Source organism: Delphinapterus leucas, chromosome 4, assembly GCF_059928025.1.
Source record: "Delphinapterus leucas isolate spDelLeu-1000000601 "Yukka" chromosome 4, BTC_Dleu_Yukka2, whole genome shotgun sequence".
In the NCBI taxonomy this organism is placed as follows: Eukaryota; Metazoa; Chordata; class Mammalia; order Artiodactyla; family Monodontidae; genus Delphinapterus; species Delphinapterus leucas.
In genome coordinates, this window is record NC_143132.1 from 142,175,270 (window position 1) to 142,319,448 (window position 144,179).

The window sequence follows — 144,179 nt, forward strand, 5'->3', positions numbered from 1 at the left end:
ACCTCTGATACCACGCCCCTGGGGAGGCTGGGGCAATTGTTACAGTCTCTTGAGAGTGGAAATCTAGACTCTCCATTCAGCTTTGCTGGCCTGGGTAGGGGTAGGGCACAGTGTTTTCTGTGTTGTATGTCTGGAGTAAGTCAGTTATTGCCTAAAAGTTTTCTGTCTTGCTAGACTGCCCCTTTTCTTTTTCTTTGTCTGGAGAAGGCAGGCTTTTAGGGATTTCTTTGGTTTGTGTCCATTGGCATTTCTGGGTTGCTGGCTTCTTCAACTCCAAGTTTGGGATGTATGAGGCAAAAAAGAAACTTGGGGAACTTGTCACTATGTTGTTCCTTGGATTGTGAGGTCTCTAGCTGGTCTGCCTTCCTGCCATCTTTTGGAGTCTTTCAGTGTTTGTTTTATATATAATGTCCAGGGGTTTTAGTTGTACACAGCAGGAGGAATAAGAAAAATTGTGTCTACTCTATTTTCATGGAAGTGGAAGTCTCAATAATTTTACAAGTATAGAGAAATCCTGAGACCAAAAGATTTGAGAACTTCTGATTAAATTAAAAGGTTCTTAGGTTTTGGATTTCATGGATATGTAAAACAAAAGAAAATGAAGGATTTTAGAATGTAGTCTCAATAAGATTGCTTTCTATTCATTGCATGACACCAAGATGGTAAAAATCAAAGACAGTAAAAAAAAAGATGGGTCCTCTCATAATTTATCACCATTTTTTTCACCAAAGAGATGTTTTACCACCAAGAAACAAAACATCTCAGAAGTTGCAGTTCTTTAAGATGTATAATATAGTATTATAAAAAATTTTACCTCCATTTTCTTTTTTTTTTTCATTTTTCTCAACTCCCTCTGGTCCAATGGAAACTCAATTTTACATAAGTACCCATGGAGAGACAAGCATGTGGAAACTCCTGCTCTAGTTTTCCTCTCTGGCAATGGTGATTTTAAACTCACACTATCTGACCCATAGTAAGGAGAGTATAAAATTTTGTTAAATGAAATTCTATTCAGATTTTTTCTGTTGGTTTGCAGACAAAGGTGTCTTTTCACACTTGATCTGTGAAATCAAGTGGTTTGTTTCATTGTAGGACATTGAACTGCATATATGTAAGTTCTGGGATAAATGTCTAATATAGTGTTGCAATAAGGTTCATGAGGAACACTGTAATGGCAGGAGCTTGTTGCTGTTTTTGGATAAATGTTTAAGTTTTTCTTTCTTAAGTTTCACCCCATTTTTTTTAACCCATAGGCTGTTGTGACAGGGTTTTTTTTTTTTTTTTAGCAATAAATAAATAAATAAAGTATTGGGTCCAGTCCAGACAGATTTGGACCTGAGGTTTCTTTCCTGTAGACACACTGACAGCATTACTCAGTTTCTGCAGGTTTCATGAGCCCAAGAGTTAAGAGGGATGAGGTCAGGGGCCTTTGTTCCTCCTGTGTTCTCCAGTGATGAGTAGAACATTTCTCCAAGACCTGGTACCCAACCACCAGATCTATAGAAATATGGGAGCTTTTCTGAAATAGGGGAGGTTCTCTATGTAAGCAGAAATCATTTAAACCCCTGTCGTATTGGTTTCCTTCAGCAGAACTCTCTCTAGACAGAATGATTTCCCTAAGGGCCATCAAGCCAAGGGCAGTGCCAACTGAATCTCAGATTCCCAAAGGAAAAGTTTACGGTTGTCAGTGGTGTGCTTTTCTCAGGGTGGAAATAAGACAGGTCTAGCTTTCTGCGGGGCCAGGAAGCACGGACTGCAGGAGAGAGCAAATGTTCTCACAGTCTAATACATCTCACAGAGCAGATGGATACGGCAATTAGCACAAAAACAATTTTGCCAAGAATATTAACACTTCTTGAGTTTATCAAGAAGGGGTGAAATTTCTAGTCAATAATTTTCTAAATTTATAGAACAGTTACTGGTGAGTAACAGGGTGTAGCATCTCTGGTCTTGTGCTCTTGTGTAGCCCAATGAGATAATTAGTAGAAGGAAAGAATTAGGTTCTTCATACACATCAAGTGAAATGTGGAATTGAGAAAAAAAGAGTTTTCTAGTTAATATAGCCTCCAAGTCTTCTGAAAAACACTAAAACGATTATTTTGTTTTGACACAAGTTGTCCAGAAAGTTGCTTTAATTCCTGACCTTTGTAAACCTAGGCACAGCTTAATGTCCTAGGGCAGAGGGTGAGAAACATTGTCTACAAAGGGCCAGAGAGTAAATATTTTAGGCTTGGGAGCCATGTGGTCTCTTTCCCAACCACTCTAATTCTACTGTTGAGCACAAAAGCAGCCAGAGATAATACATAAAAGAATGGGCCTTGTTATGTTCCAATAAAACTTTATTTACAATACAGGCAGCAGGACAAACTTGACCCACGTATCATAGTTTGCCAATCACTGATCTAGGGCATTGATTCTGTTGTTTGATCCCCTCTGATATTATATATAAAAATATTTTCTTTATCCAAAACTAGAGCACTTATTAGAAGCCCCAAACTTAAAAATAGGCAGTGTTTCTAGAATGACTAAAAGAGGTCAGTTTGCCATGTGGTTCCTGATTTTCTTTCTACTCATTACATGGAAATATGCAGAAGATATACTTTCCCTTTGAGTAATCTCACTTACCAGCCAAAGTCTTCCTATTTCCTCCTCAACATCTTTACCCTCCTCTTTCTGTGTCCCTCTTCCTTCTCCTAGATCTCCTTTTCTTCCCTTTGGGTTATTTTTTGGCATAGTCCTTCTCCTACTCTTGTTCCACATCTCAACTTTACTTTGGTCAAATAGAATTTTGTGGGGCTTCCCTGGTGGCGCAGTGGTTGAGAGTCCGCCTGCCGATGCAGGGGACACAGGTTCGTGCCCCGGTCCGGGAAGATCCCACATGCCGCGGAGCGGCTGGGCCCGTGAGCCATGGCGGCTGAGCCTGCGCGTCTGGAGCCTGTGCTCCGCAACGGGAGAGGCCACAACAGTGAGAGACCCGCGTACCGCAAAAAAAAAAAAAAAGGTATTTTGTGGCATAGCCTGACAACCTACTCAGGAGTTGAGTGTTGAAGCTGTCACCCTTGTGGTAAGTAAGGATAAAACAGTGAATGCCAAGGCAAAAACTACAGCTACTACTGTCTTTATTTGTAGACAATAGTATGGTCTATGTAGAAAATCTGACAGAATCTATTAAAAAGCTATTGAGTTTAGGCTACGTTGCAGGATAAAAGATCAATATACAAAAAATCAATTGTGTTTCTCTATACCAGGAATAAATAATTGGAAGTCAAAATTTTAAAGAACATCATACGCAATGAAATAAAAAATTATTTGGGATAAATCTGACAAATGTGCTAGAACTATACAATGAAAACTATAAACATTGCTGAGAGAAATAAAAGAAGACCTGCATAAATGAAGAGCTGTATCCTGTTTGTGGGTCTAAAGAGTCAATGTTGTTAAAATGCCAATTCTTCCCCAAATGATCTATAGAGCTAAAGCAATTCCAATCAAAATCCAGCATATGATTTTTTGTAGAAATTGACAAACTGAACCTAAAATTCACAGGAAAATGAAAAGACCCGGAATCATCAAATTGACTTTGAAGAAGAATAAAGTTAGAAGATGTAGATTACCTGTAGACTATTGTAGAGCTATAGTAATAGAGACAGTGTGGTCTTGGTGGAAAGTTTGATAGAGCAACAAAACAAAATAGAAAGTCCAGAAGTGACACACACATATATGGCCAACTGACTTTTGACAAAGATGTAAAGGCAATTCAATGGAGAAAGAATAGTCTTTTCAACAAATGGTACTGTTGCAATTGGAAATACATCTTTAAAAAAAAAAAAAGAAAAAATAGTTTTGCTGCGTAACTTAATACTTTGTATCATATACAAAAATTAACTCAAAATAGATCATGGATTTAAATGTAAATCCTAAAACTACAAAACTTCTAAAAGAAAAGATAGGAGAAAAGTTTTGTGACCTTGTATTAGGCAAATATTACTTACATACAACACTGAAAGGAAGACCTACAAAAGAAAAAATTTGTTAAATTGGACTTCACCAAATTCAAGAACTTCTTTATGTTGTTTAAAGGACACTGTTAAGAGAATGAAAATATAAGCCATAGACTGACAGGAAATACTTGCAAATCATATAGCTGACAAATGACTTGCAACCATAATATATAAAGGACCCTCAAAACTCAATAATAAGAAAACAAACAACCCGATAAGAATGGGTAAAAGAACAGACACTTCTTAAAGGAAGATATATGAATACCAAATCATATGAAAAGATATTCAATTAGAGGAATGCAATTCATTACAGAAATGCAATTTACAATCATGATGAGATATCACGACACACCTATGAGAATGTTTAAAATTAAAAACACTGACCATATCATGTGATGACAAGAATGTGAAGCAACAGGAACTCTCATGCACTGCTGTTGGGAATGTAAAACAGTAAAGTCCTTTGGAAAATAGTTTCTCAGTTTCTTATAAAGTTAAACTAATACCTATGATATGAGAAGTTACTTTACTCCTAGGAATTTCCCCAAGAGAAATGAAATATGTCTATACAAAGGTATGCATATAAATGCTCATAGCATCTTTATCCATAACAGTCAAAAACTGGCAACAACCCAAATATCCATCAAATGCTTAACGGATGAACAAACTGCTACAGCTGAAAAAGGTTATATTTCACAATAATAAATGGAATGAACATGGATGAATCTTAAAATAATCATGCTTAGTGAAAGAAGCCAGAAAAAAGTGAGTCCATTCCGAATTATCTGATTTGTATAAAATTCTAGAACAGGCAAGCTGATCTATAGTGACAGAAAACAAATCAGTGGTTTCATGGGGACAGTGACAGATGAGGATGGGAGGGGTGAGGGGGAGGGAATATTACAAAAGCACACAAGGAAACTACTGGAATGTTGGGTGTGTTATGTTCTCAGTTGTGTGTGTGTGTCTGTGTCATATTTGTATTTGACATACATGTCAAAACTTATCATATTTGTATTTGACATACATGTCAAAACTATACATATGTATAGTTTATTGTATATCAATTATACCTCAATAAAGCTGTTACAATTTTAGTAGCCCACTCTAATAAATTGTATAGGCTCTCAGGATATGTAGTTCAGTGTGTCAAACATACCTTTCATTTTGTGTTATTTTCTATCCAAATTTTGGATTGATTTTGTTCTCTTTTTTCTTTTTTATCCTATGTCAGTGTAGTATATATGAGAGTCTTAGCAAATTCTTTTTGTAATAAGATGGGGTATAAAAACACACACAAACAAATACAACAATGCCATATTTCAGCAGGACCATGAGATGTTAAAGGCTAACAAATCCTCTGTACAAACATCAATTTAAATAAAATGCACCACCAAGAAACAGACTCACGGACACAGGTGGCTGCAGAGCGGGAGTGGGCTGGGGAAGGGATGGAGTGGGAGGTTGGGTTTAGCAGATATAAGCTTTTATATATAGAAAGGATAAACAACAAGGTCCTACTGTATAGCACAGGGAGCTATATTCAATATCCTATGATAAACCATAAGGGAAAAGAATATATATATATATAAAATAATGTGTATATATATGTATATATGTATAACTGAATCACTTTGCTGTAAAGCAGAAATTAACACATTGTAAATCAACTATACTTCAATTAAAAAATATATTAATTAATTAAAAAAACCCACCACCAAGAGGATTGTCCATGGGATACGGGTCTCATTCCATACCAGACCCCAACACTTCTTCTAAATGGTCTGATCTCATTCATTCATTTATTTGCTCACAAGTGCATATTTCTTTGAGTAATATAAACAAAAAATGTTGAATTTACTTGTTCATATATGGCTGACTGTAACTGTAGTTAAAGCATTGCACGAAAAACTGCCGATATTAGGTAGAAAGTTCTCCTGGTGCTAGATGCAGAGTTTCACCTCTATGTTATTTTTTTTCTTAGATGTTCAGCAGAATAATTTATTTTCAGAATCATCTTGACACATTCTGACATTTGAGTGGTTTGATTTTATTTGATGTATTACCCTTTTTTAAAAATAGAATACATGCCAAACGCCTCTATGAACTTCAGTGTTTCTAGCAGAGAATTATTAATTAGATTCAGTTCTTCATTTGAAAAATAAGCTTACTGGACTGTATCAATTGGAGTGTGTGTTAATTTAATGTAGTTTGAAATATAGGAATTACCAAATGCAGTTAACTTTGTATGTTATTTCTATTTCTTGGAGCACATGCCCCTATTAAGAGATTTTTTTTTTCTCCCCAGGCTAAGAAGATTTTTCTGTCCTTTTTAATTTTGCCTTCATGGGCACATTGCAAATACTCTACCTCACTCTGTTTTTCAGGTCCATTGTAGTAAAGCCAATTCTTTGTTTCTCTGCTTCTCACCTGTTTCTAGCTATTTATTTGTGTATAAGATGTCAAAGGAAAATGAAAAGTAACATCTCAAAATACCACCTTGAAAAAGAAAATGCCAACAAATTCTTTTCTGCACCTGAAGCTTTTAATTCTTTAATCCACCATGGAATGTTGCTTAATTACATATTTTATTATGCATAACTGAAAATTATATACTTTAGTTTCAACAGTGATATGAAAGCATGTATTGTTTATAAATAAAGAGCGGCTGGTTTGCCTCTCTGTTTTTGTTACAAATATTTGTGGAATTCTCAAAAGTTCTCTAAAACTGGCTTTTTGAAAATTCTCAGAGAGCTCCGAGGAAAACTTCATTTTAATATTTTCTTTAGAAACCAGAAAATTCATTACTTTGCAAAAGCAAGATGATGTCACGTCATTATGGGCAAAACCCATCAAATAGTTTCGATATTTTCATACGTTTCATCAAAATTTTAACAAGCTTCACAAAGTATTTATTAATGGAAAAATGTTACAATGGTTGAACTGGGTGATGAATCCTTGAGGGTGCATTATAAATACTATTCTCTCTACTTTTTTGGGTGTTTTCTGAAATTCCTATAATAAAATGTATGTTTAAAAATATCGGTGTATATGGATTTTACAGCAGAGTTTTGGGGTTAATATTTCATACACTTGATTTCAATTACTTAGTGATGGACTTTTTCTTATTAGTAAAATACATTACACTCTATTTCTGACAATATCGAATTGCATTTAATTTTTTCTATATTTTCTGCATTTGAGAAAGCTCTTATTAAGCAGTAAACAGAGATAGAAATTTGTAGATAGAAGACTTGGGTTTGAAACAAATATAGCCACTTAACAGCTGAACAAATCAGTTTCCCTATTTGACTTTCCCCTCCCTTGTGACTGCCTTAAGTACTCATAGTGGAACAGAGATGGTGTGGCAGTGCCTTGTAAAACGAAGCATTCTACCAGTGTTGTTGCTATTATCATTTTAAGCATATTTGAGGGAAATGCTAGGGAGGGGCCTCAGAAGGTAGAAAGCCTTGGTATGAGATCTGGTAGAACAAATATTTGGAAATTAAAATTGGAAACAAAGGTGGAGTAGGTGAAAGAGGCTGTTGGACAGGTTTGTGTGCTGAACAAATGCTTATTTTGTATCACATTGCCACAGGCTCAGTGAATTAATGCACACAATTAAATAGTTGAACTTTCTCAGCGTTCTCATTTAACAGGTACTGATGGTTCTTCTGTGAGTGGAAAGTCAAAGCAGCCCATGGGACATCCTTTCTTTGGGGGGGGGGCATAAGGGCATGAAAAGAGACTGTCACTGTCATGAAAACTTATTTGAATACCATAAAATGCAAATATTCAATAACAGTAAAAAAATGCAACTAAGAGTAAAAAAATAATGGGCAACATTTAACTCGGTGCAAAATGTCACTTTAGAGTTTCTCTGTATTTTCTTTGCAAGGCAACAAAAATAATGTACTGCTCTGTTTTTCCTCACCCACCACCTCATCAACTAGTATCAGAGAGAACAGGGCCCTAGTCATGTGCTTTTGATCACAAGAGGGATATTAGCAGTTGAAATAGTTGACAGAAGAAGGTGACTTAATATACAACCTTGATACAGGGCAAGAAACCAAAATGGGATTTTTGTAGAATTATTTTGATAAAATTAAACTTGGAAATACGTATGATCCACATAAGGGGGGTAATGTAAGGAAGGCTTAAAATGTTGTTCATCATTTAAACATGAATTCCAAACTATTTTTACTTAACATGTGGTATTGTTAAACAGGTAATAGTATACTGGACATATACTTTCTATCACATTTCTTAAATGAGGATACTTCATATTTCATCAAAAATGTGCACGTTAACAGATGTAGTTTAGCCTTTGTCGAAAGACATGCAAGTATTTAGTATTTACATTAAATGGATTGTCTCAGAAATGCTGAATCCATGATATGCTCCCTTAAAAAGTAAAAAATATTTATTTGTAAGGTTAACTACAGTATCAGTATCTTCTGATATTTTAGATAGGATTAGTATTTTTGGACTTCTATTGGTTTTCACACTATCATGCAAATTCTGGCTTGCTTTAGCACAATACTCCAATTTCCATTGGCTACATAATAGCGTAGGTATACACATTTTAATTGCTCTTTTTGAAAATATCACCAGGCAGTGCAGAATACCTTTTATTGATAATATCGTGACAGTCAAGGACCTTAATATCAGCCAATGATAACAATACGGAATAGGGCAGAATTGAATAATGGAATGTATGAGATTGTCGTTTTCATTCAATCTTGAACAACTGGAAAATGTTTTCTACTCAAGCTATATATTTTAGATAAGCACAGTTAGATATAGATATCACTAATGCAGAAAAAAAACCACTTCTTTTAAGCTCAGAATTCCTTAGGACTAATTGTTAATCAATACACATTTTATATATAATATGTACAGGCTTTGTAACCTAGTGCCACGCAACTAGGGCACACATATCAGTTACCTTGGTTTTCAAATGTTATGTGTCAACTCTGCATATTATGTGCCAAGGAGATACTATCAACATTATTTTTTGCATAATGTGCAAGTATTATATGGCCACAGAGTGTAATACAAATTAGTGGCAAAGTGCTGAGGGAAGGAATCCATGACAGATTCAGATGCACAAGGTTGAATATCACCCGTAAACTACCTGACTCTGCTAAGGTCTTAACAGCACAAAGCGTTATGTCATGCCCATCTTTTAAAAGTCTCTGAAATACATGGACACAGTGAAGTTTGTTCAAGGAATTTTACCAGTCTCTGGCAACACTGGGGCTGGTATGAGCAATATATGACGTTGGGGGAGCCATGTGGAAGGTTACCCCGACAAACCTCTTGCAAAATGTGCCATCTTCCCTGAAAACAATTTTGCTCACTCCATCATGACCGTCATTGTTTATACACATGTGCTTTTCCTTTTTTTGGTTTAAAAAGTCATATTAGCAAGATCATGTTGCTTGAGTTAAGGGGCCTAAGTGAGAATTTTATTAGTATTGTCATGTTGATTTCTTATACACACTCAGCAACTCATTGAAAATGTTATTTCCAAAGAAGTTAGGAGGTTACTGGGAATGAGAAAATCTTATTTGCAACCCAAATTCTCCTTCTAAATGTTATTAAATCTGTGACACCTTATATTAGGTGTTGTGCTGGTGTAGAAAAAAAAATAACAAAACTACCCTCTGCTCTAGGTTTTCCCTTTAAACTCAGAGAAAAGAAAGAAGATAGGTTGTCTTTCTTTAAGCTTCCTGGCATATTACTCTATTTAATTATCATTTTTAATACACACTATCTACTCTCTATTTTAACTCAAATTTCTTTTGCTTAAATGATTTTCTGAACCCCAGTAATAAGCAAGAATATTTAAAAGTTGTTCTCTCATTTAATGAAAAGAATTGAAAACTTTTCCAACATAATTTTAAGTTTATAGCAAACCAGGTGCCTTTGAAGTAGTGAAGTAGTTCAGCTGTGCTTCAAAAGTAAATAGTAACTTTGAAAGCTGAATTGGGAGTTTTCAGCCATCCCATTTTATTTTCTTAAATTCAGCATTAAAGCAGTCCAGTTGCCCACCGATGGGCTCATCAGGGCTCAGGGAAAAGATGGGCAGGAGGAGAGTGGGCGATTTTAGAAGCAAAGGAAAACAGACACCTGCTAACAAGTAGGAAATCTTAAAAAGAAGCAAAAGATAATGTGAATGTGAAAAAAAAAATAACCAAAAACTGCAACACTGGCCCCAATCCTTTTCATGACCATTAGCACACCTCACTTTATATCTTGGAGTTTACTGAGTTTCATGTTGCAAGAATTTTGAAGTGCGTGTTTCAATTCCAGGCATGTTATTCTTATTTTCTTCACGGAGGTCTTATAGTTATGACATACACAACCAAATAAGCTCAGCGTTATTAAGTTATATTCCATTTACAACTTAAAAAAAATACATTGCTTACTAAGGAGTTTTTAAACAGAAGGTCCATTTTTTCCCCTACTTATGTTACTATTAATGGCCTTTAAAAATATTCATACATCAGCTTAAAAAAAGTGTCGCCATGATGGAAGTATTGTGAAGTAAACGCAGATGAATCCATTCTAAGCACCTATCTGCTAGAGACTGAATTGATGTCTTTGTTGGCGAGTCTTTTGACCATCCTCCTATCTCTGTTTAATATATTAACCAAAAACAGGTCTTCATTGTTAAACTTAAAAAGTGAGCATGTATTTGTGATTTAAATATACAGTGTTTCAAGTGACTTTTCAATTGCTCTTTTTCAGATCTGCAAAATATCAAGAAAGTATTAACATGCATCTAACTTAGAGGGCCGTCTTGGACTCTGTAAGTTACTTCACATAAGCAGACAAACCCTACCATGTCATACCATACAAACAATTTTAATTGTGTAGTTACAGTCAATAACCACTCCTAATCAGAACATTTCTGCATAAAGAAAACTGTGATACACTTATAAAAACAGCCAGCTGTAACAAAAGAGCTGGTGTTTTCATAGCCATAAACTCATAAAAAAGAAATAACACCTTTATACAGAAATTTTATACAGATGTAGCTTTAAAATTGATTGTAAACCAAAGGAAGACACATTGCAAACATCAATTATTTTCACATTAATTGCATAATTTTCTAAGGTGATCTATTAGTTTTATTTACCTAAGCTTATTTGCATGATAGTAAAAATTGCATACAACAATAAGAGTGAAGCTTATAGTATGAATTGCTTGGATAACATAGAGCACTTTTTATAGGCAACTGTGTAAAGCACATTTTATCTATTTAAAACTTTTAAGACACTTTGTTTTACTGCCCATCAAAATACATTTATAAATAGAAAAGAATCAGTATGGTAACAAGAGAAGCAATTTTACATTTAACGGAAACTTCCAAAAAATTAATTACAACATGATGCTGCAGGATCTACAAATAAATAATGAGGACTAAACTGTGTTTCACATTTTCTTTTCATTTTTTAAAAAATCATGTAACAATGAGAATGAAAAAAAAATTACAGTGAACTTTTATTTCCAAAATAAAAACAAATTTGAATTACGGCAGTGCCATATAATACAAGGCATTTGTTGGCATATGTCATCTTTAAACTGCATTCCACAGTCTATAGTTCTTTTGTAACATACAATAGAGTAACAAACTCTTTTTTTCTTTTTTTTTTTAAATGAGGGGCGAGTTTCCAAAGATCAGTGTGAAGTGTTACAGAAATAATTAAAGGAAGGAAATAATAATCACAGAAGTTATAATGCTTGTTTGAGGCTCCAGAATAATAATTAAAAAAAAAAAATCACTGGTATCATGCTTACGGGGTACACACCTGGGTGTGTTCCGTGAACACAAATTTTCATTTTTAATACCAAACAATCCGATGCTTCACCTGGGGCTGCCAAGCAGTTTGTAAAAGAGAGCAAAACGCTTAGTGCAGTCTGTATCATCCTTTCTCGACTTTCCTGTTTGTGCAAGTTTCTGAAGATTCATTGGCCAAACAATGGACAACAAGGTTTGCTGAGCGAGTACAAGGTGGACCTTCCGTGTCGTTAGTCAATTTCACTGGTGCTGATGGAGGAAAAGACTTTCATCTCAGTCTTTGACGTCGGCGTTAATGTCTGTGTTCCCTTCCACCGCCAGCTCGTCTTCTAGTTTCACCGAGAAAAGGGTGTTAGCATTTTTGTCTTGGACACTGTCCTCCAAATCCTTAAGCAACTCCTCTTCCTTGTACTCGGCCACGTCCACCTCCAGGCCCGAGTTGTCCTTCAGCTTGCCGTGATGTTTGAGATAGTACCGCTGGTTCTGAAAGAATTTGATGATGGTGTACTTGGGCAGGTCCAGCTGAGCGGACAGAGTCTGGATGGCCTCCTCGTCCGGGTATAGGCCCACGTCCTGAATGAAACTCTGCAGGATGCCCAGCGCCTCCACCGAGATCTTGGTCCGCGGCCGCACCTTCTGCCGGCTCTCGTCCTCCGCCTCGGCGGGCGCGGCCACGGTGGGCTGCCGCGGGGGTAGCCGGGGCCCGGCCGGAGGCTGCTGCACCTGCGCCTGCGCGGGGGGCGGCGCCGGCTGCGGCTGCGCCTGCGGTTGCTGCAGAAAAGAAACAAGCACAGGGTCAGCGGCGTTCTTGGCCACCGCGCACGCAGGATCGGCCACTGCGCTGCGGCCTCTCCCACTGCGCATGCGGCCTCCCAACGAGCGAGCACATGGTCAGGGATCCCACATGCACCTGCCTGGACCGGGACGGGGACAGGGATCCTGGGCGGAAAGGCAAGCCAGCTAAATGGCCCACAGTACTAGGAAGAAAATCAAAATGATCACCAGAAAGGGTGGAATTAAGAGGGCTTGGTGGGGGCTCCTGGGCTCCCTCATCAGAGGTTAGGCTAGCTCACGGTGGCTGGAACTCAGCGCTCTGAAAATGTGAGCCATAAACTTCACCAGAAGGATACGCATCAGAGGCGAAGACAGCAAAGCAAATTATGATATCAATAATTGACAAAGATTTTAAATGAAGATTGGGAAGTAGGGATTTCAAAGGCATTTTCGAAAGGTGAGCTGTGGAGACGTGGGGAAGGAAATGAGTGTTTTGTCCCATTTCATTGGATGGGTAAAACGTTGAGCAAGCATACGCATACAAAGTCTTATTTTCGTTGCAAATACAATGGGTAAGCCTCTGCTCTTCTGCAGCACAGCCCTTGTGAATCCAAAGGGTTTTTGAGATTCTCACGTGTGAATGTCCTACTAGACAGTTTCAATCTAACAGACACACAGATTTCTTACAAAATTGCACTGGGCTGACACTGCAAGTTTTTTTCTTACCAACAAATAAAGGTTCCATCCATCCCACAACGGCTAGCAAATTGTTTTGTCTATACTAAACTCAGATGTGATTAGGATTTAAATTTAGTGTATACACTTTTTCATAATTAGTATCTGTATATGTGCTGTAATTTCCATACACAATCATACATAACAAACGTGTGACATGCACATAATATATACACTCCATATCCAAGATTCTTATCAGCAAAGCAAATCAACCCGAGGAAGCCCAAAATACTAGAACGTTTGTACTGTGCCCTAGGCATCTCCTTAATCCTCCTAAGAAGCAATTTTATTAAAAACAATTTACATTTTCAAACAAGTACTATTTTTTTTAACTTAACACATATCTTTTTTGTTTTTGTTTTTGCTAAACAGTAAGTTTTTCAGGCTTTCACGGTTATTTTAGTGCTTAATATCTTAAGGGATTATCTTTTTCAATTTAACTTTTATAGTCAAAGGTTTTTTTCCCTTAGTGGATGCATAATGCTATTATTGTGTACATATGTGTGTGTGTGTGTGTGTGTGTGTATTCCTCCCCTTCCCGCGGCCCCTCCCCCCAATAGCAATACCAAGAAATAATATGCAGGTGATTCAACAAAGAGAGCATAGAATTTTAGGACTCTGGAAGGCAATGGCATTTTCCCTGAAAGGGGAAAGCTAAAAGTGTCCCCTTAGATTTAACACAAATAATTTGTACATAAGCAATGGAGGCCAACAACGACCTGGACCCAGAGCTTCCCAATCTGAATTCACTGGGGATGAATTTAGTGGATCCACTCAGTGGATGAGTGGAGACAGGTCGCGGGATGTGACAAGCTGAGCCCGAGGCTGACTCTGCCGGCACAGTGATCTTCGGCCAATGCCACGGTTAGCATGGCCTTTGCAAGGTTGAGCATCCTGACCAAGAGAGCAGGTATTGGCACCACCCTCTCTGTGTGTCCCTCTCTTGCTCGCATAGGTTAACTTGTGCCTGGCTCACCTGTGGAGCAGCACCGCGCCACGGTGCAGGGGTTGGCAGGCCTGGCAAGAAAACGCCTCTAGACTCTCCTTTCCCAGGGGTCTTGGGAGAGGGGCTCTAAAGGAAAGACAAACGTGACTCACCCCTAACCTGTGCTCCCTAAGGCTGTGAGGATAGAGCTACAAAGTGAAGGCAGGGCCAGGGAGTCAGAAGCCAGAAGCCAATTTAGTTTCCCTCCCCTCCTCTCTTTTGGACAGAATCCAAGGTATACAGTTGTGATCCAATTAACTTCCTGTACAGAAACAGCAGTTATGCCTTTCCTCGGGGACAGTATTGGTACTCATTAAAAAAGAGGTGGCGGGCTTCCCTGGTGGCGCAGTGGTTGAGAGTCCGCCTGCCGATGCAGGGGACGCGGGTTCGTGCCCCGGTTCGGGAAGATGCCACATGCCGCGGAGTGGCTGGGCCCGTGAGCCACGGCCGCTGAGCCTGCACGTCCGGAGCCTGTGCTCCGCAACGGGAGAGGCCACAACAGTGAGAGGCTCGCGTATCGCAAAAAAAAAAAGAGGTGGCGTTCTAAAAATTCTGATTTTTCAAAAGCGACAACAAAATTCTTAAGCTCTCACACAACAAAACAACCCAATTCTAACAAAGACAGACTTGCCAAATAAGTGTAGAAGGGGGTTCCACCGCTTTGGGGGAGGGGAGATGAGAGGAGAGGAGCACAATACACATGTTGGAAAACGTGTGTTCATTTCCCTCTTCTCCCCCTGAGTGAGATGGCAGTGTATTGTTATCTCTTGCTCAGAAGCCTATGTTTAGACTGGCGGAAAGAAGAGAAATGCTCGTTTCCCTGCTAAGTTTAAACCTCTATTTACCGAGTGTTATATTGAATTGGCCAAGGTAAACGAACCTGAATCTGCTCTGCCGGCACGTGGATGATGTGGGGCGGCCGGTCGCCATGGTGATGCACCGCGTTGCTCTCCTGTTCATAAATGGCATCACGTTCAGGCTGAGGGAGACTGAGGAACCTTCGGATCATGGAGAGGTTCTCCCACAGGGTCCTGTTTTCTGGAGAAGGATCTTCTTTCCAGCGTAATAGCTCACACAGCCACCCCTTAGAGACAAGGGCATGACAGGTCAGTTCAGGCTGATGGCAGGGGGAGGTGAAAGGGGGTCGGCTGACATTTTCCTTTCCATCAGGAGCTAAAAAGGAAGGACCCTATGAAGTTAACTTTTTTCACAAACTAAAAACACTCCAGGACCTTCCCTGGTGGCGCAGCGGTTAAGAATCCGCCTGCCAATGCAGGGGACATGGGTTAGAGCCCTGGAAGATTTCACATGCCACAGAGCAACTAAGCCCGCGCGCCTAGAGCCCGTGCTCCACAACAAGAGAAGCCACCTCAACGAGAAGCCTGAGCACCGCAACGAAGAGTAGACCCTGCTCACCGCAACTAGAGAAAGCCCACGTGCAGCAACGAAGACCCAACGCAGCTAAAAATAAATAATAAAAACAAAATAAAATAAAAACACCCCAATCTGCTAAAATTTTTTTTTTTTAACCTGTTAAGAGAGAATAGCTGTGGCTATCGCAGAAGCGGGCTCTGTTTCTAATACACGTTCAGATTTGCATCTTAAAGGAGGGTCCTATTTTTCAGACTCCAAGGGCAAGACCCATTTACCATGGAGTCTCCAGAATGTGTCAGAGGAGAAAAGCAAGGCTGAGTGTGCTTCTTGTCTGCTGAGTGGCCATCTGAGGTTCTGAAGGTATTTAAGAAGGGCTAGGACAGGCTTTTAGAATAATTTTGTTTTCTAAAAGGATTCCCTAAGTTTATAACTTTTGTATTAGAAAGGCAACTCTGTGTGAACATGTGTGTGTGTGAGTGTGCAGGAAAGGGAGAGAAAGGACGTGTGCAGTTACGTGAGCAAGAATGTCGTCCAAGGTAAGGCACTGTATTTAGAATGAGCATTAGAAGAATTCTCCAAGACGGAACTTTCCAGAAGGACACCTCGGAGTCCTGCCTGCTGCTATGTACACACATGGTTCATCAAGTGAGCATTTTAATAGAATTCCTGGGCTAAGAGACTAGGAAATGTCCAACGAATGCCAAAACCTGAACCTCTCTGATGCCTCCTAAGGCCCAGTTTCTGATCCTCAGATTCTCAAGAACCGAGTGGTCCAAGAGAGTACGCTGTCTCACATTCTCATGTCTCACATTCTCTAATCATCATCTCAAACCTTCTTTATCTTGGCCGCCATGATGGACACTAAGCAATGGGGTGGACTGCAATGGGGTGGACAGGAAGAGGGAAGAGGTCCCACCCACACCCCCTTCACCAGCCAAGGCAACCAGCCCCAGCTGCCGTGCTGCCTGTTGTCGGCCTACAACCATACTCTTTTCTGGACAAATGTCTTGGAGCCATCGCACCTGGAGATGCCCGGATGCTTACTCCACCCCTCACTAGCCCCTTCACCCTGGCGTGGCCCGCGACTGGCTGACCCACCCTCTTGCCCCACAGTGACGACTCACTCTACCCTTTAGAGATGGCCAGAGATGGCCCTCCCCAACCTTCTTATTGCCTTTCCCCATCAATACGGACTTTACCTGAGACCACATTCTTTCCTGACCCCTTCCACTTTCTTGTCCTCCTGAATGCCTGCCGGGTCCCTCACCACCAAATCATGAGCCCCTGATTCCTTATCTTAGCCTCTGTTTTAGGGAACTCGACCTAAGACAAAGGGGTTTCTTGGAAATTCTAAGTAAATTAGTTGGATGGGAATGGAAACAGTACAGTTTAGTATCTGATTTTTAGAACTGGCCAAAGGGAGTTGCTTTTTTGTTGTTGTTACTTCTGGGTGACATCAGAAAATGGTGTGACTTTCCTTTCCTTCTCAAACTGAACCACTGGAGAAATTCTCTTCTAACTGTAATATACAGTGGGAAGAAGCAAGGCCTATTCTCCCTGAAATGGCCTATTTGAAACATTTTAAAAGGAAAGATGGAGACGGATAACACTAGCTTCCCAAGGCACACCTACCACCCAGTCAAGGGTGACAGCTGCTAAACCTCATGACATCTACTAGCCTTAACCCTAACTAAGAGGCCTTTGATTCTCCATTCAACACGTTGTTTAATTAAACAAATAATTAACCTACAGACGGTCATGTAATCATGCACTCGTTTGATGCTACTGAATGCATAATTCCAGGCTAAGAGAACAGACAGTAAACTGAAGATTTACCTGAAAAACTAGTAGCTCAATAAAAAATAAAAGTAATTGTGATGACAGTGTCACTGAACGTGCTTCTCTTCTAACCATGGCAGTTCTATGCTTCTTTCTGGAATCATATGGTGACATGTCACATTTTAGCTCTATTTATGTGAATAGAACATTAACTACAAAACTGTATTTGAGTATTTGAAATATTTGAGACCCACTTGCCTATGGTGCCCCAGAGATGTTTATTTAGCTCTTACTGACAAATATTTGCTCTCTCGATTAAGCCATGAAAATATTTTATATTTTCCTACATCTAAGCTATTTCTTTACACTTTACCTCTATGTTTTGATGCAGGGCAGGTTTTAGATCTGTCTTCCTGAAGGCTTGAATATTAACTATGGTTAAGATTACCCCCCCCAACCCCTGTCTCCATTCTTCAGCTATGGCAATTGACAGGCCCCCATGCCTAAACACAGCAAATTGCTACAATTTTATTTACCATTCAAGAGATGTTAGAAGGTTCATCAAGAACAGAACATTTTTTTTTCCTTTACTTAGCTAGAATTATACTATTGCAATAAGTGCTTAACATTGAGCATGTCTTTTTTTTTTTTTAGCAATAAATGCTTGTAACTAAAAATTGCTAAAAGTTAAATTAAGAACGATTCATGTAAGAAAATCTTCTCAGAGAAAGCTGAAGAACTCCAATAATTTCTCGAATCCTTTTAGAAACTTTTAAAAGTAACACAGAGATCAGTTAGCACTTGCATATATGTGAAAAAAAAAAACAAACATGTGGATCACAGATGTTCTTTGGAAAAGAAAATCATTAGTTCTTTTAAAACGGCTAATAATGATAGTTAATTCCTAAACAATCACACTCATGCTGGTTTCACAAATATTTCAGAAAAAGAGCCCTGACTCATTCAACAAATATTTTGCTCATATTGTCACTTCTTTGTCTCTATACTTATGAGACGGATTCTTATTTTTATTAATTGCGCATGACTAACATAACATTTCCAGTAGTTTGCTATTAACCTCTGCCCTTAAATAATACTTCTAATTCCTTATCTAAAAATAATGTGATGAATTATAAATCTGAAGCATGTCTCCGCTAGCCTTTCAAGAGACGTGATGATTTTAAGAGACTGAAATCAGATGCTTCTTAGAAAAATATTTAACGGTGCACGCAGCTGGGAACTGTTAGTTCTACAAGGGTATTCCAAAAAACAAAAATGGGGGGAGGAGCGGTGTGCTGTGCGTCGCCCTCGACGAGTAACGGAAAACAGATATTCTGACAGGCTAGTTCTTTGTCAGCAGAGAAATCAACTGGCCCATTCCCAATTCACACTGGCAAAAAGAAGATCAATTTATTATAATACCATTTAAACACGTCGGAATATTCTGACGCCCTCAAATCCTATCGATCGAGACTCTATTAATGATGACGGTAATCTGATCTATGTTTTGCAGGAAGTGACGAACAAAACCAAATGCTTTCCAATTCCCCAATACCTTTTCCTAGGTCGCTTCTCCATAAGCCATGTTATTAGGGCAAATAAAGACAATGATATGTCAGAATACGGGAAATATGTAACAAATAAAAATAACGATTTCCCTATGTACTAGATTGGTTTTTTAAATGATACATGCATAGATTTACTGGGTGGAGGAGGTGAATAAGGTGCTGCACTTTGTTGCAAAATGTGAACATAATTACCTTTTAAGCCAGATCTCTGGGACTTAAAATATCATAAGACCCTAGGCGGGGGTAGGGAACTGCTCTGACAATTAAAATTAGATCACAACTGTTCTGAACAGTAGAAAAGACAGGAGACTAACAGCCTTAAAATAATGAGAATGATCTATTCTCAGAAAACTAAAATGGCCCAAGGAACAACCTAAACTTTAAATGTAGTAAATTTGCCAAGCAACATTACGCTGAATATAAAGAGGGCAAAATATAAACAGTAGCCACATGTAAATAAATAAGTAAAACTTTCAGGATGTTCCTACTTTTCAAACTGACAAAGTTTAGTTTGACACCTTCTGTTCTAAACCCTTTGTTTCTATTCAAAATCACGCCTTGAGCTGTTGCTATCAATCACAGCACTTCCCCTATTACTTAAAAAAACTGGCATGGACCCTGAACAAGCTGAAAATGCCATGCAGATGAATTCTGAGATAATATGTTCAAACCTGTTATATACAACACAAATCCTGTAAAGTTATGTATTGTAAACCTACATTTATTGAGAACTAAAAGTCTTGAATCCATCTGCCACAAAGGAAATACTGTTATGTACTTTATAGGAACCAAGAACCATCTGTAAATGTCTTGCCACTGTAAGCAAGAAAATGGTAAAGATGTTAAACCTCAGACTGTATGAAATCAATAACATTCTTTGGACTGGTTTTGGTTAGGGAATCTATGAAAGACATGGAAGATCAGAGGGGGAGAAAAAGGAAAAGAGAAAATGCAGAACGACTGCCAAACCAGTACTGAAAAAAAGCAAAACAAACTCAATGACAACACAATGGCAATTTATCATGGTCCATGAAACACATGACTGTATGCTCATTTTAAAGGAAAAATTAGCAGTTCTAAACTCAATATTCTAATGATGTGCTTTACCGACAGAATCTTGTTGTACCACATTGAAATAAAAATCCTGGCACCTTCATCTCTCAGCTGCTTAATTTCCACCCAAACTCAATCTCTGATTTCCACTCCACTCTTTTTAGAACAGTTAATTCAAGTCAATTTGCTGCTTCTATCATTTTAACAGATAAGGGGTGCACAGTGATTTTTAACTGAGTCAGGAAAGCAACCTCGTTTCACGAATGAATTTATTGTACCTAGGAAGCCTCGCACACATAAAAGGAGAACCCTTACAAGGCCTGGTCTGTGACAGAGCTGGGAGCACGTAACACAACTAGTTTGCCAGGGGAAAAGAGACTTCAGTGTTCTCTGAGAGAAAAAACAAAGTCACTGAATACAATATACAGATATGTATATATGATTGTTATGTACATATACATTTTAAACCCAAGAGCTATAAAAAGAGAAAGAAAAATGACAAATAATTCTCCCTGCAACTAAGAAGGAAAAAACATTAAAAAAAAAAACAAACCAGAATGGGTAATTTGAGCTCTAAAAAGCAAAACATTTCACAGTCTGTATTTACTCTCCCACCCCTTACCCTCATCTTTCATGTGTTATTTGCAGGAGTATTTTGTTCCAATCTCTGGGGCATATAGTATAATAATATATGATATTAAAAGAAATCAATCTAAATAGGGAGGTATTTGATACAAACATTCTAGTGGAAAGCATGAATTACAGTTTAGCAAGTAGTAGGAACAGGATTAAGTACATAATCCATTAAATAGTACTTCTCACACAAAAAAATTTCAGTATTGTAGACTAAACTACACCAGGCATTTTGAATGAGTACCTTTTCAACAACAACTAACTAGAGAGCTAACAATTTATCATTCAGCAAATAATTTTCTACTTTTAAAAGAATCTGTTACTTATGCTAATGAAGACAGTTTTTAATTTGCCCACAAACATGCTAAGAGAGGGCAATTTTTTTTTTTTTAATTTACAAAGCTATCTGTGCTCGTGGGTAATTTCATATCAATGTTCTATAAGCTGGGGTGGGGGGGGGAAATGGGTTCTAATTGTCAGAACTACTGAATCTTTTACCCCAACATAAAGGTTGAAAGATATCACAAAAGATGCAAAGTGACTAATGATGTTTTAAACCACCCCTTGAATGTTCCAGAAAGGTTCCATTTCCACCCTTTTTGTGCTTTATATACATCCTGCCTCAAATATAGTATTAAAACATATTACTTCTTCCATGCCCCTAATGCAGAGATACACAAGGCCTGATGGGGGTACAATCCCACTTCTGGGTGTTGAGGCCTGCCTCCTTCCTTCACACACCAACTTTAAACCTTTTTTTTCAAGAACAATCCTAACACTTTGAACAGTGAGAAACAAAACAGCGGCAAAGCACTACTGAAAGCATTTTCAATTATTTACTAGGTTAAAAGGGTGAAATGATACTTTAAATACATCAGATTTCATCATCTGGGCCATTTTTTGGTGGCAAAGTGGTATTGATCTTTCCAAATGCTGAAAATTAACTATTTTCCAGAAGGTCATTATTTGATTAAAGGCATTAAAGTTGAGGGCAAAGAAGCGATGCACTTTTTTCTCCCCATTCAAATCATCATATAATTTAATAAAAACCATCCCATCATGTCCTGTAATAAAAACGCTTATCTTAAGATATTGTTCTTTACCTAACATATTAACCTTTAAATGTTATGAAGTTCTTGAGGAGAAAAACCTTTGCTAAAACAGATTATTCTATAACATAATGAGAGGTCCCCACCATTAACATTAATAAAGATACATGTTCTCTATGGAATTAGCAGGAAATACATGGATCTTCCTTCCCAGTTTACTAATATCTACTTTGTGTAAAGAGAATTTAGCAGGCACTACAAGTAACTTTTTCCTGCTAAGTTAACATTGGTTGGATTCAAGAAAACATGGGAAATAAATTTGAACAGAGGCGCAGCAATAAATGCATCTGCCATTCGAAAAGTAGCACATTATACTCACTTTATCCAAAGATGGGTTTTAAAAAGAAACCTACTTAAACGGAATATATGTATATGTGTGTGTATCCCCAAATATATTTTATTTTCAAGGTGTGGTTTCTGATGCTTGTATTTTTGCTGGGGGAAAAGAACCCCAATCATACTAGTTTTTTAAATTATTACTATTTTAAATGTCTAAACTGTTACTGTTTTAAACTCTCTCCAGACTCTATAGTTTATTTAAGGGACTCAATATCTTAGCCAAAAATCCGTGGGTTTCCATACTGCGGTAGTAATAGGACATAAAATGGCTACCCATAAATTTCCCACTTGAGTAAATTTTTGCCACTTTGTCTTTCAGAGGTTAAGCGCATCTAGCAGAGTTTCTGGAGGTTTGGCATTTGCGAAAAGAAATGTTTCTACAATCTAGGGGAAGCTCACATTAAAAGTCAGTGAATTTAGAAGGAATATTCAGAACCACTGGTAAATGATTTTTATTTTTCAATTTTGCTTAAAATTTAACCAAGCCAAAAAAAAAAAAAAAAGACATCATTTGTTTTCTGTGGTTTGATTGTTCACCTCTTTTTTACCTTCTCAAAGCCACTGACTTGAGGGAACACGTAAATATGGTGTTTTGTTTCTTTTCCTATAGATTGTTTGGTGCGTAACAAGATTATCAGATGGCCAGGGTAGATAAAAACATAAAGATCGTTCTCACTTAAGACTGTCAGGAAAGTTTTAAAGAATATTTTCAAGAAGAATCTGAGAAGGAGAAAAAGGAGGACTGAAGATAAAACTATGAAATTCTAGACAACATATTAAACTAGCTGGCAAGAAGATAATCTCTTAATTCGACTGAAACAGAGAATTTCCAAAGAAAGCCTTCATTTTACTTTTAAAAAAGTATATTTGGAAGATATCTAATTTAAAGATTATTTTTTCATAGGCTTCAAAGCTGCTTTCAGGATGGTTTCTTCAAAGTTTAAATGAAACAAATAAAAATCTGGCTTACCTGTCCGATACATGAATACAGACTTTGAAAAGAATTTGTTTTTCCCTCTCAATCCAGGATGTATTTTTGACATTACATAAGTTTCAGTGATATGGTTTGGCTCTTGTTTAACATTTATACTCTCTGTCTTAAAAATCTTAAGGGAGGGGAGGGGTAAATTAGGAGTTTGAGATTAACATGCACACACTACTATATACAAAATAGATAACCAACAAGGACCTACTGTATAGCACAGGGAACTATACTTAGTGTCTTGTAATAACCTATAATGGAAAAAAATCTGAAAAAAGAATAGATATATTGATATTAAACTGAACACTCTGCTGTACACTTGAAACACAACATTGTAAATTAACTATACTTCAGTTTAAAAAAATCCAAAAAAATAAAATACCGCATCTGTTTGTTTAAAAAAAAAATCTTAAGTTCTTATTCTCTCCTCACTCTTCATAGCAAGTGTCATTAAAAGGCAGAAAACACCATATCCCTAAGGTTCATGCTGTAATACTTGCATCAATTTTCACCTCTGTTTCTACCATAAAGAATCGTCTTCTCCTTTCCATTCTGCCCACCACTGACTTGTCAGCGCTGGGGTACATTTTCCTTGAATGATGCTCTTAGGTACCAAACACTCTTTTTAATTATGTCCAATGGACAATTATCTTAATTTCTGAACAAAACAGCCTTTAAGTAATCACTCCTTTTCCTCTCTTAACTTAGGGGAAAGTGTATACCAATGATGACTAGAGCTTTGGGGAAGAATGAGAAAACAAGGGTTATCATAGAGAGTTGTGATCCCTACAAGCAGCAAATAAATACGATGCTTGACTTGGCCTGTGGAACTTCCTGATAGGTAAATACACAGGTTTAATTAAGCTTTCTTCAATCCCCTTAGTCCTCTTTGAGATGCCCTTGGAAAGGGAGGCTGGGATGAAAACCACTGCTCTGGTCTTTGCTTTCAAACTACCCAAGGTTATCCCACTGCTCAAAATGACCTTCAAAGCTTCCCAAGACAGAGAAAAAGGTCATCCTCCCTAGAGGTCACTGAAGGTTCCTTCAATCACACTTAGGTCCTAATTCATCGGACCATTTATTAACTGTTGCCCATTTCCCCACATTCTACTCTCATTCCCTATACTGTTCTCTCGAACAGGAAAGCGCTCTCCCCTTTTTTTCTGCCCACCCGAATACTAACGGTCCTTCCAGTTACTCTCAACTACCTCAGTATACCAGTTAAGGGTTACATCCTGTTATAGGCATTTATGTATGCAGCCTTGAGCAAATTACCTCTCTGAGCCCCAGATCTTCCTCTACAAAGTGCAGATAATAATGGTACTCATCTCACAAGACTGTGGCTGGTACAAATGAAACAGGATATGTTTAGCCCAGTGCCTGGTCCGTGATAACTACAAAAAGGTCTGATGGACTTAACCAAAAGCATTTCCCTTAAATGGCTCACAGTACATTCGGGAAGAGGCGACATTCAACAATAACTACTAGAGCAAAGCAGTATGCGGTGAAGGTCAGTGAGGGGCAGACATCCAGTGGGAACCAAGAGGAGAGGAAGAAGAGATCCACTGGGGTGGTCAAGGAAGTCTTTGCTGATGTAGAGTCATGTTGGTTTGGCTTTTAAGAACGGGCAATATTTAGAGTGGGAAGAATAATGAAAAAAAAAAAGAGATGAATTAGCAATATGCTAGGAAAAATAGGCAGACTACTAGTTGCTTTGGAATCCATTCTTTCGTCATTGCTTTTTACCATACTTTCTTGAGGATGCAACTTAATTACTGTGACTTCGTCTTGTCTTTATAATGTGCTTCTAAGATCTATTTGTTAAGAAAGCCTGGATTTTCATTTTAACACCTATTCTACTACTGACTAGCCCTGTAACCTTGGTCAAGTTCCTTGAGTTCTCTAGACCTCAATTTTCTCCTCTGTAAAATGGGGGTAATGTTACCACCACTCACAGTGTTGTAAGAATTAGTGAGATAATTCACGCAAGGGGCTTGGCGCACAGTAACAGTATGATGAATGTCAGCTGTTATTATTTTTATTATTTTGTCATTATCACAAAGATAATGCAAAGGAATGTGAAATATCTAGGGAGTTAATGAAAATAATTCAGCTACCACGGCCCAACCTGAACCCACTATCTTCCTCCCACAAACGAGCCTCCTCCTATATATACTCAATTAACAGCATCACCACTCACCCAGTCACCTGGGCTGAAAGGCTGTGATTTGAAGTATAAATTGGTATATACTTTCTGAAGCGCAAGGTGGAAATGTTCGAATGTAGAAATGACTAGCAATTACCTTTAAAACACAAATGCCTTTTTTGATCCAATAATTCTACTTCTGAGAATTAATCATAAGGAAATAATAAAGATGTATACAAATATTTAACCATAATGTTCACATTAGCATTATCTGTGATAGCAAAAGTTGAATACAACTTAAATATACCTCAATAGGGAATTAAAAGGTGGGTATAGCATATGAATGAATGAAAGGCATATATATGCACACACACACATGTGCACGCACGTATATGTGTATACGTATATGATATGTATACATACATGCATACACACATACACGTATGTGTGTATGCAAAGAACATAAATCAGGTTATCGCTAGTTAATTAGGATTATGGTTATTTCTTATGTTCTTTCCTCCTTTATGCTTGCATTAAAATTTTTTTTTCTAGTTTGGCTAGTACTGTTTTTTAATTAAAAAAAAACACAGCAAACGGCTTCTATTTAAAAATATGATTTTTCTTCTTTGCTTCCTCCATAAGCGAACAATCATGAATTCCTGTCAATTCTACTCCTTCAGAAGGCGTCTTGAATTTGTTCCTTCTTTTCCATTCCTACTGCTCTGGTTCAGGCCCTCAGCATTTCTTCCACGAACTAAGGCTGATGGGTTTCTTTATTCCAATCCACCCCCATCTCTGTTACCTGAGTTACATTTATCATAAACAAATGTCAATGCAAAGAGCCCCCTGAACAGCATACTCCACACTTTCCTTCACCCAAGGGGCTTGGAGATGCTTTAAGGCTCACACTTGAATGAGTGAGTGTAAAAATATAGCAAAAGATTTCCTGCAACACTGAAGCAGCAGTAAGCTGGGGGATCAGAGGAAAATACAAAAACGGCACAGTCTGGGACATTTAGTTAGTGGCAAAAAACTGTATACACCTCTGCAATTCCTGAGGGTATTGTGTATTGTAGCAAAGTCCAACAACTTACATTCATCATAACGTTGCATTTCAAAGGAATAAGATTCAAAGCGAGCTGAGCCTAGTAGGTGTAAGAGGCAGAGAAGCACTATTAAAGGCTTCTATCAAAGGCAAATACATTAGACTGTTTAAAGCAGAAGCTTCCTGGGAAACTTACCTTTTCCCAAATCCCTGGACCCCAATAAGTATGTGCTCTTATACTGTAATATTATGAAGCAAATTTCTTACCATGTTGTATTCTTAAGTCACTATGAAAAATTTACAATATTTATTCTTCTCTTCAAAGTTATGATGATCACTAAGAAAAACTGAATATCTGTATATGCCATGTGCAAAATAAAAACCTATAAAAATACGAACCTATAAAATGAATAATTTTTAGGTTATGATTGACTCGATACACTGGTTTGTCTGCTGACAAAAATAATCTATTGTCAGGTTAATTTAAAAAAATATTTCTGCCACTGCATTTTTAATTGATTTATATAAAACTTTTCAATATTGCAGATATCTCCTCAGATGAGCTATACTTTCCACTATGCATATTGAGGGGCTGGGAATTAAAAATTTAAATCTTCCCTCTATGATATTCTAGGAGAGATAACAAAAGAATTTTTAAAACCAGGGGAAGGCAATTCGGGATTGTAAAAGTTATGGGACTCATATCTTAGAGGAACAATCAAGCGGGCAGGGTCATTACAAGCTCCCAAGTTGCTTATGATTTTGCTGATAAAGTAACACCCATTTTGTGGCCAAAAACCACATCATTTTACCCATTATGCAAACCGACTCATCAGAAGTCGGCTTAATTGAGGGACTCAAATTTTGGGATTCACAAGTAGGCTTTAAAAAAAGAAAGCGTAAATATCTCTAGAAGCACCGTGGGGGTCCCAGTGATAATGGCCAGGTTAGACATTTACCAATGAAAGGAGACAAGGGAGGCTGGGGCCACTCAGGCCAGCAGCTGCACCTCACAACCACTGGTCCTGTGTTACACTGGGGAGAGCAAGTCCAGAGAGGGGCTCGGGGCAGAAGGACAGGGTGGAGGCTGGCCCTATCCTGTCTTTCTGAGCACAGGGTCCCCCGCTGGGACTACCTGAGGAATATGCCCACTTTTGTGAGGGCAAAATTGTGATCAGATGAATTTGCTTCTGAATCATTCCACCCTTCTACAAAAAAACTAGAAAGCGCCATCTACGTGCCATCTACTGTGAGGCTAAGAGATGCGGGGACAGACGTAAGAGGGAATTATTTCTCCCAGCCACTTACTGTCCAGTGAGGTAAGAACAGATTGAACTTCACGTGTAAGCTGATAGCAAAGGTGTAGCTTAACTGGCAAAAAGTTTCTAGCCTAAGGGCAAAGGTACTCTCTCCTCGAATTCCAGCACTATATGCGGGCATCAGAACGCTGGAGCAAGGTTGCCTGTAAGGTTTTTGTTGTTGTTTGCAATGTCATTGCAATGATCTGATCATAAACCCTGCTTACATGCTCTGGAGTGAAGGGCACTTGAAAAATAAGCATCGAAAAAGTAATAAACAAATAACAATTCTTTCCCGGGCAAATTCAAGAATTCCTCAGCTAGCATGTTAAAAAAACATATAATTTTTTTCTTCCAACACACAACTTATCTAATCATTGGTCTCATCTCTTTTGCGCCATGGACCCTCCTGGCAGTCTGGTAAAGCCCACTGTTTTCAGAACAATGTTTTTATGTGCCTGAAATAAAATGCATAAAATTACGAAGAAAACCAACTGTACTGAAATACAGTCATCCAAATTGTATCATACAGTAATGTATGCGCTTCTTTATTAACGTACCAAATAGCAAGATCTAGGAAGAGATCTAATAACTACCGTAATTTCAGAGGGATGAGCAAAAATAGTATTTTGAGATATCTGCAATCAAAATGTGATATGAAAATATTTGTGATTTTTTTTTTTTTTTTTTTTTTTTGCGGTACGCGGGCCTCTCACTGCTGTGGCCTCTCCCGTTGCGGAGCACAGGCTCCGGACGCGCAGGCTCAGCGGCCACGGCCCACGGGCCCAGCCGCTCCGCACCACGCAGGATCCTCCTGGACCGGGGCACGAACCCGTGTCCCCTGCATCGGCAGGCGGACCCCCAACCACTGCGCCACCAGGGAAGCCCAATATTTGTGATTTTTATTGGTGACAAATTCATAGGTATTGCTAATACTACTGTGACTTGTTGCCTATGTTGATAATTAAATAAAATGTCAAATTTCAGTAAAGACATTAGTGAAAATAAAGTTTTTTTTATTCTATTCAAGTTCATGCATGGACCCCCTGGGGGAAGATGGGACAGAGGTTAAGAACTCCTGAAGAGGGTGCCCCCTCCAATATATATGTGTCTGTATACATACATAGATACATACACGTATATATTTCAAATATTATTCCAGAACTATCTTACATAAGCTCCTAGTAGATTACAAAACTTTGTAAGTTCTTGGAACAGATCTGCTTATCATGTTTGTTTGTTTTTTGCCACTAAAGGACCATGCCTCTTAGAGATGGGTTGGAGGGAAAGAGTTAATCACTAGTTAATGGTTCCCAGACTGCGTCCTGAGGAGGCCCAGCTTTCCACCAGGGGTGTCTCAGCAGTGCCCTGGTTGGGTGTGTACGTAGGGTGGGGTGTTGATGAGAGCACTCCGCTCCCAACCAATTCTCAAGTCAATCAGAACGGGGGAAGACTTTTATCCCATTTATGTATTTCAGTTCTGGATGAGCTTTGGTTCATAAAACAGTAGTTTTACAGCTTGAAATTTCTTGATTGACAATTGCACTAGCACATATATATACCTCACTGTTTTTCCCTGGTCCTGTTACAAACTCAGTAAATGGGTTTACCACCTCTGAATAAAGAAAGCATCCATACCCTGACTTAGTTAACTAACGTCCTACCACCCCAAGAACTATAAAGGTAAGCAAGATTAGTAGAATATCCTTTGAGAAATGTCTGGATGTGCCAGGAGAGGAACACTATCAATTTTCCAAAGACACCTGGGTTTCCCAAATAGAAGAGGATAAAGTAGCAGGGCAGATACAGGATGGAGGTGGGGAAAGGAATGGAATTAAGGCAGGTGCTTGCTGTTGGGGGGTGGAGGTAGAGGGGGGAAGGCTTACAAATCAAACAATGGTTGGTCTTTCCTCTCATCACCTCTTCAAAGAGCAAACGGTCACAAAGGACACGCCTTTAAGATTTGAAAACAGGGCAGAAGGAAGCTAGTCAAAGGATTAAAGAAAGAAAAGAAAGTGAGTAGGAAAGAGGGTAAAGGAGGTGGGGATAGGTAGAAAATGAGCACATAGCCATCTCATCACTATATATAACGCGATGCTAAGTTTATCCAAAAATATAAACACAATTTTCTGCCTAGAAATTAAGCTTGATGGATAAGGCTTTAGTCCTCATGGCTACCCAGGGTCCAAGTTATTTAGTCTCTTTAATCAAAATACTAAAATAAAATCATTACCCATTAGGCTATTACCCTTCCCCCAATCTCCAAACACACAAGCAAAAATTAATTGCAAGCCCGGAAGAAAGAAGGCAATTTAGACAGTAACAGCTTGGCATGGACTGAGCTGGATTTCCTAATAGCATTTGTCTGTTTGTGAATGTATATTTTATTTATAGCCTTCACTTCCTTGACCGTACTGAAAGTAATTTATTTTTACCTAATCTGCATTGCATTTAAACCACCAAATACTCCATCAATGAACGAACCAGCCAAGTAACACCCTGACAAGCAGCCTAGTGTTGGTACCAGGAGTAAAATGGGTAAACATTTAAAGGACACACTTGGGGATGGGCACTCCTCAGCAGCTATTCGCTTGCTACAGGTACCAAGTTACAAACTGCAAATATGGGCTTCAAGATGTTCCTTCACATCAGCAGCCATTCCCTGCTTCCTCCTCCTGGTTTACTCTCCATTTCACGAACCTCTTCCAAACCTGTGCTTTCTCACGGACTGAGTCTATTTTTTCCTCTTTGATGTGCTATCCTGCCCCTGAAGAACTTGCATTAATCCCCCAAAATGAGAAGTTAAAGGTGGACTTTTAGGCATCAGTTAAAAACCCAAAAAAGACATGTTAAAGGGGGAAACTCTTTAGCAATCTGTAAGTCATATGGTGTTGGCAACCACTACCTCACCACATAGTAAGCCAAGCCCACACCCAACTGAATGAAGCTCACCTCCTCTCTATAGTGTCCTGACTTTGCTAGGTCCCTGAGGAGAGAGGGGGATCTTCCAGTTTTCTAGCAACAAGTCGCAGATGAGATCATTATCAATCTTGAGCTCATCTCGCACTGTATAACATGGAGTTCATACCCTGGATTGCAAACAATCAGTTCTCCTCACTATATGCCACTCATAAATAACCCTTTTGGGCTACAGACCTCAAGATAGCACTTTGTCCCCACAAACTAAGCCCTTCCATTGTTCAAAACCTTGCCTCCTTTGTGACTCATTCCCAGACTAACACACCTGTCAGCAGGACCTTCAGTCAAAATAGCATCCTTTTTCACACTTCTGCACCTGTTTCAGCAACAAACTGACAGAACCTGGAACTGCCTGGGACATTACAGAGTCCGACCCAATCTATGTCACCTTCCTGAAGGGAAAGTTAGAAGCCTGAAAGGTCAAGCAACTTGCCCAGGGAAATCCACAACATGGTAGACAGGAAACTGGGACCCCCACCCCCCACTCTTTGCCAATCCTCAATGCTTTCTCTGAAAGATGCAGTTTATGTACAAGTTGTTATATAAACCACGTGTGACTTTATGGACAATCCTATTTCTCATGTAGATAATCAGGAACCATGCCCTCCCCTTCCTTTCAGCTTGGAATAAAAATGTGAGCTACACTAACAGACGATATTGATGACTTCGACAATGCTGATGAAAAACGCAGACAGTGGGTCCAAAAGAAAAGAGCAGAAAGTATTCAAAGAAACTAATTCTCCTTCCTGTACATTTTCCTAAGGATCTGAGGGCAGTGGAGAAGAGCGACTGCAGAGTGGCTGAAAAAGGTGGACTGAGCTGAAAGGCAGGATCAAGTTTATAAATTCCTTTTCAACCGAATCTTCACCGGCACTTGCTAACAGATGCATGAAAACTGTCCTTTCGTTAGACGGGGACCCAGCAGGGTCCATAAAGAAAATTACAATATTTTCCTTGAATAATGAGATTCTTGTAGTCTCATTAAATTTAATGGAAAGACATGCTCTTCCCTCATACTCAAAATATTGAATATTCTCAAACTTCACACATACCCCAGCATCCCTAAACAGCAATTCTTTTTTTTTTTTTTTTGGTTCTCTTTCATCTTTCCTTTTGTATCTACAGGTGTGCTTAGACACAAAGATAATCCTAACACATGAAAACTAAAGTTTGCAAATGTGGAAAGCTAGGGATGATTTTTCAGGTTATAAATGAAATCTTTCACTTGCAAAAAAAACAAGGCAAGTTTCCTTTAAGTGGCGAGTGTTACCAATGACTGCAAAATGTGATTCAATTTGCATGCTGACTAACCTATCTTGAAGTAGCTATGCAAAATCTTCAGGGTCATTAAAGCAAGGGCAGGAGCAATGAAGTCATAAGCTGTACTTTTTTTTAACCTCTACTTTTCTTATTTCTTGGACTCATCCCCATACAACTATATGTATCAAACCTCTTCTTGGGAATCCTAAATAAAAAGTGACAGCAAGCCATTGTGCATGGATCTCACTGATTAGTAATGGGTGCTTTCACTTCTGTGCTAAGAAGGATTCTGAGGTTATATCTGTATGCAACAGTGACGTGACAGGTAATGTGAGGCTTGAATCAAATCTTCCACAATAACTGTATCTTGCAAAATGATTATAAAGGTAGATTAAGACTGTTCAAAGAAACTGACCTAATAATTTGGTATTAACCATGTAAACTGCTTAGCAGCTGAGATGAAAGAGGATTCTAACTAAAAAGAAAATACCTTCTTTTCCGTTAAAGTGATATTAGGCCAGAAGAAAATATGAATAGGCATAAAAACGCTAAATTTCAAAGTTGGAAGATATTATGGAGCAAACACTAAGCAAACAGGGAAAAATTGGGAGGTTTTTTTTTAATGTGAGGAAATAAGAAAGAGGGAAAAATGGTTAAGGAAAGGAATTAAAGGGGAAAAATCTGCTACTCTATGGGGAATGGTACCTCTTATCAGTAATAGGAATCACCATAGAACTTTAGGAAGCTTCCAAACGAGGCTCATAACTTTAGTAAAACAAAAATAAAGATAAAAAGAGACAGTGTATTTTATTTGGCATTAAAAGACACTTAATTATCTTGATCTATGTTTTAAATGTTCTCTAAAGTGGATGGTTGCAAGCTTTCTTTCGAGGTATGATTCTAAATCACCAATGATCCTGTTCCTTTCTCCTCTCTTAATTTTAGTTTTCCACCAGCTTATTTGCCTTCTTATGGCTCCAATACTTTAATTTTCTTATGGCTGAATTCTTCAGACTGGTGATAACTTTGGCCTTATATGGTTACCCCGCACCTGCACTTTCTGCCAGGTCATCTCCACTATTTCTGCAGCAACAGAATTCACTGGTTTTCAACTCTACCTTTCAAACTGATTCTGCAAATTAACACAACTCTCTAGGAAATAAATTTTTTGATTGGGTCCACTTTTGTTTTGGGATTGTCTGGGATATGACCAGCACGCCTAAACTAACAACTTTTCATTAACAAAAATAAGGGAAACCGTCCATTAAAAAACTGCATATGCCCACTGTAGAAATTCTTTCAAAATTTATGTTCAAATAAAAGGCTTAACACTGACAAAATAAAAAAGGCAGAGACTCCAAGGATATTATCCCTCCCATACAAAAAAAAAAAAAAAAAAAAAGAGAGAGAGAGAGAAAAGAAAAATTGTACCAAAAAAAGGAAACGGAGAGTACCATCTTTTTCCCATTAGAGTTTTGGCAAAAGTGAAAACATGGAATTTGATGATGGTTTTGATAAAATCACCTGGAAAAAAACTAGGCAACTTCTCCATTTTTCTAGACACTTCATTCCATTGCATTTTATTTTTATTTAAGCACATCTCCAACACACACACATACAGACCCCAACTCTGAAAAAAAAAAAAAAGGGCCTGAAATTTTAGTTACACCACATGTGGTTTTCATTTGTGAAAAATGAACAAGCTGTTTGTGGTTAAACTGTCTAATCGCCTGTTATCAATCTAGCGCTGCATTCAAGATTTACAGGACCCATCAGCTTCTGTGCTACATTAGCTGTAAATTGGGGGTGGGGGGGGAGGAAGGAAAAGAGGAGGAGGAGAGAGTTTATCCTGAGGAATAATATTTCCAATGCAGCCACACTCGCACTACATCTGGTTGTGCTGGTAGCGGCAGTTAAATTGAAATATTTCACAGCGTGTGTCAGAAACATGCAGAATGGTAATTATGACAGATCTGATTAAGCCCGAGTGCCACAAGCTCCCTGGCCAGCGCCGGTTGTGCAGGTGTGACCTTGTGCGTGCCTGCGTGTGTAAATAAAATTAATTACAAGCGAGAGGGTGAAGGCTTCGGTGACATCACAAAGCGGAGGAACTCCCAAGGGGGAGACCTAATGGAATATTTTCCCTCAGTCTAATAATACAGTTCATATTGACTTGAGGTAATTAGTGGGATCATTAAAGCAGTTTTCCCGGCGTATTTGGCTGCCTGATCAGATTAGTGAAAATGTTCTTCAGAACAAGCCCTGTGTGGTCTGCCAGAGAAGAGGAAATAAAAAGCAACAAAGCATATTTTGGAATGATAAGCAGCGCTGGACTTGTACTCTAGCAAAAAAAAACAACAACAAAAAAAAAAACAAACTCCAATTCTCTCTGGAGCCTACAGATCTAACTTCCTGTCCATCTTCATTCTGCTATTCAACTTGTGTATTCCTAGACACACTCTCAACTATTCCTTTCGTTTCCCCTCTCTCTGCTAAATCTGACTGCTCCGTCATGACGAGCCAGCCCAACTCCCTAACAAATCTCTTTTAAACAAGGCAATTTGAAAATTGGGGGAAAGGCTCTTCCAGGACTACCTTACTGACTATATGGGGCCACTGGGAGAGGCCAAAAAAAAAAAAGCCCAAGGGAAGGAACACCACTTAAAATTCACCTGCTAAACAAAAGAGTCCTCTCTTTTGTAACATATAACAGAGGTTTAAATATTTCTTCCCTTTTGGATCTCAAAATGGGTTTTGGCGTAGGCTGAAGTTGGGGCAAACATTCTTGACTTGAACAGAACACAGAGCCCTCGTGAAGAAAAGGGCCATTTGTTTGAAACTAGTCTATTGAGCATGCTCTACCTTGCCACCGGAATACGCCAAGCGCTGTCACAGATGGCAGGCTCTGACAGTTCCCATCCGTAGCATCAAGACTCGACAGTTCAGCACAAGATCAGTGACATTCTGTCTCATTAGAACCACGCTAATTATCACAGCTAGTTTCAGGGGAAACCATGTGTTGCAATGGTCAATTTGAAGGAGCCTGTGCATCAACAAACTGGTAATAAGGATCAGACACCTTATTACACGACAGCATGCTGCCTATGATCCGATTTACAGAATCAGAGGCACCGAGGCAGCCGAGGAGGCTGGCGGTTTATGAAACAGTGTGTTTCAACCCAATTCCTGAGGCATATGGGTTGAAAAGGGGATTGTTTAAAAAAAAAAAAAAATTACACAAAAGGCCACTGCAATGGTTGAAGCAAGAAATCAGAGGAGAACAGATTCTCTACGACCGGACAACAGAAGTAGGTTAGGTCTTAGAAAAAGGACACCTTCATCAATTTAGCAATTGTATGGCGACGCCATCAGCAGACTGGAGCTTATATTTTTTCAAGGTATTTAATGACAAATTATAAAGTGGCTATATTTCTATTAATCTCTAAAATACATATATATTATATATATAATATACATATATATCTTATATTTATATGATATATAAATATATTTATTTAATTATTTATGTTTATTTGTTTTATGTATTTATATTTATATAAATATGAATATATATATTTATAAATATGTTTATATATAAAACATTTTTAATATGTATATTTTATATATATAAATGGGTGGTCTATGATTTAGTTGTGTCATTTTGTCACACAAAAGAGCTGCATGTGCAAAAGCATAACAACTATAGTTATAAAAATGAACAATCTCAAAGGTTACTTTTTAAGGTGCAGGTCTTGCGAGGCCAAAAAATTCTACATCAGATTCCTATTACCAACATAAGTTCTTCCATCCCTCTTTTAGTACCTTTCACTGATGTGAAAGTTTAACAGTGCAGTTTCTTCCAGAGCTATTTTTCTACTGTCATTTTGCATAAATGCATTTTTAGAGCTCATTCATTTCATGGGGCTTTTATTTTCATTTCTCATATGAGGGAAAAAGAAGATAAAGCTAAAATAAAACCTACCTTTACTACCCAAACCATAAAAGACAACTGTTGAGACTTCTGAGAAACACTTTGTCTTTTCACTTGGTAGTTTGTGAAAGAACGAAATCAGTGTTATAATTATGTGTGAAGTTTAACTGAATGACATTCCGTTTTGAAATTCATTCCTACTTAAGAGTTAAAACCAGAAAGAGAAAGACAAATACCGTATGCTAACACATATATATGGAATTTAAGGAAAAAAAATGTTATGAAGAACCTAGGAGTAAGACAGGAATAAAGACACAGACCTACTAGAGAATGGACTTGAGGATATGGGGAGGGGGAAGGGTAAGCTGGGACAAAGCGAAAGAGTGGCATGGACATATATACACTAACAAAGGCAAGGTAGATAGCTAGTGGGAAGCAGCCGCATAGCACAGGGAGATCAGCTCGGTGCTTTATGACCACCTAGAGGGGTGGGATAGGGAGGGTGGGAGGGAGGGAGACGCAAGAGGGAAGAGATATGGGAACATATGTATATGTATAACTGATTCACTTTGGTATAAAGCAGAAACTAACACACCATTGTAAACCAATTATACTCTATTCAATAAAGATGTAAAAAAAAAAAAAACCCCATTGATTTGGTCTCTTCCCTACTCCCATTTTGTAGATACTGGATCCTGTCCTGAAGAACTGTAACTCTTCAATTGTCAAAGATGATTATAGAAGGGCTTCCAAAAAGAGGAACTTTCATAGGATATTATGAGTCCACACTTTTCAACTTATACTACATTTTAGGACAAAAGGTGGCCTTAGATTAAAGCAGATTCTACGAATATGTACTTGCTATACTCATGCTTTAGAATGCATTACACTGGTCTGCTTCAAAGTGGACCACTCCTGTGGTCACCTTCCCGGAACTTCCTCACATGATAATCCTCTTTAGAGAGTTGGCTCAATATTCACAAACTGCTTCTTTTCAAATCTTGACTAATATTTTCCTATGACATTTTTTGAAAGATGGAGAAACTGGGCTTAATGAGTTATGGCTATACTTGTTACAGTGAACTTATTAAATGGGAGAATGAGGAAGATGCATTTATATCACTCTAGTTACCGAGTTTTAAATTTTAGAGGAAAACAAATTTTTAAATAATTTGAAGGTGGCAATAAGATAACCAAGAAGTTTCGGTTCGACTTGCTGCAATAGACAATATCAAGTGCCTGGGGGAAAAACACCCCATTACGTGATTTTTTTTAGCCAAAAATATGATCGGCAAGTACGTGTTCTATTTAATAATTCTGAACCTCCTTGATCAAACCCTAGATTAATTAAAATATATGCTTGTTTTTATAACACAGAAATGTGGAAAGGGCTCAGATTCACAAATTTAGTTCTTAAAACATCGTACAACACAATCATGTACCTTTAAACCGCTAGATTATGTCAATGTTTATGTATTTAAAGCCATTAATTTCAAAAGTCCTGTTGAGCAACCACTAGAGACATAAAGATAGGTCTACACTGCAGAAAACTAAATCCAACATGGATTCCCAATATTTAGACAGAAGGGATTTTTAGAGATAGCTCCCACAGAACACCTTAAATAGGAGATGGACGGGTCTCCACGTCTTTATCAAGAAGGCAGCACCGGGCCCTCCCCAAATGTAGGTAAACCTGAATACAGGCAGTCCTGAGATGCTATACGCTGGGCTGTCTTACTTCTCTTCTCCCTTCAAGCATTCCTTTGGCCTCTTCCTTCTTCCCGGAAGCTGATCCAGGGAAACCTAACCTGTATCTCCCCAGGATCTGCTCCCACCCAGTAAAAAATAAATAAATAAATAAATGGATAAAGTAAAATAAAATAAGGCACTAGATGGAAAATGTATGAAGAGGCAGGTCTCGCCCTAGATGCTGGCTGAAGGCAACTCTATTAGCCCAAGAGAAGGGGCTCTGAGGACACGATGTAAAGATCTTCCCACAGGCTGCTAGAAAAGCATGTGACACCAGAAATAACCGGAACCGTGACTCGCAAATCTGCAGGGGCCTCCTGTGGATCTGAAACAGGGGGCTACACAGGTGAAATCGTGTTGCAGTGAAGTCTGTTATGTGAACATTCCAAAAAACTGAATCAGCACAGGGCTTCAAAGTGTAGTTTCCGTGAAGTGTAATTTGATGCTAACAAAATAAAAGATGGCTTCGCTGACATGCTAGAATACAGAATGCAGTCATGGTGCTGTGATTTTTTTTCCTGGATTTTATCACTGTAGATTCCTATAACCAGCAATGAAAATGACATTCTTAGCCCTATTTCTACCTCTAATGATTTGTGACATATCATGTCTTACTCGTATTTAAGGCATTCCCATCACCATCTAAGAATTACCAAATCTGAAGATGCTTTTTTCTTTTTTTTACCTACAAGCCCAAAGAGCACTAAAGCTTTCTTCTTTCTCCTTCACTCTCCCCTCTCTCTCCCATCCTAGAGGTCTTGAATCCCAATGACAAAAGTGTCTGAAAAGTAGATGGAAGAAAGCAAAAGGCTTCAAATTATTTGGTCTCTTCTACTGGTCGTGCCATCTTCACAGGCAGAAATTCTTTTTTTAGTGCAAAAAACCACACCTATCAGGCAGTCGAAGTTGTTGCAGCCAAAGAGTCCAGTAACTACAGGACTGGTAGGTAGAGACTGCAAAAGATTCTATTGAAAAGCATGTTCAGTCAAATAGAATTTCCATCATCTAGCTGCTTTACCTAAAAGAAACACCCTGTTCAATAACGCACTAGAGAGAAATCATTTTCTAAATGCAAGTAGGGATGCAGCCGCTCTGGAAAAGCCCTTTATTCTGACTGCATTACTGTATCTGCAAGCTCCACCTCTGCAAACATGAAAATCAATGTAACAATTCGATGTACAAGGCAAGGCCTACGGCACTGCTAATGTCCCCTTGCTGGACATACACCTTAAGTCTCAGAGCTCTCAGGAGGTTTGCTGTGGAATAAAATTAGATTCCACATCTGCCACCATTAAGGAAAAAAATCCATTTCTGTCTCCCATATGAAAACACTATAACCACTGAACAGTAACTGAACCTTGATACCGTAATGGCTATTACCCAAATCAACTATTTTTTTTTAAACAGTAAAATTAGCGAATTCTGCTCTCATAATTATTTGAATGTTATCAGACTAAATGTTTGATAAAATTCTAATATGATTCACTTGGAAAAAAGGCTGCTTGTTTGAATACCCACAGTATACAGTGTATTCATTTGTAGCGATTCACATTATGCTCAAAGCATATCATCTTTTTAAAGTCTGCATTAGCCTGCTTTCCTACCCAAGCACAAAAAGTAGCCTACCTTCAGTTTGCAGTTGCATACTTCACCCAGACATTTCTACTAACGTTAAAAACGATCTCATTTCTATTACTCATCGAAGAGAAAGTATAATACATGTGAAATGGTGGGATCTGAAAAGTTGGTTTCTTTTCCTGAAAATACTTCGTGCATTAGTCATTGCAGACCACAGCTACACATGTCTGGTTCCACCACATTCTGGGGCTGTACTATCTTTTCAAAATAATTCTGCTCTCTGCCATTCAGGGGATTTACCTAAAGCTTTACTTTGTAAAATAAAAAGTATCTGAGATACAAAAATAGATAATAAATAAGTCACTCTGTGTGAAGGTCCGAGTCTTTTGCTTAGCACATTGTAAGACATTATCTATTTGTGTTACAGTGCTGTAAATCTAAAAGCTCTTCTGCATGCATGACAGCATGGGAGCTCCTCCCATGTTAAAAGAAATCTTGGGTTCAAAAAGGTCATTTCCCAATACCAGAACAGCAGTGACTCAGCCTGGACCGTAGCGTCCTTTGAGTCCTCCACCACGTACCCTTCCCTACACCCCAACCCCAAACAGACGTGAAAAAGCTTGGCTTCTAAGGGCCCTATGTTGGCAAGAACCCATATTCCATGAATATGTCAGTGAAGAAAGGAAAGTCCCTCCCATTCCACTATCAATTAGTCCAGCATCCTTAATTCCTCTTTCCTTTGGTCCTGATGCTGCCTGGAACCCTGAGGAGACACTAAAATAGTGATGCTGAGATGCAGAATTTGGGGTTGGCTCTCCTACTTTTTAGTCAAGTAACCCTCGTGTAAAATGAGGAAATCAATGTTACAGCCCACAGGGTTACTGAGAACTAAGTGCAGATAATATATAATGCAGGACGGGGTCTAGCACAAAAAAGGTAGTGAATGTTAGGCCAACATAGAGAATCAGGGCGAGATACAGAAGCAGATGGGGCTGGACCAGTTGAGACAAAATGGCTCCAGCACACTGTACACATGTTTCATTTGGGAGGACCTCTGCCCATGCTGACAAGCCTTGGCACCTATCTCCAAGGCATAAACAACTCTTGCGCAAGTTAAGAATTCTGACCATGAGAAAGGTATGTCGGATTTGAAAATTTTTTTTTTTTTTTGGTTTTGGTTTGTTTTCTAGTTTTTCTATTTCCTTCACAAAAAATCATGGCAGGTGAACAGAACTTAAGTCAATGGACTACCTGCCCTTGTTAAGTTAGATCTCTTCTCTTAGGGATATATACAGTTTTTGGACTTATTTTTCAGTAATCATCAACTTTTAGATTTTCATAAAGAGGGCAGTGCTAACATCTAAACTGAACAGCTAAGAGAAAGCTACAAAAACGCTTTTTAACGAAGTTCCAGTAAATTAGTAGTTAGGAATAACTATGTGAGGGAATGAAAGTTAACGGTCTGCTGGACCCCAGTAGTCTACAATTGGCCCCTTGGAATCTCTTTCAACCAGTAATGAGGAGATGAGCTAGCAGCTTTGGGGGTTCTGGGGAACACACCATCATGGCAGACACACAGAAGTTGGCAACTGACATCTTTGAAAGTGACTCATGGGGAGCTTCGTAGGACAGGAGTCCAAAGAGCAAAGATGTTAAAAAAAACCCCTAGAACATCACTCACATGACATTACCAACCCATTGCTACCACTGTCTGAATAGCTCCAAAATCAGTACTCAGCCCAGGAGGGGAGAATTGGGGATATCATTTAAAAGAAAGAAAGAATGAAGGTTGCAAAAACGCTGCTAGCCAGGAGGAGCTATGCTCTCGTCAGAAAGGAAAGGGAGGGTGGTGGTGATTATATGACAGATGCCAACTTACCCAAAAGTTTTAATATTCTATTTTTGTTTGTTGGTTTTAAGGCTGCCCCTTATCACAATAATGCATGTTTAGTTTCTCTGTTTATCCATTCTGGAGATTGGGGGAAAGTGTTTGGCCTTGTAAGAAGACAGTCTGTTATTCTTGATAATTTAATTGGAAAGGTCAGAAGAGATGCAGAATCAGAAAGAAAAGCAGGATAAACTATGTTGAAATATGAGATCCTCATCCTAATTAGACTAAATAGCCAAAAGAAGAAGGTGCAGGGTGGGTGGGTGAGGGGCGATGTACAAACAGGACATTTCTCCTTAATGCCTAGTCTTGGCATGTAAATGAAGACATCTGAAGAAGCACACAGGTTTGAAGCGGCTCTGACATTCTATCATAATTAGAAACATTTCAAGAGCCCTGTAATTTCCAATCAAAATTACAGTAATTTCCGATATACAAGCCATGATTCATGACAGAATTTTACATTCCATGAGAGATTACGGTGGCCTGATGTATGACACGCCGAGTATGGCACTAACATAAACAATTCAGTTTAATGTTTAAACAGCACTTGATGTTTAGAATCTCACAATAAAAGAAACATATTATTGTAGAAATTATCACTTTGACAGTGATTGAAGGGTACGCAGGCATGTGGCCTATAAAGCTATAATTTTTACAGTCCACAGCTTGAGTTTAATCATTTTTATATAACATTTCCAAGATATCCCTTACGTATTTCCAGCCAGCCTACAACTTAAACAAGAACAACCTTTTCTCAAGCAAAACTCCCATCAAGGACCACTATTAATGTTGCTAGAGTGAAATTTCAGAAAAACCTAATAATGAAAGTACTGTATTGTAAATACATCATATTGTAAATAGTCTCAGGACTGTATAATTTTATCAGAGGCTGACAGCAGCCAGGCTGTTTTACAAAGGAGAGTTCATTAACGATAATGAAATATATTTCTCTAAAATTTCCTTGATTGCCTCTCAATCTCACTTTGATAGTGTTATCAAATCTTTCTGCAAAGGGGACAAGACTTATACTGGACAAGACCGGTATTCTTCTGGTCCTTTAAAAAGTATTCCTGGCCTTGAACAAGGGTTTGTAGATAGCTGTGAGATTGTTTATGTAGATGACTCTACTTTTGATGAACATAAATTATCAATATATGACAAAAAGGCTGCATTATCTATCCTTCGTTATGTCTTGTAGGGATCTGTCACTTTTCCCATTCAATTTGATTCATTTATAATTCAAAAGATATAGACAATTTTTCTAATTGTAATTAAATTTGTGTGTCATATATACATATATATATATAAAACTAAAATCATTATTTTACAAAGCTGTGTGTGTGTGTGTGTGTGTGTGTGTGTGTGTGTCACTTGGTTTTAATAAGCACACCTAACAGTTGTAGGTGCCTGACTTGGAACAGAAAAAAACTACAGTGCTCGTAGTATTTTAGGATAGAAATCAAGGTCACCTAAGTACTAATGAAATAATAATAATTCAAGTTATTTGTTCCATTACAATAGACCAGATGGAGAAACCTTACTCTGGATGGAGAAACATTACTCTTCTGGAAACAACTATTAACTGACTCAGGGATTTCCTGAGAAATCTGTGGTCTGGACAGTAGATGTTGGAGGAAACACAACCAAGTGTCTCTGTTCCCTGAATCTGAACACTCTGTTTCATCATGAGCTCTGTCAATAATCCTGGAAACCGTGACCTCTCAGGGATACAAGTTCAACTTGCAAATAGACACCCCTTCGAAGGAACTTTCACAGGCATCGCAGATAAACATTCTCCATGCCTAACAGAGGCTCTTACCTGGCTTTTGGTTGCTGCCACCTTTGCAAACAGAGCTTGGGAAACTTTAGCGCGCTTCATTTCCTGCTGAATCTCGTCGTAAATGGAAGCATTAATGTTCATGGTATTGTTCTCTGGTTTCCCATTCCTCTCAGTGGCAATGGTAGCTGTTTTCACCTACAAAACATTTTGAACATGCCTGTCATTTTCCACTGGCCAAGCTGTTTTGAAGCTTCTCAGGCTCGGCATCCAAACTGGATACTGTTGCTCCTTTTACGATCAAGGTGATCAACAATGCGGTCATTCAACATGAGCTCTTAGCTGGATATCAGATTGCTTAAGTTAAGGAAGTCATAGTGTCACAGGTGACTGCAGCTGTAATACGACAGCAACTACCAGCTGACAACCAGGAATTATAATGCCATAAAGTAAGTTTTCTGGAAAATGGAATAGTTTCAAAGACTTGAAAACCCTAAACTAATTGTTTCCCAATTACCTTCCACGGCAATTCTAACAAAGGAAATTCACAATTAAAATCATAATGCACAGTGCTGTATCTTCTATCTTCGCTGGGTACCCGATGCCTAAGAGACAATTGCATCACTAATAGCTATTACATACTACGGCCTTTTAAATTTTAGACTCTTTTTTTTTTAAATGCCTCTTATGTTTCATTTAAAAAATCTTCCATAACAAAGCCATTTGCAGAGCTGCACATTTAAATCTTCTATCCATCCATGAAACAGGTAGAGTGCCTTGCTTAATTATCATAAAGGCTGGTTGCATTTTACACATGCATGTCCAAGCTGTTCTGTATAATTATTTCATCATTTCCTGGCACCGCTGTATATAACTCTTTCCTTTTGACTGGTGGAACCAGACAATAAGAAAAAGTTTCACAATATTTAATAGAACATGACTGCAAGTTACACAAAATATATAAACAGTGACTTACAAATATATTCAAAATGTATAATCTTGAGTGAGAAATTAATATAAATGCCTTTGGTAATAATGATAAGCAGATAGCTGCAGAAAAATGCCACAAAATTTAGGGGGAAAATCAACCTCAGAATTTATTGATACCATGATTAATCTTCAAAACTTAAAAACAATCTTTAAAACTTTAAATCTTTAAAATAAAAATCTGATCTTTATTGAGCATTTATAGGAACCAACCAGCCTGGGAAATTCACATATGAACCATGTAGCTGCTTTTTACTGGGAAACCGATGAAAACATAAATGAAAAGTTGTCCAGATGCAGGACCACATTTCTCCTGGCAAAGTGATTCATCAAGGACCACGTTTCTTAGGGTCCTTTACAGAATCCAGGCTTTCCTTCTCTAGAAACTTACCATCTTGGACCATTTCTCTCATCCACTAGGAACAACAGAAAATGAAGCTCATTTTAAGATAAACAAATGATTTTGGGGCACTAAATGACACACCTTCCTAGTCATACAGTAAGTCTTCTAATGTTTATTTCACCCTGCCCCCAAATATTTGGTATCAAAAGAGGGGCAGAGGTTATCCTAAGCCATTTAATTCCCTGCACTTAGAGAGTAAAGCTGAGTCTCCTTGACAACGTGCTTTCTGACTCGTAACTCCTACCTGGTGAGCAAAATAACTCACCTCTGGAGGATGCAGCTAGACTCTCCCACCTGGACACTACCCTTGGGAGCACGGAAAGGATAATGCTGGGAAATGGTTGGACCACAGGCCCCCAGTGAGGACACAAAAGGTGAGGCAGGACAAGGGACCCACTGGCTGGCCTCACTGGCCTCTCCTAAAGCATAATCCGCAGACAGAAACAGCAAGAGCAGAGGCTGGATTTCAGCCTTCCCCTGCCAGCTCTGCACTCCAGTAAGCAAGGGCACTAACTCACGGAGGCATCTTAAGGACTGGGGGCCAGTAGGCACAGACACAGGGCTTTGAAGCAGTAATCTGCTAAACACCACTTTAGGAGCCAGAAGAGTTAATGCATTACCATAAATTGCCTACAAAGTTGCTTTGCTGAGATTTGCAACTTTGCTCTGGGGTGGTCTTGCTTTGAGGCAGAAGGATAGATTTGATCACCACATGGGGTCCCTTTTAATACCTATTTTTTTCACTGCTTAAATGAAAGAGAAAAGAAAAGCCATTTCAATCGCTTTGAACATTGAATGTTATGGAAATGGAGGCATGAAGTTCAGGGCATTGGAAGAAACAGTTCCTTGGTATCATCTGCTTAGCAACAGTTAAGAGGGCAGGCTTTGGAAACTTGGTGTTTCAGTGTGTTTTGAAAATCATTTTCATTCTTTTGTAAAAATGATGTTTAAGAATTTATCTTCGAGGTGGGTTACAATCATTTGTTTCAACCCTGTGATTTTGTTTCTAAAAATTTCTTTGGTTTAATTTTTCTTTTTTTAATAAAGCAATTACAACTTGAACCAAAAAGCAAACATTTTAAATCATAAAAAAGAAAAATCTCCTAGTAGCCAACACAATCAAAAGTTGAAAAGTACTTTTTTGGTTTTTTAAAGTACTTTTTAAAAGTTCTTTGTAAAAGGTCTTTCAAAAAAAAAAAAAAAAAAAGAAGTGAGAGGGCTTCCCTGGTGGCACAGTGAGTGGTTGAGAGTCCGCCTGCCGATGCAGGGGACGTGGGTTCGTGCCCCGGTCCGGGAAGATCCCACATGCCGCGGAGCAGCTGGGCCTGTGAGCCATGGCCGCTGAGCCTGCGCGTCCAGAGCCTGTGCTCCGCAACAGGAGAGGCCACAACAGTGAGAGGCCCGCGTACCGCAAAAAAAAAAAGTGAGAGCAACAACTTTTAAAAATATTAAGAAACTGTATTACTCATTTAAAAAATATTTAGAAAAGCTCTTCCTCATCATCTTGTTGGCTCAGATATGCATCTTATTAGAGATAAGCTATTAGAATTCTGGAACCACATTTTTCTCTAAACACAAGGTATTGCTTAAGGGGAACTGACTTGGACAGCTTTTCAAAAATATGAAAGCTGAAATTTTTCCCCAGGTAAAAATGGAAACAAAAATCTTTTATACCTCACTCTACTAAGTACTATTTTAGCTTAGCTCAAAAAAAATCTTCTTTAATCCTGGTTTAGCTTTTAATATTATATCACACATTAAAATTCATAAAGTAGTTCATTCCAGGCAAAACAAACTACTCTTCAGCTCTTCTCTGCAAATAGCACAGGAGGTAAAATAAATGCAGTTGCTTTCTGAATAGCATTTATCAAGGTAGCGTGTACCACTCCATCATTACGGTGGCGCCAGGGAAGTAGTTAAGAATTGGAGCTTCTGCTATTTACCCTCCCACATGGGGAGAGGGTGTAGCACTAGGGTGTGCTTTTTATTTCACTACAATTGTTCAGTAGAAAACAGATTTTCCGTGAGAATTTTTTGCTCCTTTACCGCTGCTGAATTCATCAACCCATACTACAAAATGAACTATATATACTACATACGTACTATATATGTACTACATACAGGCTACACAAAATGGACTCTACTGTGGTCCTGACTGGCGTCTGTGCTCTTCCTTGATGCAAGTGGAATTGCCTGCAAGCTCATACTGCACACATGCGTGAGGGCATGCCCATATGCAATTAAAGTTTGATGTAGTTTTAATAATAATTATGATAATAAGAGAGACTCACATTTATCAGTTGTTTATTATGAGCTGGGCCTTGTGTTAACATACATTAACCTGCCTAATAGCCCTGAGTAGGTAATGTCACATTACTGCCCCATTTTTAAATGGAGAAGCTAACAAAGAGGTTAAGTAATTTGTCCATGGGGCAAGGCTGAGAACTGAACTTAAGTCTAACACCAATGCTTATCTTAGGAATCACTGCAATACACTGAGGGTATGATGTTATATAGGGCTTCTTTATTTGGGAAAATTCTTATTATTTTTTTAAGACATGCTGCACCTGCTTTTTGGTGGCCCTTTGCTAAATCTAGCTCATGAATGTCTAATTTTTAGTAGGGAATGGTTTTATCATTAGTTTAAAAAATCCGTGCTATTTTGAGGAATTCCTATTGGTGATAGAAAACAGTCCACATTTTCATACTTTTATATATTAACACTGTTTTGAGTATCATGGTTCTATCTTTTTACACTTTTCTTCCTTTTGTAGAAACCATATTAGTTATTTTCCAGATCTAGACTTTCAAAAGTCCTCTAGCTTTTAAAAGATGACCATTAATGAGAAGTGTTTTCCAAGCACATATGTGATCTTAAAATAAAGCTGGTCAAGGGATTCATAACAAATAAAACTTTTATCAAGTGTGAAGTTCCTGCCCACAACTGAACCTATGTTTCATTATACTACAGAAGAATGTGTTGTAAAGAGGCAGAAGTGTGCAACTACCAGATTAAATTAATTATATATCGCTTCTATTGACATAAACTTTGTACATTTTCTAAAACATTGTTATAAAATGTCCCATCTTCAGAAGAAACCAAAGAATGCCATAACGAGATGTTAAAAAAAGAAAAAATATTATATAATTCATGTAAAAGTTATAACTTGATAATTATAGGCTTTCAAATGGTCCTTATGAAGACAGAAATTGCTAATTTAACTCCAAAAGTCACACATCTTAAAACACACAAATAAACCCATAATAAGTGCACACCTAAATAGAAACCATCAACTTAAAATGGATATGTTTAGTGCAATAGACAACTTCCAGAAAATAATAATTAATTACTATTAATAAGACTCATCTTGTAAACTCATCTGGAAAATTTGCTAAGCGATAGTCAGAAAAGAAACCTTTAAGGCCATGGAGCTTTGGAGGGATTGGATTCTCCCAGATACTCTTACCACCAAAGTTTGGAAAGGGCTCTTTTCTCTACAATCTCAGAAATGCCCAACTGTCTAAAGTCCTCCAAAGTGGACCATTTGTCAAATATTCAATGTATTCTATCAGAAGAATATTTCACATGTGTTCCTTTTTCTAACCTAACAAGAAAACCTCTCATCCTCTCTGACAAACAGAAAGAGTCCCTGAGTTTCATTTTCTCCTTTCTAAAATGTCTGTCTTCTGAGGACGTGGCTTGAGGTAGGGGAAAGAGCATCCGACTGAATAGGGGATTTGAAAACTAAGTATTTGACTTTTCTCATTTTTCTCATACCAAAAAGTTGGTATAATGATTCCATGAATTCATGCATGTGAAGGTGCTGAGAAAACTGTGAATCATTGTCAAGTGCAAGGTATTCATATTTCTTGAATCAGAGCATGTACATTGTGAAAATATGCTTTCAACCAACAGCTCTGGCCCGGAGCCTACTGCCCCAGCCAGAAGACAAAGCTCCTGGTGTGGCTACCCCTACTGAAGCCTGAGGGACAGGAGTGCACAGGAGCCATCTCGCCAAGGCAGAGCCAGCCAAGAGCTTCCTGAGGCTGGTCTAGGTTTTCCCTGGTGAGGTTCTCCTAAGAATAACACCCAGGGCCTGAAGGAAGCCCCTTCTTGAAGATGATTTATAACCTGAGTTCCTCAGTGGTTTAGGTCCTTGGTCTGGCAGGACCCAGGGACATCCAATCATCTTCCATATGACCTAAACTCTTCAGAGAAGCTGGAAGATAATCCAGTCTCTCAGGCCTAAAGGTGTCCTGGGTCTTCAGTGAGCCACAAGGGACCTCTGCCTTCAACAAGCATTAGAAAGAAATCCTGTTCCGGTCCAACCCAAGCCAAAGACTAGTCTCAAAACAGATTTCGAATATCTTCATTGTGGGGGGGCAGGGGTGGGGAATGAAATGCACAGTGATTTCACACAGATTCCTCTCTGGCAAAATATAAAATATAAAAAGACAAAATCCTGCAGTCCTTTTCTATACCTGTGGTCTCCTCCTTTACTAAACCCCTTCCATTTTAGTCATCTGTAAATAAGCACATGAAAACCTTATGTGTGGTATATTGGTTCCAGGTTAAGCACTGGATTTCAACTGCTGCAAAACAGTACTAACTCAACTGCTCTATAACCCGTTTTTCCAAATCCTAAGTACTCATTTTACATTGATAATACATTTAATACATTAAAAATTCCCTAAAATTTAATTCATTGAATCACTGTCAAAGGGTAAAAGGTGAACAAACTGGTTGTGAGCTCTGTTATGATAAAATTAAGGAATGCAAAGGGATTCTCTATGAAGCAGTGAAATAAAATTATTCATACATATCGGATAATCACTTCAGAATGTGGTTAGATGGCCAATAATATTGTGTTAATAGAAACTTTTTTTCTTTGAAAGAGCTTCACTAAGAATCTACAGTATCTAAGTACATTCATCATTGGCTAAATATCCCAGCCAAAGGCTTGGTCTCAACCCCCTCTTGAGAACAAACACATACAGCTGAGGGTGGCTCAACCAGTTTATCAGTAATTCAGGCCAAAATAAATTATAGTTTCTATCCCAACTTATCAGCAGGTATAGTCTTTAGACATACATATAGGAAAGCAACCCAGAGTATCTTAATAGTATACAAAAATAAATATCACAATTAAGAATTAATGTAATTTTGGCTAAAAAAACAAAAAACGATGAGTAAGGAAAGCAGAATCATATCTGGAAAACAAATAAAAGCATTAAAGTCCTAGAAAAATTAGAAAACAAAAGCTATATTAAGGAACTACTAAGTCAAATATTTGGATAGATTAAAACAAAACAAAAGAAGAAGCTCAACGCTTAAATTCACACTGGTCTTAAGTAAGCCCTTCTTTTGTTAGTATTGCAAGATTAAGTGATAAGTAAAATAACTCTGCCCAGAGGCCTTCCAATGATGACTGCAACAGCAAAATTAACTAATGATGGTACATATGATAACTCTAAACACCACAAACTCAGTGTTCAATCAAGTCCAAGTATTTTTTGTTTAATCACTCTTACAAAAGTCATATATGTATATAAAGAATTCCTCATTCTTTTTGGTAAGAAATATTGTATTGAAGGCTTAACAGATCAAATTCAGTAAGTGTGTGTGTCGGCAGATGGATATGTATGCATGTATTTGGGTGCCATTCTTTTCTGCTTAGAGAAACATATCTTTCTTAAAATTACAGCAATGCCTTCTTTATCGTCTGCTCCTATAGACATTAAGACTTAATTGATTTTCATTGAATAAAATGGAGAAAATGGACCTTTGGGATGGTTCCAAACAATAATCATTTCAGAACGTTACAATATGCAGTTTAAGACCCTCCACAAGTGGCTGTATATTATGTCTATTTCTTATTTATGGAGTATCTATGGCAGTTTCACTTTTAGTGTTGAGTGAGTTTTATCTCTATACTTGGAAATGGATGACCATTTTTTACTATTGATGAAATTAACATTAAGAGATAATTTCATTATGACATTATGTTACATAAGCACTTTTAATTAGTACTCCATATTTACTTTCCATCGTTTTAGCTGACCTCATTGTTAAGAGTTGCACAGGCCACAAATTAAATGTGTAAGAAATATATTTGCTTGTGGATCTTACATCTAAGCCACTCTCAAATTTGTTTCTAATAGTTGTACTGAAAATTAACTTCTCAATTCTCATAATAGTTTTGAGGCTACCTTTTAAACTTGATTAAAAAAAATACAGATGCGCATACACAAAATTACCTGGCAGGTGACTTCTGTCCTTTCTAAAAAGTGCAAAAACTTGGAAAATAGAAAACGTGCCCATTTCTGGGAATATGGATGGAATTCCTTATCAGCCCCATTTAAAGCTGCCTTCAAGGATTGTATTAAACTTAATTATGAAAGATTACAAACGAGATGATGCGTAATTGGTACCAGCTGCAGTTGGTATTGGAAAGCATAAATACAAATGGAATTATTTATTTTTATTTATTTACTATTCAAATGGTGGTTCTAAAACGTGCAGGGATAAAATGGACTTCATTACTTTTTTTTTTTCCTATTGAGTTTAAAATACCTTTTTACTTAATAGTAGTAGGGCCAAATATCCCATTTCAACATGACTTTTCACCCCCAAAGAACTCCCCAAATGAAGCAACACAAAGTAATTTTTTTCCCTCTATCTAATTAGTAGCTACTTGTTTTTACATCAGAATCAGTGAGCTGGGACCAAATTCTCCTCAAGCAAGTCTATGAATTACTATTAAAAAAAAAAAATCCCTATCCATCTACCTTTCTCATGCTTGTTGAGATTCTTCCTTAGACTTTTTCTTTTTTTTAAACAAAAACAAAAAGCAGAAAGGTGAGGAGGAAAAAGAGAGTTCACCTGGGGAGGGCGGCTGGGCGGTGTGCTTATCAGGGGGGCAGGACCCATCGCTGAGGCTGCATTCAAGCTCCTTTCCCTTTCATCCTGGTAAATTCGATCTCTCTCAGCTTCCGGTAACTGCAAGAAATTCTGCATAGCCCGAAGGTTTACCAGCAAAGACTGGGATGCAGTCTTGGGGTCCTCTTCCTTTCGTAGGATTTCTGAAAGCAAGCCCTGCAGGGAATGAAAGGCACAGGGTGAGCTTGGCCCCATGCTCTGCCCAGCCCGCGGTGAACCTTTCCTTTTCTTCTCCACTCTGTTCAGAAAATGAACAGTCAGAAGCATTAATTCCACATAGGAATATATTAGTTACAATTGAAGTGGTAGAGAAGAGAGCCTCAATTGTATTCTTAATTTTATTAAGCGTCTGCTTTACATATAACATGAACTGCAACTGCCTAATTGGTCTCCTTCTTTTGAGTAGCTTAACTTGCCATGAAATCTTTCACAGAGACAGGATTGAGGCAAGTTAAGAATAAATGAAATGCTCATAATACGACAGCACTGAACTGTATAGTTCTCAAGCTGCCAACACAAAGGCAGCGGAATGCCAACAGCCCAATATGTAAAGATACAAAGCCATTTCGAGAGAAGTAGGATTTACAAAGAAAATACTCGAAAATGAATTGTAACATACTAGGAAAAAGAATATCACTAAAGCATCATCTAAGATTTATGCTATGTTTTTGCAGGCAATATTTTACATTATTCCTTGGTTTTCAAATTATTGGAGTCAATGACAAGTGATTCTTTCTATTTACCGCTTAAGGAAACTATACTGCTTGCTATACAATATGCCTCTGAGTAACAGGTTGAAAATCTGAACTTCAGAAACCATCCTTTAAATTTGAAATACATAACCCCCTTTCCATACTGCAAAAATCCATCATAGCATGCCAAGAAAAAGAATATTACCAAATTCTGTAAAAATCAAATTTCTTGAGGAATAAACATTTTTAATAGTGCTAGAAGAAATTCACAAACCATTAGTAAACTTCTTTATGGTATTCCTCCCCAAATAACAGAGAATTGTTAACTACTTCTTTAATTTTTGGAAGAATGCATTTTAAAAATGGGTGTTTCTCCACAATTTTGTTTAAGGGCTTATATGAAATACAAGGATTAGAAACATTTTCTGCCCATTTGATAAGGACTGAGCAGGCCTTACCTCTTCAACCTTCCGCATGAAAAAATGCCTGGAATGCCAAGACGTGTTTGCTTTCTACATTTCAGTTTATCACAATATGGCTCAGAATAAAATGTTGTGGAGATCTCTATATCATTTGCAAATTTCACTTTCTAATAACCCTGCAGAAATGGCAACAGGGTACATTTGGGAAAGGGAGGTAAAGTGTCATGTCAAAACAACCAAGCCCCAACATTATAACATTGGGGTTTTTTCATGGTTTCCTAGAAGCGCAAACCTGGCTTTGTTCCCAATTCCTCAAGGAAAATGTAGCATATTGCCCCAAGATAGCAGTTGGGTACAGACAATATAAAAGCAGTGTCCACTTCAAAAACGATCTATATAGGCTGCTATTAAAAAAGATCCTCCAATAGGCTCGGGGGCTTAAGAGTACATTTTAGTTTCTCATTTGGTCTATGCAAGGGAAGCCAGTTTCACCCTAAGAAACGTGACTGAAGAATGAAGGGTACTTGTCCTTTCATTTATAATACTGACAAGTAATGTTGCAACTGTGTTTATACATGAGCAAAACATCCAGTCAATTTAACTAAAATTCAGTCAAACAGGCAGTCAATCACCCAGCTATTTAATTTGCGCAAGGCCAACTAATTAGATTGACTGTGTTTTTGATGTGTCACGTTGAAACCAAGAAATACAGGTCTCAGAAACAATGTTTGAAAATAGGTGTAAAAAAAACAGCCCTTGCTCTAAACTCTTCCCTACCAAATGGGGATAAAAAATTTTTAAAGATATTAAAAGATGTATTTCACAAAGCAATATATCTTAACTCTACAGAAAGAGAAACATACAGTACACATAAATACATTATAAATTCCTTGAGTACAACAGTCTAATATTCTTTTTTTGTCATCCCAGCACAATGCCTGCCACGTAAGTGTTTGATAAATATTTACTAAATGGATTATGTGTATTCAGACCATAGAAGGAAAAAATTCCAAATGGGTGACAGAAACTTAACAAGATATGCTCCCCATGGGAAAATTCTAATGGTCATTAATAATGTACTCAAGGTGAGCCTTCAGTGGAAAGTTATGTGGCACTTTGTAAGACGTTTATCTACACTAATTGTTCAGTAATTTAAAAAAATTTTTTTGCAGCAACATGGATGGACCTAGAGATTATCAAACTAAGTGAAGTAAGTCTGACAGAGAAAGACAAGTATCATGTATCACTTATATTCAGAATCTAAGAAAAATGGTACAAATGAACTTATTTACAAAACAGAAACAGACACACAGACAACAGAAAACAAACTTACGGTTACCAAAGAGGAAGGGAGAAAGGATAAAACAGGAGTGTGGGATTAACACATACACACTACTATCAACATACATAAAATAATCAACAAGGACCTACTGTATAGCACAGGGAACTATACTCAATATTTTGTAATAACCTATAAGGGAAAAGAATCTGAAAAAATATATATAAGAATATGAATATATGAGAACTGAATTACTGTGCTGTACACCTGAAGCTAACATAACATTGTAAATCAACTATACTTCAATAAAAAAAACAAAACACTTTAGGTCAAAAGAGATCCTATAAACAGATGTTATTATATTTGGGAAATTTGAAATTAGACATTCAGAGATCTCAGATAACAAAATGTCATCTCTTTCCATTACAAATGTTTCCCGAGACAGCAGGGAACTACAGTGAGAAAGCCAACACGTGAAAAAATACATAATGATATCAAGTCTTGCTAACATGAGACTGAGTCATTCCTGTATGGCTTAAAGTAACAGAAGGTCACCTGGGAGAGAATTTAGCAATTTCTCTACTCATATTTTGACATTAGCATGACGTCCCATTTGAGCATATGAAATGTTTTCCGGGCAAAGCATTTTATTTCCACTTAATTATTCTAACTAGAGCGAGTGAAGGTTTTCTGCCTGGGATGTGTTGAAGGTCTAGGCTGATATTTCAAATCCTGGGACATTTACAGAGCTCGAAAGCAGACAGTGTAGACAGTCTCAGGTATTTTACAAACCTTCGGGTTTTTGTGTTTTTTTTTTTTTTTTTTTTTTTTTTGGCCCAGGCTTTCAATGAGGGGAGTGCCCCCTGGTGGAAATGCTTGAAAATATTATTAGAAAATGTTTTGATTAGAATGTGTTAATTACTTTTTTAAAGAGAATGATGTCACTTGAGAAAATTCTGAATGTGAAACGACTGGCATTAGAATCCGGATATGGGAATGCACGTTTTGGTCCTGTTTGGGTTGTTGTTATTTGAGTAGCTACATTTATGGATTCAAGATGTATGTGGCCCTTGTTTCCCATTTCCCATGACTGAAAATCCAGTTAAGACTTGCCAAGTTAGGTCAAGGTCATTTGTAGTAATGCCTCATGGTGGATAGTAAGAGAGACCTCTTACCAAAAACTTTTCTTCATGCTAAAAAATAACATGTCAAGGTCATCATGTACCATACTTGCTACTGCTGAAATACCAGGACTAAAATATTTACCAATATTATGCCCCATAGGTGCTCAATAAATGTGCTGAATGAAATTAAACAAAATCATTAGTCATTTTTGTTTCCAAAAAGAACTTGCGACTTTGTATATTATGTAGTATGTTACCAGCACCTCATGGATATCAATTTTATGGGAAACGAGAAGCTGCTTTTCACGGCACTTCACATCTTCAAATTGTTCAATATGTGCTCTATACATGAAAACGTAAACTTATTCTGCATCGCCATTCCATAGTGGTTGCGAGATTTCTAATGTTTTCAATTAAAGAGTGAACTTGCTGATGAATACCTAAACCTTTTTTACATTCCAGAAAGAGTTTACAAGTAAAATTCATTAGTACTGGAAAAGAAAGAAAAACCTTCAATAAATATTATCAGTACTTCCAAAAGCTAATTATGAATTCTTTAAAACAGCAGATAAGCGAAAGAGACTGCCAATATGAACAAAAAGCCTGTCTGGCCTCCCGTTTGTCTCCTCTTTGAACATAATCACTGATTCAAATAGATTTTTATCAGCTTCGTGGAACTTCAAAGCCCTCAGAAGGAAAATATGATTTGATGAAACCTCCCTCTAAAAATAAAACACGTAGAAGATTCTTCAAGGCTACCTGCCTCTTGTTTGGTGAATTTTTAATCACATGTCCAGGTGAAAGACTACTTTCAAACTCCACCTCCTACCTTGGACTCAGGCCAAGCAAGTTATAAGCAGACACATTTATCTCTGTCGGTTGGGAGGCCAAACAAGAGCTGTCACGTTGGGGTAATAGCACCTTTTTACCTTTTATTCAATAGTGATATGGAGAGTGGACTTTTGTTAAATTACACTGTGAAGAATTATAGGAACACAGTAGCAATTTCTGTTATACTTAAGCAGGCAAATTTCTCTCCACCACATAATTTACAGAACTCAAATTCAATAAAACATTACATGATGGTCCATTACTGTTATCAGTTTTGAATAATCCATCTTCATTCTTTATTTTACTGGAAAATAAAGTGTGCCAAAGACAAGAGGAGGGGGGAGAAAAAAGGGGAAAAGCCACAGAATGGGATCAGAGTTAAACTATGGGATTTATTTTAAAAAGCGGGGGGAGCACTAAAGAATATATTTTCTTCTATCACGACCTTTAAGTAGCAGTAATACAGAGAAGTGAATTGAAAAGTATAAATCTAGAAGCTTCAGCAATTAATTTTAGCCATGGGTTTCCATTAAAAAGACATCAAGTAGGCATAACTGAATGAATGACAGATGCTAAAAGCTGGTACCTTCCGTAGCAATTAAAGAACATATGCCCATCAATTCAGAAGGGGGAAACATCCTTAAAACAAGGCATTATATAAATTTCATCACAAGCTTTCAGAAAAGGTAGACTCTTTTATCATCTTTTTGTTTTCTTTTGTTTTCGACTTTAAAAAATAGTGATACAGGAATGTCTTAAAAGAGAGGGGTATGTTTTAATTCAGGAGACCCAATTAAGCTGATGAGAAAATTCTCCAATGAAGAGTTGAAAGATGAGACCCAGGATTTTAAAGTTATACAGAGCTGTCGATATTCTCAACTCACAACAGCATTATCTATAAAATGAATGTTTTAACATACTGTTTATAGGATGCCAGTGTCTTTATCCGATCACATCAGAGAACTTTGCATTTGTATGTACATATTTTACATTAATTTTTTTAAAACCTGGAGCCGGAATTGCACACTGTAATAAGTACACACAAATGTGTCTGTGCGGTTTAACTCTGCAGAGCTCCTGCTCTATACATATGCATTAGCATGTGTATTTTCATCCTCCACACTCACACCATACACTCTCACGATGCACCTGCTTTTATTGAAATGCATACAGTTTGAAATAAACATACTACATACACTCATATGAATATATAATCATTAAAATAAATGCAGCTGTGTGTGTACGCGTGAGTGTGCGTGGTGTTTTGGTATGACCACCGAAAAGACATGCATGCTTGCGTGTTCCAAAGCGAATTCCCCAAAAGTGAACTCTTAAATATACATAGACAATGACTCTCATTGAAATCTGACGGCTTCAAACATGGCCCATCATCCACTTCGACGGAAGAGTCCCAATTACCTCTATACAGGTTTAAAACCAAACCCCTCTGTCATCCGGGGCTCCAGACAATTTTTCGGTAATGACGCTTTCTCAACTGGCTATTATTAATAAAGAGATGGATATCAAGCTGCACCCGGGTTTCATTCTCCTCTCTCCCTTGAAAACATTAAGTCACTGTTTTCAATGTTAACCACAGAGATAACCATCTTTTCGAAGAGATTGATAGGGTATAAAATAGAGAACTCTGTCTTTTTTCCAGTAACAAATCCTATTGATATCTGTGGAATCCGTCCACATGAAAACCCAAGGAGGACAAATGGTCACTCTCCAGGGTGATGATGCCTGGGACATTACAGCCCCACAGAAGAAAAAACACACTGATGGGTGGTGACCTTACCCTTTTCACCTTCAGCTAGACTCTCTTTACTACATAAAACACACTTTCCTTGGTCCTTTAAGAAATAACAATTTGCTCAATTTCCAAAATGCTTTCCACTGAATCTGTGAGTCATTTGTGTCCATGTCAGTGCTGTCTTTGTGGGCTTTCAATTCAGTTCAACAAGCAACTTTTATGCAGAGACCTGCCTGGTTTTTGCCCAGTACTAAGAACTACTGGTAGTTACCGCTATTTACAAAAATAAAGGATGCTGCCAGAAACAGGAGTAGCTAGAAGGCTGACTTGATCCTTTCATCCATTCATTTAAAAAATTTTTTTAAAATAATGACCCTCCAACTGAATAGAGGTGTCATATTAAATTTACCACCTAATAATGAACACATTTTTAAGTTGTAAAGATATATTAATAAAACTAGGTAAAACCATACAATTTTAACCTGAGAAATAACTTTGCAACCACCCTTTTAAACACAGACAGATGATGTACAAAAAACAGTTAAAGAAACTGAAAACAAACACTGAGTTAAAGGCTTTGTAAGGCCTCCTAAGTTTCAATCCAGTGAAGGCAAGCCAAAAATAAGTCACAGCTGGGAATTCTCCTAGGTATGGAAACTGCCAGCAAGGAATTAATACTAGATATTTTTGTACCCGGATTTTATTTTAATTTTTTTTGCGGTACGCGGGCCTCCCACTGTTGTGGCCTCTCCCGTTGCGGAGCACAGGCTCCGGACGCGCAGGCCCAGTGGCCATGGCTCCGCGGCATGTGGGATCCTCCCGGACCGGGACACGAACCCGTGTCCTCTGCATCGGCAGGCGTACTCTCAACCACTGCGCCACCAGGGAAGCCCCCGGATTTTATTCTTATAATCATGTAATAAACAAAGTAACTTAAATACGAAAGGAAAGTATGAGTCAGGCCAAAAAAAAAAAAAAAATTGACGAAAGAACAGTGGCAAAACAAGAAAAGTTAAAAGGACATAATGTCCTCATTCTCATCAAAGTTACATGTTCTTCTGGGGTTTTTCTGGGGAGGGTGTGTGTGTGTGTAATAAACACCATGTATATATCATACTAGTTTCAAAAAATAAAGACATTTAAAAAAAATCCTCTCATTCAGTGTTTAATGGAATCAATTTTTTTTTTTTTTTTTTGCGGTACGTGGGCCTCTCACTGTTGTGGCCTCTCCCGTTGCGGAGCACAGGCTCTGGACGCGCACCGGGGAACGAACCCGTGTCCCCTGCATCGGCAGGCGGACTCTCAACCACTGCACCACCAGGGAAGCCCAATGGAATCAATTTTTTTAGGGCTTTTCAGATGTCTTTTATCTTAGGTCTTCTCCTGTATATCACCCTTTCTCCACATCCTGCTAAACATCTTCCTTCCTGATAATATCTTCACAGGAATTTGCCCAGGAGGACAAAGGTGCGAACACAAGGGGTATATGCAAATCTTGGCCTCCGAGGCCAAGCCTACCCCAGGGCCTGTTTTGTAAATAGTTTTATGCATTTCTGTCTATGGCTGCTATGGCCCTCAAAGACTAAAATACTTACTATCTGGCCTATCACCGAAAAGGTCTGCTGATCCCTGGTCTAGGAAAGGCGGATAGTGGGCTAGAAGCCTGGAGCCCTACCAATGAAATGGCCTTGGCCAAGTCCTCAAACCTTTCTCAATCTGCTACTAACAGTCTATAATTCCATTACATAAAAGCACAGGTAATGTCAGTTTGAAATATTTTCGATATTTATTCTTTCAAGGCCCCTGAATCAGGATCGATTTGTACACAGCTTTCTCTTGGTAGAAGAGGTTTACGATAAGCAGAGAAATGATAAAATGTAGGCACCCCCAGGTACAGACAATATGACCACAGGGAGAGAAGGAAAAAAAATGTTAGTACAAAGTAAGAGCATAAACATTAGTATAGATGGGATTAAAGAAGGAAGAGAAAAAGAGAGAGAGGAACCATTTACACATAAAACAAAACTGACCTGAGTTCTGTTAAAAGCCACACGTGCAAATACTGCCTGGGAGATTCCTGCCCGTTTCAGTTCATCACGTACCCACTGGTAGATTTCGGAAGACACCTCTGTGTTGGTGGAAACCTGTTGCTCCAAAGGCTTATTCATAGATCTACTAACAGGGGGAGGGTGGTTCAAGTACTGTTGGTTTAAGGACTGCTGGGCTAGAAGTCTGTTCACTGCATACTGCTGGTTCAGCAGCTGAGCCATCACCAGCTGCTGGTTGACCAACTGAGGACTGATGGGTGTTGACACGAGCCCAGGGTGCAGGTTGGGAAGAGGGGTCCGGACAGAGGGCTGGCTGCCGTGGGAGAGCTGCGCGGGGGACGGGGGTTGCTCCGCGGTGTTCCCTGGGACCGGCTGCTGGCCAAAGTTGACGTGGTTGGCACCTTGCTGGGATAGTTCAGAGAGACTATCCATTTCAACTGAAGTGGACAAGAAGGAAAATCACGTTGAGCCAACAATGATCTGCATTGATAAGGATCTCTGGTCATTCCCTAATACAGACAGAAGGCACAGGGCACACCCAAGGTCCAAGGAAACTAAGAACATCTCAAGATGGAACGCAACTGGCTATGCTTTTACTTTTGTCCTCTGCACCATGGCACAAACTTTGAAAGGGGGATAACGCTTTCTAGTTTTATAATGTGGTTTAGATTTAAGGCCAGAAATCAATTATTTTCAAAGTCTATGTGACTAGTCTGGGGGTCAAACGATTATCCACTCTTACTTCTTATAAGGCAACATGTATTTTAAAATAGCTTCTAGGGAATTCCCCGGCAGTCCAGTGGTTAGGACTTGGCGCTTTCACGGCTGAGGACCTGGGTTTGATCCCTGGTTGGGGACCTAAGATCCTGCAAGCCACGTGCTGCATGCGGCCCCCAAAAAACCAAATAGCTTCTAGAAGAACACTATTTCCTTAACGGCAACTAGAAAGAGTGAGTGGAGCCAGAAAAAGATCACATGCAAGTGTAGAAAAAAGAAATATGCAAGTATTTTCTCATAATATATACATTAACTGTTACTACTCCAGGCAAAAAGTTTGCAAGAAAAAAAGTACACGAATGTTACTTATGTTCAATTTTAACCTAGCTGTTAATATAGAAAACTAACCAATATAATAAATAATAAAAGTGGTCATAATGATCAGTAATGATAACTGAGTGCATGCTGAACACTGGGCTGGGTATCTTACATGTCCTGTTTTGCTGAATTCTAACTATCATGTTAGATGATGGGTATAGCTGCAAATATTTCTTAGAATGAAGCAAAGGACTTAATGTATTGCAAGCCAGCATACCCAGTGTTGCTAAGACCCAAATGCTTCTTGAAGAAGCTGTGACCATCACCAGCTGCTATGACAATCTTTCAAGGAAGGGGTAGGGAGTCACTCTGATGCAATGGTGATACTGTCACCATCTTGCAATTTATTACCACCCACGCAGGACGAACGTTTCTCCCTTGGCTAGATCCCTCACAGGGACTGGTGGAGAGTGATAGTGAGCGTGTCAACTGCTTTCCTGCTACAGGGAAGAGACTGCTTGGATGCTCTTGACCTGAAAGGCTGAGGATGGTCAGTAGGTGAGTCTTTCTAAATAGTACACCATGGGAATTCCCTGGCGGTCCAGTGGTTAAGACTCCGCACTTTCACTGCTGTGGGGTCCGGGTTTGATCCCTGGTTGGGGAACTAAGATCCCACACGCTGTGCAGTGCGGCCAATAAATGAATAAATAGTACACCATGCTTCCCATGTGTGGACTCTGGGTTGATTTTAATCATCATTTCTCTTTTTATTAAATATTCAGGCTTTATATTTAGAGTAACTTATCATATTGCTATAGTCACTGATATATGCAAAATATAACTAAGCATTGGGGAAGAAACCTTCCATTTCTACCAGTGATATCAGCCCAAGTGGGCCATTCATAGGGAATAGTAATTCAAGCAATTATTCCAAAAAATGATGCATTGTCTTCATTACAGCTCTAAGCTATAAACGGCAAAGAATCTGTTTTGGTAGATGGATGGTTTTGCTTCAAATATTAAAAGCTAAAACAGGCTCAAAATTCAGGTTCTCTTGCCTCTTAAAATCTTCAGGAGAAGTTATTATTGTTTTACTGAATGAATGTAATGGAAGTAAACAGAAATAGACTTAAAACACAACGTAATGCTTTGCATATTAAACATCCCATTCCTATATTATTTTAAAACATTTTATTTGGTAGGTACAAGAAAGAAAACCTTAATAGAAATTAAAACATTAACCTTAATCACAGTGTTTGCTTTAACGAACACTAACAAACTCAACAGGGAGAAATGACATAATCTAAATGCTAGGTAGGGTACAACACACAACTTTTATCTGTCACTTCACACTGCAGATAATTTTAATGTATTTCCTGCGTAACAAATACTGACCTAAAGTTACATGTTAAGATAGGATGCCATGGCATTGAGAGTCTAGAAATGATGCAATGGTTCTTTGGTTACGGATGGTAAAGCAATATGCTCACCAAAGTGCCTATCTGGGGGGGCTGGAGACTATAGCTGTAAATATCACTTGATCTCAACTGTGGAGACTATAAATACAATTGAATATCCTCAAAAATTGGGTGTAAAAATTGGCACTTTCCCTTTCTCTCAAAGAAAACTCAAAAAACCATAAAAGCATGATTTATCTCTGAGAGAACCCACAGCCAATATTAGTTATTCAAGGCCTGGTTAGGTCTTCGCTGAGATGTTAAAAAATGACAGCTCCCCCCCACACCCCGCCTCGCCTCCATCTCCTGCATGTCTGACAACCAAGTCAGTTGGGCTGATTTAAACACAAACATTTATTGAATTTAATTATCTCATTATACTCAGACCCACTCCCCACCCTCCAAGAAACATTCTAAATTGATCTCTAATTGGGCAATCACAAGACCTGGCTTTACATGCAACTTGGATAAACCCCCAAATGACACGTAATGGTATGTAGCCACCGCTGCAACGGTTTTCTGCTTACCCATCATATCTTTTGTCTTCTTGAAATGTTTGTACCACCTTCCAAATTCTTGACATTTTGCTGCTGAGACATTTGCATAGTAAGTGCTGTTCACAATGGAAGAAATCATACTCTGCATGAAGAGGGGGATGGAAACAGTTGTAATACACAGCGGCACAAGACAGAACACAGACATGATTTCAATTGTGGAAACTGTAACTTTTTTTCATCAACTGAGTACCAATACATTTTTGTTTCACACTGTAGCCTAAAGCCATGACTTCTTCAAAGTCAATAAGTAGAGCATCAAATGCTTTATTTAAGTAGAAAGCAACAGTCCACTGAGACTGGTATAAAATGATCACACCCACAGACTTTGCTCTAGTATGTATGGGACCTCCACCAATGTCATGTGTTCCTGGGAGGACAAACTTCAAACTTCCACCGATCCCAATAAATCCAAATACTTGGAGATGACTTTCTGATTGTAATTCATAAATAAATGCCACTTTGTGGTTTGGTGACTAAATTCTCCATCCTTGCAACTCCCAGGATGGCCCAGGGACCATAATATCAGCATCATCTGGAAGCTTATTAGAAATGCAGAATATTGGGCCCTACTCCAGACCTGGTCAAGCAACACCTGCATTTTAATCAGATCCCCGGGGATTTGCGTGCCCACTAAAGTTTGGGAAACACCCCTTGCACTTTCCAGTCATGGTATTTGGGTTTCACTTGGAGGTAAATTAACACTGTTGCAAGGCTGACTGACCACATTTAAGAAGAGAAAAACTATTCACAAAGATCCTCTAACAGAAGAAAAACATATGCTGCAATCTTATTGCTAGCTTCATATATAGTAAGGCTTGGGTTTTGAATTTCAAACTAACCATATCATTTTTTAAAATATGCATTTCATGGTGACTCATCTCTCAAGGATACCACAAAAAAGAAAACGCCCTATTTTGTCACTTGTCTTCATCCTGCTTCTAATAACAAAAGCTTGGAAAATGGAGTCAACAGTTTAACATAGAAAAATGAAGAAAGACAATGATTTTGATGTATTACTAGTTTTGCCTTTTTTTTTTAAACTCATTTTCAACAAAGAAAAGTATTTTCTTCCCAGGAAATTTTGGTTCTCGTCATTTCAGTGACTTGGTCATGGTTATTTCCAGCCACAACACTCATATTCTCTAGTAGTGGCTAAATTAATTTCCCATCGAGTCGTAGGAATAATTAGACTTTGCAGAGCCAATCTGTCCTCCACTCCTATGTGTAGAAACACGAGAACTTACATTTCAGACTTCAAGTGGTCTGTGGTGAAAACGATTTACAGAAGGCGGGGAACAAGCAGAAAAGCCAGTTTGGGGACAAAAGTATTTTTACATCGTTACCTTCTTTAAGCTACTTCTAACGTAGAGCTCTTTTGATTATCATTGTTTCTCCTGACATCCGTCATCAGTGTTAATTTTGTAGCATGCACACATTCCTGTAATATGTAAACCTTGGGGACCTTTGAAGAACTTCCAGTGAAGGATAAGCTGGAGTTACACTATTGATGTAAAACATGGCTATCTTTCCTAAGAGGCACTATGATATCTTTCTTTTTTTTTTTTTTGACACTTTCTACTGGATAGTCATTTTTACATTTCTCTAAAAAGACATTCTTAATGTGCTCATGATACTCTGCCATTAATCCAGACTAAGAGAGTCCCTCAGTCCAAGGTACAAAAAGATACTTAGCAAGGTTGCCAAAACCGGACCCAGAAGATTACCTGATCCAGTTAACAATCCGTCAGCTTCAATCACACTTACTCTATTAATGATCGATCAATAAAGTCAGACACTAACAAAACTACTGAGACGGCTGATGGATCACTGTGATTCTGCAAATGGGTGAGAGCCCATGTTCTTCTACTTTGGTCCAATTTTTAAAAAATTATTACTCTTCAACTTAGACATGCTGGCAGATTCTTAAATGTTAACATAATAGTACATGTAAATTTTAGATGTAGCTTATGTCTTAGTTTTCAGAAAAGTCTGAAATATCAAAGTTTTGCTGAGGTTTTTGACAAATGTCCAGGCTACCTGACTTTGCCAATGGTTCCATCTATGAGATTTGCTCTTTGCTGTGCACCTACTATGTCCCTGGCTGGTACTAGGGATACAAGGGCAGATAAGATACAGCCTCTGCCTACAAGAAGTTTACCGTCTATTAGGAAGAGACATGTAAACAGATCATTTCAATTTAATGTGATTCAGTAGAGCAAGAGTGGAAAATATATGGGGGTGGGGGAGGAAGAAAAATATACAATGTGTGAGAAAAAGAAAAAAAAACATCTGAAATATTTTTATAAAACTAGGGCCCATATGTAACAGTGCTATGTAGTTCATTATTACCCATATGTGGAAAATAATATCCATATGTGCGTGTTCATCAAAGCTTCCCCCTGCCCTCGTTTAACCCTAAATTGGTAGGCTCTGTCCTTAAGTGACTTTCTGGATGCTTTCTACTCTGTCAAGTGGTGCGGGCTTAGGGAAACGCTGAATAACGTAAATATTAGCCTAAGTGAGACATAAGTCAAAAGGCTAATCCACAGGTTATGACGCATGCCAAAGCAACTTTCTAGATTCTCTATCTTTCTGTGCTATTAGGGGGCCGGGAAATAGTCCATAATTCAGGTAACTTGGGGTCACCTCTATTTTTACTGGAACAATATGCAGTGATATGTCCAACTAAACTGCTCAGGCAGCCACTGCATGAGACATTTTTTTTCCCTGTGGTAAAATCCCCATTGAAGGCTTAGGCATAGCACCTAACTAGGTCTATGAGTTTTAAAGGCAGGGAAGAGAGATTTCAGAATCTTGGGGGGGCACATGGTATTTGAAAGATCACATTCAGTCCTCTACTTAAATTTGGAAAATCATAAAGAAACACCTCTTGTTTTGATAATACAAAGAAGAGAAAGTCAAGATTGATAATACTTTCCTACGGGCTGAGGATGGATAAGGGGTAGGTAAACGAAGATCCATGTTTCTGAGAAAGAGGCTTGGGATTCTTCTGTCAATCAAAAGGATGTAGTTTAAAAAGATCACTAACTAAAAAGATTACTCACTAAGCTATGAGTCCATGCAGGTCTGGGGCTCTGTATTCCTTTCCAGCCCAAATGCCTGGCATGTATTAAATACACACTAAATGTTCATTTGATGAAGCAGAATGAGCTAAACCTGCATTCAAGTCCAACATGTATCACACACTGGTAGTGTGACCTCGGTCAGATTAACTGACCACTACGACAATTCCCAGTACTAAAAGGGAATGTCAGCAGCAGTCGCCTCTTGGGGCTGTTCTGAGAACCTATTCATATGGACATTTTTTTTTTTCATTCATCCAGGAACTATCTATGGAACTCCTGCTATGTGCCTAGAACTGAACAAGTCACTAGAAAAATAATGACTTGAAGAGACATACTATCTCCACTTGGACTGACAATAAATAAAACAATGAATGTGATACAATTAGCACAGAGCCTGGAACATACGGAGTATGGACTTAAGAGAAGTTAATTACTATGACAACCCTCTGCCTCCCTCTTCATTGGCTTTTATTATGTGATCACATTTCAGATCAGTCGAAAGACTATGCTTTAAATAACATATGAGTCTTAGATACAATTTTCAAATGATGTATTTTAAGTCAAAGAAATTTTCTTATGAAAGAACAAAGAGGATACAAATTAAATGATTCAATGACAAGTCGGGTCAAGGGATAACAAGGGAAAACATCAATGAAAAAGAGCATTTCCATTTGTTTCGATATTCCAATTTGGTGGTATCTTCCAAAGCTGGCCAGTAGGTACCAGGTGGTAGCTGACATCAGGAAGATACACACCACTCCTCTGACTTATTTGATCCATGCCCTCTTCCATCTCTAGCTAACAGCTGCTCACCTAGGATACAATTTCAGCGCGGACTCCTGCAAGGCTCTTCCTGATGGCCCAAACATCCCGTACATAGAACCTCTATGGCACCCATCACGCTGTTTGTTTCCTACTAGGTGGGTGAGCCTTGGGGCTTATCTCCATATAGCCTGGACCTATCACAGGGCTGGGCAACCTATTTGGTGATCGATAAAAGGTCACTGAAATAAGTCATTACTGCAGGCTACCAGAAAGTCCTCTTCTCTCTTTGTTTTCTTAAAGGTCAAAGGTAATGTTAGATTAATTGTCACAGGGAATCTTTTCGATCCATCAGTTTTAGCTGTCAAGCTCGAACTCAAAGAGTTTGAAGAACCTTTGTTCTTGAATTTGCAAGAGCTCCCTTCCAGGTTTTTGAAGCTACTTCCTCACAGATTCTTGGAAGTCACCGAGCTCGGTGCTCGTGTTCTCCCAGATCTCTGGGTGTCTATTTATACGAGCTTCTCCAAAGCACTGGGAAAAGGGCACGGCTTGCCTGACAAGTCTTCTTATTTGGTGGCCAGTCTGTGGAAAGCATCCACGTTCAGGGACTAAAATAACCAGGCTGATAAAACTCCTTCGGTTTAAATCCCAAGTTCAAACACTACCCAGGAACACAAACCAAGGAAGAGGCCCCAGCTTCCAGCGTCAGGAAATACAGTTTGGAAGTCGGCAGAAATTGGCTGTGGGTCTCCTAACCCCAGTGTGACACAATATTCTCATCCTAGGAGCCAAGTTGTAAGCTTTTCTAAGATCCATAAAGCACATGTCTGCGCCCTATGAGGAGCTCCGGCTCTTTCTGAGAGTCTGCTCGAGTTCCGATCTGAAAGAATGCCATCTTCACAGAAACCCTGGTTCTCTAGAATGATACCATCTGCCACAGGCTGAGCTTCCTTTTCAGCCAAATACATTATTTATAACCTTTCTAATTGTGAAAAGGTAAGGGTGGAATTTTTCTACAGGCTGACTTCGATATGGTTAGAACATTCTGAACCTTTGCTCTCAAATACTGCAGGTCTCTGCATTTGAAAAACAAAAAACAACCCCCAAACCCATAAGGAATTAGTGGAAGTTACATAATTTTTTCAAAATATTCTATCTTGTCAACCCCCCGCTAGAATAGGACGTACACTGTTAAGTATGTATTTATAACACATTTAGAAAACCGAAGGAAGAGAGTTTTTTATTTTTCTCCTTGGTCATCTTAGGAGCCAAGGAAGAGGTTGGGGGGAGAGGTGAGGCCTTCTGAAAAAACGGTTCATCAACTGGGGAAAGGCAGTGATCTGATTACCCTTAAAATTGCTTTGCTGTGCCTTTAACATCAACAAAAAAACCCACCCCCAAACAATGCTAATCAGGTTATTCAATCATTTAAACCAAAACTGTTCATGCTTTTCTGCCAAATCAACCAACCACAGCAAAATCTGTTATCTCTGATTGCTCAGCTTCCAGTCAAAAAACCAGTTAACCCCGACTATACCAAAAGTTTTCCAAAATACCCTCAAAGCGCTGCGTGCTCATGGAGAAGAAAGAGAAAGCCATGCCATCTTTAAAGGGTAATTGGAGTGCTGGACCCTATTTGCATATTACAGTTCACTCTAATAAACTACACAGCCTGTACCGGAAGCCAGCAGGTCCCTAGCATTCATGGGATCTCCATACAGGCTTTCCGTGCACAATTTTTTTTTTTTTTTTTTTTTAACAGGACTGTGATATCATGATCAAAACTTACTAAAGACTTGTGGATGGTCTGACTGAGGTGGGAAGAGGTGCCAGAACCTCTACAAAATGGTGGTTCACCCAAGTTTAAAGCTTTCAGGCTCCATCAGCAGAGAGGGCAAAAGCTACAACATCTTATTTACACAATTATCTAAATACGATTAAACAGCTGATGGACAAATATTAAACTGGAAAATGTATAGTCACTTCAGCTTAATGTAATCCTCTTTCTGTAAACACCCAAGATGATTTTTTTTCAACCAGAACAGTCCTGACATCTCATAAGCCTAAGGGTGAATAGCAAGAGATTGTTTTTGATAGTTATAAATATTCAAAAGACATGCAGACCATCTGCTTTCATAATACAGGTAAAGCAAGACTGAAATGGGGAGTGCTGTATAAAAATGATTCTTTTAACAAAGTCTTCCTCTCCTCGAAAACTATAAAGACAGATGTCAAAAACTGTTTACACAGAGCAATCAGGAGCGTGCAAAATGTAATATTCCTTTTACACACAGTGCTTGCTAAAGAGATTTTTTTTTTCCTTTTTCTTCCCATCTGTGTGTTGCAACACATTTCTACAAGTTAAAAACATTTTTTTTTCAAACAGAGATCTCATGAATACCCAAAAACATGCTATCTGGTTTCTGAATGCTAATTAATTTCAACTAAGGAATCTGAATATCTTGTTCTGTAGGAAGGAATGTATGTTTTGAATTGGAATACTCCAGAGACACAAGGGAAATCATCTTGCACAGGTTTAATTCTGTAAGGCGATTTTTCATGGTTCTACCTTGTCTGTAATATATATCTGGTACATCCATGTCTTAAATGAAAGCACATAACTGCTAATGTCTTTGGCATAAAGTCTAAAATAATTGTTTTCTGAAATAAATGTCCGTGCGTGCAGAATGTATATACAGAAACCTTTAACTTCTCAGGCGATACACAGTGATGCTTTATAAAGCCCCGCAGTTAATTTTCAGGGTTGGAACACTAATCTTGACAGTAACCTTTTTATGTATTGTATTAATGGCACGGAGACATTAAGCACCTTTTTATAATTTTCAGTAAAATGAGCATTTACTGAACAATCTGTCAAACTGCTGGCTCTCTATTATTTTACATTTTTATTTTTTGACAAGTGTAACTTCACACACTCGGCTGGTCCTCCCCTTTCTCTAGGTCCGGCCTGCCTATGGCCTGAATTTTCACAGCAGGTTTTTAGATGCGCGTGGGAAACTTAAAGGTCAAATTTTAACTTCAGATCAAATGGAATCAACTCCACATTCAAACACTGTTTTAATAGGGATTCTCAGTAAATGGGGTTTTCTTTTCATCCCAAAGGATATCAAATACTACAAACAAGGCATCATAGGAGATGGTGACATGGAACAAATTTGTTGAAAATTCACAGGTAGTCCCCATCTGGTATTGAGGGAGGGGAGGAAGGGAATCGGGTTTCAATTTATGGGAAGCAAATGGCAGGATTTCTAAGTGTCATTCTCTTTGTGATGTTAGCTTATGTTCCCCAAATCTTTCCCTCTGGATCCTTTATTGCTTTCTAAGCTATTCTCTTGGGAGATACAACTGGGGCATACTCGGCATCTCAATTTGTTGAGAAGAGACTAATCACTTCTAAATTTTACTTAAACTCCAGTTGCCATCGTTAACGCTCTTGCCATCTTGATCAATCCCGGTGCCTTGAAAATGGCATCGTCACACAGAGTCACCCTTGTATAGTGCTAAAAATAGAAACTCGGTACAAAGCTCCAAAGGAGTACAAAAGGAAGCACAAAGAGAACCTGGGCAATTCTGTTTTAATTCTCTTACTACATTTCCTAAAGATGAAAATGTGACCGTTTCGAAGCACAGGAATTTTATGCAATGGTTTAAATGGCCAATTCATCATGTTTAAAGGAAATGCTGGCTCACAGTTCGTATGGCTTTTCCGCATAATTAAAGTAATTTTACATAAGGCCCAGATAATATCTTCTGACCAGATTCTCTAGTCTATCTTTTTGTATAAGTGTCATCTAGATCGTCCTTAATGCTACTGAAACCTTCTTATTCAAACGAATTGAATACATTGGTAAAGAGCTTAAATTAGAAAATATTTGCTAAAAAGCGTACTGTTACTAAGGGCACGTAATATTTCAAACTAACTGCAGGCTTAGGTTTGCTCATCTGCAATACGAAGGGAAATGAACTAGATAATCTGCAAGGTCCCTTCTAACAGTTTGAAGATTCTATGAGATCTGTAGGCATTCCCAGACACAGGTCCTACAGGGTCTTCTTTAGTGACTAAAGAAGATGTGATTGTTATACCCATCATGCATTCACTGTGCAGACATTACCAACTACAGTTTTATTTTTTAGGAAGGTTGGAGTCCCTCGGTATCTTGCTTATAATATGATTATTAAAAATATACTCACTATCATTAAACATTACGCTACTCCAAACAGAATTTTCGTAAGTTTTTCATTAGATAAATCTAATGAGTTTTATTTGATTTTATAGCAAAAATCATTTCCTAAGATTCTAAATCCTGAGCACTGGGAATGCTTGCTTCTTCTTTCTCTGATGGCCCTTGTGTGGTTAAATCTCCCATTCTCTATGGAGATTAAAATTTCTCATATCTGTACTTAGAAATAGCAGAAAAAGATACCAAATTTGTATTAAATTCCAGAGGTCCTAAATAAAGCATTTTGAGAAACTTCAAGCCACAGAGTGAAAAAAAAACTAAAGTAGTCTGAACAATCCATTTTTCCAAAAGTAAATACTAGAATTAGACCCTGTAACTCTCCACAGATTTTATATCCCTTCCTTCCTTGTATTTCCTTCCTTGTATGAACGCTATTAGATTTTTAAGCCACACTGCCTAAAAACTGGGGAGAAAAGTAAGACTGCTTTTTAGCTTTTTATGGGGCCAAAGACTTTCTTTGGGAGTCTCATGAAACCGATGGAAGCTCTCCCCACATATATACTCCCCAAAAGAGGCTTGGAACTTCTGGGTCTGCACAAACCCTTGGGAGCCCACTGCGTGGGCAGTGGATCACACCCAGATCTGATCCAAGGTTTCACAGGAGACTAAGGGCTAAGTCATGTCCTTGATTTCTGTGTTTTATTAGTTGTTAGTTGTTAGCCAAGATTTCCCATGTCTACTAAATAAATATAAACCAATGTCACCTCTGGATGAGGTCATAGAGAAAAATCAAATTAACCTAGCTCACCTCTATCAGTATTATGAAAGTGCTTTACAGTTTAGGAAAATGCCATATACTGGTAATCACCTCTTTGGAAGTTATGGTGAAATGGTAAAAAAAAAAAAAAATGTGCTGGACGGGCTGTCCGTCATGAAGTAAGGAGCTCAGTCCATCACCGGGTGCGTGAGAGCCAGGCTGAGCTGGTGCCTCCTGCAGAAGGGTGGACAGACCAAGCCCCTGAGGCCTGTTCTGCAATGGCTCAACACTTATCTCCACCTGCAGCTCTCTCTAAATTCAGGTGATTCTGGACCTTCACACCACTGACTTTTACACACTAGATGTTTATAGCCCCAAACGGAGTCTCCAATGCCAAATGTGGCCTCTGGAACCTCAGCTGAGGGAGAGACATTGTGAGCTAACACGGGGTGGTACTTAACTGCTGGCATTTCCAGCTTGGCAGTGTCAGCATCTTGGTCTATAAATCATTTGATTCTGCTATTGGTATTCCCCCCGCTTTATATATTTTTTTAAAATATGAGAAATAGACAAACATAAATAAATAGACTAATATTAGAAAAGCATGGATATCAAATATAACGCAATTGAGACAAAATGAAACCTATCAGCCAAGCTGAAATACACAGTCGATTATAAAAGAAAAATTTTAAATGTGCACGGAAATATGTCGTTAAAGAGTGTGCTTAACAGTGACGTATAATTAGGTCTTTTATAGCAGTTTTTAGACCTCTGGGTCCCTTGTACCTCCCAAGACTATTGTTCTGCTTACAAACATAGAAGTTTTGTACATACACTCAAGAACAGTGACAATATAAGCAAAAATATGGGACAGCTTGGAATATCAGTAGGTTTTCTTAGAGGAAAATGTAGAAGTAATTTGCTCTTGGTAAGGTAAATTAAAAGTTCAGAATTAAGTGTAATAGGAAATATATTTTGTAAAGTAGGATATTATAGATAAGCCTACATATAAAATACTAGTAATAAAACTACTGACATAGTTTATAGGCTCATGAAATAAACATGATGAAAATTCTATGAGTCTGTTTAGGTTTGACAAATATTCCTGAGATCCTACTATGTGTCAGATCTCTGAATGTGATGATGAATAAAACTTAGTCCCTTTGTGACCATCAATTACAGTGTACTCAGAGAACGGAGTTAGCCCACAGATAATTACAAAACAAAGTGCAAAGTGCTATTGGGGGGGGCATAATGGAGGGACAGAGACTTGGATGTAGGGAGTGGGGGGTGGAGGGTAGTTAAAGGAAGGAACACTGGGAAAACTCACATCCAGAGGACAGTCCACACCAGGCATCTTTGACACTGTCCAGTCTAAGATACCACATCTGCTTAACTTTCAAATGTGCTTATTTAAAGCATCATGCTTGAAGTCTTCCCCCACTTGCATTTTAAGATGCATCAGACCTTTATACTGATTCTAAGGAGGGCGCTAAAAGCATTCCTTACAGGTGAGAATGAGTTAGTTATAAAACGGCCCTTTATTTTCACAAACGAAAAGTTCTTGGTTGTTTCCATAAAAAGAGACACTTGTACCAAAATCTTCTATGTTAGCAACAAAGTTTCTTAGACCCACAAGTGCCCTTTCAAACTCTCAATCCCTAGGCTGTAGAAAAACAAGTATACTGTACTTTAGAACTGAGCGCTGTTCTAAATGCTTTACAAGTATTAACTCATGTAATTCTCCTAACAATCCTGAAAAATTGGTGCTATTATCTTGCTACTTTATAGATTTAAAAAAATGAGGCGCGGAGAGTCACTTGCCTGAATTTACAGAGCGGTAACGACAGAGCTCACATTCTTGACTCCCATGGAACGAATGCTATTAGCTTACTAATTATGTGATGGCAAAGAGCAGTGGCTGATGAAATATATCACTTCCAAAGATAGTTCCATTAAGAAATAAAAAGAAAATGAGATCGAGCTCTGCCCTATGTTAACATAATCGAGGAGATTCAACACATTTGGGGAAATATTTATTGTGACGTTTCATAAAGTTAATACTCGTTTTGGTTTGCTCCACGTTTTTCAGTTGCATAGGAATAAGCGCTGGATTGATAGTAAAATGGGACAAGCCTAGGACAGTCGGGTGGTACCCAATGAGGAAATACCCTGTCTTGTCATCTAGATAAGAATATGATTTCAAACGGTGCTAACAATTAAAGCTTTAATCGTTCTTAACTTTCAACATCATTTGCCTCTTTAACCTCTTTGAGTAAACGAAATTAGATTAGCATTTTCATGGGGAAATATTGCCATACAAGAGAATAGCCTTTTGAAAAGGAGAAAGAAAAAGATGACTAAAGAGGATGAAGTTTTAGAGTAAGAATGCGAGAAAAGAAAAAGATTCTTAAGTCAGCCACCTTCTCTACAATGCGGAATTCTGCAGCCTCCTGAATTGTCCATAATGGCACTCCAGCACCCCATAATAATACTGCATATTAGAACCCACTACAATCTTACATTTCTGTAGCGCCCTTCATGCAAGGATCCCAGGGTGCTTTACAATCATTATGAGTTAAAATTAAAACTAAAGCACATACAATTCCTAATAGAACCATTTTAAAAATGCTAAGCAGAACAAATAACTTTTAAGTCTAGATTTAAAAGTCCCAACAGCAAGAGCGTTCCTTATTTCAATTGGCAATGAACTGCGGAGCCTGGCTGACGCTCTCTCCTGTTACGTTAAAGGCTCTGTTATGCTTTTTAATACTCAGAGCACCTTACAATCAAGCAGTTTCCAAAGAAAGGGGAAAAGATCTGGTGCGTGTAGTATCTGTTTTGATTATTCTGAATTTAGGGTTTTCTGTTTGTTTGTTTATGAGTTTGTTGGGGACCAAAATCTGCCATGAAATAAAACAGGTTTAAAAAGCAAATCCAGAGAAAGCCCAACTTGAAATTTACGCAGTCATTCCGACAAAAGACACTCCAAAAGCACTTTAAAACTAGCTCTGTTTGAGCAAGAAAATCTGATTGATTAGCATGATTTGGTTAACTTTTTAAAAAAATTAGAAACTAGCATTTAATAGGCTTTCTCTCAGGCCATGTCTACTCCTAAGCCTTGGCAGTATTTATTATTCTGCAAATCAGAAAAAAATAGGGGAAATGCACTCATGATATGGTAATCTTCCTTGCATTAGTGATTTTGAGGTCAGAGGAAACCTGTTCAGATCTAAAACAAAGCATAGGTAAAAATCTATTAAGTGAAAATGAAGTGCTTACACATTGTCAAAGCACCCTCTAAACTGTCATGGCTTAAACTCTTTTATGTTTTATTCTTGTGAAAAGATAGTGGCCATAAAATATCTGAGATCAATCCATTTGAAGTTAGATGCTTTATTAAGTTTGGCTTTTTTGAAAGGTTACAGGGGACTAATATCAAGCTACAGTAAAACCCTTATGTATATAAACCGGCTAAAAATGCGCCTGATAGATGAGACACAAAAAAGCAAATTTGCAATTTGGAGGACACGTCTATTGTAGACGCTACGTATTACATTATTAACACAGAACAGATATCTCACTGTCTAATTTGAAAGAGGTACTAGAGTGAAGTAATAACTGGTTCAAAAAAGGCGACAGAAAAAGTAATCTGATGTAAGTTTAGTAATTCACACAACTGCCCATTTAAGACTGGTTTACCATTTCCTTTATGGATCTCGCCATTAATTGCTGAAAGTAGGAATAAAACCCAATTAGGATCAAGTACTTCCATGCCTGGCAAAGCACATATTCATAACCTCGGACTCCCTTGGGCAGTAAGGTAAAAACTGGCAAAAGTTTTGCCATTTAAAAGAGGAAAGAAAAGCTCCTACGTGGAGCTTTTCCTCAAAATATATGATATTTAATGACAAGATTTACAATAGATTTACAATATTATGCTAGGAAGGGGCAGGTACAAAATCCTACAAGCACATCTCAAACAGGAAACTTTAAATAGAGCTGCCAGTTATACCCTTGGTCATCACACTGAGCCAGTGAATGACTAAGGTCTATATTTTCACATAGACTCGAGAAATTGCCCACTGTTTCCCATGCAAATATCTAAGGTTGTCTTGGGGGTCAAAACAAAGGGCTATTAGCGCAATTATACCTACTGATCCGGACAGGATGTAAAGACGGGGAGAAGTGACTGCCAACAGAGTTCTTACTGTCAAACTTTTTGGAACCTCCCAAATACCAGACTATCCCAGGAATCAGTCCCCGTGGTCTAAATCACCCTCGAATACTCTAAATTAGGGGCATGACGGTATTTTTAAAGTGAGTCAATGTAAGAATGACAAAATCAAAGATACAAAAACAAAACATATGTTAAAGAAAACTTCCAGCAGTAAGAATAAATACAGTTGGAAAACTGTAAGTAGTTATCAGTACTACAGAGAAATGTATTTTATAAAACATCAAATTAGTTGGAGAAAGGTTTTTTAAAAAGGCCTCTGTCTCTATCTATCTATCTATCTATCTATCTATCTATCTATCTATCTATCTTTCCTTCCATCCATCCATCCATCCATCCATCCATCCATCCATCCATCCGAGAATACTTGATTAAGCTCACAGGGTCTGGGTATGAATTCTCGCCCCTCTGCTTCACCTGCTCCGTAATCATGAGACTTGCTTAAACATTCCATGGCTCGGGTTCCTTAACTGAAAATGGGGATATAAAACCATATACCACTTAGGGTGACAGACACACTCTTGATACTGTAAAAGTACTAAATGAAAGTTACTATTATTTCAACTACTAAGATGTGTCACCCTTATTACTCCATAGGAAATAGAATGCCTGTCACACAGCAGACTGTCAATACATATTTTTGAATGAATAAATATATGAATATGTGAATAAATTTCATAGGTTAGACTCTCATCTGAGATACAATATTTGAATACTGATGTTGGATATTCTCTGGAGAAAATGTGATTATTAATGTTTACTGGAATTTTTTTAGAGACGTCATTTTGGCCCAAAAATTATGAAAAAAATAATATAAAGTGCAGTTAAAATATATATATATATCTACATCCTAAAAGATAGGGATTTTTTAAATTGGTGCTTTGTATAATACAGACTGAAAAGCAGCTGAACACAGGGGTTTATTAATGTCTATGGAAATGACTGTCAAGTTTCAGAGAATGGGCATGGTTAAATGCCAAGCTTCAGCAGGGCAAGGTGGCTTCTTTTTTCGCCTGTTTTGCCAGTACCTAATGAAAAGTCTCACACATTCTACACCCCTAGATGCTGTCAGAAAAAGGAAAACCAAAATATCATTTTTCTCCATGTTACTTCTAAATGGAACGTTCGAATTTAAATTCATTTTATATATCTTTTGCTACTTGAAAATAAAAATGACAGTTCTCACTTTATGGAGGACTCGGGCTTGGAGCTACTTTTCCCAGGTGAGAAATGAAACAGAAAGAACCGGAGCCTTAACAATATGAAAGTGGTGATGTGTGAGCGTGTGTGTGTTTGTGTACACAAATGTGAATGTGTGTGTGGTGGGGAAGGGTGGTAAAAATGCACATATATCAGATTAAAATCCCTTAGGGATATGTGACCTAAACATTTTTAGAAGGAAGACGCTAGTCTGGCAGAAGTAATAACTGACCTTTTACTTACGATACTTTTAACAAAACGAATCTATCCTTGTACTGAATGTATACATATTTATCTAATGTTCAATTTCTAAAACTTCAGGGGAAACTTAAATCAAAATGAAATGTATTTTTATTGTACATCAAAATATTTACTTTTTCAGATCCGAATTTACCTTCCAAGTCCATACCCTCCAAGTTCCCATGACCATAAGCTTTCTTATCCCCACGTCAGACTTTATTCTCCCTTCCTTACTTGCAGGTCAGAATACAACACCCACCTTACCTAACCACATCCACTGAAAAAAGCAAGAGTAACAAAACAGCGCCCAACCTCAGATCCATAATGAGCTAAGGGTTTCTTATGCCTTAGAACAGTTTACAAAAATAAACAAACACGTGGTAGAAAAAACAATAAATGGATGTCAATCTATTTGGGCAGATTTATGATAGGAAATCAGTCACAGAAATAAAGGTCTGAGTTATAAATCAAACCCCATGCACACTTAATGGAATTTCTGTGGCTAGAGAAAACCTTGCAAAGATTATCCAAGAAAACATTACTGCAGGAAAACCTAAGTCTTCATTTTAAAATCAACATGCTAAAACGCATCCTTGGGAAAGGACTTTGGGGGTCAGTCACTAACCAGCATTTTGACGTTAATCTCTGGGAAAGATAACATCTTCTAGTTCTAAGATTGGAAGTGCAAACTGGACTTGCTCTTTGCAAGTAGGGGACAATCCTCCTGGGAGCACTGGAGGCATGGCCTGCCGGACACCACAGGCAAATTCCTGGGGCTGCCCCTCCCCTTCCCTCCTGGCCACTCCTCAGCAAAGGGAATCTCCTTGCCCACAGGGTGGACATTCTGCTCAGCATATCATTAGGGACCCAATGGCCATATTCAAGACTGGGCTATTTTACCATATTAAACAAAACCAAATCCTTAATGTACAGCAAAATGGGCATGCTGAATTGTATGCTAAGAGTTCTCACGTGAATGAATCAAAACTCCACAGGAGGGGGAAAAGTCTTAAGCTGTAGCATTTCTTGGTGTTAGGTCCCATTTTGTACAAGACTGAGGCCGTATTTATTATTTGCTAGGCATTTTTCACCACAGCATCTTCATCACCAAATCTCACCAGGGAGGAAAAAAAGAGCAGTTTTACCAAGCTCAGCATATATTTGGGGCTGAGGCCTTAGAGTGCCTGCATTTCCTCTAACTAATAACTTCTGACAGAAGAGAAAATAAAGAAGCAAATGGAAAATAGTCCATAATTAAAACATTCCGAATTGAGTATCAGATTCACGAATTCATTCTAGAGAAATAGAAGATGATGCAGCAGAATATAAAACAACCCCCTCATTTAGAGAACAAGTTGCACTTTTTCATAATATTAAATATTAAATTAATTTCAAATATTTGCTGCCACTGCTGAACGATGTATACTTTTACAAATTTTTTTTCTTTTTTTTTTAAGAAAGGAAGATTGTAATTACAACTGATGTTGAAGTTACAGCCTAGTTTCACCACTTAAGGATGACAGCAGGGTCCCCAGCTACCCAGGCACACATGTTCCTCTCGAGGCCTCTCTATAGAAATTCACCCATGTCTGACTCCAAAACCAAGTCCTGAATTTCATTTTGTCAATTCTGTTTAACATTATAATAGTTTGTATTTAATTCATTTCCCATGATAACATTAAGTAAACTCACAATTGTATTTATAAGCTATAGTGAGGTAGAGTTTATTGGCTGAATGTTGATGTCATTTAACAATTAGTTCTCACTGCCTGTTTCAATAAATACTTATACTAGCATCCTCTTCTCTGGCTCACAGTAAATGCCTTAAATCTCTGCCTTTCCAAATCAATGGGACACTTAGTAACATGAAGATACATGAGTTTCCTATACTGGGTATTTATATGTATTTTAACGCTGAGTTAACAAACAAACAAATAAACCAGCCTTTAATTCTAGGACATTTCAAATTTTCAAATGCTGAAACTAAGTGACAAACTATCTGGAGTTGTCTGCAAAATCCAAAGCCCCAGAGGTAAGTCACCTGCTTCATTATATCATCCTATTGATTTAACTGTGTTTAATTAATTTAAATTACTTTTATTCGATGGTTATAAATTCACATCCTGCCTACTCCAAGGGTGAGAGAGAGAGAAAGAGAAGATCAGCTAAAATGACAAAAAGACTTTGCTCTGATTTTCAAGAAACAGACACTTAACACCAGAGAATATTTCACCTGTGGCCATAGCTTACCTTAAAAGAATATAAAAAGCCATCATTAACTGTAAACTTAATTCATTTGCTTCATTCCTAGAATTGCTAACAAATAACAAAGTAAAGCTGATGGACTGTAACGCAGCAAACCTGCAATACATGGAGGTTCCATGAAACGGCAGCACAAAAGGCCACAACCTTCCTTCCAAAGGTACCCATATATCTTCACGGCCATCACATTAGAAACACATTTTGAGAATATCTCAGTTGCAGAAATGTTTACAGCACTCATACAGTTCAAGTCCAAATGACTGACAGACTAACATGCACACTTACATTTAAAACTTGCATTGAAAGAAAAACTTTAAAAATTTAGTAAAAATCTAGTTAGACCAGCACTTCAACTATACTCTATGGCGGCATGACCTTCACTGGTGTGGGCACTGAGAGATGACATTACGACACAGTTACGTCGTGACCACATGAGCAGCCCATGAAGAGCAGGTTCACAGCATCCTTTCTTTTTTATTTGAAATCAGCTCTGCATAATCAAAAGTGATGTTTGGCTTTACATTTAGAAACAGAGGCAATCTCTCAGTAGAGTTTTAATTGCCCCTCTACCAAAATTCACTCTAAAAACTCGAGTACAATAATAATAAATCTTTGTCTCATTTCAAAAATCCCTGATGGTATGACAGGCATCTCAGAGGAAAACATATGATCCCACTAAAAAAAAAAAAAAAAAAAAGCTGGGGTGTGGGGGGGTAAACCAATGCCATAAAACTGGTGACAAAATCCTGATAAATAATAACTATTTAATCTTTAGTTACAGGGAAGAGATTTCTGTTTTCTGTTCTTACTTAAAAATTTTTTTTTTTTACTAAATGCTATTTCTTCTTTTTTTTGGTAATGAACAAAGTGTCCAAAAACTATACTATACTCTTGTTTTACTGAGGTAGCATGGTGCAGTTTTGAACATTAACACTTCCAATGCCCTTCCCACTCACCTAGGGGTGCCTGGAAATTATACCACCTTTATTCCCTTGAATAAAGGCTCTCAGGACAATGTAGCTTCCAAGCTCAGAGCACTCAAGAGGAGGAATCTACAACCGAGCTAGTGTAGAGTTCTGCTGAGCTGTTTTTCCTCCGCTCTTTTCCCCAAGGGAGAAAAAGTGTAAAGGCTCTGGTTCAGGACAAATAGGGCATATTTTTGAAAGTCACCAGCGGTCAAGTCACTTTGCCTTTTGGGGAGATTCTTGCTTCCGATGCCAGTTGCTTTAGGCTAGGGAACCCTATTACACCTCCAACTAGGGCTGCCCACAATGTCCTATCATTTAGGACAGGCAATGCCAAGTACCTGTGAGAGGGGGCACTCCTTGGCCAAGGAACTCTGATTCATATCCTTCAGTAAGTCCTTCAGCGCGTTCCTGACGGTGGTGTGGGACCACTGTTCTGGAGGCAGGTCTTCTAGTTTGGGGCAACTATTGGAGACACAGATTAGAAAGGGGATTATGACCAGATCGCATCCTGCTGCAGAACGTTCCTTTAAGACAGACAGATTTCATTTTGCGCATCAAACAGATGCATCTGGAGATTGCTCTCGGTCTCCTGATTGTTCCGATTAGTTAATTACTTTATACAACACATCTGCTGTATCGATGCATGAATTATACATCAGCTGCCTGTGGTGGCTATTTTTTCACGTTACTTCTACCTTCCTGCTCTGATGTGCTTGGGAAGACAATTTAAGGTGTGCTGCTTTCTCACGAGCCATGGTGAAAAACGGGAACGTGGGAACACTTTCCTTTCAGGACTCTGTTCATACGAGTTAAAATGGTAAAAAATGTATGTATACATAAATGAAGAAGAGCTCAGCAATAGCGAATAAGGCATTCTTTCACAAAATGTACACAGATGGCACTGTTCATGATATGCAAAAATATTTTTCTCTTAAGTAAACTTTATGTAAAATGCCTTCTTGTAATGCATCATTTAATCCACTGCACATACAAAGTCTCGTTGTCTGATAACCTGCACAGATCGAGGCATTTGGGGGGAAGGTTGTTTTTTAATGACAGATTGAAGTTAGGAAAATAAAGCAGAAGGGGTAAAGTAACAAAATCAATTTGGGTTAACCTTTCTGAAACACAGAGTAAATCACAACTGAAGGGTGACCAGAGATGCTTTATTTCAGATGATCAGGTAAGTAGAATGTTCTGCCCTAGAGTTGCTGTCCTGACTCACCTGTGTAACTGAATTTTCAATGTGACCACATGATACACGTCTTGAAGCATATCTGCTACTGTAGCATCAGGGGCATCAGTCACATAAGACAGTGGGACTGGATTCCACTTTCCAACCTGGATTAGCCCTATTCCAGATAAAGAGAATATGTCACTAACTATTTTACCCTTCAGATAACATATCTAGTAGAAGGTTTGTTCTTTTTCTTTTTTAATTGCCCCCCACCACAAGCAATATTGTTATTTGTTTGAATGATTCCCTTCCCTCTAAAAGGCAGGTCAATGAAAATATTCACAGCTTAGCTTTCTAAATTGTGAAATTATGTAAATGACGGTGGGGTTGTTTATTATTTTGGAAATAAAACCCCATCAATAAAACCTAGGCAGAGGCCACATTTTCCTAACTTGCAGGAAGTTCTAATAAGACATAGCTGAACCAGTTCTAAATGGCTTTACGATTTAGATAAGATTCTCTACTGCAACGGGAATCAGCATTGAAAAATACTTTACAGCCCATAAAACCATCAGAAACAGAATAAAAGAAACAGAACTAGATATTCAGTCATAAATGCAAATTGACTCTCAACAGTCCATCTGCTCAAATACGTTCCTCACTTCCTTGTGGGTCCTCAGTGGAGCAGATTATTAAGGTCAATAAGCATACTAATGATTCAGCTGAAGTAATTTAAAAAAAAAAAATCTACCTCGACATTCCACATGAGCAAAATGTGTGTTAACTAAACCAAACTGAATTAAGCCAATTTTTTAAAGCCACAGTCTAGAAGGAACCCATGTAACACACAGGCTACAGTTTTTTGAATGGAAATATTCAGTTGCTTTCTCTGCAAGGTAAACAAAGGATGCCAAGCAATTTTTCCAACCCCACGTCTGCATTATTTACCTTTGGCCTGGGCAGCAGAGCTATGCGAATAACCCAGAGACAGCAAGGCCATTTCAATCAGCTGGTTGAAAAGCATATCCTTCCTCACCAACACAAATTCTGCATGTTCCTCCTTGCAATCGTACTCAATGGCATTTTCATAATGTTCCACCACGCAGAAAACCGGTAGCATGGTTCCTATCAAGGACACAGAGGAAAAAGAGACGCAAACCAACGATCTTCAGAAATACAGTCTGGGGGGAGGAAAAACGAAGCCGTGAAAATAAATCTTCAACACAGTGAGAGAAGGGGCAGCTGTGTTTCCAAGGCAGACAGGGCACAGAGATCCAGGCGCACACACACACACATACACCTGCCTTTATTTTTATTTTTTTAAGTTGTAAGAGAAATACTGAAACAGAATGTGAACTTGGCCCTGAGGTAACTTGGGCTCTGCTTTAATTTTAACAGTGCGTTTCCCCACATCAATTAATGCAGAACTACCTTTTTGATCAAATCATAAGGCGATGAGAGAGGAGCCAGGGTCTCGTCTGATCTGCTGTGAGTGGCACCCGGTGTGCAAACACAATTCGCTACACTTGTCCTCGAAAGAACCCACCTTTGGGCTTCCTACACACTTTTGTTAACATTAAACGTTCATTGTCTGTATCCAAACAAATTATATTTGATGATAAAATTATTAGCATTTTCCTCCTTTTTTAAGACCTTGACTTTAACGAGTCCATAGAAGAAACACAAAACTTAACCAAACTGATGTTGAAAATACACGATTTCAATATGTGCATACTGTAGATGAATGAGATTTTACTCTGATGGCTACTCCTTTAATCTATCTGACTAAGAAGATATCACAGTAACCACATGTCTTTAAAACGAACAATCTTTGCTACAGCAAATGGGATAAAAATGAGAGGAAAGGAAACTGGCCTCATCAGGGCATCTTAGGATACAGGAATCTGCATAGACTTGAGGTGTTCTCTCTTTATTTACTGTAATCCCACGTAATAACTCAGTAGCCAGATGATTAACAAACACAGGCCACACCACTGTTAGCAAAGAGGTTTCTAGAAACAGAAATCACGGAACGTGGTAGTACTCGAGGTGTTTACGCAGCGCACTGTCAGACTTCCAGAGATAAACGGAAAAGGGTTAAAAGCAGATGCATCTGAACTATACTGTGGCAAGCTGCCAGGAGGGTATCATCTTTAGCATAAATGATGACTAGGGTTACTTTAACAGGGCACCCAGGATCCCCAATTAGTCCTATCACATTAATGCCTCTATAAGCTCTGCCCTCTGGACTCACAGAATCCAACCAACTTCTGAAGGTGTCGAGTGCCTGCCAAGCACAGATAAAAATCAGGATTTCCTCCTGACACTAGGGATGCCCTTTAAAAACGCCCTCTTTGCTTGTTGCTGCTGAACAAAGCCGGCAGTAAAAGCAGCTACATTTTTCTACGTGTGCACCTACCCCACAGCTTCAGTGAACTGTTCACAAGAGATTCTAGCTCTGACAAATAAACCCCTTTAGGTTTACTTAGAAAGGCTCGCAGACTCATTTGGAGGGACCCAACAGGCTAGGGATGAAAAACAAGCTGCGGAGCTTGCCAATATTCATGTCACTCGTTCGGCTGTTTTATACCAGAGAGAGAACCCATCAGGGAGATCAGAAAGAGACTGGGGGAGACCACAGCAAAAACAGCAGTATGCAAACGGGTGATTTCTTCCTTGGCTGGAAGGTACTTTGGCAAAACCTTCTAAACAAATAAACAAAAACCTCCAACCCCTTTTCTTAAGGTGTGCTTTCTCAGCCCGGCCCCACTTTTTATCTAGCGCCTGTCAAACAGAAACCCTGCACTTGAAAAAGAAGATTAAAAAAAATACTACCACCACCACCAAAAGGCTGTAGGAATTTTGTTGCTTGAAGTAAGCAGAGAAACTTCTACAATTAAACTGCATTTTAAAAATGTCACTATGAATGCAATGCTTTAAAAAAAAAGCACTTGAGCAGGAAGTGAAATTACTGTACTTTGGTTTCTCCTCCCCCTGTCCTGAAGTCTTCCAAGAATTGGGTTACTAATACAACAAAAACATACACATTGATTTCTCCTCTTATAGAATGATACAGACCTGTTCTGCTCTTTGCTTCTCCTGAGACCTATGAAATAACTGTAGGTTTTTCAAACTGTTGAAATATATGAGAGTTGTTTTGGACTTTATTTAGAGGGACCCTGTAAGATCATTAAGGTGGCTACTGATAAAGCGACAACAGTAGCCTTTAATTCCCAATCTAGCTACTAAACCTTCCAGCAAACTGTCACATTGTCCTCCGGATGCTGGGAGTCAAGCTGAACAGGGGACTTCTCTGAACTGATTATTTGTGTAAGCGCTGGACGAGGCTTCCAACTCCACCAACTTCATAACCTTCCAGCATGGAAAGGGGAGTGCGCTGGTCACTGCTGACTGCTAAAAATACCCCATGATTTAAACCTGAAGGCAGTCTTAGGAGCTTTTGCTGAAGGTTTATGAGCCTGTGTAAACAGCACGTCTGCCATAAGGAGCAGTGAAGTCTGTAGAATCCTTGTCTAAAACTGTCCTGGCATTAAAGTTTGCTGTGCAAATATCACATAATACCAGAGACAGCTGAAATCTCCTATTTAGGAATTTATGGAACTTACATGTTTGCAGGCGTCAGAAAGTCTTTTTTATAGAGCCCCAGTGCTTCGCAGTACAATATTAATGCACTCTGTTTGAAAAAGCCGTAATAAATTATATTTTTAATGCTCTTACCCTGGCTTTCTTAAGATGCATACATTCTTGGCAAACAATCAATAAATAGGGTAATCATGAGGAGAGGCCAAAGAATTTGCTGAAGTGCTGTTTTTCCATTTTTAATAGATAAAGATCTAACAATACGGACTGCTGTGTCTGTTCATTTCAGGATCAATATATTCTTTGTTTTCGCCAAACCAAGGAAAAAATAAATGATTGTATGATAAATGTTATGCATCAAACACAATGAAATTCCTCTGCCTGCTAACTTTATCTACTTAATATTCTTGGTTGCTACAAGATGGCATTTTTATCCTCTGCTTTAGCAAATGTAAGGAAAATCTGAATCCTATACACAGTTATTCGGAGACAAATAAAGACCTTCTAAGGCCCACACATTATGCCCAGGATAGGCAATGATTTATGGAAACAACAGTGCTGAATGCAAAGTTATTCAACTGCATCAATGGAATATAAAATTGGTAGAAAGGAATCACACAGTTACATACCCTCTCCTTATAAACTTGCCTAGATCTGCCCTTCTTTTATCAAAAATACCCAATTACAGCAAAAGGGAGACACTAGAATCTTCAGGTTTTTCGCTACTAAATAATGAGTTTGCTCTGAAGAAAACAAACCACCAAAAAAACCCAACATCACAAAACTTTTACATCATATTGCAGAAGACTTCCATTATCTGTGAAACTGCCTTACAACCAGTAATCCTATGAAAAAGCTAGGTTGGTTCTCAAACAATGGAAATGTCTTATTCTTTTTTTTTTTTTTTTAGTATTTATTTATTTATTTAGCTGTGTCGGGTCTTAGTTGCAGCATGTGGGATCTAGCTCCCTGACCAGGGATCGAACCTGGGCCCCCTGCACTGGGAGCGTGAGTCTTAGCCACTGGACCACTAGGGAAGTCCCACATGTCTTCTTCTTACTCAGGGTTAGTTTCAGCAATTGCCACCTCTGTATGCTCTACTACAATAACATCTTCTCGATGGAAGCCTCGTGTAACTGCGACAATGACATTTAATTCAGTTCTTATTGTCCACAACATCCGAAGACTCCAGTCTATAGGGGAGTGAGATGCTCTGCTCAGGCACGGAGCCTACACCTTCAAACGTGGCTGAACCTACAGCCATAAATGTAACTAACTTCAGATCAGAAAGAGAATCATGGAAAAGAACGTAACAAAGAAGCCTTCTGCCTCTCCACCCGGACACCAAGTGGCCTTGGGTGAACACAGGGCTTGCAGCCTTCCAGGATTTGTATTGAAAGTATTTACCTTTCCTAAGGTTGCTTTTCATCAGATGGCCCGAGTGTTTTAAAGGCACTCCCTGCATTTTTGCACCTGTGCTCCCAAGCCTTCCTCTTCCTAGTGGGCTCCCGTTCTGCTCCAGGCGGGCAATCTTGGCTGGTGGACCCTTCGGATCGCTCACATTGTTAGACATTTCTGAATGTTCTTTCCCCTGAGTTGCTTCGTTCAAATGATCCATACTCAGTTACTCTCTAAAGATCACCTGCCAGAATTTAAAAAGAAGACATGTTATAATTGGATGGGGGTCTCCACATCTCTCTCTCTCTCTGTATATATAACACCATGTATATGTTTTATCCCTGGATGCTTCTCTCTTATTTGTAAAATTGCTTAGCTGGACATATAATATAATGCAGACGTTACTCTATTTCTAGATCACAGTATTATATTTCCATTCAAGGTAACAGAATAATTTGCGGAAATTGTACCAACACACATGAACGAAAAGGTAATCTGTCACCTACCAGCAAAACTAACTTGGGGAGGTGGGTGCGGGTGGAATGGGCTTACTTTTAGAACAAGAATTTACAAGTATAGCTAAAGAGAAAATAAATTGTATTTATGTAGTCCCAATTTTTAAAAATTAGAAACTTAATACAGAACACAATAACAACACTTTAATCAAAGATGGAAAGATGATCACAGTCCAAAATATTAGTTAGATCTGATGTCTTTGCTTCTATTTTTATATGCAGTTTAATTCTCATTAAGAAAATATATCTACATACGTATACACCACCTCAAAAGAAGGTAACAAACTTCTGCTTTTGAAACTCTCTATTGGCTTTACAGTTAATTTGTAGAAAAACTTTTCTACTGTCAAAGTATCAAGAGTTACATGACCTGTTTTAAAGATTTAGTCAAGTCTTGTCTCAAACATGTGACTGAATCATTCCACCCCTAAGCAAATGGATAGAAGTGGAGGATTTCTTCAAATAGCCCCGGTACTGAAGTGTTACAACTCACGTGTCTTAGGGTTAATATTTCGGGGTCCTTTAGTAATAGAATGCTGTTAACAATTTAAATAGCAAAAATTTTGAAAATATTTCATAATACACACATTAGATTGAAGCGCTAAACTCGCTTTGAAAAAAATCTTGATAATTTCGGTAAAACACAATTGCCAGTGTTCAAAAATAATCTCAGCATGCAAAGAAGTCAACATCTCAATTAACTTCAGAAAAAATTAACAGATAATTATTTTCAGTTGTATTATACATTGGACATCAATTTTCATACTGCTTATAATAAAGTAAGTAGTACATTATCAAACTCACTTTTAAAATACAGTTTTAACTAGCATTAATACGAACAGATGAGTAGAATTCTTTTATGAACTTTCATGGTACTTGAAGTACTGAGTTCACCGACACTAACAGAGAGGGGAGCATATATAGAAAAACCAGAGACAATATGAGAATTATCACTTTTCTCCAGCTGTCTGGTAATTTGACATATCTTTCCCTTAAAAAAAATATACATATACATATATACACACACACACACACACACACACTATACCGAAAAAGCTACTCAGATCCAGATTTGAAAGCGAGCTTGTGTTACTAGCGTGGCCTTTCTGTAAGCATTTATTTTCCCCCCTCTGTTTAACTGTAGATTACTTTGTCCATTATAATCAAGGAAAGAGGTGATGGGGAGGGGAGAGCAATGATAATCTGTAGGTTTAAAAGCAACCTTAAGAATGTCAATTGAAGAACTATAAAGTTAGAGAAATAATGGCTACTTATCCTTGTACTCCAGGGTGGTACACTGAGACCAAAGGTCTACCGTTGATCGAGGTCCCATCTGTTTTTGGTTATGAGGTTCATTAACAATAAATGTGCCTCTTTTAACCACTTTTTATCAAGATTACTCTTTTCCACTAATATTAAACTGTAGTCTAAAGCCAAAATTAGTGGTGATTATTAACTTATTCAAAACACGCTTTATAATGCTTCATATGGGTTACAGTACAGAGCTGCTTCTCCTGAAATTGGCTGCCTTACCCTAAAGCGGAAGATGAATTTTAAAACATATGACTTGAAAAGAAAATACTTAATCCATGGGGCAATTTAAGAGCAAAAAAAAAAAAAAAAAAAAAAGAGGAGGGAGTAGATAAAAGCATCAAAGTTAATGCTACAAAACATATTAAGTAGTCATGAGACTTAACAGCGTTATAAACTGTAAAGTGTTAGATGATAATTTAGTTAATGTATTGACAATCAAAACGTCATATAGGTCATGCAAAATTGTCCTTCGAATGAATACCCACCTATAAGCAGCTATCAAACTCAGTCATCTTGTAAAAAGCTCTACATTATAAAGCAAAATTACATGCACATAAAACGCCCAATTTACTCATTTAAACTCTACGCCCAAGGCTAAAGTTCACCAAACCTGAGTTTGGAATTGCAAAGAGCAACCTCCACGGGGCCGCTGGACTGACAGCACGGGAACTAACTACAGTCTCACCAGATGCCAAGCTGAAGAGTTTCTTTTAAGTTACACATTTAAACAACCCATTTTACTGCAACGTCTGGCTGGCGCATTGAAAGCAGGCTACTTTCTCAAAACCCCATTTCCCTGTCCATAAACGAAGTCCACATACGATAATCAACGAAATAAACAGTGAACTCAGACACAGCAATTATTTCCTTTGAAAAGAGAAAGCCAAGCCCGAAATTCCGGTTTCAAGAACCTATTTTTTGCAGCGTGGGAGCCTTTTCAATGAGTTCCGTGCTGGATCGCCTCCCTCGGCCCACAGAACCTCAAAATCACATTTTAAGAGATTGTGCCCTTATCCATTCCATATGGCCAGCACGATCCAGGCCAAGCTTTCACTGTGACCTTTTAAAGAGACAAAGAAGCAAAGTACTATCTAGAAACAGAAACACTGCAGTTTTACTGAGTGAAATTAGCAAAACCGACCTGAAACTCACCACTTCAAAACTTGACAGCATATAAATAACAAAAACAAAGGAGGTTTCCTTTGCAGCCTGGGTTCTTGAAGAGAAGTTCAAGAATGATGTTTTCTACGTCCTTTTTTTTTTAATTAAAAAAAAAAAAAAAAGCAGCAGACCTGAAGGCGACTTCCCCTGAAATTGTATTATTTTCTCTTCCCTTACCCCCGCCCCCCTAAGCGGGGGAAGGGCCGACAAACGTCTGGAAGAGTAGCCATGGGAGAGAGGGGTTAAAAAAAAAAAATCACAATTCGAAAAACAACATGTATGGTTTGTAAAACGTCTAACCTCAGAGAACGGGGTTTTCGATGGGGGAGGAGGGGAGAGTGGGAGGAGAGAGAAGATAAAATTGATCTGACAAGTGATTCGTTCGGGGGGTGGGTGGAAATCGTAAAAACAAAGCAAAACCCCTTAAGAGCAGTACACTGTGGCGGTGCTGGGGAGACGAGGTGGTGACTGGGGATTCTCTTAAAAAAAAAAAAAAAAAAAATCACTGCGGACAAGGTCTCCAGAAAGGCAAGAAAGGTTCCCCTCGCTTCCCTCCCTCCCTCCTGCTCGCTGGGGTTCTTCGGTGTGAGGACAGAAAGTCTACTTCTGGCTGTCACTTGTAATCTTATTCTCCAGGCACCCCGGAGAACGCAGGGAGGGGAAGGCCGGCTCGCCTCCCCTCCGATCGCCCCCGCCCCTCCCCCTCCCCAACAATTGCGCCTGATAGTAACAAACCTTCAACTTTCTTCCCACAGCCTCGCGCCCCCGACCAGGGCATCTACCGGGGGGCCGCGAGGGTGGGGGGCAGGAGGTCGCGGAAAAAGCCCCGGCAAGGCATTAAAATGCCACTTTTGATTCGGCCCTCGCTGACGACAGCCCCGAGGACCCCCTCCCTGCCCATGGACGCGGGGCTGCGAGCGTCTGGGGAGCCGAGAGAGTGAGGCCGAGGAAGAGAGCTGGGGGGAGGGGAGGGGGGATCGGAAGGCACCCCAGCCGCCTCCGCCGCCACCGACTCCCCACCCCCTCCCCCCAAAAAGTCGCCGAGCTCTCACTCAGCCGGAGTCCGAGGTAAATAAACAACGAGCTCCACAATGGCTCTAGGACTTGGGGGAAAAGGAAGCCAGAAACCCCGACACAACTGAGCAGGAGTTTCCCGAAAGCGAAGGGGGGGTTGGGGGTGGGTGGGAGGCGCCCCCCCAGAGTCGCCTGGGCCCCCGGGCGGGCTAGAGGGCGGCCACGGCTAATGCGGTGGCGACGAGGCCGGCGGTCGCCGGGTGGCCCCGGGAGCGGCGCGCGCGCGGCGGTGTGTGTGCGTGCGGGCGGGCGCGGGTCCCCGGACGGGGCCGCTCCGCTCTCCCCCTCGCCGCCGGCGCTGCCCCCATCAAATTCGGAGCGGACTCCTCCCGGGCGCGGTGGCCGCCGCCGCGCCCCGCACGGCTCCGCGCGTCCGGCCGCGCTGCAGCCCTCCGCGCCGCTGCTGCCGCCGCCGCTGCTGCTGCTGCCGCCGCCGCCGCCGCTGTGGCTGCCTCTTCTTCCTCCTCCTCATTTTAATACACAGTCACCCCGCTCGCAGCCCCAGCCCCGAGCACGCAGCCTCCTCCGGGCCGCCCGCCGCCGCCGCCGCCGCCCCGAGCCCTTCCCCAGCGGGGCCGGCTCCGCCGCCGCCGCGTCCGGGGAGCGGGAGCGAGCGAGCGAACGAGTGGCGGCGGCGGTGGCGGCGGCGGCGGCGGCGGAGGGGGAGGGGGCGGGAGAGGAGGAGGAAGGCGGCGCGGGGGGGGGCAGGGTGCACGGAGCAGGCGGAAAAGGGATGGGGATTAAAACCCGGGCTGGAGGGCCGGGATTGGGGGAGGGGGCGGGGGCGGCGAGTTAAAAAAGCAGCGAGACAAGTAACTAGTGAATGAGTGCGGGGAGGGGGGAGCGCACGATTTCCGGCCCCGGGCGCGCAAGAATTTGTAATGAGCTTGATTAGAGTGAGGCGGCCCGACGTTTATTACACACAATACCCAGAATAACAGGGCGCCGCGCGCGGGCCGGCGCCGGCCGCCGGGCGCGCGGGGAGGGCGCGCGGGGAGGAGGAGCCGGGGGGGTGGGGCGCTGCCCGGGCCGCGGCCGCTGGGCGCGCAGGCGGCGGGGGCAGGTGTGCGCGGGTGCGGGGCGGGAGGAGGGACAGGGCCGGCGGGGGGTGTCGGGGGAGGAAAGTGATGGGGAGAAGAGGGGTAGGGCCGGGGGAAACTAACCACCCCACCCGCGCGCCACAAAAGCCACCGAAAGGAATACGTCGGGAGCGTAGCGGGCGGGCACCCGGGGGACTGGCGAGGCAGGGAGGGCGCACCGGCCCGCGGGAGAGCGGCCCGGGCGGGCAGGTGACGGGCGCCGAGCACCGCGGCAGGGGGACTTCAAGGAAGTGGCCGAAGGGGACCATCGGGAGGTGCAGCTCTCCGGAGAAGCGCGGAGGGTGCATAAGGCGTTTGCAGAGAAATAAAGGCCAGGGTTCCTGAAACGCTCTGGCGACTATTTATCCTCAAAGGCGGGGGAATCCTAAACTATTAAGAGACAGTGATCAAAAAAGATGAGTAAGAGCCTTTCTATACTAGTCAGAGGTAGATTCAAAACTCCGTCCCTTCTGAGCCAGGGAACACGTCGGAGGAAGAAGTACGTGGCCCACGGTGGCCGAGTGAAACAAAATTTGGGTCACTTGAAAGAGACCTGACCAGTTAGTTATTACAAAAGAACACATGCCACCATTCTTAATTTACCTCGGGTGAAAGACAAGAAAGTTGGGGTGGGTAAGAACCTCTGTTGTAGCAATAAATACTTCTGTAATCTACGGTGAATTACCCAGGTAGATAAATGGTCATTAGCACATAAGTATGATCCTCTTATTTAGATAATCTATTAAATCTAGTTCCTAAAAAAATGAAGAACATTACAGTCATGCCCAAAATAGAGAGGTTTTAGTACTAACATCTTAGAACCCTGAAGGCAGTTAATCATTAAAAAAAACAAAAATGTTATAAGAATCATTTTTCAGAATAGACTAGGAGGGAAAAGAGAAAAATCAGAGAAACATTTTGTTACACATTAAAAAAGCAACAAGTTAGCACAAGTACCGAGATAAGAGGGAAATATGCAAATGAAGCTCTTTAAAACTACCAATACACTCTTAGTGTGTACATGAGAAATCTAAGAAAAGCAGAAGGTAAAGCAGAAGATAAAGTATAGGAAATAATGGCCTCCCAGGGAGGACAAGTTTAGGAGAAACACAATGAAAATATATCACTCTTAATGGCACCCACGTTTCACTCACAAAACCAGAAAGGTTAGTGAAAATTGAGGAAGGCAACAGTGAAATCTTGGCGCATAGAAACCCAAGCCTAGGGCAAAAGAATGTGATAATAAAACACAAAACCCAGCATCCTAAACAAGAAAATAAACATAAGGCAATCGTTACTAAAAAGCTCAAATGATAACATATTTTCAAAAGTTGAAATGTGGGGAAGTATGGAGGCGGGTATTTTAATTAAAGTATAAGAAATACAGTCAGTAAGGAAATATATAAACATGGCAAAACACAGCACTGCCGTCAGAGTTGGTATTGTGGATGGATGGATGTAAACTTTTTTTTTTAATGTTTGATATTCAAAAAGAAAAACATGGATAACACTCAATTATCCTTAGAATGACAATGATTTTTGCAATATGGTAGGTCAAATTAGGAATTTTCAAGATGTGTATTTTAATAGTTGCTTCAAACTGGTGATGCCTGACATGTTCCCCTGAAACCTGCCTGATTTTCTTTCAGTAGGGACAGTGCATTCTAGCATCACAAGTGTACAAATTTACAAACAATAGCAAAATTTAAAAATAGAGAAAAAGTATAGTGGACTGCAAAAAATCATTTATCCATGCAAATGCAACTCAAGTTGAACGTTTAAAAAAAGAAAGAAAGAGAAGGAAGACAGCTGTTGGGCAAAACAAAATTTGAGCAAAGAGAAAAGGAAACTAAAAAAGGGTGACTGAAAATATCAATATTAAGACACATTGGCATAAAATATTGTAAATGATGGTTATCCCATTATTTACACAAATAAACAAGACAAAAAGTTTCCTGATTGCCTTAGCCTCCTAATGATGTGGGGATTCAAATATTAATCTTTAAATTTGAATAACACCTTCTATCCAGGAATTATAAGCTAATTCTCAAACACAAAACATAAAAATGTGTAGTAAGGACGGACGTGGCCTTGGAAAATGATAAACAGAATAAATGAGGATAAAGACATCTAATAATGACTTTACTATTTTTAAGAAAACAATATAGTACAATTACAAATCTGTTAATCACATATACATAACTAATTTTCCCCAAGCAATAATTTATTTAGGAACTATATAAGAAATGACATAAGTAAAATGGCACCGAGGTTTATGTCCTCCAAGTGATACAGTACACTGATGAACTTCCTATATATTATCTACCCCTTTAGAATACTCATTCTAAAATAAAGAAGAAGAAAAGAAAGGTAATTAGGAAAATACCACCTTTCAAGGCATATGTGAAAATAAACTATCATAATAGGGGGGCATCAATTTTATTCTACACAGGCATCTTAAATTTGGCAACAAAGATGCAAGAGAGTATTGAATAAAGTTAAACTTAATAAATCTAGCTATGAAAATAGAAAACCTCAAGAACATGAAATATTGCAAGTCAAATACATGAACTATTTAACTTGTGGGTGTACAGTTAAAACAGTGCATCAGTTTTTTATCACAGAAGAAGGCACTCGGACTGGCTACACAAAGGTAGCAGAGATAAAATATTTTAACAGATGACAAGATTTTTTTTTAAAGTTGAATAATAAAAGGACTACTGCATGTTTCACATGGCAACATATTAAGATAAATATACAGGCAGATATCCGAAAGCATTAAAACACATTCGGAGTTCTGAATAGCACATACATTTGTAATAAACAGAGAAAGTATTTAGAATTTGAACGTTTTTAAGATATGACAGCTCCGCCAGTGACTGTGTTAGCAAAGCAGTGCTTACCACCATTAGCACTTTCTAAGGACATGGTGGTTTTTTTTTTTTTTTTCAAATTTTTAAATTCAAATACTGTTGGCTATCTCTCCACACTCTTAAAACAGCACATTTTACGTGGCATATTGCTCTTTTTGTCGTGTCAACTCTTTGTTTTTTGGCTTTAGCTGCAGGTGGTGTTTTCCATATATGAATTTCTGGGAATACGGTCTGTGTTGGCCATATAAGGATGTCTCTTTGAGCCATATGTTCTGCTGTCATGTGTCTCATTTTGTCTGTCTGGGATGTCAGGACTGATTTCCACATCGTTTCTTGAATGGACCAAATATAAATTTGTAAGAGCAGAGAGGAAAAAAGAACTGGGGCTGGAGCCCAAACAACTTTGTCAAAACATATATAGGAGAGGAAATGCAATATCCTGTAAACGTCTGCACCCTTCTTCTCACATCTTATCTGTGACTGACATCATCACAACTGCATAGCTTGGGGAGAGGATCTATTTGATCAAGTTCAGAAGTTTGCAGTGTGTGTGTGTGTGTGCGTGCGTGCGTGTGTGTATGCAGCTGAATCAGATAGACCCCGCATCTCTGGAGGTCATGGCATGGCACATGGTAGCTGCCCTACTCTGAGAGCTCTGGGTCCTGCAGTCAGCCTGACCTAGCCTTGAACTTGGGGAAGGGAAGCCGGCTCACGGCGTTTAGTGAATAAACAGAACTCTTGATTAAACTTTCTGACTCATTTTACAAGAAGGTCTGGTCCCCATTTTACACTCTCATAGCCTCTGGCAATTCTCCTTTGTCACAGTTATCATCAATGAACAATGTGGATAATTACTGGCTTAATAAATATCTCCCACACTAGACTGTAAACCCTATGAGAGCAGTGGCTGCGTCTTGCTCACTGCCCTATCACCAAGGATTTGTACAGCGTCCTTGCAATATTTACAGTCTGAATAAATAAATGAGAGCCAAACGCTCACAGTGTCACTTGCAACCAAATTCCACTGCTAATTGCAAGGACAATTCCTTTTAGAGATTGCGGAAGTGAGATGGAGTTAGCAGAGGGAAAAGTGGCTATATCATTGAAATGTGAATTAACTGAAATTACGTAACATTTACAATTTAGTTCCTCAGTCACATATCAAGTGTCCAATAGCCCCATGTGACTAGTGGCTATCCTATGGGACAGTGTAGATTACAGAACACTTCCACCATCGCACAAAGTTCTATCGGACAGCATTTATCTGGAGAACTTCTATCAAAGATGACTAAGTAAATCCAGGACCAGGCTTTCAGACATTCTAATCATGTCCAAATTGAAGTCATTTTCCATTTTTGTTTTTGTTTTTGTTTTGCGGTACGCGGGCCTCTCACTGCTGTGGCCTCTCCCGTTGTGGAGCACAGGCTCCGGACGCACAGGCTCAGCGGCCATGGCTCACGGGCCCAGCCGCTCCGCGGCATGTGGGATCTTGCCGGACCGGGGCACGAACCCGTGTCCCCTGCATCGGCAGGCGGACTCTCAACCACTGCGCCACCAGGGAAGCCCCATTTTCCATTCTAGAATGAGCCCATAGATCTGTAAGGTTGCATGGAATGAGAATTGGGTACCGCTGCACACAGATTTAAGACAACTTTCTAGACCTGTCTGTATGTGAAAGGGTCCTTGAGTACATTTGGAATAATATGCATTTACCCCAAATGCTGCTTTCCATGAACATTTAAATAGCTCATAGGTGAAGCTAAAAACCACAGAATCACTTGCCATCCTCTCTCCCACCCCCACGTTAAATAAGCATAGTTGCCATTAGAAATGGCTTTTTTGGAAGCTTTAATGTAGATACCTACTCAAACCGGGAGGGTATCCAAACACCAAACAAATAATGGTGTACTGCAGAAAATCATAGCAAAAGGCTTGAATATATTTCCGGAGAGATAAAGGAGAAATAATAAAGAACACTAAATAGGGGGCCTAAGGTTTTTTGTTTTTGTTTTTTCCCTAATACGTGGGGTTTCAGTTATAGTCAGACTGAGAGTGATCAAAAGTTGTTTTCCTAATTACTTTAAGGTGGATATAAACACCCACTGGTCATTTGGATTATGGTTTTAATAGACAAAGGTCAGCATTAAAGCTAAGCAAAGAAAGGCCAATGTTTAAGCTAGTTTGGAGAGAGTGGGCTAAGGGAAGTGAGCAGCCATTATAGTTGGATTCTAGAACCTGATGGGCTATCGGGTCCTTTCACCCAGAAATATTACCTTTTTTAAAGCAAGAATTGATTGGACAAATTTTTTTAAAAAGCTACCTTTCCTTCCATAGATGTCAGTGTGGAGCATAACCTTGACAAGGTACAGTGGTAATAATTCCATGAAAACTGGCATCTCTATCTAGAACTAGCTCCAAAATTGAGTAGGGAGGGGGCCAGGTTCCAAAAGCAATGCTCTTGAGACCTTCACATAGTTATGTAGCTATCGCCAAATTACCAAATTACTTAAGAGTTTCAGGTTGCCTTGTCTTCTCCCCATTGCTTCTGAGTGCCCGCCCTCCCGCTTCTCCCTCTGCCACATCCTTTAACATGCAGCTGGATTGTACCTCTTCTGTCCAAAGCCTCCTCCAGCTATTAGCTACTTCCTTCTCGATGCCCCATCCCAGCCCCTGTCCTCCAGTGTGGCATTTCATATTTACATGTCTGCCCCTCCCAAGTGTAAGTCTGTCAACATCTTGAGGGTGGACTCCTGTCTGTACTCCAGGAGTGTGTCACGGTGCCTGCCCTCTCAGGGAAAGGAATCCAGGAACTGCTCTTACAAGTGAATGTTGGTGAGAATCTTAGAAAGATTCTTGCAATCTTGGGCGGTAAAGCCAGGTGCACGATCAGAAGTTAGTTCGGTGGCTCCTCAAATCTGCTGCATGTTATCACCTGCGAGCTACTTCAACAACCCAGATGTCCAGGCTGCACCCCACTGCCACAGGTAGGAGCCAGGTATGCGGTGGTTGAGAGTTACCAAGGCGATTCCAGTGTACAGCCAAGTTTGGCATCTATTGGATTAGGTAATGTTTTGAAGACAGGAAATCAAATATACCTGCTAGGACATCCTCAAGTGAGATGAAGATCCTGGGGTCACTTGGAAAAGTTAAAGCTTTTCTAGGAACCAGCACTCACCCCCAAATTTAAGAAATATATGTGCAGGCAAGCTACTTGCTTCAAACAAAAAAAATAAGGGAGGGGGCAAGCTATTAGATCATTGATTTGGTGAATAAAAGTCTGCTGTTTGAGGAACCATGACAAATTAGCATTTGCGCACTTGCGTGAGACTTAGCGGGGGGTGCCAGAAATTCTGTGCAAGTATATGATTTATCATCACAGACATAAGCGACTAAACAAAATTACACGTGGAAGTAAAGTTCCAAAATCAGTCTATTATTTACTGCAGCCAGAACCATCCCAGTTTTCTCTAATTCTTTTTTTTTTTTTTTTCTTCAACATAGTCCAGCAGGCTTTTTCTCCCAGAAAATTTCAACCTGGAGTGGGACTCCCTTTGCAACAGTTGAAAACTGTTCAACTCATTTCTAGACTTAGTCATTGCACTTAAGCAGAAGTGAAGTGTTCACATTGTCTGTGCCCAAGAGCTAGTGGCAGGGCACCTAGCTGCTGTGTGGTACTCTCAGGAAGCTCAGGGGATTTGAATTCCAATGAAGTCAAACAGGAACTGTTCCCAATCAACATTTAGCCAAGACATATCAACCAAATCTTAGTGATGTGAATGCTATTTTAATCTTCCTCGGCTTACTTAAAGGGAAAAAGAGTTTGAGGTTAAAATAGACCTGAATCCGGGTTCAGATTGTTTTGGGGGAGAGTACCAGCCACAGGCAACATCTGATTTTGTACCGCTGTGCCCATCGCCACAAAGCAGTGGACAGGGGTTGTTCATTGGGAAGAAAAGCCACCACCAGAAACAAGTGCAACACACCTGGACAGTGATTAAATACCCCTATAATGCTTGAAATTTGTTGAAGCGAAGGAGAAGTGTAATCCAAAACTAAAGCACATTCTCTTTGGGATGACGGCAAATATTTGGAAGAGACTGTGGCACTGGGTGCAAAACAGTGTGAGTGTAATTAAGGCCACTGAATTGTCCACTTACAAGCTGCCCAAGTGGCATCTGTTATGGTATATATCTTTTACCTCAATTAAAAAAATGTAAAAACAACAAAACTAAGCAAAACAATCTTTCATCTGTTCCTAAGATTGGCAGACGTATATTATCATGCCACACAGAAAAACAATAAGCTACAACACACTGACAACTGCCTCCTTGATGCCAACCCGCCACTGCTTTGTCCTTACCTGCCGCCAGCACAGTGCAGTCTATGCTGGATAATTAATTCATATGATGATTACCTGACCCAGGGATAAGTAACATAGATTGATAATGAGAGACCAAGATCTCACCCAAAGTAGGTAATCTGATGGTCCTCTGAGGCAAGAAAATGGTTCTCTTTTCAGATGTTCTTCTATATTCTTGTATCTTAGCAAAAGAGGAAGGATAGACAAAAACCAAACACTCCAAATATCCAACATTCAAATATCCAAACATTCTTTCTGGATATTTTTCAAATGAGTAAAAATTAACTATACTCATGAAACAGTAGACCGTCCCAGGGGAACATCTGCAGGACGCTTTTATGCAGTCCAGCCACAGAGGTAAAACAACTGTATAAATGTAGTCAATGTAATAATTTATAAACTATCTCTATATAAAGATTCTAGATCCTATTTATTAATAAAAGAGTATATTTTTTGTTATAAAAAGTCCAAAAGGCTTTCAGATTTATTTTTATCAGTCACTTTTTTGTGATAGTAATTACAATTGAAGTATTTATTTCTGCATGCAATAATTTGTAATATCTTTTTTTTTTTTCCCAGTATATTGTCTGATATTCTGTTTCCTATCATCTCTTCTTACTGATTTTATATTAGGGACTTTTATATTAATGATGGAGTTTTATTTTTAATGTACTGGAAATTCATATATAAATTGTATCTCATTGAAGTTCATTCCTATATATATGTATTTTTCTGATGCATGACTAAGGAATATGATTACATAGTAAAGCCAAAGTAAAATTACATACTTATTGGGTATAAAAGCCTAAATAAAATACTAAAAAATAGTTTCACAGCATAACTGTAGCTAGAGCATATCCAGTTACCTATTTTGCAGGTGTGGCCTTCTTTATTAGTGTGTTTATTGTGGAATTTAATTCATTAGATAACCAACGTGGACTATAAATACACGTGCAACTTCCCAGCTGATATGAAGCAAAAAGTTGATAAATAATGCTGCAGTATAATTTTAAAAACAGAACTAGTGAGCCTTCAGGCTATTTTTTAATCATTTATTTTTGTTTATTCTGTAAAGACTATTTTCATTTCTATTTTTTTATCTATATATAAATACACTTGGAAGAGAAACAAACAGCATATTTATGAAAATTTTTGATGGGGACCAGCCTGTAACTGTTTTGAGACTGTAATTGCTCTAAAGATGGACAATACCCACTGTTTCATTACTTGTGCAACTGAAAAAAATACTACACATTCATATCATATTTAATGAAAATTAAACTTATCTCTCTGTGGAGGTAACAAGACTCTCAAAACTAACTTTTAGGTTCACTTTGCACAAAGGGGTTTTGTCACTAAGAATTTACAACACTGCAAGCTAGGGTAAAGGCATCTTTGTGGCTGGCATATGCTGTAGTTTCAGATATAAGCCAAGTCTTGGGGCATTCTCAATAGATTTGAAAAATCCAACTGTTTGGCCAACAACCTAGTATGAATAAATGTACGTATGATATACATATAGCATAACATGATATACATGTTCACAGATACTATTTGCATGTCATACAAGAGAATGTCACACAACTTAAAACTAGACAACCACAATTTTCATCAGAAATTCTTTAAAACCCAGAGTTAGTGTAATAGTGTTCTATCATTAGGCAACTCCTACAAAAAAGGATAAATGACATAGTGGGAAAAGAAGCGGAGAAAAGGTAGGAACCCTAGATTCAGGTCTTGCTTCTTCCTCTACCAAGTCGAAGAGTTACCCTTCATAAGCCAAGCAGAACCCGGTTCTGTACCTACAAAGTGTTGGAAAAGAGTCTGATCATCTTTAAGACCACAAAAAAAAAAAAAAAAAAGAAATTCTCTGCCCTTAAATTCAATTTTAAAAATCAAGTTCACTTTAAAGAGAATATAGAGATATATAAGGAAATTTCTCACATGCTACATTAGATGTTTATCTATATAGGAGACAGGTGTCAAACAAACAAATTTAAAAAAAAAAAAACAAAAAAACCACTAAGGCAAAGGGAAACTTTAACTCACCAGATTCCATCTGTTACATCTGAATTCATGCATAATTGATTATCCATGACTGGTAAGTTCTTTTCTCACTAGCCGACCACAGTTTTCTAAACATTATGTATTAAATCACCAGTAAAGTAGACTACATTTCAGAAACAGCAAGGGCAGGATAAGAATATTTTAAATGAAAAATTACATGCCAGTTAATAATAATACAGCTGACCTATGTTTAAGGGAAAGAAATTTTAATCATGTGCATATTAAATATTAATAACCTATTCTGTTATTGTTATAATAAGGTTAAGTAGGCTTCTCCATGCTTAAGGAAAGAGGGACAACTAGGAATGCACAATAGTGCAAAAAGAGACAGAGACGGGAGACAGACATAAGGAAAATGTGTCAACAGTAAACAAGAGGAAATGAAAAAGAAGGAAAAGATGAAGGTGGAAACTAATCTCTATGTGTCATTATGACTGCCAGAGTACTGGCAAAGAAGCAGCATCCTTTTATTTCAATTTTAATCATTTCTGAATTTTAATACCCGGCTCCTTTTGTAATTCTCCTGGCATTCCCCATATGCCTCCATCCCAGCCAAAACACCAGTGTAAATGAAATGGCAGGCAACCACACCACTGATGTAGCCTCCCCAAAGAACCTACCAGGTGACCAAAAGCAAAAAAAGGTATGTCTACCTTACATCCCTGAGGACCTCCAGCCAATTAACTGGCTGAATGTTCTCTATGTTCTTTAATTTTGCAAAGAAGGACAGTAGTTAGGTAATCTACAGATAGAGAATCATTAAAAAAAAAAAAAAAAACAAGCCGGTAGTAATACAATAATCAGTGACCATCAGGGCCTGGAAAAATGAGTTTGCTCTCACTGGCACTAAAGGAGCATCACATGATTATTTAATTACAGCTCTAATTTTTGTCTCGTGGATGGCAACATATCAACAATTAATAGGGCAAATAGAGGAGACTGTTTTTAAAGAGACAGAATGTGCATGATAATGGAATAGGTCACACAGCAGTGTACGGCTTCAGGAATACTTTTCTTTGTGTAACTAACACTGTCTTGTAAAGAGCCACACGCATGAAAATCAATTTAAAGAGGAAGTGTCTTTTTTAAAGATAACTTTCATAGAATGGCCAGAACTTTTCAGAATGTTTTAGATGCATCTAACACAACCCTTAAGGAATGGAGTGAAATCTTCATTAATATAAATACCCTAACTCTCAAAACATTTTAAAATAATGGATACAGCTACAATTAAAAATATATCTATTTATGCAATTAATCATGGCTGATATTTATCCAGTGGGGTCCTGAAAAAAATCATTATTGTAGAAAAGAACAGGTAGAGGTCAATCAGACTTGGGCCACATGGTATTTTTGGCCCCAGAATATCAAAAAAACCATTACATGGTAGCCTAACTGCAAGGACCTCCAGGGAGTGCTCTGTGCTTATACCAGAATAGGTTGTTGTTACCACAGCTGAACACCAAAGGACCATGAACCTAATCAGACAGACTTTGCCTCATCCTCAAGGTCAGTGAGGATAAAACAAACCCCAGTGCTACTGTCCAAAATGACAGAGCACAGGGAGAAAAAAACACTCAATTATCCAGAACACGGGCATGTGTAGATTAAGCGTGCAGATAACCCGAGTAAAAACAGAAAATTAGAGAGGAAAGTCTTTTCCCATTAAACCATATCAGCACAAGCTAAATTCACTATTTTATTATTAATTTAGCAAATCTTTAACGAGTGCTCTCCACGCAAGACAGAACGCTAACTGCGAAGCTTCTACTGTTTTCTATAACACAGACATGTACCTTACGTTGAATTTTTTTCTTGTAGTTGAATACCTTGTAGAAATAAATAAGGGCAGCACCTAAAAATTTGTAAAGTGGGAATCCTAGTGCATTTTTAAGTGCTGTATTGGTTACAAGGTTAACATATCCAGATTCACCAAGGGAGTTCAAATAGTTAACCAATTTGCTATAACTGTCTAAGGCAGGCTCAGTCCAGCTTTAAACCTCACTAGTTTCAGTCACGCATTGTTCTGCCATACCAGAAGCCAAAGCAAAAACCTAGGCTTTAGATTTGGAAAATAAAATATTCTTAGAACTACTGCTATGATCAATTGCTCAAACGTATCTTAAATATCAGGTTACAGAGAATTGTAAGAAAACATAGCTTGGCTCAAGAAACAGTGACAAAAACGATTCCACAAAGAGTAGTACTAAGAGGTGCTAAATCAACTCAATAAGCTTTTAATGGCTTATGTTGGCCAAAGTCATCACAAAACAAAAATGTAGACATCTCAAAATACAATGTGGGAAGGCTAAAACTACTGAGGGACTCTGATTTCTAAAGCCACTGGCAAAAGTGATCAAGCCAATGCTAATTACAAAGAAAGAAAGAAAGAGAAAAAAAAAGAAAACTGAAAAGCTTACATCCCAGTGAAAAGTTTTAAAATAAAGTTGCTTTAGTAGAAAACATTCTGATAATTCTGGACCCAAAATCTGACTCCATACATTCTAAAAGACTATTTTGAAAAGAGTCTAGCAAGCAGCAGCTTGTATGTAAGAGTATACATCATTCTTTTTTAACATGACTGTTAGTATACAGTTAACATGTCTCAGAAAAGGCTGTAATTAACTGTCTACTGCTCCAATAACACTAATATGTGTACAGTATTATTAAAATACAATGACTCCTTACAAAGTAAGACTGTCATTTTTAAACTTTTAAGATAATGTTCTAAATTGTTTTTGAGTCCTCTTAAACCACCCCAAAGGGAGCCCACCTCTAAAAAAAAAATTTTAAAGCACAGTTATTAAAATATTGTTCCAACCTCTCACAGCCTGGAGAAATCTGTCTACTATTAGAACATCTAGGTATCATTTATTTCAGTTGGTGAAAATATAGTGAGAAACACTTGGATTATTTTATTAATTCTAGATATTCTTTTAAAATTTAAAACTGTAAGCATTTGAACGGAGTGCTTTCTTTACTGATAAAATATTTTTATCAGTGAACAGGAAAAAAAGGTCTGCTATATCAAGAATGATCACATAGCCCTGTTGTTAATCCCCAGTGATTTCCATTTCTGGTTCACTGGAACAGGAAAACTCAGTTGCATTCAACATCAAACAGCTAATTATGGACACACTATATTCAAGACTATCTCAAGTTTAAAAGATATCTGCATATACTAGGTTCTATTTTATTTATAGTATCTATTACAATAAAGTATTCACAACAGAAAACCTCTTTTACCTTAAAGTCCTTAACATTATAAACATTAAAAGGCCAAATTGTCTTTTGCTTGCTCTTAACAGCATATCAGAAACCACGGAGTAAGACTAGAAAAGAACCTCTAGCAATCAACTCTACTATATGCCCAGCTTCCTGGAAAACTGCATCTAAAGAGTTCCCCCTCTCACAGATTACTGACTACCTTTTCCTTAAATATCTCAGGGAAAGAAGATCTAGTAATTTCTCCTGGGAGCTTTCTACCACATTTCACCACCCAGAGTAGAATTCACACTGCAGAATTTCTGTTGGTATCTGGTCCCAAATCATCTCTCGCTGAGAAAAAGCAACATCCCAACACAGAAACCTCCCCTGGACACTAAATGCCGGTCTCTCCCTGTGGCTACTATAGCCCTGATTCCCCATATGGAACTTTTCTGCCACTTACCCTCCAAATATCAGAGGCTGCTCTCCGAATCTAGCCCTACAAGAGAGCTCTCAAGAAGTAGTCTTTGATGAGGTGACAATGACGAAGTTCTCTCTGGCACTGCTAGCAAGGCAGAAGCATCACCAAATGAGGTGGTTACCAGTTGCCTGTGAAGCAGCTGGACCATTACTGCAGTTCTGAGGGTACGTCACAAATCAGGTCATAGCTCTGGGTAGAGTCCACCCACTTCACCGGGTACAACGCCCTCCATTTCCTGCACACCTGGGGGGAAGGGGTGCCAAGGAAGGGGTGGAGGGAAATGCAGGTCCACAGACATCCGAGCAAAGGCAGGACCAAGTGCAGCCTGACATCTGCTTCTTCTGCAAGCATCTCAGCTTCATGTGGGGGACCTGCACCCCTAAGGTGCAGCCACAACTCGTGCCACAATACGCAGGCTCTCAAGGGAGGGATGAGTGTAATGAAACACTGCACAGTTAAACGTCTTATCCAGCAAGATCGTTTCTCCACTGGAAACTGAACCAACTCTTAATGTTTGATTACAGGACACTTCACTACCAAATATCAAATAACTGGACTGAAAAAATTGCAGCTGAATCTAGGGACATAAATGCTGGGGTACCGGTTAACTAATTTTCATCTCTCATAACTAAACTGGATCACCGCATACGCTAAATTACATCCTTGAGAGTCCATTGAAAGAGGTGATGAGAATTTCTATTTACGAACCTTCAGACAGCAACAACTGTGGAAGTGATACAGAATAACTTGAAAGAATAAAAATAGGCCAATATGCTGGAGAAATGCTACGCTACTAAATCTCACCCTGAATATATATACACACAATCTGTATCTATTTACTCTGAAATGAAATATCTGATCTTAAAAAAGACTTAAAAAAAATAAACAGCAAAAGGTACCGTTGGCATAAGTTCAAAAGTACTAAATAATGTGTGTTAATGTGTTGCTCACACTCTATGAAGACATCAAGTTGAGATAGACTTACCATTGAGAATAACACTTAGGAATGATATATAAACTACCACAGCAGACACTTTTTCTTTGGGAGAGAAAGAGAAGAACCTCGTGTAACAGATTTGATTTACATGCTGTATTAAGACCACATTCTGCTCTGATGTCAATGGAACATGTGATTAGAGATTAACAACCGTGGGTACAGGATGAGCATTAAGAGCTACTTACAGGGCATACTCGAAAACGAGCACTTTCTCAAGTTAATAATAAGTTTTGGAATTCAACGTTAACAGTATTTTAAAGTTTCTAGGGGTCTCCAAAGAGAATGGGCTGTCAACTTAAGAAGAAAAACAACAAATGCATTTAGTATTGTCAAAAATTTGAAATTCAAGGTTGGCAGATTAAACAGAAAGACAAAGGAGGCAAGGATATTTTCAGAGGAAAGTTAACAGTATTAATCAATCAATCAATGTGTCCCACTTTATACTCATATTTGCAGACCTCCATTAAAAGCTGAAGCATTCCATCTATGGCTGGGAATAGAAGACACTTTATCAAAGTTATTATCTAAGAAATCAAATAGTTGAAGTTATCTCTTTGGAATTTTGTAGAGAGTTTAATTTAGCAAACGTACACTTGAATGTGTCTGAACATATTTGTCTTGAGGTTGCTCTAAGATGACTATTTTAAGTGGCATGTGGATTCTTTGGGGATTTGGATATTATAGTTGAAGTATGCAAAGGAAAAATGTATAATATTTCTTTCAACTGATTCTCGCAGGACAAAAAATGAGAAGATAAAATGACTCTTTTTAAAACTTTAGCCACTGGGAAATGATAAGAAAACTCCTCTCGACCCCTACCCCCAACCAGGAAGAGTCTAAAGCCCTGGATTATAGTACAGGTAGATGTTAAAGTGGAGACAGAGCCGTTATTTAGTGGTGACAGGAATATAAATACGTGCACTAACCTATAAACTGGTATTTACTTCAGGAAGGTAAGTAATATTTTTCCTCTGATTGCTGAGCTGTCAGTTTAATGCAGCGTAAATAAACAGTAGGTGCCTGCTAGCTTGAAGTAGGAAGTGTTCATTCCACACGAGGAACAGATTACTGAAGCCTGATGCTCATCGTGCTGAAACACAACTTTCATTTTACCAGAAAATACACCCTAGCGTGGAGGATTTTCGTGCCTGATCTATTAATTAACTTAACTCTGTTCTGTCAAAATGTAAACCAATTTGTTAAAAGCATCCCGGAGTTTTGGAGTTTGAAAACCAACTGGAAACGCAAGAAGGATGACTGTTCTGTAATCTGATCACAAATGCTAAAAATGACTACTTAGTATAATAAGCAGAAACTATACCAAACCAAAAGAGACAAAGAACATATTTAAATAGAGAATTCAATCATCTCAGTTACCGAATTTACTCAAAATCCTCCTCCTTTGCTAATTAAAAGCAACTGGCAACTTTCATATTTTGCAACCTTGTGCTACTTAGGCCTGTTCAATACGTATGCTTCTTCTGCTCTCTGAAATATCTAAAGGTAAACCATTCATAAAAATCCGATCACATTCTTTAATTCTAATCAAAAGATTACTGAACTCCCCTGAGAGAAGTGGCAAGTATGAAGAGCAAATGATACCCTTCCTAACAGCATTCATGTAAAATGTGGTTTTCTTCCCATTTTCTATATACCACAAAGCTCTGACAGTATAGAGCAACTCAGGTTCTCCTTATACATAAGCACAAAGCAAAATATCTCCTGGCATCATTTAAGATGAGAACTTACCTTATCTAAAAAGTATAAAAGGTAATTTGGGGAGGTTTCTATTTAAAACCTGAACAAATTCTGATCATTAATCAGTGGACTGTAAAAGTCAAATGCAAAAAAAACCAATATTTTTGCATCTGACTACAACAGGTCCAGACAGAGTCTGAAGATCGATTCCGTCATATGCATTTATTTTATATACTTCATCAGTCCCAGGTACGAATATGACACAAGAGTCATCCGAGACAACACGTCTTAGAAGAAAAGATGTGTTTGTGTAAAGGGCATATCTGTGTATGGCCCTTTTGGAAATTTACAGAGCAGATGAAAAACCACCAGAGTGCTTTATAGAGTCCCTGCTGTATATCCATGTTGTATTTAGCTTAACAGTGTTTGTAACCAAAAGGTTTTAACAATAATGAGGAACAGGTGCCTGTCACCTGACCTTTTAGGCCTAATTTACAATCCGCAACCTGTCACATGAAAAAAATCATTGAAAATCTCTCCCAGATATTTCAGTCTTTGCTAATTTAATGCAGACTTGCCTAACCATCACTCAGCACACCATCTTATTCAATCGCAGGTTCATATAGCTTGGCAACAGATTTCTTTGCAGAAATAAACCATTATTCATTTTGTTGTTGTTCTTGTTTAAGATGCTGAGAGACAAAAGAGCTCCTTTTGTAGATTATCAACCAAAGAATATATTAATTTATTACAACAACTGAACAAAAGGCATTCCTTTGGAATACTTTTACATACAAAGAACTATTATTTATTACATATTTCAGCTTGTGGGAAAATGAAGAATGCATTGATTCTGGAAATAACTATTCAGACTTTTGGAAGTTCTTTAAGTCTTCTTTCTCTGCTGATCTTTTTTTTTTTTTCTGCTTCCTCCTTTCATTCCCCCCCCCCGCTTTGTCCCCCCATACCCACACCCCCCACATTTTAGGGCACTAGTACTTTAGGAAGGAAATCCCTATTTGTTCTTTTTTCATCCATCATTTGTATTCATTATTTAGAAAGGAATACAAAATTGTGCAGTGATTCTTATTTCTCTTGTATAATCTTGTTACATGCAGCCATACTCAAATTTAACAATGCTTTGTATTTTATAGCTACTGTTTACATATTATGTATTACATATGACTGAACGACTCTACATTTAAAATATTGTTTCCATTAGGAAAAATATGAAGTAATAAGTGTCAAATGGAGATGAAGAATAAACATGCCTGGTATATTTATAAAATGTATAGTCATTTAAAATGTGCACAAATAGGATACATATTTTGCTACTGTTACATTTTATATAGAATACACATTGTCTAAAGTGTATTTAATAATGTGCCTAACCGAGTTAGTTAAAGTATTTATGTCTGGTGATTGTGTTAAACACTTGGAGAGGTAGTGAAAGATACAGCCAGTTACTCCTGCTAACTAAAGTTGAGATTATGCGCTTATTATAACCTTTTCTAACAATGTGAGAAAAACAGAGTAAATATATTAAAATTGTTTCACAACAGATGCTTAGGTTGTTAATATTTAAGATGCCTATTCATGCTATTCCTGTCTGCACATTTGTCAAAAATGTAAGCCTGAATGCTAATGTTTGCCAGCAGACTGGAGCAGCCAGTATACGAATGTACTACTGTTCTACTAAAATAATATGCAATAGAAATAAAGGACCACTGCTAAATCATAGCACGAGTACCACACAGCAGATTAAAGGTCTTTACAGCAAACACCTCAACCTTGGCTTTCTCCAGTCTTAGTTTTTTTTTTTTCCCCCCCAGCTACTTTTGACGACAGAATAAATCTTAATTCCTGACATCTCAGAAAAATCCACTTTAGATTGGGTGTAAATTTCAAGAAAGTTTCAGCGGGATGAGTTACTCTGTCAGCAGTACAAACACTGTAGATTTCAGGGACTGCTTAGGACAAATCCTGACACCCAGCAAGTCGCATTTTACTCATTCTTACCCCCTCTTCTGTCCTCTTGGGAAACTCAGGCCCCCTGGCCTCCCAGGATGGACCCCCAGCCAGTCGGGGCAGAAAGGTTCTCTCCTGAGAACAGGACGTCTTTAGCTTTTCTGTCTCTTTACAACCATGTGGAGTCCCAAGTCTTAACAGCATTTGCCTGGAAATCCGGAATGCTGCTGAGAAAGTTCGCCCAGGAAAGGCGCAGAGGTCCAAGCTGCCAACCAGGGCACTTTTGAGGGGCGATCCGGTGGTTGACGCTTGTAAGTGAAATTTGCTACGCTCTAATTAAGGTCAGGGCCAAAATCTCCAGCAAGAGCCCCAATCCCCTCTCCGTCTTCTGGGGTCGCCCCCAAGAGTCCAGCTCGGTGGATTTCCCCGGTACACGCCTGTCACTCCCCGGACCTGCCACCCGCCTGCTTTGTCCTTCTCATCGTGGTGGTCCAAACCCACGCTCCGCCGCCTCGGGAGCCTCGGTAGTGGAGCGCTCAGAGAAGGCCGCCACGCTCGGGTCGGGGCCGCAGGAGGGAGACACGGCGCGGACCCCGAGGCCGCACCTGTGATGTCTCTGTCCCTGCAAAGAGGGCAGCACCTCTTCCGGCCTCCAGCCCAACTCCAAACCCACATTCCCTCCAGCAGCGCCTTCAGGACCGACCTCACTATAACCGGCGAGGGCTCGAAACGCGGACTGCCGCCCCTTTCAAACTCCCGGCTCCAACTTGAACACCCCGGGGCCCGAGTGGCTCCCGGGATGGAGGAGTTGCCACAAACTTCCCAGGCCCCTCTCCGCCACTGCTCCCAACCAGCCGCGCCGGCGGGGGGCGGAGGAAGGCGCAGATGGACCGGGGAAGGATGCTGAGCTTAACTTGCGATCCGGGGGGGGGAACGTTTCCACTCCCCAGCCTACTCCGCCCGGCACCTTTCTGCCAGCCCGGCCCCGGGGCGCACAAAGAGGGTCTCCCTTTCCCCGTGTGCTTCCTTCGGTCTTTTCGATCCCCCTTTTCTCTTCCCAAAGGGGTTCTACCGATGACCTGAAGGAGTTTGTTCAGCCAGGGTCTGTCGGGCAGGTGTGTGTGAGGGTGTCCACACCCCGAGAAAGAATGAATGGCATCTTCAGGTCCCCCGTCCCGGGTGCTCTCCCTCACTCTCCCGGCCACCCCTCCGGATCCAGCCGCGCGCTAGAGAAGGGGCTCGGAAGACCCCTGTCCCGGGCGCCCACGAGAGGGGAGCCGAGTCGCCCCAACGACGGGCACCGCGGGTGGGTGGGCGCTACGGTGAAGTTTAGATCGATTCCGAAAAAAGAAAGACAGAGATAAAAGGTTAAGAGTAGGGGCCAAAAAGAAAAAAGAGAGAGAGAGAGGCAAAGGAGCAGAACTCACTCAGGCATGGGCGTTGGGGGCGGCGGTGGCTGTCGAGCACGGCCCGAGACCAGGCGCAGCTTCCCGGGCGGGCGCGGCGGCGTCGGACTTCCGAGGCGGCGGCTTCTGCCTCTGGTGCCGCCGCCGCCGCCGGAGCTGCGGCTGCCGCGGAAGTTAATTGCAACTTGACTTTAAGTTGTCTTCTTTTCCCATCCGAAGTGGGCGTTTAAAGGGGAGAGAGAGGCGAGGAGCGAGCTAGCGAGCGCGCGGGGCCGAGGGAAGGAACGGGGGGGGGGAGGGAGGAGATGTTAACGGGGGGAGGGAGGGGGCGGCGGCGGGGGCGGGAGGGGGAAGGGGCCGGCGGGAGTCGCTCTCTGCTAGGCGGTCTCGGCGCCCGCAGTCTGGAGGCGCACCGGGGCGGCCGGGGCGCCCCCCGCGGGAGCCCGCAGCAACCCGGGCGCGCATCCAGCCACAGCTCTCGGGCCGGGCACGCGGCGCCCGGGGGCTCGGCGGACCCCGCTTAGCCGCCGCCGCCGCCCGCCGCCGCCGAGGAGCGTGTGCGGCGCGAGCTGGCCGGCGGGGCGGCGAGGGCCCGGCCCGCCTCCCCCGCACCCACCCCGGCTTCTCCCCCTGGCGGTGGAGCCTCGGCGACCGCCGGCGACACTGGGCGCGCTGGAGCCCGAGCCGAGCCGAGCCCGAGTCGCCGCCGCCGCCGCCGCCGCCGCTGCTCCCAGGCTCCCTCCCAGCGCGCCGGCCCGGGTGTGGGGGGCAGCGGGCCGGAGGGGCGCGGGCGGACGAGGGGCGCGCGCTGCGATCGGCGCCGGAGACCGGACCCTCGGCCGCGAGGGTAAGTGTGGGCGCCTGGGGGAGCGCTTGGCTGTGCGCGGCGCGGTTCTTGACGCCCGCCAACCACCCCCCCTCACCTCTCCCGGGCCCCCAGCGCGCGCACCCCTCCTCCAGCCGCCTGCGGCTTCCTCTTGTTGTTCGTTGTTTGGCTGGGCATTTTTTTTGGCTGGGGGGTGGGGTGGGGAGCGGGAAGGGGATGATTGTAGCTGTGTGCCAGCAGAGGAGGAAGTCAGGTGAGAGGCCCCGACGCACCCCCCCCCGCCGCCCCAAGCCAGCCTCCGTGGGGTGGATCGCTCCCCACTAGGGGCATGTGGGCCAGCTTTTTTCTCTCGTCTGTGTTCGGTCGAGACGATCTTTCCTAGAGGGCCTCTTTCCCTTCCAGCCTGCTCGGTGCACCTCTCTTCACCCCACACCCTCGCCCCGCTCAGCACCCCATCCAGGAGCGCTGCACCCCAACTGCGGAGCACGTGGCGGAAAGAGGAGGAGGGGACCCTCTTGCAGACCCCCCACGCCGCGCCCCTGCTCATTTATTTAATATCCTCCCGTCGGCAGCTGTACTTCTTTTCAACCCATTGGCAAAAGACGCCTAAACTGAGGTCCAATTTCTCCAAAAAGCGGGAAGCAAAAAGGGCAAGTGAGGATTAAATGACAGCGGACTCGGAGAGGAGAAGGGGCGAGGAAACCTTTCCAAAAGGGGAGTGAAACTCCAAACACCTCTGCAAGATCTAGGTGACTGGAGATTCAGGACCCCAGGCTAAGGAGAAACTGGAACTCGGTCAACTTTGCTTTCTTTTCCTGCCGTTCTTACCCCCAGCTCCAAGGGAGCTAACAGGTCTTTTGTGTTGTGTTATCTTTGGGAAATGCGCACTGAGTATGACAATAGAAAATTACTACTGTTTACTCAAAGTTAAGAGAATCGCAGAAAGAAAAAACACAGTCTTTACTTTCTCTCTTCGTGTGTGTGTGTGTGTGTGTGTGTGTGTGTGTGTGTAGTCGTTAAGCTCGAACTGCAAAACGTCAGTTTGTAACAATAAGGACGGTAGAGGCGCCTCGGTGTATTTTTAGAAGCTGCACTTTGAGTTCCTTTCACACAAGGCTTGCTCTCTTATTAAGACCCCATAAATAATTGTATTTAGAGAGCAGGAAACTATGGGAGCAGGACGGAGATTGCTAAGATCTCCATCCCGCCAGCGCAGAGCACTGTTTTGCAGTGAAGTTCCTGGAAAGTGGCAGTGGGCTGAGAATTCAGTTTTTCCTCAAAGCTCTGTTAGGTCCTCTTCTGTCAGATGTCTATGAATAAAGCACGCTGGGAAAATCCTGATATCTGTGCCCTCTTATTTTACCTTTTACACAGTGGTTGATTCTGCTTTCAAGTCCTGGTGATGGTACATCAACTGTGCTGTATTTTTGTGTGTTTTTTCTAAATAAAGGATAATACTGCCTGTATTCACACTGGTTTCTGATATGCCTGTTCTTTTCTATCAATGGGTATTGGTTCACTGGAATTTATCCATCTTTTTCAGTTGATTGTCATTTTATGCAGAGTTGACAATTCTAAAGACATAAGAATGTAGAAAGTTTATGAATTAGCGTTCTTTAAGAGAACTAGCCCCTCGTTTTGTTTTTTTTTTAAGACACAGGTGCCCACCTCAGCTTCTGGTTCTAAAGCAAAAAGGTATAAATGATTGCAATGGGCAAAACAAAATAAAACACAAGTTTTCCTTCCTGGACCACTTTCTGTCTCCACAGGGTCCAAGAGACACCAAATCCTCCTGCCTTCATTTACCAAAATGCTGAATTGCCTAACTAGTACCAATATCTCCATCTGGGAATGACATCAGGTTTGGAATGGAAAGAATAAATTCTCAGTCTTTAATTACTGCTTATTAGCAATTTCTTGAAGCAGGAAGCTGATTCTCCAATTCTGAAAGCCTGAACTGAAGCTTAGCAGAAATCGAAATATAAGAAAAGGATTGTTTCTCCTCCCTTACACACTCTTACGTACTCATCTACTCCTCCAAATTATCAACCAAGCCCCCAGAATTTAAGGTGTGATATGGTCCTCTGCATTAAACCAAGGGAACATTTTGCCCCAACCTTTTGAATTTGCTTTCCCCTGGGGAAATAGTCTTATACAGAGAACTCATAGTCACTGTTATAATGTAGAATGATGTAATGATGGGTACAGTGCATGAAATAACATATCTTGGTAAACGCAATGTAAACCCTGTCCCCTGGCACATAGTAGGAATACATTAAATACTCACTGGATTAATAAGTTAATGAAATATTGTAATTGGCCACAAATTCAATAGTATAGGGCTAAGGCTTTTTCTCAGAAGGAAAAATCATCTTGCCTGAAAGTTATTAGGGTAATACGTTTGTGCTGCGAGTTTTTTTTTTAACAAGTCCAAACCTAATTTAAATGGTTGAAAGACAACTAAATCTGAAACATATCAATTGGTCAATAATAATAGCTAGTGTCAAAAGCTCATTATCTTCCTAGGAGAACAGACAGTAAAATATTACCTACTAAATAGTATAAGAAAGATGCAAAGGAAGAATAAAACAGTCTTGGCCTGCAAGGCACTTACTTGCTGGGAAAGTGACATTATAATGTGAAAAGACAACTCAGCAGATCAGTAAATGGTTTCAGTCAAAGGAATATTTTTTTTAAATAGTTTTTTTTTTCCTTTTTAGACCGGAGGAAATAGACATCCTGAAGTTCCAGGTTGGAAGGCATTTTTAAAGTTGATTTGTTGAGTGAAAACTTTAGGGACCATCAATACAAACATCTTGAGTGAAGGGAAACTCACCACTTACCTCCATAGAGGCAAGGATTTTATCTACAGAATACTTATCACAGAGTAGAGTTCAGTGTACACTGTGTGAATGAATAACATCCTAAGTAGTTAATTCTGTCTTTGTACACTTTATGACATCTTTGTCTTAAATTGCACAGAATCGGTCTTCCTAATACTTCCAGCCATTAGTCTTAGTTCTGCCACCTGCTGCAGAACAGAGCAAATCTAATGTATTCGTCAGGATAGGCTATGTTATGCCAGAGTAACAAACAATTCCAATTTTTAGTGACCTATAATGGCAAAGGTTGTCTTCTTGGTTATGCGATGAGTCCACTGCAGGTCTACTGGTCTGTTCCATGTCTCCTCATTTAGGGTCGCAGGCAGATGGAACAGTTGCCACCTTGAATGTTTCATGTTGCTATGGTAAAAATAAAGATCACTCTGGAGAGCCTTGTACTGGTATTTAAATGCTGTGGCCAGAAGTGACACACATCATTTGGACACACAACTCATTGTCCAAGAGTGATGACATGGCTCCATGGAATCATCACAACAAGGCCCAATAGAGCAGCCTACCTTGTGCCCCAAAGTGGAGAACTATGGTACACAGCTCTAAAAACTGATATATTCATGGTGACTTGTGTCCACATGATCGCCTCCAGCTAACTGATTTCTTCCTGCCACTTTGTGGCCCAAATGTTCCACTCCTCAGGGTAAATGCTGCCAGAGAGTCCACCAGCTTAAAGGGAGACATGCTGTGGTTTCTTTCACCATCCACTCTCTGAATGCAGCCCTATAACCCACCCCTCCCCCACCAAAATGTGGCACCCTATCAGTTTTAAGTCACTCTTTATACATTTATTAATATTATATACACTGTATTTTCTCAAGACTTGTTTTCCTGGAAAGGGTACAATGAACAGGAACTTTTAAGAACTGTTATCAGAAGATGTCATGATCATTATCAAACTTTGAAATTTGGTCTCGAGTCATTACTTCCCTTATTTTAAATGTCACAATCTTGTGACACACACAAAAAAATTCTCTTGGAAGTATTCATTCATGCATGCATTCATTCATTCATTCATCCATATTTTTGTTCATTCAGTAACCATTCATCGTGTGCCTACTAGATGCCAGGCACCCTATTAAGAGTTGGGGATATAGAGGTGGGTAGAGTCCTCCTTTTCAAGAAATACATTTTCCAATTGGATAGATGCAGAAAGAATTTTAAATTTTGAATTCTATTAGAATTGCAACGCTAGTAGAGGCACAAAGTGTTATGGGAACACTTGGGTAGAAGCAAATAACTCTCCGGCAGAATTGAGGAAAGTTCCATAGAGGAATTGAACTAAGTCTTGAGGATATATGAGACTCCTTTAGGCAGAAAAGGAAGATGGAGGGAAGATATTTCAAGCAGAGTCCAGCAGGAGTCAGGGCACTGAGGATGACAAAGCTTGTCATTTAGGGGACTACAGGGAATTCAGTGTGGCTGGACCATGGGGTCTTTGCAAAGGATGAAACCAAAGAGCTTCAAATTGTGAAGGACCTTGAAGACATACTCTATAGAGTTTAGGCATCAAGGGATTGCAAACTCTTACATTACCTTGGTCCAAGCACAAATGTAAATGAGCAAAACAGACGGAGTTGAAGACCGTAAGCATTGGTAGTGACAATGGCAAGCAGGAGAGAGATTCTCTGCCTAAATGGAATGGTGAAGGTCAATCATACCAAGTGTCAGATCTTCCAGCTTTTAAAGAGAAGCTACTGATTCAGATTGCTATGAAAAATTGAAATCTTAAATGTTGAGGACTTATCCACATTTTAAAGAACCCATGTGGAGGGAAAACGTCTACAGGTCAAAATCAGCTTAAGGACCCCCTGTCAGTCGCCTGTTTCCTACTTCATGAGATAGGGAGTCATTAAAGCTTGTAAGGATGGGGTAACACCATCAGATCTCTTTAGAAAGGTCACTCTGGTGGCAGAGTGGATAGGAAAAGGCTGGAGCCGGGAGGGTCTAGTTGATACCGCATAACCATCTGAGCGATGATGCAAATTTTATAGGACACAACTTCTACTAGAATCATAATGACAGCAACAACATTAACAAAAGAATATACATGGGACACAACTTCCCATGTATATAGGGGGTACCCAATAAATATTTGCAGAGCTAATAAATGAAAGAGAAGAAAACTGAAGTTTTAGAAGGGGGGCACATATTTTGAGTACTCCTTATGTTATACACTTCCTTTGCCAGACTGTTTATTTTTCAAGAGCAAAACAGTCTTTTTTTTAATGACTTTTTGAAAAGTTTATTGGAGTATAGTTGATTTACAATGTTGTGTTAATTTCAGGTGTACAGCATAGTGATTCAGTTATACATATACTCATTCTTTTTCAGATTCGTTTCCCATATAGGTTATTACAGAATACTGAGTAGAGTTCCCTGTGCTATGCAGTAGGCCCTTGTTGTTCATCTATTTTGTATATAGTAGTGTATATACATTAATCCCAAGCTCCTAATTTATCCCTCCCTGCCACATTCCCCCTTTGGTAACCATAAATTTGTTTTCAAAATCCATGTGTCTGTTTCTGTTTTGTAAATAAGTTCATTTATACAATTTTTAAAAATTAGATTCCACATATGAGTGACATCATAAGATATGTCTTTCTCTGTCTGACTTACTTTACTTAAGTTCCATTGGCAGATGAATGGATAAAGAAGATGTGGCACATATATACAATAGAATATTACTCAGCCATAAAAAACGAATGAAATAATGCCACTTGCAGCAACATGGATGCACAATGATCTTTTCTTGATCAGATGTAATTTTTCTGTATCATTCTCTGATACATATTATTGGATTTTTAAAATGCGTAAATCATTCAGTGCGGGACACAAAGATCAGCAGGCATCAGAATATGTATTGTCTGGGACTAAACTTCCTGATCTTTCCACCTTATTGAGGAATGCCATCTAAGCAGATGGATTTTGTACTGGGCCCTAAAACTATCCTCAGGCTCTGTGGAACTACAGAGACCCATTTGTATAGCTTATGTATGTTTCTAGTGAAAGCCAAATTCTTTATTACTGTCCTTCAGAGTATAGTATAACTCAGTCTGTCCTATATCCATGTGCCTAAGACTGTCTCAATGATGTTAATTTTTCAATTAAAAAAATTGAGGGCACTAAACCCTCCTTTTTCCCAGCTCCTTTCCTGCTTTGAAACCATACTTGCCCGCCATTCCACAGTCAGCAGTCTGCAAGAACACCCCACACTCTCCCATAAACGCCTGTATAACTTTAGAAACGCTAGGTATTCTCTCATAAGGTATGTGATTGGTTTCTTGTAGGTTCTGTTCCCATGGGCACATCCAGATTCTTAAAGCCACTCAATTCACCGGGCAATCAAATCTTTAAATTCTCAACAGCTCGCTCTACAAATTGTCATTTTTTTACTCAGCTTTCTTGAGGTATAATTTCTATACAATAAAGTTCACCCGTTTTATATGTTCCATGAGTTTTGAAGACAAAGGAGCAGCATGAGCAAATCATAATATTTTACATGAATTTCAGAGTAAATTAATAGATATAGGCAAAGCAGCCTTGGGTGTCTGACTGCCTGGATTCTAATCCTGGTTCAGCTGCCTGTTTAACCTTGAACAAATTTCCTGATTTTCTGCCTCAACTTCCTCATCCTTATGATGGGGATAATAATTGTACCCACCTCCTCTAGAGAGTAAATGCCCAGGGTTTCAAAACAGCTAGTACTCAATAAAGGCTAACAATGGCTTCTTTTGTTAATGTTGTTGCTGTCATTATGATTCTAGTAGAAAAGAAATCCTGGGATCTAAACAAGAATAGAAAATGAGTTGACTGGAATGTAAGTGGGGTAGAAGCAAGTCCCTCCTGGGTGATTTGCTGCTGTGCCAGGGGCACACAAAGCCAGAGAATAATGATGGCCTCTATTTCTGGAGTACTTATTTTTTTACTTAAAGATTTTGGAAGAAATTCTTTTCCTATTAAAACAGTTATACATACACTAGAATTGAATGCAACGTTTTGTTTTTTTTTTAAATAAATTTATTTATTTTTGGCTGCGTTGGATCTTCGTTGCTGTGTGTGGGCTTTCTCTAGTTGCAGCGAGTGGGAGGGCTGCTCTTCGCTGAGGTGTGCTGGCTTCTCATTGCGGTGGCTTCTCTTGTTGCGGAGCACGGGCTGTAGGCGCGTGGGCTCAGTAGTTGTGGCCCGCGGGCTCTAGAGTGCAGGCTCAGTAGTCGTGGCACATGGGCTTAGTTGCTCCGAGGCATGTGGGATCTTCCCGGACCAGGGCTCGAACCCGTGTCCCCTGCATTGGCAGGCGGATTCCTAACCACTAGGCCAACAGGGAAGTCCCCTTGCGTGCATTTTTAACAAAAACAAGAATCTTTGAGACTTGGAAGGGGAGGGGGGAGGACTGCCTGGAGACAGCATTTGCTTAGTTCTGCTGCCCCTTCTCCTCCTTCGCTTTGGTGGAAATGTTTCCAAATTCCAGACCATCCACACTAGTAACACTGACCTAAGATTGTTAAAGTACCTCCTATTTTGATATACTGTGAATGCTACCCAATGTTCCTATTTTAGATGAGAAGTATGTTGGAATAGGGAAGAAAGGTATTAGAGCAGAAGCTTGGGAAGCTCAAAGTCACCAGGAAGACAAGAGCATAACTGAATTCTAGTTTTGATTCTATAACTAATCAGCTAGTTTGTTATGTCTTCCCACCCATGATTCCCACCTACCTAGAGTAAATATATGCTGTTGAATGATCTTGGGAAAGACACCTAGTCTTTGTTAGTCTCAGTTTCCTAACCCATCAAATTGGAACAGTAGACCTCAAACTTTAGTGTTTCGGAATTAAATAGAATGCTTATTTAAAATGCAGATTCCTTGGCTCCAAATCTATAAATTCAGATTCGGTAGAAAAAATACGCTGGGATCCAGCAATCCACATTGATTTGAGAAACTTGGGCTGTTAAGGGGCAGAAATCCAACTCAAAAAGGAAAGTTTGTTTCATTGCTTATTCTCCCTGCTACATACATATTCTCACACATACTCACATAAATTGGAAAATACAGTGTAAGGACTGCTTTAGGCATAATTAGATCTAGCCGCTCAAATAATAACCAACTATCTCTTGGTCCTCTTTTCTTCTGTTTTCTCTTTATCCTCAGGTTGGTTGTCCCTTTACTAGAGTAAGCTACTCCCTCCAGGCTTCCATTCTTCTGACATAGAAACCCCAGCACAAAGAGCACTCCTCTTTCTCAAAGTTTCCAGAAATTATACCTGGTTGTGACTGGATCAAATTGCACCCTGTACCCAGACCTGCACTGATCACCCTGGTCAGGGGCTGCAGTTCTTTAACTCACCAGCCTTGGGTCACATGCCCATCTTGGATTTGAGAGTGTTAGCCACACTACCCAAATCAGGTAGTCTGGGAGTTCTCCAAGACACACTGGGGATAATTTCCCAGAAATAGGGAAAGTGGATGCTTATTGGCCAAAACTGTAGATTTCCATCCACTACTGTACCTTTCCTAGAAGTACTTAGATGAGAATAAGCCAACTGCTCTGTTACAAATGGATGACCAGTGTACCAAGATATTGAGGCCTTCAACCTTTCAGGTGACCCAACAGCACCTGGGAAGGGCTTACGATGGTCAGAGTCCCTCAGCCAGTTGCCTCAACCATTTACCCCAGCGTTTTTGGCCAACATTAAGCATTTTCTATGTGCACCACGAAGATGATTTATATGCAGCTCACCTGTGACTTGCACGTTGCGAATCAATGGATTTTGAGAATCATTCACACTTTGGGGTCATCTCAAACACAATAATATTGTTATTCTAAGATCTTCCTGAGATAACTTGGAAGTTGGCTTACGCAAATGAAAGGACAATAAAAGCTCCCCTTACGGTGCAAAAAAGTAGGACAGACAAACAAGCAGGGCCAACAGTTATATCCTACTTTGAATTGGTTTTCAGCTTGGTTTTATTTAATATTCTTGGGCAAATGTAGTCTGTTCCATCTAATGGATACAGTCCTAGTCTAGATCTCAGTTAATGTCTGGAACACGAATGGATGCACGTTATACAGCAGTGTAAAGGGTTAAGCTGGCAACAGCATAGAACAGAAAACTGAGTTAACTATTGGCCATCAGTTATGTTTTAGGTGCATTATGTGCAAGTTCATGGAAAAAGTGACTTCTAATAAATGGACTGTCAGCCCATTCTTTTGTTAAGTGAAGAGGCTACTACGTTTTCTTAAACTCATTAATAAGATTAGCAAAATAAAATGTCTACCTCTTCATTTTACTACTAAGTCATTAGTGTAGTTTCAGATGGCCTCTCCATGCCCTCCCTCCCCATTTTCATCTCCTCCAAAGCAACCCAATATGCCAAAGAAAGTATTTTCAACACATGGTGCTAGAATGACTAGACATCCATAGAGAAAACAAACAAACAAAAAGCCCTTGATCCGTCCCTCACATCATACACAACAATTCATTGGCAACAGATTATAGCTATAAACGTAGAAGCTAAAGCCCTAAAGCTTGTAGAGCTTTACGTTTTAAAACGTAAGTTGGAGATAGACAAAGGTTTCTTAGAGAAGCCAAAAAAAATCAATAATCATAAAAGAAAAAAATAGATACATTACATGCTAAAATAAAAAGTTTCTCCTCATCTAAAGGAAAGAGGGGGAGGAATAAAGCCTGGGAATCCATGATCAAACAATCATTGCCATCAGGAGGATTTCCTCTCTTGTGCATTAGTTCAAGTCGTTTTGACTTGTAAGTGATTGAAGCTGACTCTGAGCTCAAGCAAAAAAGGAAAAGCAGACTGGGGCTTTTCATGGAATCCAAAGTCAGGGGCGCAATGCGGCCTCACAGAACAGAAGTCCTGAAGTGCTAGAGGGAACCCAGTCAATCTTCTTTCTCCATATCTCTTCTTTGGCTTTCTTCCTTATGACTGTCCAGCTGCTCCTCTCCTCAGTTACGTAGCAGAACATGGTTGCAGGCTGTTCTCAAGCCATGGATGTTCCAATGGAGCCATCCAGAGACAGGACCATCTTTCTGTCTTTCACAATTCTCAAGGAAGAGTCTGATCGGTCCACTGGGGTCCATGACCACCCTTAATCCAATAAACTGACCAGAGGAAGGACAATGTTTAAAGAACACAGCAGTTCCTTTCATCTATGAGAATGTAGGGTGAAAAGAAATTGAATTCTAGTTGATATTAACTCCACGTTTCCTCTTTATTAGACAAGAGACAGAGTTGATGAAAATTTTGTACTTGGTCAGTTTTTAATGGCTACAAATTTTGATGTATTGATGTACTATCTCTTTGGTTATCTAACCTCAGCATCTCTGCATTTCTGCAAGTTGACTGATATATATTAAGGACCATAAACAAAATTAGTCCATTTTTTAAATGGGCAAATTTATTTGTGAATTATTAGCCAAGATCTATCCAAATGCAGACATGCCTTGTTCTAGTCTGAATATACAATAAAATTAATTTAAATAACTTTAATCAGCTTCAAAAACAGCAAATTTCAAGACAATTAGGTTAACTTTAAGAACTCATATTTATTGAGTTAACAGATGGTAAATTAAAAAACAATGAAGTTAATTTTTTAAATCATTCATTGAATTAGAAAAACAGACATTTAACAAAACTGTTTTTAAGCTGGGTTTTTTCTTTCATCCCAATATGCATATGTTAAGATTCCAATTTGGGGGACTTCTGCAAAGACACTGAATGAGCTGCAATATATGAATACACTCTTCCACCGAATTACTTTTTTAAAGGCTTTAAAACCATCTGTAGAAGAATTTTATGCATCAACAGTAAAAATATGAGAAATAAACATATTCCAGATATTGGAAGGAATGAAGAGTCTACTTTGTCACATTCATACTGTAACATGTTTCTGTGGCCTTCAGTGTTGCTGGCCCTGACATACCTTGGGAGTTTCCTATGCTATAGCAGAGTAAAAGTTACTCCTGGGCAGAATTGCATTACTGCATTTTAATGGTCAAACATAAGACTTCCCTTTGATGGCTTCTTGGGCCTTGTGCACCAATGACTTGAAATATATAAGCATCACAAAATGTTCTCCTTTGTTCCTTTTTTGTTCTCTCCTTTGCTTTCTTGGTAAGTGCTAGAAGCTGGCCCCGTAAGCTTATAAGGAAAGGGGAATTTCATGGAAGTACATTGAAGGCATGGGAGCTTTTCCTCTGTAGATGGAATTGGAGATAACACCACTGATAAATTAAGATATATCGTTTGCATTTTACTGGCTATTGTTAATTTTAACATGATGGCCTGTCTAGAACTAGAGTTATACATGTGGAAGCAAAATTATTCCATAAAAATAATTGGAATAGATTTGTTTGAATGGCTGGTTGCTCAGTTGGTGTTGTAGTCCTTTCCTTACCTTAGACAGTTACAAACTGTAATATAATTTATTTCATGGTCCTAAGAACTCGTTGTCTAAAATGTGGTCTTACTTTACATTGTAAGTCTAACATTACTTGGTCAGTAATGTTGAGAACTATATTTATTGATTTTGAAATAAAAATTTATTCTTTGTAATTTGAGTTAAAAACAGATTTAAAAGCACACTTATTAAAATTACTGTAGTAAACATTATTTTATTATTGTGCATTTCAAACTGTTTAGCCCCTAGCCCCTTTTCTCCTTGAAATAATTGTTTTTTATAGTAACCTTTTGATAATATGAGGTGTCTTAGGAATGCAATTATAACAATATAGCAGGACAGACTCTTTTGTTTTTAATTTAACAAGAACAGGTAAAAATCAGAATAGATTGTGACTAAATAAAAAATTCAGCAAGTGAAATTTCTGTTTTGCAGAAGAAGAAATGAGGGATACAGAAGATAAACCTCATAACTAGTCTAACTATCCAAAGAAAATGAATAAAAGTTAAAAGGATAAGAGGAAAATGGGCAAGTTCTGGAGTTCTAGCTTAGATCGTAAGCTCCTTGAGAACAATAAACATCTTATTGTAATCCTACCCCAACGGAGTGCTTAACACAGTATATACTGTTAGTGTGAGATAAATATTTCTTGAATTTATGAACAGAATGATGAAAACAATTCATTTATTTATGAATAAAATAAAATTTATGAGTCAAATGATCCACCTGAAAATAGAGCAGGTGGATCAGAAGTAAAAATCAAAGTTGTACCAGAAGAAGACTTTCTACATGTAAAAGCCACAGTGACACTGTAAGGTTTCTTTTGGGCAAAACTAAGGAACAGAGATAAATGTCTGGTCATAGGCTGGTAAATTTTTAAATTTCTAAGACAAACAAAATTCCTGCAAGTATCTAGGAAAACATATATGTGCTCTTGTAGATTGCCTTCATATTTCTAATATAGAACAAGAACTTTTTTAAGACCATAGTTCAATTTCTACACAATTTTAAGAGAAACAAGTTTGATTCTGCAAGTTTTATGCCTACCCAATTATTGGCTTATATGTATAAACAACAGAAGAACATTTTTAAATCTGCAAGGTGTCAGATTATTTTCTGTAAAAATTGCAAAGAGATAGCTTCCAGATCACTAAGAGGTGAGACAGTACAAAAATTCAAGAATAGGAAATTTCAGGGAAAAAGATTAGTGCTAATTTAACATAGAAGGTAAAGACAAAGTAATAAATGAATAAAGTATAGTGAACATTGAAGTGAATTAAGAATTGATGCTGATGGCTAGAATTTTTTTTTTTACTAAAGAAACAATGTTTTCAATAAAACAATCCTGAAAAGGAGGTTTTAAAATTTTTAATAAAGAGTCTAACTTATGATCACAATGTGAAAAGAGAACTTGGAGAAAACTAAAAAAGCATTAGAAGTTTTGCTTTTCTTTTTAAATCATTAGGTAAGAATGCACTTAAGGTTAATTGTGAACAATTTAATATAGGTACGAGTTGAATAGGAAACAGAATATCTGTTTTATAAATAATCGTGGAAGATAAAAGTAAACAAAACATAGTCCATACAAAAGACAAGATGGAAAGGAAACAACGAGGAATTATTGAAAAAAAGAAAGTATAAAGTCCAATTATGTGAGGTTAGTAGCACTAGTCTTCCATTTCTTTTCTTCCATTTCTCACGTTCTCAAATTTTTAATAATATGTGTTCCTTATGTTCCATTATTAATAATATGTGTTCCTTATATTCAAAAATATATACCATTGTTTATATATAAAAATCTGATAGAGTTTATTGTGTAAGAGCCTGGGCTCTGGAGCCAGGCTGCCTGTGTCACCACTTATTAGATGTGAGACCGTGGGCAAGTTGTTGAACTTTTGTTTCTAAGTTTATCCTGTAAAATGATGATAATTATAGTACTTACCTCACTGGGTGATTAGGAAGATTAAATTAAATGTATTTAGATTAAATTAAATGTATTTAGAACACTGTGTGGTACTTAAATATGTAAGTATCATCTAGTATTGTTACTGTTATTTTACAAACAAACCTCATTGTTTTACAGCTCCTTAGTGACCAAACAAAATGACATTTCCCTGTAACTGGTCCTTAGATAGCACACCCATTAGCAACAAGTTTCATTTCTATATATAGGTTGTACTTTGTCCTTACTACGAATTCCCCAATGCAGAGATTTCTAGAAACCTACCTACTGTTGGTTGAAGAGGCACTTCTGAATTCTTTCCAAGAAGCACTGACAAAAATCAAACGTCTATGTTCTTTATTTTCAAGAAGCTCAGTTTCCGCTTGTGTCATATCTCTGAGGACAGGTACAAGAGCGATTGAAACTGCCCATTGAAGCCAATATTACATTAATTTCACCAGCCCTGAATTAGAGAGAATATTTATCTACTTCCCCAATTTTCACCTTCTTCTCGATGCATGACCTTTTCCAGCTCCCTGATCTGACAATAGAAAGCTGTATAAGAAAGAAGACATTTGTTGTGACTTGATTTTTCTGAACTGAACACCCCAGGAGGCCTGAAGATGTGCTTTGAAACTTTATTCCACCTGTCAGATCCAAAAGATCTGAAGATTTGGAAGATTTTGGTAGAATTTTTTCATGACCTAAAACAGTTTCAGTGAAATAAAAACAAAAACAGAACAAAAAACAAAGCAAAAAACCCAAACAACTGTTAAGATGCTGGGATTTATTGTTAGCTGTCTTAATGGGTAATGAAATGACAAGACCTTCTAATAACCCCTGCCAATTATACCGACAGGTGTTTACCAGGTAAAATATTGCAGTACCTGTAAGAGGAAAGGATGCAAATTGGTATTTATACATTTGGAAGAACAGTCACCTTTGATGTGCCTATTTGGTTTTCAGGATGTTGCTGGCCTCTGCTCTTCTAAGACTTCAGCTGCAGAACCCACTTGTGAACCCTCCTAGGTGAGTTAGCTGTCTCCTTAATGCCATCTGTCTCTTACCTGCCTCTCTCCAGGCCCTATGACATTCATTAATAATGTCCTTTGGTTAAACTCCCTAATAATTCTCATCTCTATAAAATGGTAAATGTCTAACAAATTGTTTTAATGTCTGAGTTTTTCATTTTTGCTAAAGTTATTATTCCTTTGGGGGTGATTCATGAAAGCATGTCTAGGTTTATCCACCCCCACCCCAACTTTGTTCCAGGATTTGCCCCAAATTTTTACACTCTCTTGTCTAGGAGTCATGTTCCATTAGAACACAGTACCACTGGTTAAGACAGATTTACTAAGTCAGAAGGCAGCATTTTCACAATTAGTGATGACTGACCACATGAAGAATAAGAAAATAGTAATAGCAACGGTAGTAGTGAAATTCCTTTCCTCTTTTGGAAAAATGGATCAAAGGATTCACCCAACAAATGGTGAATCAAGGATGAGTCAATAATACTGTGAGAGACTATGTTACTAAAAGGTGATCTCAAGATTATTACTACAATTTGAACTAATTTCTTATGTAGATAAATGCTGGACAATTTCTTATTGTTATAGTAAAATTGGAGGTGATTTCATGTGTTCATGTTACCACATGAGGTGAAAAGGAATTGAGTTTGGTCACCTCTCTAACAAGCCATCAATGTCTGAACTTGGGGAAAATTTCTAAACAATTCGAGGCTTCAGTATGTCCACTTGAAAATAGGAACGATGTTTTTTATCTGTTAGGTTATGAGAGCAAAATGTCATAACATAAATCACCTGGCATCCAGCAGTCACTTAATTAATTATGGAGATAATAGACAACTCTGTTCATCTTCAAATATATTCTTCATTGATTATCTTATGAATATAACTACTGACTCAGAAAATAGGTAAAATTTTCATCTCCCCAAACTTCATTCCTTTATTCATTTCTCAGTGCTTTAATGAGCATCTACTATAAGATAAGAACTGACTGCATTGGGAGACCAAAAGGAGAGTGAAGTGTTAACCCTATTCCCGAGGAGATTGGAGTCTATCTAGAAAGGGAGGTTTTTTATATATATATATATATATATATATATATTTTTTTTTTTTAATGCCAGTAGAGACACAAAATAAAGTACTATCTTACTTTATGAGAAGGAGAAATTATTATTTTTTTTAATCGAAGTATACTTGATTCACAATGTTGTGTTAGTTTCTGGTGTACAGCAAAGTGATTCAGTTACACATATACATATATATTCTTTTTCATGTTCTTTTCTATTGTAAGTTATTACAGGGTATTGAATATAGTTCCCTGTGCTATACAGTAGGTCCTTGTTGGTTATCTATTTTATAGTACTGTGTTTCTGTTAATCCCAACCTCCTAATTTATTCCTCCCTTCCCATTTCCCCTCTGGTAACCATAAGTTTGTTTTCTATGTCTGTGAGTCTGTTTTTGTTTTGTAAATAAGTTCACTTGTATCATTTTTTTTTAGATTCCTCATATAAGTGATATCATGTGGTATTTGTCTTTCTCTTTCTGACTTACTTCACTTAGTATGATCATCTCTAGGTCCATCCATGTTGCTGCAAATGGCATTCTTTTATTCCTTTTATGGCTGAGTAATATTCCATTGTGTATACACACAACATCTTCTTTTTCCATTCATCTGTCGATGGAAACTTACGTTGCTTCCATCTGTTGGCTATTGTAAATAGTGCTGCTATGAACACAGGGGTGAATGTATGTTTTTGAATTCGAATTTTCTAGAAGGAGAAATTATCTTAACTAGGGTTATCAGGGAAGGCTTTGTGGAGGAGGTAGTGTCGGATTGGGCTTTAAAGAAGGGGTACAGTTTGGACAGTAGGGAGTGAGAGGGTACAGTAAGCCAAGACTGAAGCTGTGGAACTGAGTGGAAAATACGCTGGCCTGGGACTGGGAAGACCTGCGTTGACATTACCTTGGATGAGCCGCTTCCCCTTCAATTTCTTCATTTGTGAAATGTGTAAAACGATCTGTGCCCGTTGGTCTTTCAGGGCTCTGGAGAAGATCTAATGGGAGATTGAGTGTGGAAACTCTTTGGAAACCATGAAGCACTCCGTAAAAGGGTAAAATTTCTCTTCTCTTATACCATAAACTTCATGAGGGCACTGGACAGGGCCAGTCGTGTTGGTCTTTAAAAAATGTTTGATGAAAAAGTTTTAAAAATAAAGAAATAAAATTGCAAATGCTAAAAAAGATGTTTGAAGAAGTTTATCCAAAAAATCATATTGTAAACGTTAAGTATTTACAACTTTGTTCAATTACACCTCAATAAAACTGGGGAAAAAAGTTTGATGAAATAATGAACCACTGATTGAATGAATGAATCCATGAGTGTTCTGGACTGAATGTGTGTCCCTCCCCAAGTTCCTGTGTTGAAATTCCAACCCGCAACGCAGTGGTATTAGGAAGTAGGGCCTTTGGGGGGTAATTAGGTTTAGATGAGGTCATGAAGGTGGAGCGTCTTAGAAGAAGAGGAAGAGACACAAGGATACACTGAAAAAGTGGCTGTCGGCAAGCCAAGAAGAGTGCCCTCACCAAGAAACAAACCTACAGGCACCTTGATCTTGGACTTCCAGCCTCCAGAACCATGAGAAATAAATGTCTGTTGTTTAAGGTACCCAGTCTCTGGTATTCTGTTATAGCATCCTGAGGAGACTAAGACAATGAATGAGTGAATACATGAATGAAACAAAACAAAGGCACAGAGTAGGAAAGCATACAGTATGCACAGGGCTATCTTTGAAAACATATACTGTAGCTGGGTGTTAGGAAAGCAATCTGTGGCTGGATGGAAGGGGTCCACTAGCCTGGTGGTTCTCAGAGTGTGTTCTGTGAGCCAGCAGCATCCGAATCTCCTGGAAACTTGTTAGAAATGCAAGTTTCTGGGTCCCCACCCAGGCCAACTGAATCTGAAACTCAGGGGTGAGGCCAGCAATCAGTGTTTTAGCAATCCCTCTAGGTCATTCTGATGCATCCTAAAGTTTTGAGAACCACGGCTTTGTTCTAACATGGGGAGTCTGGAAATGATTCTGCTGGAAATTCAGTGTTAATGAAGGTGTTTAGCTGTGGATGGACATAATCAGAGCTGTATTTCTACGATGATGAAGCATGAAGTTGTGCATAAAAGAATTCATGGCTTCAACGTAAAAAGGACAATTGGAAATACTGGAAAACATGTATTTGCCAAACCTCAGAGTTGAAGATTTTTGTTTTTGCTAATTCCAGTTAACATCCACATCATCACCTAAGAAGCAAAGCAGAATATGCATTGCTTCCAGGCACTGGGCAATCCTGCTTGGTCTGCAGAGACCAGGAGGGATGAGAATGTTTATGTGAAAGCACAGGAGTGAACTGTCAAATAGGGGCCCAGCCAATCTCAGAGAGGCCTCTTAGTTCTGACCACCTGTGGGGAAACATTACATGGAACCTTCCAAACCAAGTTTAATGGGCAGCTCTTCCAAAGACTGGGCTAACTAACTACATAGGGTGCAAATGCAGTTCTGTTTTCAGGGCCAGTGGAGACAGGTTTGCCAAGGAGAGGGCATCTCATGGAGAAGAAATGAAGAGCCTCAAGGGAAAACATTTATCTTAAGAGTCAAGAAGCAAAAATCCAAGGGTCAGATGGGGAGGGAGTCGGGGAGAAGCAGAATGAGGGCTCTTCAGAGTGGTTCGGGGCTGCTGGGATGACCAGTTGTTAGATTTGCCCAGGACTGTGGGATATCCCAGGACACATGGTGTTCAGGACAATCCCTGTCAGACCAGGACAGCTGGTCACCCTGTGACAACACTTCCTCACCTGTGTTCAAGACCTGGGGAGAAGACATGGTGAAAGTAGAAAAACCACTGCTCTAAACCTGTTTCTCAAAATAATTGTTTGCAGACTGGTAACAGCAGCATCACCTGGGAGCTTGTTAGAGATGCAGCTCCTCGGGCCCACCCTAGACCTGCAGGATGAGACCTGTCCCAGAACAAGAGCCCCAGGTGATTTGCTTGCACATCAATTTGAGAAAGATGGCCTTAGAAGATCCTGTGAGCCCCATGTGGCGCCCCCCAGAAAGAAAACGTAGCACTGATGGAAAGCAGAGGGAATTTCTTGGCTGTGATATGGCTTATGTCCAGGTCAGCCAGATTCTAAGCCAAAACCATATCTGGGAAGGAACAGAAGCATTGGAGATGAAATGCTAGGGGTACCTGGAATAGAGAGCAGAGAGGGAAAAAGATGGAGAACCCAAAGCAGCCAAGAGGGGCCTCCTGAGCTATTAATAGTGGTAATTGTAGGGAATGCGAGGAAAGCCAGAAATCCAGCAGTTGTGTGGTGAGAGCAAAGCTGAAGAAAACACTCTTTTGTTCCTATCGCTGTGACCCTTTTTGATAAAAACAGGCTGCAGTGGGCTGGGAAATGACTGATGCTTGGAAATGTGGAAACACAGCCCTATGGGTAAGCTTGTAGAGAAAAATTAAAAATCATCACCCACTAAGAGTAGTTGGCTTTAACATTCGCGTATCATTCCGATATGCAAAGAAAGGTGAGTTTTCTTCCTTCTTCCTCTACCTGGTCTGATCTTTTTCATGGGCTCCAGCTCTGCATACTAGCAGGGATAATTTGCACTTAATTAATTGTGTTTCATTTTCCTCCAGCTTGAACATAATTCTTTCACTTAAAACATTCTAACCAGTGGTTCTTAAATACAGACGTGAAGCAGAAACACCTAGAAGGCTTGTTAAAACACAGATTGCTGGGCCCACCCCCAAGGTTTCTGATTCAGTACATTGGCTGGGGACTTAGAACTTGCATTTCTAAGGGGTTCCAGGGTGGACCAGGTTGCTGGTCCAAGGAACACATGCTGACAACCTCTCATTCAGACTACTCAGCATTTTATTCCCTTCTAAAGTTGATGATTTCAAAACCAACCCCTCTGAGATGAATGCTTCTCAAATTGATTGATCTTTCCAATGGATCATGGATCCAATACATGGTCTTCCTATGTAGGACTAGGATGCAGCTCGTGCCACAAGCACCTTGCCATTCCAGTTCAATGCACCTGAACTGGTCTATATCTTGTCCAACAAGCCCCGTCCACTGATCACATGCTAGGATGTCAAGGCAATGTCAATTTATGATAAAAATTTCTGAACGTGAACTCACCTGTATTTATCTCACCTCAGATCAGTAATAGTTAGTGGACTGGCACTGCCCGTGGACTGGATTTTGAGTAACATTACTTTATTTTATTTTATTTTTTTATAAATTTATTTTATTTTTGGCCACATTGGGTCTTTGTTGCTGCACTCTGTCTTTTCTCTAGTTGTGGCGAGCGGAGGCTACTCTTTGTTGCAGAGCATGGGCTCTAGGCACGTGGGCTTCAGTAGTTATGGCATGCAGGTTCAGCTATTGTGGCCTGCGGGCTCTAGAGTGCAGGCTCAGTAGTTGTGGCACATGGGCTTAGTTGCTCCGCGGCATGTGGGATCTTCCCAGGCCAGGGCTCGAACCTGTGTCCCCTGCATTGCCAGGTGGATTCTTAACCACTGTGCCACCCGGAAAGCCTGAGTAACATTATTTTAGATGACTCAGTCTATCTCAAATTCTCTTCCTCCCTCATCCTTCTCTTTCCCAAGACCCGGAGAGCTTTGCTTCCCACACAAAGGCCATGAGGAGACAGGACTGCTTTCTAAGTCCTATACACCTTCTGCGGCCACCTCTGCATCATTGCTTCTGATCCACGTGGGATGTGGTACTGGACCAAATGCCCAGAATCCCCTAGAAGCAGTGACATGCTGGAGGGAGCCTGTAAAAATTTTTTTAGGAATTTTACACTCTAGCTGTTAAACAGAGCATTATTATAAATCAAATAATATAAACATACCTTTAAACAAACTATATTAACAGCCAAGGTAATTGATACTCAGAATCATCACTTCCTATTTATTTTACTGCATTTTACTATTATCTATGTTTGTTATAGATGCATGGTAGAAATACTATATAACAGTGAACTACAACATAGTTCTTCCGAATTCTGTTCAGTAATGTTATGTTGATAGTTTCAAATTGGTCAAGGCAGGAGTATTTACACCACGGAAATGAGCAAACTTTATAAATCAGGCCTCCACCCTCCCACACCTCTACCCCAGCCCCCCACCCCCAAGGCCAGTTATTAAACATTTACCAGCACATCACTGCCTAGAGCCTAAATCTGGGAAAGTGAGCCATCAACCCAATGGCCTCTGGTCACTCTGTACCTATCAAGATGTTACAAAGCTGCCCTTGCCCTGAAGATTTGCCCAAAGAGTTGTGTGTGGAAGAGATCCTGAAAACTAGACGTCTATTATCATCTTATCTACTTGCCCTGCTTCTGTCTCTTTTCTCTCCCTACCATCTCTTGGGACCAGAGCAAACTTCTGGCTTTTTATTTTCTCCTTGTCTTATCCTCATACATTAAGGATACCATTCATGGCCTAACATCACCTTTCTGGTATTCCTCCTCAAAGCATAAACATTTAGTCTTATCATGAGAAAACATTAGATAAACTCAGATCGAGGGACAGTCTCTTCAAAACTGTAGAGATCATGGAAGACAAGGAAAGACCATGAAATGATCAGAGCTTGGAGGAGACTCATGCACTAGATTCAATGTGATGTCATAGATTGGACCCTGGAAAAGAAAGAAAATTAGTAGAAAACCCGGGGAAATCCAACTAAAGTCTGAGTATGGTGCCAATGTCAGTTTCTTAATTTTGATCATTATGGGAAGCTGGGGGAGGGGTACATGAGAACTCTCTGTACCATGTTTGCAGCTCTTCTGTAAATACATAGTTATTTCCAAATAAAACCAATGAAGGGAAAACTTCACAGTCTAGGTCATACGTGGGATAGAGGTCGTTTCTATGCTATGGAAGAAACTTATGATCTGCATTCGCCTGCTTTGTGATATGACAAAAGGGGGAAAGACAGGACTAGTAGAAATTCTTCTCTTAACAAAGCTTGGCTTTCAAATCTTTTATCTTTTGCACAATAAAACATTTTATTTTGGATGTTGTAGGCTGAACATTAACTCTTTCCCTTTTTCTTTACAATCTTGCTGTAACAAAAGTAAACCCCATCACCTGAAAGTGAATTTCATCAGATGAAAAACGTAAAAAGTAGATTGATGTAAATGCCCAGATGATGCTTTGCTGCTGGTCTCTGAGTAGCAACAGTCAGGGCCCTTTCTGGGGTATCTCTTCTTCCCTTGGCACAGAAAGCATCAGGAAAATGCTTACTGGCCAGAGGCTTAATGAAATGCACAGTACCTCTGTAAGACCAGAAATAAAACAGACAAGTTAAACAAAGAAGAGACACATGAATCAAAATATGACATTATTACACACACTGAGTTGGAGTGAAAGATGGACCATCCAGGCATTCACTGGATATTAGTGAAGCTGTTTTTGAAGTTTAATTTGAAGCCCCAAATAAGAGTCATCGTACCTAGCTAAAGCCTTTCACTAGAAAGAAAAAAATCAACATTTTCTATTAAGGAGGAACTAAAACTCAAAAGTACTGAGTTGTAAAGTGCCAATTTACACAAACCTCTTCCCTCCTCCAAAAGTTTCTAATGATTATGGTTTCTGGAAAATAAGGTATCATGTTTTCAATGCACACTCAATCTACAAAAAAGCCCTTCAAAAACTTTAAGCTAGAAAGACAGGTAATTTTCCAGTATCATAGAGATAATTCACGCCAGTCACAAGATGTACATTTTTAGAATTTGGAACATTACAAGGAGAGTAAAGCGTTTTGCATGCATATGTTCATGTGCATACCCCCACATCATTAAAAGCTTCCAAGGTGTGACATGCATTTACAGAGTCACTCCCCTAACATTTCAACTGTGAGGCGTTTTTCTAGAAGATTCGCTCAGTTGGCCGATAGGCACTTTGGCAATCTCATACGTGACTTACAAACATTGTGATGTACTTGCCAGAAGTAGACCCGACTTTGCTAATCACTTATCAGTTCTTTTACCCACTATGGCTTTGTTTAAGAAGCAATGTTGCTTGTCTTACCAATATATATTATCCAGTTTGCAGAAAGTATAAATTAATATTGCAAACAGCAACAGGAGATCCTGGGTGCAGATTCCTGCGTCCTGGTGGGCACAGTGCTATTTAGAACTAATAGCTCTTTCTTGCACTATTGCCACTGCCAAACAGACTGCTTATGTGATCTTTGGCTTTCTTCATGTCTCTTGGGGGATCAATAGAATGTTTCTATTTTCCTAGATGCCAACTTTGTCTCCTTTATACTTTAAAAATTCAGTATTCGTTTAAGAATACTTCAAGAATACAGTATTAGTTTAAAGGACTTTTCAATTTAAAGCAAACTTGTAGAGATTTAGTCACCCACGATTGACTGATGTTAGGTGAGTAGAAAAAAAAATGTAGGTTGATTTCATACTCTGCCTTTCAGATCTTTGAAGGGGAAATAAAGTTTTTGAAAACTTCAAATTTTTTAAAGTAACTTAAGCTACATTGCTCTTCTGTTTTTAGCTATAGAAATGGGGAAGTGTATATATCAGCTACTTTTTTCTTTAAGGACTTATGTGAATTTTTCTCTTAGCATAAACATTAATAATTGGAAATTATTGAATTGTCATCTTAATGTTGCACATGAAATAAATCTGATATGTGTATTAGCAACAAAGACTTATGTCCCAAACAGGAAAGAATAATTCATGAAACCAAATTTGAAGTTCAAGCAGAACTGTGACGTTAACAGATTTGTATTTCCCTTTTTCTTGGCCCTGTTGGTCTTTGTGCAGTGTATAAATAACTACAAATAAAGAACTAATGATCACATTTCTACTGGGAAATTTATTTTAAATGTGACAACTATTTCTCAACTGTGTACATACAACTGCTGGCTGATCCAGTTTCTTTTTTATAAGAAAACCTGGTGAATCTGAAATAAAAATGCAACATATTATCTTTCATGTAAATATACTAGTAATACCAAAGAAAACTTACTTAAAAACGTAATTGTCCTTGACAAGAGATTTACAAATAGGAGCCTAATTAATAAATTTCATTTTTGTTCTTCCTGCTGTTGCCATGCTCCCTTGAACTTCTTTCCTTCAGATGACCTTGTATTTTCTTTGCAATTCACACTCAATAATGCGTGTTGTTATGCATTTTTTAATAGCAGGAAGCAAACTATTAAAAAATTAATCAAAGTTGAGGGAAAAAGGCACTCCCATACTAGAAAAAAGAAAATGTAGCTTTATTTCATCATCTTTTTGGAGACTCAAGAAGGGAGCAAGTTTCCTTTAAAAATATGAGGTGATATGTTATTTGATAGTTGCCTTAACTACTGCTGATTGAGATAGTAAATTGGCACAACAGGTGGGTAATGGTCTTCAAAACAACAGAAAAAACCCCAAACCTTAAACTGTGTATATCCATTCACACAGAGAAACTCACTTTTAGAAATTTGTGCTAAGGAAATATGGATGTGTTCACAGTTATGTATAAGAATGTTCGTCGCAGCATATATTGGGGGAAAATTGGAAGCACCTTATGTCGAAGTATAGAGACTAGTTTAATAAATTATAATACATCCAATCTATAAAATTCCATTCACTATCACAAGGGAAATGGTGTAGAAAATATTTAATGATGTGAGAAATGGAAACATTAAGTGAAAAAAGTAAGTTACAAAGTAATTTTTGTAAAATGATCACACACACCACATATATATACACATATGGCATGTTATAAAATGTTAATGGGTCAATTATAACAATAAAGCTAGAAAAAATGTTAATGGTATCTGTTTCTGGGTGTTGGGATTATGAGATTATTTAATTTTGCTTATCTATATTTTCTTAATTTTTTCAGCAATAAGTACTATTTTTAATATGAAAAACAATGATATTTATCTTTTAAAAAATCAATGAATTTTATTAATATGCTCCCATTTGTCCTTTGAAAATTTGATAGCTTTGTATATTAGTAATTCTGTAACAGATACTTGATTTTAAAAACAGAAATAGATCATACAGTTTTTATAAAACAGAACAAGAAAGGGTCATATAAAATACTTGCTTTATTGATAGGTAAGCCATACAAATACTGATGAATTATTTCCTAGTGAAAAATAAGAATTGCCCCGGCTCAGGGTTACATCTTCTTGGAATATCATCAAAGCCATAGGCAATTCAGGTAGCTATTCTAACTTTACATCTCAAGGAGTAGTTTTTAACATTCCTGCATAGATAAGCTGGCTCCTGGAAACTTCCCAGTGCTCAACTATTTCTTTGATGACTCAACATAGTGGCTGATTTATTAATATGAGTGTTAAAATGGCATATATTTATTAAATGCTTATTAGGTATTTAGAGCTTGTTAACTACTGAACATACCAGAGAGTGTGAGGTCTGGCCTCTGACCTAAAGGAGCTACAGTATTTTGGGGGAACAAGTAATATGAAACAAATAGAAAAAAATTTTTTTAAAGAATATAATCCAAACACCAATTGACTGGAGAGATAAGAGCCATGGTATTTGTATAAAGCAAATGGTAAATGTAGGCTGAAAAGGTGCAACTTGCCCTGCTTTGGAAAGAGTGGAATTCGGGTTGAGAGAGGAGGGAAAAACATTTCAGTAAGAGGGATGAAGGACTAAAGTCCATTGGCTGGCTGAATTTGTTAGTTTTGGTTATATTTACTGCTGATTCCTCAGAGTTGGGGATTTGGTTCACCCAGGGCAATAAAGCTATCTGTCTGGAAGAGGAAATAGTGAGATAAGGTAACAGGATCAGGTAGGATGCTCTATGAGGGTGCCTTTTCATGGCTTCTCTGACATCCGACTCTGAGTGTACTCTCACTTCTCTGATAAAACCTTCTCTACTCAAGCCCTGAATGCTGGGCTTCCCCAAGTTCCTTCCAGCTTCTTTTCTGACTCTCTTCTCTTCCCCTGGATGAAAGTGAAGGGTTCTAAACTATCCACTCCTACGATTTAAAACTTCTATCCAGCTCCTTGGAGAAGTGATTGATTCTAGGGCTGGGGCAGGGATGATAAAAGATGAGCCCGGAGAATCTTGCAGTACCCAAGGCTAAGGAAGTTCTAAGGACGGTGGCATGTTGAAAGGACACAGGCGCCAACCTGAAATTGCTCTCAATGGCCAAAGCCAGAACCATTTCAGTAACAGAATAAAATATTGGATTATGAAACAATGAAATAAATATTCAGAAGTCCATACTGACATAAATAAATGATTGATTAAGTAAATGGTAGAGAAAAGATAACTCATCCTTCCAGAAGAATTCCAAATGATAAGTGTAAAAGGAAAGAAGGAAATAGCAAATCATCACTAGACCTCTAGAACATTAGTAAAAATTGTTGTAGGCAGGCTCCACCTGTGTATGCTAAAATGAGTGGGCAAAAGTTTAAGGAGAAAATGTATATTTGCGTAGCCTCAAAATATTGCTCCTCAAATATTTATTATTTACAAAGGGAAAAAGAATAACTATAGAAACTACAAACACAGTAGATACCACCTTAACCAAGTGATCAAGGTTAATATCACCAGTAATAGGATATGGAACCCTGATATGATGCACTGGGAAGGGTGCCCAGCTCTGTGATATCATTCCTATTGGTACATAACCTTAATCTGATCATAAGAACCCCCAAACAAGCACACATGGAGGGACATTTTACAAAATACCTGACTAGCACTCATCAATAGTATCAAGGTCGTGAAACACAATGATAAACTGAGGGAATGTCCCAGATTGGAGGTGACGAAGGGAAGACAACATCTAGTACAATGTGGATCCTAGATTGGACCTTGGAACAGAAAAAGAAAATTGGTGGAAAAGTGTTGAAATCTGAATAAAGTCTGTAACTTAGTTAATGGTACTGTACCAGTGTTAATTTCTTACTTTTGACCATTGTACCATCATTACATAAGATGTTAACATTAGGGGAAGCTGGGTGAAGGGTATATGGCAACTCTGTACTATCTTTGCAGGTCTTCTGTAAATATAACATTATTTCAAAATAAACAATTAAAAAACAAACAAATAGAACATGTATATACCCAAGAGAATTCTCAGTCCTCTGTGTCTCCAGAAGGATCTTAGTTTCCATTTTTAGAACCTTTACACTCTTCCTGTCCACATTTAAAATCTTCATCCTTTTGGTCCTCACATGTTTTTATGTCCTCACCTTAAACACAAAAACCACTGGGTCTTCTGGAGAATTTGTCTGATGAAGGTGCATGGTAAGTTTCCCTTTGCCCTCCAAGTACAGAAATGTTAGACAAAATAGAAGTTTTTAAATGTGTGATATACATAAATAAACTCAAATGGAAGGGCAATCCACAGTGATGGAGCAGAAGGCAACAATCCATGGACATATGAGACCCATGGACTTCCATCAGGGGCTGAAGTCGTAATGTCATTCCTGGGACAGGAAATGAAGGTTTAGGCTTATGCCAGGTAAGGAGCTGAAAGGACTAGAAAACTCTAACCACCAGCCTTAGGGAGGTGTCAAGGAAACATGTATTATGCTCAGGGCCATGAATGGGAAAATAATTGCTCATAAGATATCAAACTCAAGCCTGTACTCTTTGCGGTTGTGGGGTTTAAATTTATATTACATGGTATACAAACTAAGAAATTAACATAGGAACTCTTATGGAATGGGTAAAACCCTTCTGGGCTTTGCAGGGGTAAATGCAAAACCGCTTTGTAGGGACACATTCATAAAGGTCTCTCAGGCAAAAACCCCATTGAATATGCATTTACTATCAGAAATTATACCCTTCTCAGAGAAACAAAACATCATAAGCAGCGAACAAGAAAATCCACACCCTAAAACCCGGAGAAAATAAAACAATCTAAACTATTCTATAAAGTAAGTATATTTAATTTGTTTAAAGAGAAAAATGAAGGTATAATACTGCACTCAAGAAGAGGTCATTATGAAACTAAGAAAAGAAGTTAACAAAATGGAATTCTTAAAGTAATAAAGAGCTCAAATATCAATATATTACAATCTCAGTGGAAGTGTTCCACAGTAGATTAGACACTATTGAGAATAAGAACTGGATACTAGAAAATAGATCTGAGAAAATTATCCAGAATAAAGATCAAAGAAGTATTGAGAAGAATGATTCCCTCTTTTACTTAAACTTGTATATCATTGGATCTGAGCCACCCAACTAAATACTTAATTGTGTTCTACACCTTGAGCTGGGAAGCTATGGCTGCTAAACACATCCTGCCCACTGCCTGTTTTTGTATGGTCTGCAAGCTAGGAATGGCGTTTATATTTTTAAATGGTTGGAAAAAACAAAAAACCAATAATTCATGATGTGGAAAAAGTACATGAAAATTCAAAATTCAAAATTTAACGTTCCTTTCAGTGTCCAATAAAGTTTTATTAGAACACAGCCATGCCCATTTGTTGTCTGTAGCTGCTTTTATGCTACAAGAGTTATAGTAGTTGAAACAAAAAACACACATCCCGCAATGACTGAAATATTTACTTTCTGGCCCTTTAGAGATGAAGTTTGCCAATTCCTGTTCTACACTACTTGCTAACTCTGTCATACTTACGAATCTTTCCTCTCAAATTTGCTTGAAAACTCCTTGAAGTCAGGAATATTGTCATATACTTCTTTTGTCTCCCTGACACCTGGTCCATGTAGAACAGTTATGGATTTTCTGTAGCAAATTTTGGTATATCAAGTACAGGATTTCAAGAAATGAGTCAGACTTCAGAATGCAGAATAGATAGAAAGAAAGAGGAGTAATAATAATTTACATGTATTAATTTAGGTTTGAGGCAGATGCTATTCTATTTTGTGACACTTGTGACTTGGGTAAATGCAGTGGTGTGGGATAGGGTGGTGGAGACAGGGACCTGGAATGAGATGCTGCCAGGTGGGTGGCACAGGCCAGGAAGGAGGAGACAGGAGGAGATTTAGTCTGGCAGGCGGAACATGGTGTACACAGGGCTTAGCCTCACACAACCAAGAAATCACTGGATAACGGAGACCAAAAACCACTGAGGAATAAAGGGGGAAGAGGACAGAGCCATGAGGCATCCAGAGGCCTATGGGGTGAGCAGGCAAGGCCCAGCCTGAGATTAGGAAATAGAGACATTAGCCCAGCTGGGGCTGGGAGAAAGCGACCAGAGAATCAGACATTCAAACTATGGTGCAGGTTTGAATGGGTCTCATGGGTACAAGGGTCTCATGGTTAAGCTCCTGACTGAACTAGGTATAGAGAGATTTAAATGCCAAGTCCTAGAATATTAAGTTGGATGTTAAATTCTTTCTACCTAAAATCAGATTTGTTTTTAGAGACTAAGGTGCCTAAGGCAACGTAAGAATACCACAGACCCCGAAATATGGCAGCACCCGCCTTCACACCTGCATGATTGCAAATAAGCTACAGGGGAGTTGCCATGTAAATGTGGCAAGTCACGCTAGGGAAGGCAAGGCCTCGGACACAGAGTCCACCACCAGTGGCAATGGAAGGAAAGAGCCGACTCTGGGAGATATTCGAAACAAAAAATTGATTTGTCACATCCTTCCAAGAGATCAGGAAGAGACTTGATATAGATGACAATACACGGCAAGATGGCAGTCATACACCATCAGCAGATGCCATCAGTGCTCTGCTCACATCCCCTTGACATTCATCTCCACATGCAGAAGGCTTCTTACTGTGAGTGCCTGCACCTCCCTGCAAAAAGCAAAAAGCTTTGTCCTGGTTGTAAGCAAGCTCGGTCGTGCGCACAGCTGCCAACAGCCCCAGAAACAGCCGTTAGCCAATGATGCCCCATGAAGAGGATAAATGCCCCAGCCTCTTTGCCCCTTGTGTAGAATAACTCTGGGGCATGCTGTCCAATACAGCAGCCACTAGCCACATGTGGCTACTGAGCATTCAGAATGTGGCCAGTGTGACAGAGGAACTGAATTTTCAATTTTATTTGATTTTCATTAAGTTAAAGTAAAAAATGATAACTCTCCAGTTATTGGAAGACCTTTATATTTGGAAAAACTTGGCTACAAAAATCTACTTTCCAACTGTAAATTTTACAAACTCTAAATACACATCAGGATAAAACTTTAGTGTCTAAATCCAGTAGTCCTATAAGTATAAAATTGATTTCAAAGATGTCATAAAAAATTTAATATCTCAATCATTTTAAAATGTTGAAATGTAATATTTTGGATTTAATAGGTAGAATAAATTATTAAAATTAATTTCATCTTTTTATTTTTACTTTTTATTTATTTATTTTTAAAATATATTTATTCATTTATTTATTTTTGGTTGTTTTGGGTCTTTGTTGCTGAGCGTGGGCTTTCTCTACTTGCAGCGAGTGGGGGCTACTCTTCATTGCAGTGCGCAGGCTTCTCATTGCGGTGGCTTCTGTTGTTGTGGAACATGGGCTCTAGGCACGTGGGCTACAGTAGTTGTGGCACATGGGTTCAGTAGTTGTGGCTCATGGGCTTAGCTGCTCCATGGTATGTGGGATCTTCCTGGACCAGGGCTTGAACCCATGTCCCCTGCACTGGCAGGTGGATTCTTAACCACTGAGCCACCAGGGAAGTCCTTATTTTTACTTTTTAACATGTGGCTACTGGAAAATTTAAAACTGCCAGTTTGGCATGTTTCACACATCTACTGGCTAGTGGTGATACACTGCCTCCCTGGGTGCCCCAGTGGGATTGAACTCCTGGTGTCCACCGTGGTAACTGGCTTGATAACACACTTTTTACTGACTTCCTTTCCTTCTCATTTTCCTGCATCCCTGCTTCCCTGCTAATTTTCCTGGGATTACCTCCTAGGTTGCTCTAGAATCCTTGTCCCAGGGCCTGTTTCTCCATAATCCAAACAATGACAAACAGCATTAAAAACAGGAAAGAATACATAGTTCCCTGTGCTATACAACAGGCCCTTGTTGGTTATCTATTTTATATATAATAGTGTGTATATGTTAATTATGACCTCCTAATTTATCCCTCCTCAACATTTTGTAATAACCTGTAGGGGAAAAGAATATAAAAAAGTAGATAGATAGATAGACAGATAGATGGAGCAATCAATCTGAATCACTTTGCTGTAAACCTGAAACTAACATGACATTGTAAATCAACTATACTTCAATTAAAAAAAACAGGAAAGAATTTTAGAGATTAACTATTCCAACCTCTTACATTTATAGATGAAAAAGATGAGGTCAGAGAGGTTAAATGATGTCGCCAAAGCCACTCAAATATTTAGCTGTGAATTCAGAATTTGATTTCAGATCTCACAGTTACAGATCTGTTTATTTTCTCACTGTATAACATTGCCTTTTAAAGATTATTGACAAGACACTGATGAAAGAAATTAAAGATGATACAAACAGATGGAGAGATATACCATGTTCTTGGATTGGAAGAATCAACATTGTGAAAATGACTGTACTACCCAAAGCAATCTACAGATTCAATGCAATCCCTATCAAACTACCAATGGCATTTTTCATAGAACTAGAACAAAAAATCTCACAATTTGTATGGAAACACAAAAGACCCTGAATAGCCAAAGCAATCTTGAGGAAGAAAATTGGAGCTGGAGGAATCAGGCTCCCTGACTTCGGACTATACTACAAAGCTACAGTAATCAAGAGAGTATGGTACTGGCACAAAAACAGAAATATAGATCAATGGAAAAAGATAGAAAGCCCAGAGATAAACCCACACACATATGGTCACCTTATTTTTGATAAAGGAGGCAAGAATATAAAATGGAGAAAAGACAGCCTCTTCAATAAGTGGTGCTGGAAAAGCTGGACAGCTACATGGAAAAGAATGAAATTAGAACACTCCCTAACACCGTACACAAAAATAAACTCAAAATGGATTAAAGACCTAAATGTTAGGCCAGACACTATAAAACTCTTAGAGGAAAACATAGGCAGAACACTCTATGGCATAAATCATAGCAAGATCCTTTTTGACCCACCTCCTAGAGAAATGGAAATAAAAACAAAAATACACAAAGGGGACCTGTGCTTTTGCACAGCAAAGGAGACCATATACAAGATGAAAAGACAACCCTCAGAATGGGAGAAAATATTTACAAATGAAGCAACTGACAAAGGATTAATCTCCAAAATTTACAAGCAACTCATGCAGCTCAATATCAAAACAACAAACAACCCAATCCAAAAATGGGCAGAAGACCTAAACAGACATTTCTCCAAGGAAGATCTACCAACAAACACATGATTGCCAACAAACACATGAAAGGATGCTCAATATCACTAATCATTAGAGAAATGCAAATCAAAACTACAGTGAGGGGCTTCCCTGGTGGCGCAGTGGTTGAGAGTCTGCCTGCCGATGCAGGGTACACAGGTTCGTGCCCTGGTCCGGGAAGATCCCACGTGCCGTGGAGCGGCTGGGCCCGTGAGCCATGGCTGCTGAGCCTGTGCATCCGGAGCCTGTGCTCTGCAATGGGAGAGGCCACAACAGTGAGAGGCCTGCGTACCACACACACACACACACAAAAACTACAATGAGGTATCACCTCACACCAGTCAGAATGGCCATCATCAAAAAATCTATAAACAATAAATGCTGGAGAGGGTGTGGAGAAAAGGGAACCGTCTTGCACCATTGGTGGGAATGTAAATTGATACAGCCACTATGGAGAACAGTATGGAGGTTCCTTAAAAAACTAAAAATTGAGATACCGTGCGACCCAGCAATCCCACTACTGGGCATATACCCTGAGAAAACCATAATCCCAAAAGAGTCATGTACCACAATGTTCATTGCAGCACTATGTACAATAGCCAGGACATGGAAGCAACCTAAGTGTCCATCGACAGATGAAACGATAAAGAAGATGTGGCACATGTATACAATGGAATATTACTCAGCCATAAAAAGAAACGAAATTAAGTTATTTGTAGTGAGGTGGATGGACCTAGAGGCTGTCATACAGAGTGAAGTTAAGTCAGAAAGAGAAAAACAAATACTGTATGCTAACACATATATATGGAATCTAAAAAAAAAAAAAAAGGTTCTGAAGAACCTAGGGGCAGGACAGGAATAAAGACAGAGACATGGAAAATAGACTTGAGGACACGGGGTGGGGGAAGGGTAAGATGGGACGAAGTGAGAGACTGGCATGGACATATATACACTACCAAATGTAAAATAGATAGCTAGTGGGAAGCAGCCACATAGCACAGGGAGACCACCCCTAGAGGGGTAGGATAGGGAGGGTGGGAGGGAGACACAAGAGGGAGGAGATATGGGGATATATGTATACGTATAGCTGATTCATTCATTGCTGTTCATTCATTCATTGCTTCAACATTGTAAAGCAATTATACTTCAATAAAGATGTTAAAAAAAATAAAATTGCTTTCTAAGTAATAAAGAAAAATTAACTCACCATTGGTGAGTGATTTTCCTTGCTTGGCTAACATATGAGCCACTTGGAACTTACTTTGATTGTGGCTTCATTTCCCTTTCTCATTTTTGTGAGGAGATTGTGCTGTGTGAAGATTTGTTATTTCCAAATTTTCTAGTTCTTCTGACCATTGCTAGCTCAC

The 144,179-nt window shown here is 39.2% G+C and overlaps 2 protein-coding genes across 5 annotated transcripts; one reads left to right on the forward strand and one right to left on the reverse strand.

Moving 5' to 3' along the window:
- Positions 1-10,855: 10,855 nt before the first annotated feature.
- Positions 10,856-110,619, reverse strand: SATB1 (SATB homeobox 1). Of its 4 annotated transcripts, none has more exons than XM_030764059.2 (11): positions 110,435-110,619; positions 86,223-86,457; positions 82,164-82,340; positions 81,264-81,390; positions 80,377-80,500; positions 62,295-62,406; positions 59,258-59,712; positions 51,070-51,282; positions 42,839-42,994; positions 15,186-15,389; positions 10,856-12,582 (listed from the first exon to the last, which is right to left on the reverse strand). In XM_030764059.2, exons 2-11 carry the CDS (start codon positions 86,431-86,433, stop codon positions 12,085-12,087), a joined length of 2,277 nt encoding a protein of 758 aa, XP_030619919.1. In that variant the 5' UTR covers positions 86,434-86,457; positions 110,435-110,619; the 3' UTR covers positions 10,856-12,084. The 4 variants fall into 4 exon arrangements, with proteins under 4 accessions (XP_030619919.1, XP_022410413.1, XP_030619918.1 ...); XM_022554705.3 differs by lacking the exon at positions 110,435-110,619 and adding an exon at positions 104,327-104,466; XM_030764058.2 differs by lacking the exon at positions 110,435-110,619 and adding an exon at positions 89,195-90,829.
- On the forward strand, positions 110,441-112,705 carry LOC149749449 (uncharacterized). Its single transcript, XM_089909937.1, has 3 exons — positions 110,441-110,593; positions 110,795-111,260; positions 111,642-112,705. The coding sequence occupies exons 1-3, from the start codon at positions 110,441-110,443 to the stop codon at positions 111,902-111,904; spliced, it is 882 nt and encodes a 293-aa protein (XP_089766063.1). The 3' UTR covers positions 111,905-112,705.
- The last annotated feature ends 31,474 nt before the right edge of the window (positions 112,706-144,179 follow it).

Coding starts and splice junctions, on each gene's coding strand:
- SATB1 (XM_030764060.1), bottom strand. CDS start 86,433: ATGGATCATTTGAACGAAGCAACTCAGGGGAAAGAACATTCAGAAATG. Junction 82,341..86,222: donor GAAAAGCAACCTTAGGAAAG/GTAAATACTTTC, acceptor TGTCCTTGATAG/GAACCATGCTACCGGTTTTC. Junction 15,390..42,838: donor TGGCAGCAACCAAAAGCCAG/GTAAGAGCCTCT, acceptor CTTGTCTCTAAG/GGGTGGCTGTGTGAGCTATT.
- LOC149749449 (XM_089909937.1), top strand. CDS start 110,441: ATGGGCGTTGGGGGCGGCGGTGGCTGTCGAGCACGGCCCGAGACCAGG. Junction 110,594..110,794: donor GGCTGCCGCGGAAGTTAATT/GCAACTTGACTT, acceptor GCTCTCTGCTAG/GCGGTCTCGGCGCCCGCAGT. Junction 111,261..111,641: donor CCGGACCCTCGGCCGCGAGG/GTAAGTGTGGGC, acceptor TTTCCCTTCCAG/CCTGCTCGGTGCACCTCTCT.